The following is a 121,896-nucleotide window of genomic DNA, read 5'->3' as shown; positions in this document are numbered from 1 at the left end:
CATGCTTATGTGGATTATCTGCACTAAAAACACAATGTAAAATCTTGTGCAACATAAAACTGTGTATACTCTTATTAGGGGTAGGAGAAATACATGTACATGAAAACACAAACATCCGAAGGTACGTCACTTCAGCTGCACCTCTTCCTTTGCCCTGTCTGAAGGCTGCATACTGACCCTTAAAAATAGAGCAAACTACCCACTAACAATACCCATCCAGTACTGACTATAGGACAAGCAGTCTGATAATTGAACAAGATTGGAGAAGTCACGGTAAACTTCAATCATAAGCATACGTATGAAAATTGACTGTTTTTGGATCATAACTAGGGTCCTGAAAATGTAAAAAAGGCCCACTTCCCAAATGGCATCCATTAATCGATCAAGAAATCATGCAACAAGTTAGACAAAATTAAGTGAAGGAAACATGCCCTGTAAAATAACTCATTTCTATGAAATTTCATATAATATTCATTTAGAATGAAACCCAACTCCCAAACTTTATTCAAGTTTTTCTGGAGACAAATTTTAGCAATTATTTTAATCAAATGTTGATTATCACACAAATGAAACACATGAAGTTACAATCACTTGAACAGCTGGCATCATGTATCAAAACAAAAAACTCCTACACCATACAAAGGTGAAAAATCTTTGAAATGACATCAGTGCAGAACTTTTAGTAAAGTTCCTTTTCCTGTAGTTTACAAAATATTTTACACAATAGTCCAAAATATTATAATATAATTTTACTATAAGGATTAAAAAGTGAAAATTGGAAAGGCATATTTTGGTGATTATAATTCAGTTTAAGCATGTAATAAAATTGATAGCACACAGTCACTGAACATTTTCTTTGAAAGGGAAGAAACTATAATTCCTGTAAATGTGGTATTAATAGAAAAATAAAATTGACTACAAAGTCAGCATTTGAAAATGTTTTCTCCTTGTTTAAACCATTTCTGAAACCAATCCAAATTTATTGAAATGGTCCAGTCCATAAAACAAGTTATACCAGACCCAGAGTTGTGTTTTTAAAGAAATGACATCCACAGAAGTTTAATATCTTAGCTTCTAACACTTTTCATTTTTCTCCACTGATTTGCACTAGTATGAATTTTAAATTGACATCTTGTTGGGAAGCTTAGTATAAATATTTGTGACTTGCAAACTTAATACATCCAACGCACCATTACAGCACAATGGTACATTTACATGGAACAACCACTATACTATTACTCTGCCTTAAATAGTCTTAATAATTATATCACCCACATCCAGTAAATTGAAATCAAGGCTAACTAAAAAAAGCATGAAACAAGGAACTTGGATTATGTTTGACCTCTTCAATAGTTCCTTTGAAGCCAGCACTGAACATACAAAGAACAGATCAGGTACATCACAAGTCCATGTGATAATGTATGTTGCTTTATTTAATCACCTTCATAGAGAAGCATAATTCTTGGCTTGTTCATAATTTGTCTTATTCCATTCATAACTTTTACTTTGAACCAATTATTCACTATGTTAGACAGCCCAGCTGTGGCAAAGCTCATTGGAGAGGTGCTCAATGATAATTTAAACTTAGCCTCATTAAAATATAATTTGAAGTGATACATATTCAACAAGATTGTATTGGACAAAAGCTGAATGAATTGATTATAATTGATGTCACTGTCTCAGAAAAATTCTAAAGGTATAAAACAGAACAACTGTGATTGTGTTTAGGGTCTGACATTTATTTCTTAAACATGTACATATTCTGTGCTTAGTTATGTTGCATTAAAATTTAATATACATCACTTACCTTAGTGAAACAGCCCAGAGAAAAACTGACCAAAAAAGGTTTTTTGTCCTCCCACAGAGCTACAAAATCCCACCTCAATCAAAGACTACCTGTGTTTATCAAAAATACTTTAAGAGGAACCTGAATTATTGAGGAACTACCAATCAAGACCTCGAACTTAGCAATGTTAGCACTAATAATATCAATTTAAAATGGAATTTCTCACTCACTGCAATAATTTCTTAACCAATTTAAAATTTGATATCAGAAATTATCACAAGAATTTAGAAAAATATTTCCCAATATTTCTGTACATCATTCAATTCTGTAGGTGATTCATAGCATTCGTACAAAATGCTCTGCTCCATTTAACAGCAATCAATGCAAAACAACTGCAAATAGATGTTTGGGGACGGCAAGAATCCATAATAGTTCATCTATTCAAAAATATTATACAAAACTGACCGTGGCAATCCATTATATGATACAAATAGAATTTACATGGTGTTTCCCAAACTGAAATTAAAGGTAACTAAAAACGCAGAGTTCCCATACCATTCTTCTTGCCTTTTATTCATGTTGAAACTTCATGTAAAAATGAAACTTCTTAATCCACTGCCACCCTGCACCACTAAATGCACTTCTTCTATAGGTGACTGCTGAGTGACAAATTGTTCAACTAAGGATACAAAAGCCATTTCATTGTGAGCATAAATTTGGATGTAGATTCATGACTTGAGAACCACATTATATATCCACCATCACACAATTTACAATATCACTAATTTCAGGACTCCACTGAGCATGGATGTATGCCAGAGGGCTGGTGATTGGCTCAAGTAGTAACCATTTGGGCAAGGAGACTGAGCTAAACTGTGTAGACCAGTTAATGCATCGTGTGGCAGGAACAACCCAAGTTTTTGAGAATGCAAAGAAGATTGCCGAATTGGCTAACGTGGCTTTCAAAAGGGTTCTGATGAGATAACATGCATGTTATTTGGGAGAAAGAGTTAATATACACTTTTTTTAAAGCCTTTGTCAAAGTACATGTGAGCTCACTAACTAAAATTGTGTTGAGTTATGGGGGAGAGGATAACATACCAAATTAAATATTGCTTAATGGGAGAAAACCCAAAGGCAAGAGTTGGAGTAATGGGAAGAAGATAGTGGTATGCCCCAGGGCTCAGTTATGGGTCACTTCTATTCAATGTCTGCTATAAAGGTTTGATATCAGCATAGAGTGAGTATCAGCATTTGAAAATGATACCAAAATAAAGAGCTATAGTTAACTCTTTACAAGACCATGTGAAGCTTTATAGAGATGATGAAATGGAGAGAATAGGTTAAGATAGATAGAATTTAATATCACCAAGTGTGAGGTGATGCATTTCAGTGAAAAATCTGCAGTCATTACACTTTGAATTGAAGTAGGCTCAGTATGTGGAACAGCAAATGGATGTGGGGGTACAGGTTCACAGTACATTAAAAACAACACAGCAGGCCAAGAATGCTTAAAAAAGTGTTAATGGAATAAAGCCAAGGTAATGCTGAATTTATACAAAATCTGACGATCTCAGAGTACACAATTAGTATCCTTCCTATAGTATAGAGTCCAAGGTTCAAGAAGGTTGATCAAATTCACTAGAATGCTAGCCTGCTAGGAGAAAATACAAATACATTTGAATAACTGAGCTTCAACTTCCCTGCAACAAAACAATTACAAAGCGAAAAAGTAAAAGTTCAAAATTCGTGAAGGATGGGACATGATAGTAAAACATTTCAAGTCTGTGGCAGAGTCTAGAACGAGGGATTAGGGATACACAGATTAAAATATGACAGATTTAGAACAGGAGAACTTTCCAATGAGCTGGGAGGCTGTGAAATTCAGTTCCAAAATTAGTGACTGAACCAGAAACTATAGTCAATATTAGATTGGGTAGAAGAATGAAGGAAGTGGTGGTAGGGGGAATGAATGAAAGGATATGGATATAAACAAGATTAGAACTATTTGCTCAGAGTAAACACTGGTACAGACTGTTTAGGCCAAGTGGTCTTTTCCTGCATGAATCCCTGACGGTACTAAAAAAGAATGTCACTCTACAGATTCCCAGGTGAAATATGCCCTCTGTAAATTTGCCAACAGCAATACTGGGAAGAGATTATTACATACAAGGAAATTCTTTATGCGGTGTTGCGGGGCGGGGGGGCGCGGGAACACTAATTTGCCATACTCTCCATTTGGAATTGTATTTAAAATACAAAAGCTCAAATGACAGCTACAGATCATCTTAATGAACAGTAGCAAATCAAAGGGGCAGAACAATGTGCAACCAAGTAAAACAAAAGCTTAAACTTGAAGTGTGAACTACGGATAATCAGTTAGAAAACGAAACTTGTGACTAACGGTCACAGATACTTTATATCTGCAAAAAAAATCAAGTTATAATGTAAATATGCTAACTAGTGCAACAATGGCAAACATTGTTAATTTTTTAAAAAAATGACTAAGAATTTTACTTAAATAATTTAAAGCAAGTGGACTTAAAGATGGTTTCTTTTGGAATTATTCATGTTGGAGCAGATAGTTATACTTAAAGGAGTGATTTTATAAAGAGAAAAGGCATCACAAGATAATTGCAGTCTTGATATGAATCCAGTTAAAACAATGAAAAAAGATTGTTACTAACACTGCAAGCAGCTTCCCTCAACATTCCACAAATAAATTAACCCGGACAATTAAATACAAAAGGAATTCAGAGTCTTGCACATCAAACCCTTCAATTCCCATTTTCTAAAAACACACCCTTCAAAATGCCACATGGAATTTATTGTTTAGGTACTAAATACAGAAAGGCAAAACACGTCCAATAAAATACCCAAATCACACAACTAAAATATCACACTCAATTTTCTGAAATTAAATTCCTAATATGTTATTCTGGCGAGTAAAATCTCAATGTGTCTGTGCATTTCATTATAGTGTAATTTTTCTGTGCCTTAGTGCAGAGTGTGGATGTTTTATATTGAGAAAAAAATAATTTCACTTCTATCACTGCATGAAACATAGTGCATAGTCTCAATACCCAATGCCACTTCTGTAATTAGACAGAGCAAATGGAATAGAAATCCCCAAAGTGGAATCAAAATTTTATTCTCGTTATCTAATTCAACACTACAGACATAAAACTTTAACCAACACCATCTGGTCAGGAAAGCTATGCCATCAACCTTGACCTACTAGGGCTAATGAACACAATCTTTGCAAATTAGTATATTATCTGAAACCTATTTCAATGGAAGTCGCGAATACTGCAAATCATATGATACTACATTCCTTCAGGTTCTAAATCACTATATGCTACCCATGTTCAGACCACTCACTTGAAAATCAAATAAACCTTGTTTCAGATCCACTCAATAGATTATCTTATTACAATTAGCTGCTAATGAATAATGAGGCTAACTTCTCAAAAGAGACAGCTTTGCATCCTTTGCTCTGAAGTCAACTGATGCCTAACTTTGGGTTTACACATCACCATCACAGATACAGTTGTGTAAATGCATAAAGCTTAACTTTCACATGGATGAAAAAAAACTGGATGAAGGAGTGGACAGGAAATAGGTATGTTTATTTAAGAAACTAATTAATCTGACCAAATGTAACTTTTTTTAAAAAAAATCACAGAACACAAAAAAATCTTGTATTTTTGAGTCAGTTGATTAAAAACAAAATTAGAACAGGATCAAGTTAACTTGCAAATTTCTGATTTAAAGTATGAAACAAGTTATTTGATCACCCAATTATATTTGTTATATTAATTTTCACAAATCGACTGCAGCTCTTTGGGATGAATCATCAACAGGGGCAAAGAGCCTGGGATCACATACAATTTTGGTTCTGTACAAAAGATTCTACTTGGGATTGGTATGTGACCTCACAGAGCACAACTACATGGCTTAGCTAAAAGTGCGGTTATAAAACCTCTTAAAGGCAACATTTTAATAGAGGGCAAGAAAACTGGTCATTTCTGGACTGTAGTAGTGTGCATAGTAGAGATCAATTCTAACCAGCTAACTCATAGTAGTGCATTGATCACATTTTTGTTCCTCCTCCACCTCTTTTAGTTAAATACAAAGAAGTTTTTGCATCTGTGCGGCATTCTAAAAAATTTGTAGTATTTTGTCTTTTCAGAATACTTTGCAAAAGTCCAACAGCGCAGTACCCTCTTTAAATGCCATCAGTAGTTAAAGAAGGTATGAATTTAATTGCAGTCTCAACTTCCCATTCAAATGCACTTGGTGTTCATGAAGGTCTTGGTATCTGGTTTAAGTTGTTATTCGTAGCAGAATAATTGTTCATGGTCAACACATTTTCCACTTCAAGACGTCTCTGCTTTGAATGATTCTGTTCATTTTCCTTTCGTCGTGGCTTCATTGGCAATACTAATATGATCAACAGGGCAACAATGTGGAGACAATAATACCAAGACCTAGGAAAGAAAAATTTTAAATGAATTGATTTGACTGAAACTGCAAATTGAACTGATGCATATTCATCAACTTAAGAAAACTACACATCCAAACGATGATTGCAGGGGCTAGGTAGATCATATCTAAATGAGACAATGTAACTTACAGCACCGAATGTATCCCTTCAAAAACTGTCATAATTGAAAACCGGTAGAAACAGTGGACTTAAAAAAAGCATACTGCTTCACCACAGACAGAGAAATCAAGGTTGCTGCACGCTGGCTATACTGCAGGAGAGAAGAGTCTTGTCCTGATCCACAACATGATTTCCTAGCCCTTCCCATTGGCAGGAATTTCTGGTTCTGCTGACAGCAAGACCCCCACTTTGACAGAGGGTGTGAACAACAGGAAACCCCATTGACAGTGCTGGGATTGGTAGATCCCCTGGTCAGCCAAAAGGCAAGTCTCCTCTGCCACCAGAATACACACTTGGTGGTTTGGGGGGTGGGAGGTTGGTGGGGGATGGGAGGGGTGTCCTGAAATATATTTAATCCATTGTTGAGTAAGTTGTCAGGTTCAGAGATTTGTTGCCAGGTGATTTCTGATCAAAAAGGGGTGAAACAGTTCAAAGACTCACTTGAAAGGAACTTGCCTCCTGCAAGTTGCAGCTCCTGCCTCTCACCGCTCATCTCAACAGCCTTCGCTCACAGCACAAGTTGAGGAGAGGGGATTGACAAGTGGGTGAGTCAGGGTGCAGGGATTATGATGAGATAGTGGATTAGGAAGCAGGAAAAGCCACAAGTTGGAAGGTCAGCTGCAAGAGTGTAGGTTAGGGAGTGGGAGAGGCCACAAGTCAGAGACTTGGCAGTGAGACAGTGAGGTAAGAAAGCAGGAGAGACCTTGAAGCAGAAGGTAGGTGAGGGGTCCACAAAGATGTATGGTGAGTGGAAGGTTCAGGAAGCAGAGTTGAGAGCAAGCTGCAGTACAAAGTTTTACTGTTTTTTTAAACTTTTTTGGAAAAAAAGGCTTTTAAAAGCCATTTCATTTAACAATATAAAGTATTTCAACTTACAGGGTATAATAATTCAATTTATTTTCTGATAAGCAAGTTCCTACAAAACCTAACTACAGCTTTTACATTGGTTTTAAAATGTGATTCACTTGAAGTTGCACTTGAGGAATAAAGAACAAAGAACACCACAGCACAGGAAACAGGCCCTTTGGCCCAACAACATGCCACCATTTTTCAGAATACATGGAATAGACATATTCCTAAGGAGGATCAAAGGAGAAAAGCCACCACCTGTGGTTAATTACAAAGTAAATGGTAACATCCAACTTATAATTGTGCAAAATCCTTGGTTAACACATTAGTAATACATGTTCCTATGATCCATTGGTCAAGTATCCATCTGTAATTCTGAAATCTGAATACATTCAAATACCACACTTTTTTGAACCTCAGAGATCAGCACTGTTTAACTTCTTATTTTTGTGATGGACACACCGAAAAGATACTCTATTACTATATTGTTTATGACACGTTTCTAGCCATTTTATTTACTTCAGAATACAGTTAGCATTGGTGAGACAATGAAAGTTTATATGCAGTATCCAAAAACCAGAATTCTGAAATCCAAATGCAACTGACTTTTTGAAAATATACTGAATCCTCTGCTTATTTATATATTAGGAGAAAGAAATTAGTAAAGTAAAAAGATTAAAACATTTTAATCAAAAGCTTTTAAAATGTTCCCATTTGTGTCCTTGTACTTGGTTCAATATTTGAGCCTTCTTGAAAGCCTGCAAATGAGTGCAATTAATGGAAAGACAATGGTGATTAATTCAGCTTGGGGTGTGACCAGTTGTGTGAGCAGGACCAGATTCTAGCAGTGTTTAAATTAGTGCACAAGATTGTTTGAGTTCATTTTGTGCTGAACAGTAGTCAGGCTTAATTGATTTTGGGTGTATTGCACCAGAAAAACAGCACAACCTATTGTAAACTATACCCCACTGTCATGGGGATTACTTTTTTTTTAAATATTCATTTGTGGAACATGGGCATCAGTGGCTGGCCAGCATTTATTGTAAGAAGTCTGACAACACCAGGTCTAAGTCCAACCAATTTATTTGATAGTAAACTCAAGCTTGAGGCTCCCCTCTTCGTCAGGTGAATGACGAGTTCTGGCCTCAGACAGAGCATATAAAGCACAGACAGTTTACGGATTAGAATGCAAATCTTTACACCTAATCTGCTATTCAGGTCTTAAAGTTACAGATCTGTAACCCCCATGACTTGCCTGGGTCTGTAAAACCTCACTTACTGTACTGTCTGGAGACAATACACATCTCTTTAACCGGTGCTCAGTGCTCCTTCCACTCACATTGTTAGCCACTTTAAGACTTGAACAGCAGGTTAGGTGTAAAGATTCACATTCTAAATCAGTAATCTGTAAACTGTGCTTTATATGCTCTGAGGCCAGAACTCTTCATTCACCTGATGAAGAGGGGAGCCTTGAAAGCTTGTGAGTTTACTATCAAATAAATCGGTTGGACTTAAACCTGGTGTTGTCAGACTTCTTACTGTTTTTACCCCAGTCCAATACTGGCATCTCCACATCATCAGCATTTATTGCCCATCCCTATTTGCCCTTGAGGTGGGGGTGATGAGCTACCTTCTTGAATCACTGCAATCCACATGCTATGGGTTGACCCATAATGCCGTTAGGGAGGGAATTCCAGTATTTTGACCCAGTGACTGCGAAGGGATGGTGATATATTTTCAAGTCAGGATGGTGAGTCGCTTGGAGGGGAACTTGTAGGTGGTGGTGTTCCCATTCATCTGCTACCCTTGTCCTTCTAGATGGAAGTGGTCGTGGGTTTGGAAGGTGCTGTCTAAGGATCTTTGAATTGCTGCAGTGCATTTTGTAGATAGTACACACTGCTGCTACTGAAGCATCAGTGGTGGAGGCAGTGGTTGTTTGCAGATGTGGTGCCAATCAAGCGGGCTGCTTTGTCCTGGATGGTGTCAAGCTTCTTGTCTTGTTGGAGCTGCACCCATCCAGGCAGGTGGGGAGTATTCCATCACACTCCTGACTTGTGTCTTGTAGATGGTGGATAGGCTTTGTGGAGTCAGGAAGTGAGTTACTCACCAGTCTTCCTAGACTCTGATCTGCTCTTGCAGCCAGTGTTTATGTGGCGAATCCACTTGAGCTTCTGATCAATGGTAACCCCAAGGATACTGACGGTGGGAGAATTCAATGATGGTAACACCACTGCATGTCATGGGGCAGTGCTTCATATCTCTATTATTGATGATCACTGCCTGGCATGTGGGGCATGAATGTTACGCGTCACTTATCAACCCAAGCCTGGATATTTTCCAGATCTTGTTACATTTGAACACGGATTGCTTCAGTACGAGTCGTCACAAATGATGCTGAACATTATGCAATCATCAGCAAACATCTCCACATGATGGAAGTAAGGTCATTGATGAAGCAGCTGACAATTGTTGGGCTTAGGACACTACCTGAGAGATTCCCAGAGCTGAGATGACTAACACCCCATGACCATCTTCCTATGTACCAGGTATGACTCCAACCAGCAGAGCATTTGCCCCCGATATCTATTGATTCCAGTTTTGCCAAGGCTCCTTGATGCCGCACTCGGTCGAATGCAGCCTTGATGTCGAGGGCTGTCCACACCTCAGGAACTCAGCTTTCTCGTCCCTGATTGAACCAAGGCTGTAATGAAGTCAGGAGTTTAGTAACCTTGCCGAAATCCAAACTGGGCATCACTGAGCAGGTTCCTGCTAAGTAGATGCTGCTGGAAAGCACTGTCGATGAGCCCTTCCATCGCTTTACTAAGTGACTGAGAGTAGACTGATTGGGCAGCAATTGGCTGGGTTAGATTTGTCCTGCTGTGCGTATACAGGACATACCTGGGTAATTTTCCACATTGTTGAGTAGATGCCAGTATTTTAACTGTACAGAAAGAGCTTGGCTAGGGGAGCAGCAAGTTCAGGAGCACAAGTCTTCAATACTATTGCCGGAATGTTATCAGGGCCCACTGCCTTTGCAGTATCTGGTGCCTCAAACCGTTTCTTGATATCACATGGAGTGAATAGAATAGGCTGGAGACTAGCATCTGAGATGATGGGAACCCCTGAAATTATTTGCTTTTGAAGTGAAGTAACTTATTACAAGTACTTAGCATCAATTTGTTCTACAAAACACTATCTCAAGTCAAAGTAGAATCGCAAGTATGGCTCAGGGCTTCAGACTGGATAAATTATTTGAACGTACTACTTTCTGGCAAGAAGTAAACGCTCTACAGACTAAGCTATGGTGATGCACTTGCTGTTTAGCGATTGAGCTGGAGTGCATGGCATCCCAATAGATTTTGTATAAGAAAAACAAAGTTCTTGTTTAGGGTTCAGTATGAGACTCAACCAGATTTGGCTGAAATAAATCACCTTTGCTAAGGAGGCATTTTGCTTATACAAGAGCCAGAATGGATTGCAGCATTATGCTCAAAATATTTATTATATATGAAAATTTTAACTTCCATGTACTTTCTCTGATAGCCCTGCAAATGTTTCCGTTCCAACTGCATATCCAATTCCCTTTTTGAAATTACAAATGAATCTGCTTCAACCATCCCTTAGTTGATGCAAAGAAGAATTTCTCATCTCCCCCTAGAGCCAATTACCTTAAATCTATCCTTTCTGGTTATTGATCCTTCCACTGGACTTAGTTTGTCCCCACTTATTCCACCAGTACTTTAACTTTCTCTGCTCCAAGGAGATAATGTGTTAATGCCAATTAAAAACTACCACAACCCTCTGGGTTATTCACTTTCTCAGCTTACCTGTAAAACTTTAGAGATGACTCCACTGACAGCAAAACAAATGGTACAACTGTGTAGCTTATTGCTATCATTGTTGCAGTCCAGGTTACAACATCATAAAATAATTTGATAGCTGGCGACTTGGTGAAGTATGATCGGAAGTTGTTTCGAATCTAGAAAAGAAAAAACAGGAATAGTTGAGAATAATACTTGAGATAACAATGTCTTCGAAGTAATACCATAATTTGTTGCTTAGTGGGAGGTGACACTGACAGGAAAATCACAAACATGCGTCTTCAGATATCTTATACAGTAACAGAGAAAAGTACATCTGCATTTTATTATGCAGTATGACATTTGCAAAATGCAGAATTGACCCTATAATAGTTATTTCTTAAGCAGTATATATGCATTTATTCTGCAAAGCAGTATCTTTACTTTAGAAGAGCTACGAAAAACTTGCATACAAATTATGTGCACGGATGCCGGTTACCAACAACGGAAAGGAATTTATTTTCATGGACAACTGGCCAGACTTTGAACAAAACGAGAATGGAATTTCTGCTATCTGACTCAGAAATATGTTCTGCTCATTCAAAGAGCACTCGTGTCCATCAATTGTGTATCAGATAAATGAAACATTTGGCAATGGAAAGATGTAATTTTAATTACTATTAAGGGAACATCATTGCATATTGACAAACCTCAATTTTTACAAGGCATTTCTATTTCTCACTGGAAGGATTTAGACTCAGATGCAACAGAAACACTTAATATAGGTTCAAAATTGCTTTAATGAATATGGAAAGTTAAAAATGAAATGATAACTTACTGCACGTGCTGCTAATGTCATTGGTATTCCTGTTAAAAATGTCATGTAATAGCCTGGATACACTCCATGCCACATTGCAGAGAGCACAAATGTTGCTGCTGTTGGATAGTAAAGGCAGCGATCATAGCAAACCCTGAAACAAAAGGCAGGTAAATTAACTCTGTTCAGATAACGCAATCATAGCAAACGAGGTTAAACAGCAAAGTTCGAGGGGGAAAGCACAAGGCTCAACAATAACAAGGCAGTTTTGATAGCAGTTCTCTTATCTATTTGTCCCATCACAAATTCTAATCTTTGGAATTATGAAAGTTCAAAGTAAGCTAATTTATTAGTTAAGATGTATATAACCAATTTCCAAATTGGAAACCACCAAATTCAACAGGGAGGACCTTGGTTGAAGCCAGAGATGGCTTAGACATCAACAGTGGTCCTCGGAATCAAACTATTAACACGAACACTGAACAATACTTGTACTTTGTTTACTGTGCACAGTAGTAGAAATTGAGAATTGCAATATGAGCAAGTTAGCAAAGCTCTTCAGCCGTAAATAAAAAGATTAATTCAAAATTGTCTAATGTCTAAAACTAAAAACTAAATTGAATACTTTTGTTTTAAGTCATGTGGAAAACCTGGGAAAGCTTTGAAGAATTCAGCTGGGGAAAAAGGAAAAATATTTGTTTAATTCACAAGTGCCAATTACAATCCCCACTTCTCTCTCCCATGCTGATTCTATGAAGTGAGCTGCTATTCTAATAGATCCTTACTACATTTAGCTCTGCAATAAGCCACTAGAAACAAAGCTCTCACAACAACTCCTGTGGATGGACAACAATTTCCACCAAAATGTGAAACCAAGGAGTAATGAGCAGATAAAAATAGAATTTCTCACAACAGATGAGTGAAATCATTTAACTCAGTGCTGGCAGTGCCTTAATTTTTTGCCTTTTTTTCCCCATGCGAACAGCAGCCCCCTCCCCACCTCAAGTCAACTGCAATATTTCATACCTATGCCCAAAGTAACATCATCATTAACTTTAGGTGGCTTACAGGCACTGTTGAACAGGGATTGAAATGAAGGCAGAATATAAAAAGGTTCTGGCACACCCAAGCCACAAAGCATCAGAATGTGAGATCGAATTCTATACTTACCCCAAACATTGCCTACCATGACAGACTCTTCAAATTAATGTACAGCATGAAAAAAATCATTGTACCTGCACCCCACATCATATTGTTCCACTTAGCTTACTTTAAAAATAGTTTTAGGCATAACGTTGATAAAGGTGATTGAAATGAAAAAAATCAACTTGTTTACCTCAGGACGAGGAACTGATTTCAAGCCAGTCCTACTTTGCATGGGACAAATATGCTTTTGTATTCTTGACATGTTAAATGTTTTCACTATAACCACATCAGAACAAACCACAGGAATGCCAGCTGCTTTCCTTCAATTCAAACAAAAAAATCAACAAAGTGAGTAATATTTGAATTGGGTGTGCTGATGGGGTTTGAGGTGGCCGGGTATTGCCGAATTTCGGACAATACAGGATAAACAAAGCCACTTTTATTTTGACCAACGGCTACTAGGAGAAATGAAACGGTCAGGATAACTGCCAAGATGGAGCAGGTAGACTACTCCAATGAGCTCTGATGTATACAATTCAAAACAGGGCAATTATAGGTTTTCTTATCAATTGCTCCCCTCCCTTTTCATTAGCTTAAAATTAATCTTCAATATACATAAATCAACAATAATGCCAGTCATACATGAGCCAATCATATTGTACCCTCTGGCATAATGGCATTTTATTAGTCCATAGAATCTGGACATTCAGCATGTTGGGTGGGCTTGTCTACCTCCTGTCGTTGCAGACTGCACTTACTATATCCCTAAGCAATCAAAGACGCTACCCAAAGTTCAAGTGAACATTCCCACAAGTTCTCCCAAAGGTCACTGCCAAACCAGATTAACTCACGACTCCACATCTGGGCAAGCATCCATCTTACCTGGACAATGAATAAACCCTATTTATGAAGTCTGATTATGTGTTCTACCCATTGAAACTATCTGTAAAATGTTGCATATTCCCAAGGTTTTAATATTCTTTTAGAACATGGGTCTGTCCTGATGCCCTTTACCATGATGCTTTGCAGCAATCTGTCTTTGGCTAAGTGAACATGATTCTTAAAAATACATTTAATTCAAAACAACAGCATATGTTTTTAAATCATAATCACTTCTTGAAATCTATTACATTTCATTTGTGTAAACTGCTTTCATGTTAGCTTACAGTTCTGTTTTAAAATCATTTAACTCAGTGCTGGCAGTTCTGTCAGTGCCTTAATGTCTAATGGTTTAAAAATCTTTACTAACCAGTTAGGATTAAACATAGAACACTGCAGCACAAACAGGCTCTTCGGCCCACAAGTTGCGCCGATCATAGATAGGCCTGTTAGGTATGGATATAACTCTCAATCCCATTAAATCCCATGCACTCATTCAGAAATCTCAAAAGACCCCAGCGAGTTCGCCTCTACCACCACCGACGGCAGCCAATTCCACTCACTCACCACCCTCCGAGTGGAAAAACTTACTGACATCTCCTCTGTACCTGCTCCCCAGCACCTTAAACCCCTGTCCTCTCGTAGCGACCATTTCAGCCCTGGGAAATAGCCTCCGAGAATCCACCCTATCTATACCTCTCAACATTTTATAAACCTCGGTCAGGTCGCCTCTCAATTTTCATCTCTCCAGGGAGAAGAGACCTAGCTCCCTCAACCTATCTTCGTAAGGCATGCCTCCCAATCCAGGCAACATCCTTGTAAATCTCCTCTGCACCCTCTCAATAGCTTCCACATCCTTTTGTGGTGAGGCAACCAGGACTGCGCACAGTACTCCAAGTGGGGTCTGACAAGGGCCTTATAAAGTTGCAGCATTACCTCCCGACTCCTAAACTCAATCCCTCGATTAATGAAGCCTAGTACACCATACGCCTTCTTGACCACATCCTCCACCTGCGAGGCCGATTTAAGAGTCCTATGGACCCGGACCCCAAGATCCTTCTGCTCCTCAACACTGTTAAGAGTCCTACCCTTGATATCATACTCATTCATCCAGTTGGACCTGCCAAAATGGACCACTACACATTTATCCGCATTGAAGTCCATCTACCACTTCTCTGCCCAGTCTTGCATCCTATCTGTGTCCCGCTGCAATTTCTGACATTCCTCCAGACTACCCACAACATCACCAGGGTGTTTTTGGCGACATTGTATCAAATTGATAAACTTGGGCCATTATATTTTCAGCATGTATATTTGCAACAACAACTAACAAGTGATTATCTTTTGCCTGTGTTTATTGGTTGTAAAGACTGGTAATGTTCAGCCCATTACTCTGAACTGACAGAAAAAAACTTCAAAAGCTAGTTTCAAATTAGTGGAAGTGTAGAATTTTCAAAAAAGCACATTTCCTATGTTCATTGTGGTTTGCTTTAGCTTTTTGTGGAGTTAAGTCAAACTTGCACTCATTATTCATACTATTCAAATAGTGTAGGTTACTTTTGGCAAAGAACAAGGCTGCTTATTTCATTGGGGAGTCTCATCTAATGCTCAATAATATTCAAAATATCTTACCTAATTGCTTTGTTCAATTAACCTCTTGTTTCCTGGCTTTGAGCATTGTATTTGACAATTCATTCAATATCTCACTCATGCTAGCTCCTTCTGTAAATATTTATATTTCATGAAGTAATAATTTAGTCAATAACAAAGAGCATCTGATTCGATTTCTGTGGAAGCAGTTTCATCTGGTGAGTATAGGTAAAATATATCAGAAGAATGCCCAGATGCAATACCAGTGTCTACTATTGCAGCAAAAGGAAACTTCAGAACTAGCATTCTCCCATTACTGAGCAGGAATACAACAACCAGCATAGACCATTGCAGCATTGGGATACAACATAATCTGCATCCTGTTAGTGGTATACAAAACATCCAGTGATACATCAAAATCATACCCAAAGGGTATATGCCATACCATTACCTTTTAAACCAGAGTGCAGTCTGTATGTTCCAGTTGTCAATAAACATTTTAAAGCTTGTTGCAAACTGTAAAAAAAAATAGAAATGATGTGGACTACTTTAATATGCATAGAACAAATATACAAAAGGAAGGGGTGAATGCGGTAAGTTTTTTTTCAGGAAAAAAAATTACATTTCTGAATCTTGCTGGGGAAATTTTATTCTTTCAAAATCTAGGTTAATTTCAATAACGGAGCATCAGCCTGGTATGTCTCAAGAGAAAATGCACCTTCCTGTCACAGGAAGAAGTGCAAGCCACAAAGGGATTGTACATTTAATTTATGTTACTCATAAATTTTCCAGTTTCAGATCTTGTTCCTATCCTTTGATTTATATATCTCAGCGGAATTGAAAGGGCTAGGACTAAGATATCTAGTCTTTAAGTTACAGGCACAGCAAGGCTCAGAGAATTAGAGAAAAAATACTAGGTGTGGGGCTACAAATTAGCAATTGCCCTTGTTAAAAAAAGGCAACTAAAAAGAATTCTCACCTCAATGTTAACAATATTTAAATTGGAAATCAAGTCCCAACGAGCACTGCCTTTCTCATCATAACCATTGAAGCCAAATCCTGCAGCATTGTTGATAGCATCAGCTGTTCAAAATAAAATTGAATACTACAATGACAATCACTTATTTTTCAAGTACTATTCTATGAATACATTCAAAAATTTTTCTTCATTATACACACACACATACAAATATTACTGCAAGATATAATTCTCCAATTCAGTTGTACAGATGGTGTTAGAAATGCTTTTTGCTGCATTAGAGCTAAAGCAGACATTTTGGTTTGTCCCAACTGCTAACTTCCAGACAAACAGCAAAATTCAGACCACAGCTTTGTCAGGTCCACAAAAAACAGGACAAATCCAGCCCAGCCAATTACTACCAGTCTGCTCTCAAAGTGATGGAAAGTGTCATTGACAACCCCAATAACTGGCATATACTCAGCAATAACCTGCTCACCAAAACTCAGTTCAAGTTCTCCAACACCTTGACCTCATTATAACCTTGGTCTGTATTCCCCACTATCAAAGGTTTGGGGCTGCCACTGGTCGGAAATTGAGTATACCAGAATAAAAATACTTTGGCTACAAAACAGGTCAGAGGCAAGAAATCCTGCAGTGAGAAACCCACCTGATTCACCAAAGCCTATCCACCATCTATAAAGGTACAAATGAGGAGTGTGATGTAATACTCTTCACTTGTCACTTCACAGCTCCAACACACAAAGCTCAACACCATCCCGAACACAGCATCCTGCTTGATTGGTATCCCATCCATCATTTTCTCTATCACAATTGCAATAGTGTACACCATCTTCAAAATGCACTACAGCAGCTCATCAAGGCTGCATCAACACCTTTCAAACCAGAGGCTTCTATCGCTCAAAAGTAAAGGGCAGCAGACGCCACCACTTATTAGTCCCCTCCAAACCACTCACTATCCTAACCTGAAACTCTAATCACCCTTTCTTTGTAGTCGCAACGTCAAAATCCCGGAACTCAATTTCTAACAGCATTACGGTAATCCTACACCACATGGACTGCAGTAGTTCAAGAAGGTGGCTCACCACCACCTTCTCAAGGGCAATTAAGGATGGGCAATAAAGCATGACCAACGACATCCACATCCATGAAAGAAAAAGCTAGGTTTTGTATTTGACTACTACCGCTTTCATTGGGTTGCCACACAACTCTCCACCATTACAGAATGCATATTTGTGTCCATGTTAAAAAATCTATCTAAAAAGTCAAATAAAGACAAAACCAGGCACCACCAGACAAGCCCACCCAACATGCTAAATGTCCTAGAGATTCCAGTCTTTCCCCATATCCAGCATTTTCCTCTAGTTTGTGTCCTAGTGCCCCTCAAGACCAAATCAAATAGAGGCTAAACAAGAGGCAAGTGGGACTTCCAGTTCTCACTGGGGGACAAGTCCCACCCTCTGGATTTGCCAGAAAATCTGATCGGCCAGTCGCTCCATTAAACTCAGCAGCACCAAATGTGCATTAGTGGCAGCTACGAGAACTGCAGGAGAAGGAAGGCAGCAGGTGGCCCATGAATCCCCAGAGCAGGTAAAACCCCAATCTCGGGAAGATTTGGGTATGTTAGGGGGATGAATGTGGGAGTTGGGTTGAAGACTGTGGACACACAAGGAAGGCAGGCAGGTTCCCTCAGAGTGGAAACCCCGAAAACACTCTTCCTGCCCTACCATCAAAGAATTGACTGAAAAAAGAAGTTACTGCCCTACTGCCCATTCCAAACAATTTTGGTCATGGAGTGTACCAGAGTCAACTGGCTTGATAACTAACCTGATTGACTTTTGATTACTTATTTGAATATGGTGGTGGATGCGAATTTTGGCACATAGCGGGAGGGTGGTGGGTGGGCATTCATCCTATATTATGTGGCCCCATGCCTAGAACACATTGGCTAGAGGTACATAAAATATAATACAAAATTAAATACTTGAGTTTTTTTACCTACAAGACCCACATGCTTATCTCTTAATCCAATTCCTACTAAAACTGCTAACCATCCAACTTCCCTTGCTCATTATAAATGGTTCCTGGTCCTCAAGGGCTGACCCATCCTTTAAAATCCACCAGCAAGCTACCATCCCAATGTCAAGATCCCGTTCCTCTCCAAGGTGTTATCCCTTTGCAAAACCACGCATATCAGGTTTCTGCACATCACAAAGCTATAGTGCACTAATCAAAGTCAGGAGTGACACTGATCATACATACTATCCTTCCTCCCTGCAACCTTTTTCCACAATTGATCACATGGGCCTCCTCCAATGTCTGTCATTCAGACTGCACTCATTTGCTTTCATTCTTACCAACCCAATTCAGAGCATTCCCCAACAATTTTTTTTTTGTTCCCATGCCCATCTGTTATCACTGGAGTCACTTTATTTCCCTCAAGACTGTCATTTTTTTTAAACTGTGATTTTTGAACACAACCAGCTGGATTACCTGGCAGGTGATCAATGATTAGTTTATATAGTCAAAGGAATAAGTATGGGATGCGGGGAATTGAGCGAAGTGGGATGGGGAGGTGGTGAAGGAAATGGAACGCGCATACATACACACAGCAATGTGATGCACAACATTCAATGCAAGTAGATTTGTTGATAAACTTGAAGTTATGTCATTATTGTTAATATTGACATGTACATTGAGCCAATATGTAAATTTGTTCTATAGGAGCAGCATTAAAAATATACCCAATTAAGCTCCCATGTTAAAAAAAACACACTTTTTGGGCAGAATTTCAAAATTGCTTTTGATTTTTACAGACTAATTGAGCTTTTCTCACCCTAGGCAGAGATTGGCCTTCCCCATGATTCAACAAAAAAACTAGGAATCAGACTTCAAAAGAAAAGTTCTCAACTCCACATCATGACTAAGTTTCAACTGGCCAATTTAGGTTTTACATGATATCAGAACTTGATTTTTTTCAAAAAAAAAAGGATCTATTCATCTGTTCATAGTTTTAACCACTTGAGGTCACCATATCACTGTTCTAGGCCTGGAGATTTATTCCATTAAAACACATTTTTCAGCATTATGTATAGAAAAAAAATGCAGTCCCAAATATTTCAAACATTTGGCTCACGCCAGTTAAAAGCATTTGAAGTGCTCACCAAGATTCCAAACAAAATAGTATTTTGGCCTGGCAGCCAACAACGAAAAATACAGGTAGAACACTCTACTAGTTAAGGACATGGTATTCACAAAGGTTTCATCGATATTGTATTCCACTGGGAACACCTTTGTGACCGTCAGGTGAAATGACAAAGAAATTCCACAAACAAGGAGCTTGAACAGTACAGGTTTCTGAAAGAAAGCACAGAGGAAGTTAAAATTATAAAACAAAAATGTTAAATATACTCGGTTTCAAAAAGTATATTTCTGTTGCTCATTGTGTAGTCAGTGTTTATGACTAATTAAAAATATTTAATATTTCAGCTCTTTTCAAGCACTAAAATTCCACTTTGCTGTTTTACTTGCATTGCTTAATTCAAACTTTTGATACAAGTGATTGAATGATCATTATTATTTCAACCAACTAATTGCTTCTCAGACTGGAAATACTTTTAAAACACTTTACTTATAAAAAACGTTTATGTTGGAAATTAAAGATAATAGCATTTGCTTTTCATTTCAAGACAGAAAGGATACTTGCTAGAATTTATCTTCAAGTTGCTCAAGATTTTTATGCGTGTTCTATCTGCTGTCTTCCTTGCTGTAAAACTCTTACACACACCCAACCAAAAAAAAAATTTTTAGAACTATATTACTCTACAACTCCATCTTATCTATATTCCTGCTTTTGGCTCAAAATAATTTTATCATTCTTTTCTAATTGTGGCACTCTCTTTTTCTCAACTGCCATTGTCCAGTGGACTGGAAACTCAGTGCCTAAAACCCTGGAAACAACTTAAAGGAATGTAAGACTTAGGAGCATGTATAGGCCTTCAAGGCTGCTCCACCATTCAATAAGATCATGAATGACCCAACTGTGGTCTCAACCCCACCATTCAATTCCTCCCCCCTCCTCCTAAAAACATCCTAGTCTCCCTCATTTATCAAAAATATAGCCAATTCAGCCTTGAATAAATTGATTAATTCAATAATCCAGTTTCCAGTGCATTCTGGGAACAATAATTCCACACACTAAAGACCCTCAGAAAAATATCTTATTTCCATCTTAAGGGAAATCTCTTATTCTTAAACTGTGTTCCCTACTTACCCTACAAAAGGGAGGCTATAACTCCACTCACTATCAAGTCCCCTCAGATCTCATACATTTCAATAAAATCACCTCTTTGTTCACAACTCCAACGGATACAGACCCAACCTTTCTTCATAAGAAAAATCCAACATCCCGGGAATGAGTCAAGTGAACCTTCTCTGAACTGCTTGTAAATGCAGTTTGATCCTTATTTCAATAAGGAGACCAAACTGTACAGAGTACTCCAGATGTGGTCGCAGCAAAGTCCTCTAGAGTTGTAATAAAACTTTCCTACTTTTATATTCCATTGCCCTTTAAATAAATCAATATTCCATTTACTGTACCTGGATACTAACTTTATGATTCATGGGATCAAGACACTCTAATCCCTCTATACTGCAGAATTCTACAATTTCTCTCCATTGAAATAGTATACTATTTTCCTGCTCTTCATGCCAAGGGAGAACAACTTGTATCTTGTTGACTTGACAACATACAATAAAACTACTTCACATAGCAGCACTAAGCTTCATGAGATCTAAAATACAACAATGACAAATTACACAAAAATATATTTTCCCCATTAAAAGGTAGCCTCCATTTTCCTACCATTTTTGGTTCAAGCATGGTTTTGTCAGTTGTCTAATAACCTTCTTAATTCTCAGTGATTGGGAAAAAAGGGGGTTGTTCAAATAGCCTCACCTTGAAATGCCTTGCATTCCAAGTTTTGAATCAAGTCATTTGCAGTAAAACCTTCAAGTGGAACTCATCAAGCCCCCAATGGAGGGCTGAAGAATTTGTCCCAAATTTCTGACAATGGGGGAGGGGGTGCGATAGTGTTACCAAAGAAAAACTGTGGGGTAAATCCAATTGAGGTAATGAAAGGAATCTTAAAACTTTACAAACTGCAACAATGTCAGTTTTCTAACATGTTTGCATTCTTCTTAAGCATGTGGTTTCCCTTGAGCAAGATAAGCCACACTACTATGTTTAAAGGATACTTAAATGTAGTAGGATAAATGAATAATAACACAAAGTAAATTAAATCATGTCATGTGTAATAACCTTCTAAAGATGTCAACTAGATTTACCAGTTTGTTGCTTAAAAGAATGAAATTCTAACATGAAACAAGAGTACCATGTAAAACTTACCACAGGTGAAGGTTCACTTTTTCCACATTGTCCATTTCCTTTTCCATTTACTTCGGCACATTTCATGTGTAATGTTCTGCCTTCAATAAAAGCCATATAGTCTTTGTATGTATATAATGGTCCTGCTAAGATACCCATGAAATTACAGTTGTAGCTTAAATATTCCAATAGACTTGGCATGGTTCTGGAATTCAAATCACAGGGAAGGGAAAAAAAAGCACATAATTACAGTGAGCACACCCCTAATTATCCCAACACAATACTTTTAACAACCTGAGTAGAGAGACCTAATATTTTCTGAAACTGTGGATCACAAAAAAAATTAAAATAAAAACAAGTGGGTGGAAAGAAGCATGCCAAGTAAAACGATGCAAAGTAACTTGCTGCTGAGAATTAGTGAAAATGTATAACGATTTTCCCTTCCAAAAATTTTCATGCCGAATTTCAACCCCAACTTCCTTTGACTTCTGCAATATCATTGAGGTATAGCTATTAGTTCGTATACACTTCAGTCTGAAACTTTGCATTTGGGTTTTCAAAACAATCAAATGGTGTCAGTGCTGACAAACTAAGGTGATTAAGACAATAGAAAGTATTTTTTCTATTTTTAAAAGAGTTGAAGGTATAAAAAGGGGTGATTATAATCATCTTCCAGCAGATTTTTGCTGCGGAACAGCATTTTGCTGTTCCTTGGTATCTCTGGCTATGGAAAACTGGGGTACGGGAAGAAAAGAAAAAATGGACAGCCCATACTACAAATATTAACATTCACCATAATTATGAGAGGCCTAACATTGTCAATCCTATCCCAAATCTATTTTGTACAATTTATTGAATTTCTAGTCATACTACTCCAAACAAATTAATTCTACTTACATTAATGAAAGTAAAATTTTAAAGTACTAAATCTCAAGACTTCCAATAGTGATCACTTCTCTTCCCTCTGTAACCATTATTTGTCAGCTCACATGAAAACCCAAGGGCTACTTTTAAAGCTGTGTATTTTGTCTTGGGGGATGGCGGGGGCAGAATCCATAAGAACATAAGAAATAGGAGCAGGAGTAGGCCATCTAGCCCTTCGAGCCTGTCCCACCATTCAACAAGACCATGGCTGATCTGAAGTGGATCAGTTCCACTTTCCTGCTCTCTCTCCATAACCCTTAATTCCCTTGTCTATCAAAAACTTATCTACCCGTGACTTAAATATACTTAGCGAGGTAGCCTCCACCACTTCAATGGGCAGAGAATTCCAGAGATTCACCACCCTTTGAGTGAAGAAGTTCCTCTTCAACTCCGATCTAAGCTGCCCCCCCCCTCAACCCCCCAACTAATCTTGAGGCTGTGCCCTCTAGTTCTGCTATCCTTTCTAAGCAGGAAGAATCTCTCTACCTCTATCCTATCCATCCCTTTCATTATCTTATACGTCTCTGTAAGATCCCCCCTCAGCCTTCTAAACTCCAAGTACAGACCCTGTCTATTTAGTCTCTCTTCATAGTCCAACCCCCTCATCTCCGGTATCAGCCTAGTGAACCTCCTCTGCACTCCCTCCAAGGCCAATATATCCTTCCTCAAGTGCAGCGACCAAAACTGCACACAGTACTCCAGCTGCGGCCTCACCAGTGTCTTGTGTAGTTGCAACAAGGCCTCCCTGCTTTTATATTCTATCCCCCTCGCTATAAAGGCCAACATTCCATTAGCCTTCTTGATCACCTGCTGCACCTGCAGACTGGGTTTTTGCGACTCGTGCACAAGGACCCCCAGGTCCCTCTGCACTGCAGCATGCTGCAGCTTTGCTGTTTAAATAATAATCCCTCCTATTATTTCTGCCAAAGTGGATAACCTCACACTTGCCAACATTATACTCTATCTGCCAGGTCCTCGCCCACTTGCTTAGCCTATCCAGATCCCTCTGCAGGCTTTCCACACCCTCCAAGCAATTTGCTTTTCCACTCATCTTCATGTCATCAGCAAATTTCATCACCCTACACTCAGCCCCCTCCTCCAGATCGTCTATATAAAATGGTAAACAGCTGAGGCCCCAGCAACGATCCCTGCGGCACTCCACTACTTACCAACCGCCAATCAGAATAGCACCCATTGATACCAACTCTCTGCTTCCTATTAGACAGCCAATCCTCTATCCACACTAACACCTTACCCCCAACTCCATGCACCCTAACCTTCTGTAGCAACCTTTTATGAGGCACCTTATCAAACGCCTTTTGGAAATCTAAACACACCACATCCACCGGTTCCCCTCTGTCTACCGCACTCGTCACATCCTCATAGAAATCCAATAAATTTGTCAAACGCAACTTCCCCTTAACAAATCCGTGCTGCGTCTGCTCTATCAAACCATTCTTTTCTAGGTGCCTCGCTATTTCTTTGATGACGGATTCAAGCATTTTTCCAACTACAGACGTTAAACCAACCGGCCTATAATTCCCTGCCTTTTGTCTGCTACCTTTATTAAACAGTGGTGTAACGTTAGCCGTTTTCCAATCTTCTGGCACTTCCCCGGAATCCAGCGAATTTTGGTAAATAATTACTAAGGCATCGACTATCACCTCTGTCATTTCTTTCAGAACCCTGGGATGCATTCCATCCAGTCCTGGGGACTTGTCCACCTTCAGTCCCATTAGTCTATCAAGCACTACCTCTCTAGTGACAGTAGTCGCATTCTGGCCCTCAACTCCTACCATTCTTCTATCTTTAAGATCCAGCAAACCATTCATGTCCTCCTCCGTGAAGACTGAGGCAAAAAAATTATTTAAAGCCTCAGCCATTTCCTCATCTCCCACTGCTAAATGCCCCCTCTCATCCTTTAAGGGTCCAACGTTCACTCTAGCCAGCCTCCTCCCCTTTATATATATTTGTAAAAACTTTTACTGTCCTTTTATATATTTAGTGCTAGTTTAGCTTCATAGTCTATCTTTCCTTTCTCCAACACATTTTACTGATTCCCTACATTGATATTCGCACAGCACGGTAGCACAGTGGTTAGCATTGCTGCCACACAGCATCAGGGACCCAGGCTCGATTCCGGCATCGGATGGAGTTTACACATTATCCCTGTGTCTGTGAGAGTATCCTCTAGGTGCTCCAGTTGCCGCCGACACTTCAAAGGTACATGGGAGAGGTTGATTGGCCATGCTAAATTGCTCCTTGGATGCCTGGGGGCTTAGGAGGGTAAATATATGGGGATAAAGGTCTGGGGGTCATTGTTGCCAGTGCAGGCTTGATGGACCTCCTCCTGCTCTGTAAACGACTAGTTAGACAAACTAGTCATCATTCTTCCCCAGGCCCTCAAGTACTGCTTTCTCAAAATCAAAACTCAGGCACAATTCTGATTGATTTGTCACCTTTCCTACTCTTAAGAATCACATCCTTTGATAATTCTCCATTTCATGAGTTTGTCTATTGCATCTTATTTCCCTCTCATTTCTTGTTCTGCTTCTTTCCCTAGTACCACCACCCCATCCATTTTGGAAACTGCAATCCTGAACTATTAGAGTGCTGTCAGCTGCTATTCAATTGTTTATGTTATCTACTAATAAAGCAACATCAGTGAAAACAGAACTTTTCAAATATGCTGCCTACTAAAATTCAAAGAAAAATCAGCAGAACAAGAAACAGGAGCTGAGACAGAGCCAGCTGCTACTCCCTTCATGAAAAATTCACGATCTTCTAGCTTGACACAATTTAATTCCAAGGAATCTGTAACCAAACTTTGGAGCAGATGCCAATATTGAATTTTCAAACTCTCTCAATGCTAAAAATGGATAAATTGGTGCAGACATGGACAGAATGCCCATTCTTGAAATAGTTTGAAGACTGAACAGCTAAACATTGATTTCTGAAATCAATACATACTGCAATGATGATGCAGGCAGGTAGATGTGTCTATTAATGTATGTGTTGATGTTAAATGCAATGGTATTCCAAAACCCAGAAGGGCAACCTGGAACACAGGTTGTTACTGGTGAATATCTGTAATATATGTGAGAAATGAGAGAGATGCAGAGCTCTTAAGATTTAGATGGATCTGGGTTTCCTACTGCATGAAGTAGGTACAGCAAATAATTAGGAGCGCTAACAGAATGTGTTAATATGAACTTGGGATAAAGTAAAGAAACTGGATATAAAGGATAATTGCAATTGGCTTAAGGGGTTATTTTGAGATCAAATTAGCATAGATGTAGGAAAACAAGTGTTCACCTAAGTGACTAGGGAAAAACAATAGTACATAAAAGGTGAATATAATTTTCAGCTATATACCAAAAACCTGCTCTGAGGTATAAATATACCATAACAAAAGGAAAAGACAGTATAACTATAAGAGGATATCGGAGTACAGCAGGGGAGAAGCAGCTTCAGTCATAGTCACACCCAGCTGGAGAAAGCAGACACTCCTAACGTGAGAAAAGATTTACAAGCTAATGAGAAACAGTCAAGCCGTGTGTAATCAATTATTAAAGAATACTTACTAAAAGAAAATCCACAATAAGACTATAATACACTATCACACACACTAACGCACATCCCCAGCTTACCTATGTTTCAAAGAACAAAGGACAAAAAACAGCCCGGGAAACAGGCCCAACAAGCCCGCGCCGCCATTTTAACACTACCAGTCCCCCCCTCCACCAATGACCCTTATCTATGCTTCCTGAACTCAAATGCTACCTTCCCAAACAAGATACAATATTATATAACTCTGAGCCAAACCCAGCATATAGTTACCACCCACAAGATATTTTCCAGGTTTGGGAAGACTGTCTTCAATTCAGTGTAGTTTTTTTTTAAATAGCAGAGTTTCAGCAACAACTGGGAGTGTCTGCTTTCACTGGCTGGTTGCAGCTAGGATGGGAGCTACCTCTCCTTTGCTGTACTCTGATATCCTCCTACAGTTATACTGTTCTTTTCCTTTGATGTTATGCTATCTTAATAATAGCACAGTCAGCTTTTAGCATATAGCTGAAACTTATATTCAATATTATGTACTATTGTTTTCCCCTAGTCACTTAAGCAAACACTTGTTTTCCTACAGCTATGCTAATTTGTATCTCAAGAACACCCCTTCAGCAACTGCAATTATCCTTTACATCCAGTTTAGTTTTATTTTATCCCAATTTCATTTTAATCTTGATTTTACTCAGTTCTTGAATTTTCCTTTTACTCCAGTGCCTTAAAACATTTTAATAGCTTTTCTAATTTTTTTTGCTGTACCTACCTGGCCTTTTATACTTCATGCACTAGGAAACCCAGATCCATCTGAATCTCAAGAGCTCTGCTTCTCTATTTAAATATGTTGTTGTTTTTATTCTTCCTGTTGAAATGGACAATTTCACATTTACCCACATATAATCCAGATCTTTGCCCACTCACTTAATCCATGTCCCTTTATAACTTCCTTAGGTCCATTTCACAACTACTTACCTTTGTCATTAGCAAATTTAAAAATCAGGTTGCGGTCCCAGCATGGATCCCTGTGCCAGCAAGGCCACACTTTACATCCCTATTTGCCTTGAAATGATGTTGGCTGCAGTCCTTTTGCTAATGATTACATCTGGTTACATCCTGCCTGCCAGAAAAAACCCATGTAAGCCTACTGTTTCCTATTAGCTAGCCAATCCATGCCAATATGTTACCCCCATATCACAATTTTCCACAATAACCTTTGCTATGGAACTTATCAAATGCCTCCCTGAAAATTAAGGTACAGCATTTCCACAGCACGAGAGTCCTTCAAAGAACTCTAATAAATTGGTGAAAATGACTACAAACTTATTTCAAAGCAACTCCCAATCCTACACCCTCCATAATCAAGGCAGACAGTTTTACCATTTCCTAAATTATTGCTAGGTCAGAAGACTGAAATTCTGTATCTTGCTGACATCATTAGCAAAAGGACTGCAGCCAACACCATTTCAAGGCAAATAGGGATGTAAAGTAAGTATGGCCGTGCTGGCATCACTCATTCTAAGAATAAATTTGAGAGGGCTGGGCGGTGGGGGTGGTTTTAGGATAGGAGAATACAACAACTTAACTATTGTTTTCATTTTAATCAGTAGTTGCTAATTGAATTTTAGGAAGGATTTGCTCATGATTAAGTGGTGGTTGCTGACAAAAGAAAACAAAGTGATTATTGAACAGCAATACAGGCCAGTTTATGTACTGAGGCACTCAAGAGTAAAAAAGCTTCTCCCCAGGTAAATCAATATCAAAACTCCTAACAATGTGTTCTTGCAGGGTTTTCTTTAACTGCCATGAGAACGCACCCCAGGTTCAAGGTCTCCATAGAAGATTTGCATTGGCAAGTAGTACCAGTCATTCTGGCTATGTAACCAGCCCAATCCAATTGATACTATCGGAGTATGGTGAATGCTTGGCATGCCTGGTCAGGTAAACACCACAGACGCCCGATATTTTGTCCTGTTACCTGATCTTTAAAAGCATTCAGCAGCAGCGTAGGTACTATTTCAAATACTATTCTTCTATCTGAGTAAAGATAGAAAACCACAAATCCCTAAGCTTGGCTGCCTGTATGAATAGTGTGTGAGGGAGAGGGAGAGGGGAGAGGGGAGAGAGAGAGAGAGAGAGAGAGAGAGAGAGAGAGAGAGAGAGAGAGAGGGAGATGGAGGAGACCAACAAAAACTAACAGAATGTTGAGGACTGTAACAATGAATGGAATTTTCCTTTTTTTGCAGTGTGGCAGCAGGCAGGAAAATTGGAGTTGAAGCCGCTGTCCAATATGATGGCTTTTTCTGCCTTGCTCTCAAGATGTAATCAAAAAAAATTGAAAGGTCCCACAATGTCATGCTGGTGGACAGGCTCAATCACAGCCAGCAACCTAGCTTTTTAAAAAAGATTGGGACACCTGAGCTCTGCCAGCGCGTCTGCCCATGTGGTCCATACTAGAGATCATTTATACTTCACGTTAGCGTGCCCTCGCAAGGTTATTACAGAAGGTTAGGGGGCATGGAGTTGGGGGTAGGGTGTTAGCGTGGATAGAGGATTGGCTGTCAAATAGGAGGCAGAGAGTGGGGGTCAACGGGTGCTATTCAGATTGGCGGTTGGTGACTAGTGGAGTGCCCCAGGGATCGGTGCTGGGGCCTCAGCTACCTACCATTTATATAGATGATCTGGAGGAGGGAACCGAGCGTATGGTGTCGAAATTTGCTGATGACACCAAGATTGGTGGAACGGCAAATTGTGCGGAGGGTGTGGAGAGTCTGCAGAAGGATCTAGATAGGCTGGGCGAATGGGCCAGGAACTGGCAAATGGAATTTAATGTTAGCAAGTGTGAAGTTGTCCACTTTGGTAGGAATAATGGTAGGAAGGACTATTACTTACATGGCGAAAAACTGCAGCATGCAACAGTGCAGAGGGACCTCGGGGTCCTTGTGCATGAGTCGCAAAAACCCAGCTTGCAGGTGCAGCAGGTGGTCAGGAAGGCGAATGGGATGCTGGCCTTCATAGCGAGGGGGATTGAATATAAAAGTAGGGAGGTCTTGCTGCAACTGTACAGGGCACTGGTGAGGCCGCAGCTGGAGTACTGTGTGCAGTTTCGGTCGCCGCACTTACGCAAGGATATTTTGGCCTTGGAGGGAGTGCAGAGGAGGTTTACTAGGCTGATTCCGGAGTTGAGGGGGTTGAACTATGAGGAGAGGCTGAATAAACTAGGCTTGTACTCGTTAAAGTTTAGAAGAATAAGGGGAGATCTCATTGAGACATACAAGATGATGAATGGGATGGATAGGATAGAGGTGGAGAGGCTTCTTCACTCAGAGTGGTGAATCTCTGGAATTCTCTGCCCATGTGGTGGAGGCTGCCTCGCTAAATATATTTAAGACGTGGGTAGATAGATTTTTGATAGGCAAGGGGATTAAGGGTTATGGGGAGAGGGCGGGAAAGTGGAACTGAGCCACGACAGATCAGCCATGATCTTATTGAATGGCGGGGCAGGGTCGAAGGGCTAGATGGCCTACTCCTGCTCCTATTTCTTATGTTCTTAAGGTGAATGGATAATGCAACAGCTTGGGGGTAGGTTGGAGAGATCATCAGGCATTGAAATCTGATAATTACATTCAGATTAATCATAATGGAGTTGCTGACACTGAATGTTGGGATTCCAGTTATGTCTCTGGGAGGACTGATGGTGGGGTTGGGGGAAGGGGAGAGAGAGACAAGGCAATCATGATAGGAGACTTTCTATTGAGCAGAAAATCCTAGCCAATACTTTTACACTGCTCTGAAAGTACATACTAAATTTACACTGATGCAAGCCTACTTATCTATATTGTGGTTCAGTGAGTCAGAATTTCCACATACTTAAATGTGAACATAACACGACACAATTGTCTCCACATACAAGTTCCCCAGATGATTCATCTCTATCTGTTCTTCAATAATTGAAGAAAATAGTGACTGACCAACAAACTCATTTTAAAGCATGTTCGAATCCCCTATGTGACTGATGAAATCCAAATTGCAAAGACTGAAAAGAGGTTTTAAGGATCTAAAGCAAATATGGCCATTTGGCCGAGGCTTCATCAGGCCAAACAACAAATTGCTGGATACCAGTACCTTTCTTCTTCCACTGCATTATTTTCACATGAATCATTGTTGATTCATAACATGCCACAAGAGAAAATAATGATCAAATAACTTGCGGAGCAGGTTATACAAAAATTAATGTTGCAATACACAGTAATTTTCTGCAATAAGGAGTCACACATTTGGAAACTAAATTGACAGTAGCTGTCCATGCCTGAATTATTTCAAAACAACCTGTTTAGCTACTTACTGTATAGCTAAGGATTTTTGTACTGGAGTCAGATGCTCTTCTTTTCGTGCCATACCTAAAATAAGGATAGACACAAGTTACATTAAAAACATATGCACATTAAATATCACAGTATGATTACCACAGACAAAAACATCCCATGACTTAACAGCTCCCATTTACTAAAGTTGTATTAGCAGACACTGAACCAACATTTCCCAGATCGTGCCTTTACAGAAATAACACTGAATTGCACCACTTTTGCACTGATAGGAACTTGTAGCCAAATCCCTGCAAATGCTATTGGCATATTCAAGACTAAAACAAACAACTTAGCAAAAACGCAGGACCAAACTAAGTACTTCTATCATATTTACATCAAGAAAGTTAAAATTTGAAGCCATCATACTAATAATTTATTCACATTAAAAACGTGCATAAATTTTCAGAGTGTATTCAAGGAATTGGGCACAGAGTGATTAGGTTACAGTTCAAGTTTCTGCTAAAATTCATTTGCATGATCACAAATATTCCATAAAAACCATACTTGGGCTGTTTAATAGATTCTCCTCCTGTGCATAAAGTATATTAATTGCTATATACAGATTGCAATCCAGTACAATACTGGCTAATCACTCAAAAGCAGTGTTTTTAAGCATGTCTAGTTCACCAATGTGTAATCAGATTTTAAGCCACTGAAAATTACTTTAAAAATACTGATTTAGTTTATAGTTTTTATAAAGTTTATTTATTAGTCACAAGTAGGCTTATATTCAAACTGTAATCAAGTTAGTGAAAATCCCCTGGTCGCCACACTTCGGTACACTGAGGGAGTATTTAGGCTAATGCACCTAACCTGCACATCTTTGGACAGTGGGAGGAAACCAGAGCACAAGAAAACCCATGCAGACATGGGGAGAGTGTGCTATCATACAGACAGTGACCCAAACTGAGAATGGAACCTGGGTCCCTGGAGCTGTGAGGCAACAGTGCTAACCACTGTGGCACCATACTATCCCTCCCGTTACTAGTTTCATTGGTATAAAGGTAGTCAGATCTTAATTTTTCTTTCTTTCACATGCAGAAAGTTATAAAATGTTCCTATTAGCACCCATGTACCTACGAAAACATCTACAGTGAGGACCATCCTCAATCTGGAAATTTGTCTCGTTATTTCAATCCAGGGCTGTGGTCAGTTTTGAAAGACAACCATTTTGAAATCATTGGTGGAGATGGTGGAAATTTTACATATGAAATTTGATATTTAAATATTCCCAATCTTTTTGCACTGGCTTGGCTAATTTCACGCATTGCTCAGAAAAGGGTACTGCAAGTTCTACAGTGGCAATCATCAATGGCTTTTGTAGTAGTTCAAGAGATTCCACGTGAGGCTTGAAATGAAATTTAGTTTTGCGTTCAATCAACCATTGAATGCTAAATGTGCCGATGTCTATTGCATTATCTCCTGGAAAGCTGATATTTTGATATTCAATAAAGTCAAATTGAACGCCAAACTCAGACTTTCAAACAGGTGCATCCTATGAACACAGTAATTAGTTAGGCATCATTTCACCCTTTCAGCAAAATAAATCCCACCACCCAACATTAAGAAAATCTAATGGTGGAAGGTTTTATGAAAAATAGAATAACAACCTAAATATGAAAAAAAAGCATGCTGCTAAAGCTTTTCATTTTGCACTCATCAGGGCAGATGCAAGAATGAGCAATGTTATGAAATCATAAATTGGTTGTTACTCTAATTATTAGCATACAAAGATTGTTCAGCAGGTGCTGTCTAATCACAGATTTACATCCAACAGGAAACATTTTACTTTGGATTCTCCTAGTGCAGACTGATGTCCATCTCTTTTTTTGAATTACCCAGGAGCTGGGGGAACCTATCGTTCCTCACTATTTTCACTGTGTCACTGCCTCAGCCAGTCAGGTCAACCAATAAATATTCTTTTCTCCTGTAATATAAACTGGCATAGTGTGAAATTTGACATTCTTGCACAAGGTCTCACAGGGGAGACTATGTAAAGAAGGCAAATGCATGTGGAAATACAGGGTAATTTGATCAAGTGAATACAAAACTGGCTGGTCCCCTATAATTCGTCATTTATATGTGGGGTCTAGGATTAGTAAGTTTGCAAATGACATGACGATTGGCCAGGTGGTTGACTGAGGTTGAGTGGCTTGGTCAAATGGGCACATAGGTGGCAGATGGAATTTACCCTGAAAAAAAGTGAGGGGTGATACAGTTTTGTCTTACCATAAAACCATAGATAGGCCATTTAGCCTATTGAGTCTGCACCAACTTTCCAAGAGCTACCTACCCAAATCCTCCCCTCCACCCTAGCCCTGTAACCCCATGCATTTCCCATGGCTAATCCACCTAACCTACACATCCTTAGACACTAAGGGGCAATTTAGCACAGCCAATCTACCTAACCTGCACATCCTTGGGTGGAAAGCAAAACACCAGCTGGAAACCCAGGGAGACATGGGGAGAACTTGCAAACTCCATAGTGTCATCCAAGGCCAGAATCGAACCCAGGTCCCTGGCGTTGAGGCAGTAGTGCTAACCACTGTTACTGTGCCATCCAAAGACATCCACACCCCATGAAAGAATCAAGATTAAAAAAGTGCGGAGTTAGATGGTGTTTAAAAAGCCCTGGAGATGCAAAAATTTACTGCCACATACTGGGTCAGGTGAGGAGCAAAAATTTAAAGAAATTTCAGCACCCTTAGATATAACTGTCAAATAGTTTGTTGTTGCTCAAGTTTAGCTCTGGAATGAACAATAAACTCTCTAAAAGGGCACCTGAGTGTTAAATGGGAAATGGAAGACTCCATGGAAATCACTGATTTTAGGGGAGAAAGTCAGAAGCTTGGGGTATGCAATGAAAATAAAGTTAATTTTACATGAATACTTTGGCACAATTCCAGCTATACACCAAGACTCCTGCAATTAATACACAAACTGGACTTTCAAACATTGCAGGGATAGCAACTTCATTATATAGAGAAACTGTCAGTGCTTACAAGCCACCTGGAACAAAGCAAAGGCCCAAGAATGGAGCAGTCACATGGAAAATGGAACATGAGAATGGAGCAGTTGCCTGAAGTATAATGGATGTATGCCAAATGGAAGACAGATTTAAATAACCCCATTCAACAAGCTTGTTTTTAAAGCAGATAATTATATGCAAAAACCTTAAAGCTAGTATAAAGAGAGTTTTCTGAAATAATTGCTTGTGGAATGATTTGTAGTCAAAATACAAATTCTTTCCTCTGCTTAAGTACTGAAATTAAAAACTAGGAAAGAAATTATCCCAGAATAAGACGGTGAATTTGGAAATTGTCTCAACATGGGTAAAAGTGCTAACCATAAATATTGTAAGTTTGCTTCTTCATTCTCACAAATGTTAAAACTGCAGTCCACCAATCCTTCATAACATCTTAGACAATGTGGGAGATTAAGTGGACAAACTATCATGCATTTAATATCAAATGATTCCTACTAAGTTCTCTTCTTTCTTGCCCCTCCCATACAAAAAGAATTGACATTTGTAAAGCATGACTAATTCAGAAAAAACCCAAAGGCAATTTGTAGAAAGCAAAGAAATAAGACACCAATTCACCCAGAGATCAAAAGAAGTTTCAATCAAAAATACATTTCAAAAAAGGCTATTCAAGGCATAGCAAAAAATACAGATCAAGAATGGTTTAGGGAGGGAATTCCAGAAGGTAAGATATGGCTGAAGGTTTTGCCACTGAGAGAGACAAAGATAGACTTTTATTTATACAACTGTGAAAAATAACTTGCATTTGTTTAGCCCTTTTAACACTGCAAAACATTTAAGAACACTGAACAAAAGTGTCATCAATAAAAGTAAAAAAAAAGCCAAAGCAAGAGGTACTAAGAAAGATGATTAAAAGCTTGATTTTAAATGAATATCGTAAGAGGAGGGGAGAGGTGTAAATAGATGGAAATTAGCAAAGAGGTTCCAGAGCCAGCGGCCAAGGCAGGCAAAGTATGGCCACCAATGTAGTTGTGACAGAAATCAGGGAAGTACAGGATGCCAAAATTGAAGCACTGCAGCAATCTCAATGACTTGTACAGAGGAAGCCCATGGAACAGCAAGCCATGGAAGATTAGGATCACAAAACTGACATGTTGTTAGATCACGAGCTCATGGCTGAATGAAACTTGATGCAAGATATAGGCAATAGTTTTGGATGATCACAAAATAATAGAAATTGGGAAGTCAGCCAGGCATGTATTAAAATAGTTATCTAAATCTAACAAAGGCCTAGAGAAGAGGATTTTAGAGAACAACAACAATAGAGTATAAGCAGCACGGAGTCAAGTGAAATAATTAACAGTGAGGAGTAAAAGCACTCATCTCAACTTGCAGCTCAAGGTCACATTTTAAAGAGTGCCATTTTTAAAGTAATAGAAGTTTGTCAACAGCTGCAGTAGCACCAATCCAGCACAGTCACCAGATCATACAAAAAGTATTTTTTTTCCACTGTTTAGGTTACTTTATACAAAACAAATGTTTGAAATCATTATCAATAAGTTACAGGATATAAAATCTGATGCAAGTTTAAATATTATCAAGCATTCAAGACATTTGTATGCCACGGATTGTTTTAATTGATAGCCAGGATTTTTAAACAGTTGATTTTCCAGTAGTTGCACCAGTCAGGCACGAAATAAAATGAGCGTTCCAATGGCATCCAATCTGGCAGGCAGCCTTCATCATCAGTTTGGACAGGAGAGGTCAATTTTGCTAAAACAAAAGTTCTTGAATATTTGGTGAAAATAGGATAAGAATACCAATTCTTTCTCCATAAACGTGGAGAATTCGAGATAAACACAATTCAGTCAACATGGCTTCCAAGTTTAAAAAAATTGTTTAGCATTCTACTTAAAACATTAATCCCTCTGTTATGTTCTCAATGATTCTATTTTAAAAATCTTCAGATCATCATAGTAGTTTTTGGAACTGCTGGCAATAAAAAAAATTAACTATTTTCCATTTGCATAAAGACAGCTTCTCATATCATACACCAAAATGAAACCTGTGCAATGGGGCTCTTTTGATTCCAGCTGATTTTGCTGAAATACTACCCGGGCAATTTTCATCATCTGTAATTCCAACAAAAAATCTAGTTTTGGATGACTATATTTTAGCTAATCTGCCCATTTAGAGATGCATACTTTACAGCCACTTTACAGTATGTACAATATACAGTATTGTCGTCTTCACAAAGTAACAATAAATGTCCATCTTAGAAATGTTGCTACTGAAGGAGCAAAACAATGCAAGCGATAAGAGCTTACTACTGCATAAATTCTGTCAAATGCACTGAGAATTACAACTTGGTCTCTAAAGGAAGTCTCTGAAAATGAGTTATGGCAACTTCGAAATTTTAGAGTTACACGATGTAACTTAATATCTATCCCAATTAATGTGAAACATTTAGTAAAAAAGTTAAAATATACTTTAAAATTTATTGGATTAAGATTCACAAAGACAGCCAGGGAGTGCAATAGAATGGATTAAAATCAAGAGGCAGATAAGTTCCATTTCTGGATGAGGGGTGAATAATTAGAGTATTTCTGTACTTTAAAACTTGTACAGAGAAGAAGAAACAAATTAAAGTATATCCAAATGTTAAAAGATGCTTTCTAAATTTAGGTTGGCATGGTGGCACAATGGTTAGTATTGCTGCCCCACAGAGCCAGGAACCCAGATAACCGTGGAGAGTTTGCACATTTGCCCTGCGTTCACATGGGTTTCCTGTAGGTGCTCCAGTTTCCTCCCGCAGTCTAAAGATGTGCAGGTTAGTTGGATTGGCCATGATAAATTGCCCCTTAGTGTCAGTGGGACTAAGCAGGGTAATTATGTGGGGTTACAGGCTTGGTGGATCAATTGGCCTCTTTCTGCGCTGTAGGGATTCTATGATAAATGTCAGCTCATTCATGGGTTTAAAGAAAATAGTCTGTGTAGCTAATGGAAAATTACAAAGAGCTTTTGCTTTGAACACAACTGATCCTAATCTTACCACTTGCAAGATGAAATCAGTATGTTTACTGTACCCCACATCAGACCAACCAGAGACTTAATATAAAACATCTTTTCTTGTATTTGTAAATTGAAAATAAATTCAAATGCATGTGATGTATATCTAGTTTATGGTAATACCTTAGAGATAATCTTTAGTTCTGGGAAAATTCAAGTTTAACTGTAGAAAGTGGGATAAATTTAACTGAAGCGTAGCTTGGAATCTACTACACTTGAATGTTGGAGCCATGTTAATTTAAGGGGTTAATGGCTGGAAAGGCAAGGTCCTAAAACAATAGGTGGGTTTACTTAGCTGGAGACATGGAGTCCACATTGCTTGCAAAGTAGTGCAATCCAGACAGATGCTCTACTTTGGAAGCTCAATTGAATGAAATATGATCTGAGGGATTGTTAGGGCATGTCCCCAACAGACACATTGGGGGAAATTTTGAGAGTCCGGAAACTAGATTCTTGCCAGTGAGATCTCGTTTCACAATTTCCCCCCACCCCTCATCTGTGATGCAACAAAGGGACAGGAAACTCATTTTAATAAACCTCATCAAATTTAAATAGGATTAAAGGGTTTCCTAGCCATATTTAAGATGAAGCAGTCAAGAGGGTCCTATGAGGGCCACCCAAGTATAGTCCCTGGGAAGATAGGACATGGCTGGGAACTTGGCAGTGCCAGCATATGCCAGGGCAGGCCCTCAATCATAAAATATTTGTTAGGTTGGAAAGCCTAAAGCAGTTGCAGCCCTTGTGTTATACACATCACAACTAAAACCATCATGGACTGAATTGGTTCTGTCCTGATTGCATACAGCTGCTCTTCATTGCAGCAGTGATGCTGTGTAACTGTGCAATGTAGCTCCGACTGGCAATTGCGTCAGGAAAGACCTGCTCCTCTTCTGTGACGGACATGTATATTCTGGAAGGTATTTCAAAGTTATTTTGTCACCGATTGGCTGCGAGACTCAACTCAGACCTCCCTGTCATTTGGAGTCTCTGTGCCAGGGAATGGCATGTTCACTGTAAAATCAGTCCCAGCCTTTGAGCTACTTATAGCTTGGTGTAGATCGGAGACTGGAGTTCAGAGAAATCCAAGGACAGTGCCAGCTTAGCAAAGCTAGCAGTCTGTGATATAGAGTTAGAACTGTGCCATTAAAGTCATGTATAGCTTTATGAATCCTGTGAAACCCAGTCTCAGGAGATGAACAACAGAGGTAGTCTGGGTTGGGGTGGCTTTTGAAGGAATTCAGAGGCTAGATCTTCGAAAAGGAAGACTCGAAACTCCTCACGAGGGGCAACAAAATTTTAACAAGATTGGTGATTCTTGGTCACTAAACTCTAGACAAATTCTGAGACACCTGGTTTGGTCACATCTGTAATTTAAAATGCCGTGTGCTGTGTTCAACCAGTTTGGCTTTAAATCCATACTTACTTCATGTTAATTCTGAATGTTGTCGTATCAGATAGGTTTTGGAGATGGCTTACTTAGTTAGTTGAACATTTTTAATGAGACATTGTTTAGAACGATGAAATCTTGTGGCTGTATTTTTTCTGGGTGATTGGGATTTCAAACTTTGGGCTGAAAGTTCTGAGTAAGGAAAACCACCCGATTGTTGCTCCGTTCCTGGGGTGGGATTCCTCTCCCGCACCGCCCCCCCAGGCCACAGAGGCAGCCCTCCATTGGCTCACAGCAGGATATTCTGATCCCACTGTTGTCAATGGGGTTTCCCAATTTATACACCCACCCAACACCAGGAAACCTGTGGTGAGGTTTGCTGTTGGCAGGACCAGAGGATCCCACCTGCAAAAATGGTCTGAAAATTCTGGCCCTATTTTCTTACCTTGTACCAGAGCTGTGCATTTCTGGCCTGGACTTCTGCCCCAGGCCTCTTCGTAAATTGTGAAAATATCAGCTTCAGGAATGCTTTGTCATGGTGCAGGTTCATCAGGGAAGCCAAGCTACACATCTAGAACTGGTTTTAACCCTTGATCTTTCTCAGGTAAGCAGTTGGAACCCTCCAAAGTCCATGCCTTTAATGTAGAGTTGGAGACTTAAGAGTCCCAAGGAGAGGGGAATTACTCATCAGAACGCAACGCCAGGGATTTGGGGGGGGGGCTTCCATGATTGAAAGGATCCTTGACAGCAAAAATCTCAAATGTGTTTGTGCACTTGGTTTGATCAAAAATTATTCATTTAAACCACATCACCTAAAACTTTTACACTTGTTAATTTTTGTAGCTTCAGCCATGAATGGTTTTAGCTGAACATATGCAAGAATGTTGCCAGCAGTTAAATGAAAAAAGTCATGCAAGTTACATTCTCCAATTAACTCAGCATAGCCTCTTATGCACAAGTACTATAGAATGCTTCTATTGACTATAACTGTCAAATTAAACTTCTCAACCATATATAACTGTCTTCAAAAGTGAATAAAGTTGGGCTGAAATCATGCACCATTCCATTTTGGCATGCGCCAGCAACCAGCAATATCATGCATACGTATGAAAATATAGCATAGGGACAGAAAAATTGTATCCGTAGACTATGACAATTACCACATTATGCTGAACTAATTCCAAATAGTTCATAAAGAGATATTTTCCCTCTGCTTTGACCTTCTGTCGGCCTATATTGGAAACTACAGAAAATAAGAAAGTATGTTATCACCTGAAGAAAACCAATTATGTTAACTACATAATCATTAAGTTGATGTGATATTTAATTCAGTAAATTAGCTCAAATTTCAGCTAGACACAAGGAAAATTAACTTGTGGGGAGCAGGTCACTATTCAAGGTCATCCTTCACAAAATATTGGACCAGCTAAGTGATGACAACTGTCAAAAGTATTCCCTGTAAAACATTTTGGCAGTTATAACATCTAGGCAAATCTACTCTCCATTGTCAATTCCGATAAATACAATTTCCACAGTGGAATACTTTTACAAGCATTAAAAAATGTTTTAATTACAGGTCTGAAAATGATCCAAGGGGTTGCTTCAGAATGTGCAAGGATGAGCTGTTTGAAACAAGAAATGCTTACAAAGGAAGGCAATTTTGTTTTCTTTACAAGCTTGTTTTCATGAGTCAGCATTTACTATTACTCTCCAGGAGGCAGAGCATTATTTTGGATTTGAGACTTACAAAAAAAAAAGTATTCTCAATAATCAAAACAATAATTTTTCAAAATACAAGGACTGCTTCAAGCAGCAAGTTTAATGCTCCAAATGTTTAGGCAAGAGGTGTCTGCCGTTCTGATTCACACATCCCGAGCTTGACTAAAAAATTGTCTCCTTGCCAGTATAACTCATAATATAGCTCATAATATTTTGTCTAGAGAGGATTAAGAGATAGAAGACTCATTTCTGCTGAAAAATAGGACTTGGGACAGCACTTGCGATAGATGAGGAGAATCTATCATCTGTTCATTCATCACCTTTTTGATGCCTTCAGGTTTGGGGTAGCTTGGCAGAAGTGTGGCTTATCTCTTTCAGATTGAGATGCAAGATATTCGAGGCAGTCCGGTATTGTACAGCACCACTTCTAAAGGGGGTTTGTGCTGAATTTTAATTATCTTCACTAGATCCTGAAAGCAATATTGATCTGGAAGTAATGTAAAAATTCTCTGGGCCAATGTGGAAGACGTAACTACTGGAAGAAAATGGTTCCGTTCACACAGAATCATTTGTTTAGTTTTCCTAATGCATCTTGAAGATATTTACAGCAAGGGCTTTCTAAATATCACAGCTATAAAGGCAATCATAGGACATGGTGGACAATCTGATGAGTTCAGAATGCCTGTGTTCGGAGGTTCCCACCAACAAAGTTCTTGGTCACTAGTGGAGCCACAAAAATGAAATTGACTGTTGATCTGGAATGCCACTGAGGAATCTTCCTGCAACCAAGCCCATTCACTCCTGGTGCCTGATGCTTCATTTGCAAGATGTTTGCTCTGGCAGATGAGACATTCTTGAAAAAAAATAGGTTTGTACTTTGTCATTTACTCTTTCAGTAAATCATACTTCCCATTGAAATGGATCATGAACAGTTAGCTGAAAAGCTGCTTGTAAACTCAATTTTACTAATAGGTTAATTCCTTAGTACATAAAGGATAGCAACTTATAAACCTGTTTATGGGAAAAAAATTGTAAAGTAAATCACCTGATATTGATTGAACAAGATGCTTGATACAATATATTCACTTAATTAGATTGTTGCTTCGAAATGGAGGTTGAAAGGCAAGAGGACTGTCAGAATACAGAATCTCCACGCTTGATAGGAGAATTCTACCCATTTAGCCCTCATGTCCCAAAAGAGCATGTGATCTATTCTTCACTACCAGAGGGAGGATGACATTCCATGCTTATGTCAGTTTTGCAAGCAGTGCCTCAAACAGTTAAGCACCAAAACAGGTCTTGTGATGGAATGCACAAGGATAAAAGGAAAACCATAAAATCTCTTCTAGCTGAAATTCTGGTAATATTCCATAAAACTTCCTTCAGATTTTCCCCAAAAGGGCATAGTGATAATGGCAGCAGCTACCCAATCCTTTTTTTTTGCAGTAAACAGTAAGGCACGCATATGGACACACAGATGAAAATGGAGTTTTTTTTAATGAAATCTTAAAAGGAAGGACTAAATTATCCCATCAATTTTATGGAATCAAAAGCATCAGAAGCAGGAACATAACTGCACAAATATCAGGAGCATTCTAGGAATTTTCTTTTGAGGAGGGGTGGATATTTATTCTTAATTTAGCAATATAACCACGTCAAACACACAAATTACTTCAAAAGATTAAATATTTGGTACCCAAGTGCAAAATCTGATAATTTTGGAAGCTCAAATTGATCATATACACAAAATCTTACCATCACTGATGTGACTAACATGTAATTGCCAGGACTGTCCTTGCATCCTTTCTTGTATAAGATTGTCACATAGGATTTTCCAATCCTCAGGCACTTCTCATGTTTAGAGAAGATCATGGCAAGTACTACCATTTCCAACCCATTTCCTTCAGCAACCTGAGATGCAAGCCATCCAGTCAAGGAAACTTGTTCACTCAAAAGCTCAGCCAGCCTTTCCAATACCTCATACTTCTCAATTGCCACTCCATAGGGCAGCACAGTGGCAAGCACGGCTGGCTTACAGCACCAGGGACCTGGGTTCAATTCCCGGCTTGGTGACTGTCTGTGCGGCGTCTGTATGTTCTCTCCATGCCTGCGTAGCTTTCCTCTAGGTGCTCAGGTTTCCTCCCATAGTACGAAAGACATGCAGATTAGGAGTACTGGCCATGCTAAATTCTCCCTCAGCATACCCAAACAGGTGCTATAGTGTGGCAACTAGGGAATTTTCACAGTAACTTCACTGCAGTGTTACTGTAAGCCTGCTTGTAATTAATAAACAAACTTCTAACTTCATTCATTATTGCTAACATCTCCACTTCTAATATTTATCAGTGTCCTTTTCCTTTTGTCCAAGATGTCCAAAGTGAGAATCACACCCCTAACAACCCAGTGTAGTTTTTCTAAACTAATGCAGGTTGCCCTGCATGTTCTGAACTTCCCTCCTACTCATTGTGATTGGACAGAAAATCTAGTCCAAATATTCAATGATATTTAGATTTAACCACTCATTAAGATTGTGGAATGACTACTAAATAATCCTTAAGATGCAAATTTGAAGTCTACATAATTCCACAGCACAAATAATTACTGAACTGTACAGTCAAGACTGAATTGCTTCACTGTTTAAAAAACCAGTCATCTCAAATTAAGAACATAACATAAGAAAGAGGAGGAGTAGGCCATCTAGCCCTTCAGGTCTGCCCCGCCATTCAACAAGATCATGTCTGATCTGAAGCGGATCAGTTCCACTTTCCCGCTTTCTCCCCATAACCCTTAATTGCCTTGTCTATCAGAAACCTATCTACCCATGACTTAAATATATTCAGCGAGGTAGCCTCCACCACTTCAATGGGCAGAGAATTCCACAGACTCACTACCCTTTGAGTGAAGAAGTTCCTCCTCAACTCTGATTTAAACTGCGCACCAACCCCCCCTTCATTTGGAGGCTGTGCCCTCTAGTTCTTCTATCCTTTCTAAGCAGGAAGAATCTCTCTACCTCTACCCTATCTAGCCCCTTCATTATCTTACATGTCTCTATAAGATCCCCCCTCAGCCTTCTAAACTCTAACGGGTACAAACCCAGTCTATTCAATCTCTCCTCATAGGCATCAGCCCAGTGAACCTTCTCTGCACTCCCTCCAAGGCCAATATATCCTTCCGCAAATGCAGCGACCAAAACTGCACACAGTACTCCAACTGCAGCCTCACCAGTGTCCTGCACAGTTGCAGCAAGACCTCCCTGCTTTTATATTCTATCACCCTCGCTATGAAGGCCAAAATTCCATCCACCTTCTTGATCACCTGCTGCACCTGCAGACTGGGTTTTTGCAATTCGTGCACAGGGACCCCCAGGTCCCTCTGCACCATAGCATGCTGTAGCTTTTCGCCCTTTAAATAAAAATCCCTCCTACTATTATTTCCACCAAAGTGGATAACCTCACATTTGCTAACATTATACTCCATCTGCCAGGTCCTTGCCCACTCACTCAGTCTATCCAGATCTCTCTGCAGACATTCCGCACCTTCCACACAATTTGCTTTTCCACTCATCTTCGTGTCATCAGCAAATTTCGTTACCCTACACTCAGCCCCTTCCTCCAGAGGCCCCAGCACTGATCCCTGCAGCACTCTACTAGTCACCAACTGCCAACCAGAATAGCACCCGTTGATTCCAACTCTCTGCTTCCTATTAGACAACCAATCCTCTATCCACGCTAACACCTTACCCCCAACTCCGTGCACCCTAACTTTTGCAGCAACCTTTTGAGGCACCTTATGAACACCTTCTGGAAATCTAAAAAACACCACATCCACCGGTTCCCCTCTGTCTACTGCACTAGTCACATCCTCGTAGAAATCCAATAAATTCGTTAAACACAACTTCCCCTTCATGAATCCGTGTTGCGTCTGCTTCATCAAACTATTCTTTCCTAGGTGCCTCGCTATTTCTTCTTTGATGATGGATTCTACCATCTAACTGAGCCATTGTAAGTAAATGTCTAATCAGACCAAATGCTAAAAATCTGCTTTTTTTGTGCAATTTTCTTAGAAAAAAGCCTGGATATCATAATCAGAAAATTAAAATTATGCAATTCTAGCATCTTGTAAAATCTTCCACATACATACACACATCTCCCCTGCAATTAGTGCATGTGTGTGCATGGTGTACATAAGGATAACAATTGCAGATACTGGGCCAGTGAAGAGCACAGTATGCACAATGGCAACTTTCCTGGATAAGAGAGTTTATCCAAAAGTAGTATTCACTATGAAAGAAGTGTCAAAAAGTTGTATTATTTGAACAAAATGCTGTATCAATTCACAACATTCCACAATTTGCTTGTCTGCCCCTGTTCCCATCTATATAACAAAGCACCATCAGTAAAAAAAAAAAGTACAACACACTATTCCTTCATTCAAATCAACAAATATAGTTTAGAGGTGCCAGTATAAATCCCTGGGGAGTGCTATGTCTCACATTAGAACATTACCTATATCCTATTGTCACTCACCTTCAAGCCAATTATGCAACCTATGTCACCAGGTTATTCCCAATTCTATGCTCTCCCTCATTAAATGTATTTTCACATCTGTACAGACAACTTCCCATTAGTAATCTTAGTGACCTCCTCAAAAAACTAACTAGATTAGTCAGACATGATCTATCCTTCAAAGGTTCATGTTCTTTGATCAGATCATACTTGTCCAAATGATTGAGCAAATTAAGCTGAAGACTGAAAAAGCACATGACAAAACTAAAGCTGAAAAGATCAGTGAAAAATACCATAATTAACAGACAAAAGCAGAAACTGTATGAAAAAGAAATATAGCGAACATAAGCAAAACAATTTTTAGTGTTAGAAAGTGAATCAAGGAGAAGCTGGGGCCACTGACTGAGACCGGTAATAGTATTGTTGAATTAAATAAAATTCAGTTGCTTGAGGATGCAATGAGGCAACTCAACCCTTTGTAAAAATAGTAATTGGCATGGGATAATTTAGTAGGGAAGCAATGTCATATGCAGAAAATGAAAAGGATTAAATTGTGCTATAAATTGAAGAGACCTGGGCATAGTATTATTAGCCTGCTCTGCCATTCAATAAGATTGATTGATTTGTTTGTATTTCAAATTCCATATTGCCATCTACTCCCAATAATATTCAATGACACTGCCTCCACCACCATGAGAGTGCTCTAAAGTCATAAAAAAAACTTTTCCTCCACTGTCCTAAAAAAGCAATCCCTATTTTAAAAATTGTGTCCCCCAGTTCTGATCTTGCCCACAAGAGAAATCCTTTGCACATCCACCTTCAGAATGCATTTAGTATCTTATAAGTCATCCTTCCTCAAACTCCAGTAGAATCAAGCCCATTTGTCTAACCTTTCCTCATAAGGCAACCTGTTTATTCCAGGTATCAGTCTAGTAATCCCCCTCCAATGTGTTTACATCTTTCCTAAATAAGGAGACCAAAACTGCACACAATATTTGTGTCTCGCTGCCTCAGCAAAGCAGCCAGTATAACTAAGGACCACATGCACCCCGGACATTCTCTCTTCCATCTTCTTTCATCAGGGAAACGATACAAAAGTCTGAGGTCACATAACAACTGACTCGAGAACAGCTTCTTCCCTGCTGCCAGACTTTTGAATGAACCTACCTCATTTTAAGTTGATCTTTCTCTACACCTAGGTTTGACTGCAACACTAAATTCTACACTCTCTCCTTTCCTTCTCTATGAACAGTATGCTTGGTCTATATAGCACACAAGAAACAATACTTTTCACTGTTTTCTAATACATGTCCCAATAATAATAAATCACGTTTATATTTTCCTTTATAAATGTTTTTGTCCAAATTTACTTCTACATGAAAACTGTATGTAAATTTGTAAATAATTTCTTGCCAACGAAAGCAATTCAGGCTCTCCCATGGCATAAGAGTATAATTTCCACGTGACAGGTTTATCCAGACAGTTTTCATATAAAGTTCTTTGATCAAAACTATAAATGAACAGTTGGCTGGAAACTTGCATATTTCAGTTTTAATACATTATTAATTCATTTCTTAAGACAATGCGCATGGACAGTCAAGACCAAGTGCAGTCTTACACCACTGGGGCTTGAAAATAATTGAACTGGTGTTTAGGTAGGGCTGCTAATTAGGTATAGTGGAGTGGGACAGAGTAGAGAACGTCAGGAAGGGCAAAGCAGCAGAGCAGAGAAGGGGATGGGCAAGATATCAAGCAGAGATTTGAAAAGAAGTTGGGACAACAGAATCAAATCCTAAGGATAGTAAGCGGAATACTGTTCAGTATGTGGAGAGGGGTCGCAATAGATGGGGGAAAATATAAAAATCAAAGACATTGGAAGAAAAATGAAGTAAATAATATCAATGATTCATGAAAATGATTCAAACAGAAACATTACCAAATAAACAAACTCAAGTGGCAACAGTGGGAATAAATTAGACTAAAAAAGTTGGTTAAAAATTTGACAAGTGAAACAATGAGGCTAATAAACTGATAGGCCACATACTTATTCCCGATTTCAGTACTGAAAACCTACACAAAAATCCAATCGATCAATCTACTTAATTGAGCTGATTACACAGCAAAATTCAATGAAATTATCTTATTGGCAAATGGGAATGAGACACAGTAGAAAGGGTGAGAGACCACATACCAGGATGAGAAAAAGGAGAGAGGATGAGAGGGGAAGCGAAAAGAATCAGAAAGAGAAGAAAGAGGAAAAAAGTGAAGAATGTTAATCAATTGGACTGGCTACATTCATATTTGAAAAGCAAAGATTTACACGCCCCAGGGATTTGGATATCTTTAAAAGCCAGTGTCTGTTGACCAATTCTATGGTCCTATTCAGGACAGACCATCACTTACTTGTGAATTCAATACAGCCCAATATACACATCTGGCCCATGCCAGATCCCATGTCTTTTACTGGAAGACCATGGAAACCAGACCCCCACAATTCTACCAGAAACAAAGCGGAATACTGCAACCCACCAGAAAATTTTGTACAAATAAGAACATAAGAAACAGGAACAGTAGACCATCTAGCCCTTGGAGCATGCCCCGCCATTCGACAAGATCATGTCTGATCTGAAGTGGATCAGTTCCATTTTCCCGCTTTCTCCCCATAACCCTTAATTCCCTTGTCAATCAGAAACCTATCTACCCATGACTTAAATATATTCAGCGAGGTAGCCTCCACCACTTCAATGGGCAGAGAATTCCAGAGACTCACCACCCTTTGAGAGAAGAAGTTCCTCCTCAACTCCGATCTAAACCACCCCCCTCCTTATTTGGAGGCTGTGCCCTCTAGTTCTGCTATCCTTTCTAAGTGGAAGAATCTCTCTACCTCTACCCTATCTAGCCCCTTCGTTATCTTATACGTCTCTATAAGATCCCCCCTTAGCATTCTAAACTCCAACGAGTACAGACCCAGTCTATTCAATCTCTCCTCATAGACCAACCCCCTCATCGCCGGTATCAGCCTAGTGAACCTCCTCTGCACTCCCTCCAAGGCCAATATATCCTTCCGCAAATGCGGCGACCAAAACTGCACACACTACTCCAGTTGCTGACTCACCAGTACCCTGTACTGTTGCAGCAAGACCTCCCTGCTCTTATATTCTATCCCTCTCACTATAAAGGCCAACATTCCATCCGCCTTCTTGATCACCTGCTGCACCTGCAGACTGGGTTTTTGCGATTCGTGCACAAGGACACCCAGGTCCCTCTGCACCGTAGCATGTTGCAGCTTTGACTTTTAAATAATAATCCCTCCTACTATTATTTCTACCAAAGTGGATAACCTCACATTTGCTAACGTTATACTCCATCTGCCAGGTCCTCACCCACCCACTCACTCAGCCTATCCAGATCTCTCTGAAGACTTTCCACACCTTCCACGCAATTTGCTTTTCCACTCATCTTCGTGTCATCAGCAAATTTCGTTACCCTACACTCAGCCTCCTCCTCCAGATCATCTATGTAAATGGTAAACAGTTGAGGCCCCAGCACCGATCCCTGCGGCACTCCATTAGTCACCAACGGCCAACCAGAGTAGCACCCATTGATTCCAAATCTAAAAAAATACGCACATAATGTCCACATTGAAGGGGATTTCATCTACAGTGACCTAAGAATCAGGGGAAACTCTCCACTGGTTGAAGCCATTCTTGCCAAGAAAGACAGTATGGTTATTGGAAGTCAATCATCTCATCCCGGGGCATCATTGGAGTTCCTCAGTGTTCTAGGTTCAACCATCTTTTGCTGCTGCATCAATGACCTTCCTTCCATAATAAGGTCAGAAATTAGGTGGTTTGCTGATGATCAAGTTCAACAACATTTGTGACTCCTCATATACTGAGGGAATTCATGCTCACCAAGACCTGGACAACATTCAGGCTTGGACTGATGTGCAAAAAGTAACATTCTCATCAAATGACTATTTCCAATGAGAGAATTTAACCATCTCATGACATTCAGTGGAATTATCACTGAATCCCCCATTATCAACATCCTGGGGGTTATCACTGACCAGAAACTGATCTGGACCAGCCATATAAATACTGTAGCTACAAGAGGTGGTCAGAAACTGAATTCTTCAGAATGTAACTCACCTTCTGACTCCCCAATGCCTGTCCACCATTTACAAAGCACAAGTGAAGAATGTGACGGAATACTCTCTACCTGCCTGAATTAATTCAACTCCAAGAGCACGAAGCTCAACAACACTCAGGACAAAGCAGCCCGCTTGACTGCAGTTCCACCCACTACCTTCAACTCCATCAGTGATGCACAGGGGCAGTTACAAGATGCACAGCAGCAACCCAAAGCTCCTCGACAGCACATTCTAAACTAGAGGTTGCTACTACCTAGGAGAATGGAAGCAGATGCATGGGAACACCAGCACCAGAACGTTCCACTCCAAGTCACTTCATCTTGGCATTATATCACCAGGTCAATATCTAGGAACTCCCCTCATCAACAGCACTGTTATATTTGCATCACATGGACTTCAATACAAGGCAGCAGCTCACCATCCCCTTGAGGGCAATGAGAGATGAGGAATACATGCTGTCCCATCCAGCAACACCCATATTCTAGGAATTAATGAGGGGATAATAACTAGGATTGTCTGATCTCACCTGCTACTCTCTCTCAGGCCACCGGGAACAGAAAATTCCACCCAGTGTTTTAGGTCTTAATCATGTTGGCTGAGGGATAAATATTTGACCACGACACAGAGCACTTCTGCTCTTTGAATATTTCCAAAGGGGACAGCAGAACGGGCCTAGGTTTGCTGCTTCATCTGAAAGACAGCATTTCTGACTATACACTTTGCAATGAAAACGTGTCAGCTTGATGTGGGCTAGAACCATTAATTGACTGTCTCAGTGTTTACCAACTGAGCTCAAGATTGACAACCAAAAATCAAGACAGCATTTTCCCTCCAGGAAACTTAAAGCCAAAGAAACTCTCCTTTGCCAAGTCTGTGGTCAGACCAAACATCAACAGTCAAACAAACAGCACAATTATCTCACTGCAATTCTTCCATAAGCGTAAGATATGGATAACAACATTTATTCATGCCACAATCACTCATTTATCCAGAATGTGCCATCTTTTCTCTTTCCACCCCCTTTGCAATAGTATCGAACTAATTTTAAATGATTTTCAAGTAGTCAATATCAGCCTACCTAGAGCTCTAATCCACAGAGGTGACAGAACTGAAAAACATCTTTCCCATAGCTGTTGCAAATTTACTTTTTACCTTATTAGTTTGAACCTTTGTCCCACAACATTGTGATGAATTTACCTTTTCTGTACAGATACTATTTATCTATCTCTTATAATGAAGTTAACTCGTAAGTGCCTTTGTGGCTCAAACGCATGCCTTACATCTCAATAAACAGAGTTGGGCAATGCTCAAAATGTGGATTCATTTGACTACTGTGCAACTCAAGTACAATTTCCTGATTTGCCCTCTATGATTTTGGCTAAATAGTTCAATGATTTGTTTACGTTTCTGATTGCAGTAATCGGACAACAATTCTAGAAAAACTTTTACACGCCTTGTCTTCTCCCTTGGTCACTTCAACGTCATTCATGGAGTGCTTCCAATGATTTTATTGCAGAAAGCATAACATTATAATCCATTTCATTTCCTTCTCTTGCCCTTCCACTAGCAGGGATAATGGTTTGATACTCACACTAAGTCCTTGGGCAAGGGAAGGATAAAGGGGAGAAGGAAGAGAAGGAAAACTTTTAAAAGACAAGCCTAGCCCAGTATATTTGCATCTCATCGTGATCATAAACACATTTTAATAAAGTTTGATATTTGCTTACCATCATGAATTTCAAAGGCTAGACTGGTTATCTTCTGTGTGATTATCATCATTGGACTACAGAACAGAAATGACAGAGGGAGAGAAAAAGTGGAATCATTTTGTGTTCCGAACAGTTTTAAAACAATCTGCAGGCAGATAAAGTAGAATCTATTGGGAAAGTTTCAAGCTTTTCTTACTAATCTGAACACAGTTAGTTGAGTAATCTAGAGATTTGTGCAGTGTGAGCTACCATTGTGGTGACAAGCTACAAGTTGATTAAAAATCAACATTGAGGTTTTCCAGTCTAATTCCAATCTCATGATTGGGATATTTGCATCCCAAATGAGGGAGTTGATTTGGAAAAAATTTGCAAGATAAAACTTTAAACTAGCAACTCCTTGCAGAGATGTCAGCAAGATCCACCGGCCATAGCTAAGAAACACTGACAACAGACAAATGTTAACTGGGTCTGGGATATGTACATATTGAGAGAGTGGGAACCTAAAAACTGAAGTCCAAAGGGAGCGAGGCACCTGAAGGGAATCGGGCAACTTGACTGGTCAAACAGAATGAACTCTCAAATCACTGTCAAAATGAACACTCACTGGTATGAGTGTGCATTTATGTATGCTGATGTTTGTTTGTAACCATTGATTTCAATTAACAGTTACCCTGAAATCTTTTGTCCCTAGTTCTCCTTTCCACCAAAATTTGATTGAAGTGTTGAGTCTTACAAGGTCTACTGAACAATCTTATAGGAACATTGAAAGGAATTAGACAGCCTGAATTCTGCACCTTGTGACATTAGTAATCAGCATTGAACTTTATAAATACAAAACTGGTGACTGAAAATTTCACACCCAAACATTAATAGCTCTAGAATTCAGAAGTTAGAGAGCAAATTATTTTCACTAATATTTCCAAAAGATCACAGAATTCCAGTAATTATTACCTTTCCTGAAACTTTGAGATACCATATTAAAAAGTGCAAAGTACTTACCCAGTAAAGTCAGCTGAATACTGTCCATAATCAAAGAGGTATACTCTACTAACTTGGCACAAAGTGAGGTATCCAAAAGCAATGACAAAACAAAACCTAATAAAAAGAAAAACACTTGTCACTGAATGCATCACATCAATTATTGAAAGTTATTGAAACGTGCCTAGCTTTATAAGTTGCAGCTTTGTATACCCACTTCTAAGAGAAAGGGAAACTACTCTATTAAGCTGTTCCAGGTTCAGCTGAGTCAATTCTCATATCACAGTCAATATTGATTTCTAATTAGCTTTTCGTACTGACTGCTGCCCAATTTGCTCTTTATTGCTCTCTCCAAGGAATCTAAACTGGAAGTGTGACATAGAACTGGCTAGGTTATAAGAATGGAATTTGAACCAATAAGACCAACATTAATACAGTCTCAAAGTGGCAACCATTGTCATGACTTAGAATTTCAGTCATATTAGATAGAAAGCTACAAAAACAAAATGTGGGGGGGGGGGTTAAATTAAAAAGACAATGGCCAGAATGGTACCACCTTGCCTGCCATAAAATCAGCGCAGGCAAAGGTCCAACAATGGAAATCTCCATAGACTTTGGGTGGGAATTTCCAGTCTCGCCTGAGCGAGGCCATAAAACATCCTCTGCAATTTCTCCAGTTAAACAAATCTGAATGACTGAACACTAATGACTCAGTAGAGATGATGATTTATACAATGTTAAATGTTTTATCTCCCTTCATTGTGAAGACATTAGTGGAAGCACAAATTAACTAACATCTGATGTGTAGATAATTAATATTTTTATACCATGGTTAAAGCAGACAATAATTTGTCAATATAATTTACATAAGGAACTCAGGAAATTTCCCAGCTATCCTAGCCTATTAGCTGAGAATGAGACCAATAACAGAGGCTCATTGTGTCAAGTTTGTTGTAGCAGTGTTTACATTACAGAAATTTGCTCTACTGGTTTTCAATATTTTCAATACTTGCAGTTTCTTTTGTAGAAAGGCTGTGAAAATTCACAACTTAAAAATATTTCAATTAAAAAGATCAACATTCGATAGGCTAAACACTAAAACCATCTTCACAACAATATCTGAACAGCTGAGTAGTGTCAGTTCAGAGGCTCTCCAATGTCTCCAATGGAGAAGGGTGGTTTGTAACTATACCGAAAGGCCTGACATTTGGTTCCAATTGTGCATAATCAGAAATGTGGCAGTTGATTCCAGTGTCCCCAAGACTAACTGTAGTACTCAGACTATTGACTTGTTCACGACCTCTGCTGACAAGTATTATTCTGTGAATACCTTCAGTGGAGTTAATTAATATGAGTGTTTTTCTAACTACGTGAATAATGGTCAATTGGGGACAGTAGTGGAGCAGCATCAGCACTCTGGAATTAGACAGTATCTCTCAGTATGAACCAGTGCTTTCAAAATAACTGGTGAACTTGAGAACTCCCAAATATTGCTGGATGTAAATATTTGAAGAAGGTGAATATAGAAGTATCAAGGGGGTACAGCAGATAATGAAATGGTATTACAGGAGAGAGCACTAGCAAAATGGATGGTACTGCAAATGCTCTCATTCTGAAAAATCTCCTTTATTGAATGCAAGTCCTAACATTGGTTTAAGAAACGTTGGTGCTGATTTTAGGATGTTGTGTTTTGCAAGAACAGCTCCAAACGTGAGATTACCACTTGGTTCAGGCTGGTTTATGTCAGTTGGTTTTGCCATGTGAAGTCCAAGCATGGATCTACTTTGAGATCAGAGCTTCCATCTGCACAGCCAGAAGCTAAGAAGATGAAGTTTGCAAAGACAGTTGCTTTGACTGCCTGCTCCTCATCAGTGCATGGGTGGTCACATGCAGAAAGGAATGTTCACCATTGTGTTCAATGCTTTCCGTGACCAGTGGACACAACAGGGAAAAACATCTAATGAAAACATACAACATTCACACAAGAACAGTTTCAAATCATGAAAACAGTTAGTTCTCAGTTGCTCACCAAGAATTCATTGATGCTACAGCATGTCACTTAAGTGGCAAAGACAAGTCACTCCAGCGATGCCTGAAGACAATTACTTAATATTCATCAATGGAAAGGGCCATTTCTACTACATCTTGAAAATTAAGCTAATGGCTTTCTTTCTAGCCAATCAAATTTTTTAAAAAAATTACTTCAACCGTCACTTGGTTTATGAACAGTCATTAAACCAAAATAGTAAATCTGTTTCTCTCCACTGATACTGTTTTCCAGCATTTTTTAAATTTCAGTTGTAGAGTTTAGCAAGTGAGACTTTTTGCCAAATCATAATTATTCCATTATTAGGACAGAGGTAGTCAGCAGACTGAACAAATCAATTTTGAACTATTGGAAATAATAGTTACATATCTAAAACTTCTCTTGTTCATTTACAGACAAGCTGCTCAATTAAAAGTTACGTGTTCATCGAGGATCCACTTGTCCTGGTTTTCTACAAGAAGTCAGAAGAGGGGAGGAAAAGAAATCAGAAAGGTTAATATGACAGACAAACAGCAAAATAAGGGGTCTGGCCAAAGTTAATTGGGAGCTGCTGCTTGTTAGAAAATTTAAATGAGAGCAGTGGGATTCATTCAAAAAAGGAGAGTGTGTACAGGACCAACATGTTTCCATGAAAGCGAAGCATGGGAGCAACAAGTCCAGAGGACCTTGGTTGTCAAAGGATATCCAGAGTTGGATAAGGAAAAAGGGAGGCTAATGTCAGATACTGAGGGCTACAGCAACGCCTGAGAGTACAGAAAGTGCAGGGGATTACTTCTAAAAAAAAATTAGGAGTGCAAAGAGGGGACATGAAAAAACACTGGCAGATAAGATAAAGGAAAATCCAAAGATGTTTTAAATATATTAAGGGCACGAGGATGACCAAGGAAAGTGTAACATTCATTAAGGACCAACGTGGCAATATGTGGGGATGATGTGGAGATGCCGGTGTTGAACTGGGGTAAACCCAAAGAAGTCTCACAAAACGAGGTTAAAGTCCAATTTTTTGATTGGACTTTAACCTGGTGTTGAGAGACTTCTTGCAATGTATGGGGAGCCTGAAGACATAGGTGAAGTTAAATGTGTACTTTGGACAGACATTCCATAGGTATAGAAATCAGAGGCACTGTGGTTTATTTGAACAATGTAACATTGATGGGGATGAGGTATTAACAGTTTTAGTGGGGCTAAAAGTGAATTAATTTCCAGGCCCAGATGAGATGTATCCCAGGCTGCTGTGGGAGGCAAGGAAGGAGATTGCAGCAGGTCTGACAATATACAAATTTCTCAGGCCAGAGGACAGCTAATTCAAGAAGGGAAGTAGGGGAAAAAAAACAACTCAGGAAATTACAGGGCAATGAGTCTAACTTCAGTGGTAGGGAAACTATTGGAAAAATAATCTGAGTGATGGAGTTAATCGCCACCTGATGAGGCAAGGATTGTCAACGTAGCTTTGTCAAACAGAGATTGTATCTTTGAAATATGGTTGAATTTTTGAGCAAGGGACTAGGTGTGTAGGCGAGGGTAGTCTGCTTGGACTTCAGTAAGGCTTTAACAAGGTCCCACATGGGAGGCTGATGAAGGTGTTAAGAGCCCATGGGATCCAGGGCAATTTGGTAAATGGGATTCAAAATTGGTTTCGTGGTAGGAGGCAGAGGGTGATAGTCAAAAGGTTGTTTTTGTGACTAGTAGCCTGTGTCCAGCGATATTCTGCAGCTACAGGTGCTGGATCCCTTGTAGTTTGGAGTATAATAATCTTGACACGAATGTAGGAGTTTGCAGAAGACACAAAAATTGATGGTGTGGTAAATAATACTGAGAAACAAAGCCTTGATTACAGGATGATATAGGCAGGCTGATTAGACAAGCAGAAGTGTGGCAAATGGAATTTAACCCTGAAATGTGAGGTAATGTATTTTGGGAGATCTAGCAAAGCAAGAGAATATACAATGAATGGTCAACTCCTAGGAAGTACAGAGTATCAGAAGAACTTTGGTGTGCATGTCCACAGATCTTTGAACACAGCAGGACAAGCAGATAAGGTGGTTAGTAAGGTGGATACTTGACCTTATTAACCAAGGCATTGAATATCAGAGCAAGGAGGTTATGATGGAGCTATACAAAACTCCAGTAGGCCACAGAAGGAGTACTGTCTGCAGTCCTGGTCCCCACACTAGAAAGGAAGTGATTGCATGAGAGAGGGTGCAAAGGAGATTCACTAGGATATTACCTGTTTAGAGTGTTTCAGCTATCAAGACAGACTGGATAGGCTTGAAGCAGAGAAGACTGAGGGGGCCTAATTCAGGGGCATAGATGGGAAGTATCTTTTCTCCATTGCAGAGGGGACAATAACCAAGGGCATTGATTTAGGTTAGGGGCAGGTGGTTTACAGGAGGAGATGTTTGGAAAACCTTTTTGCACTCAGTGGTTGGAATCTGGAACATTCCACCTGCAAGGATGGTAGAGACAGGAACCTTCAACATTTATGAAGTATTTAGATGAGCACTTGAAATGACATAGTATACAAAGCAACAGGCCAGTGCTAGAATAGATAGGCGCTTGATGCCCAGCATGGATATGGGCCGAAGTTGATCATTCATCCTCATGCCCTCAATATACTTATAAAACATCTTTGGATCTTCCTTTATCTTTTCTGCCAGTGTTTTTTCATGTCCCCTCTTTGCACTCCTAATTTTTTGTACTGTAAAATTCTATGATTATGATGCTCCCTCACTTCATGATTCCTACACCAAAACTGAGTTCCACTATCCAAAAATCAAAACTAATAGACTAAAATATATGTTGGGTGCCAAGATATGGAGCCACAATTCTTGTAAGGGTTTGAATATCAACTTGAAATGTACGCCACTTCTGGCATATTGAGATTAGTGATGAATGAAACACCATGAACAGTGCAAGGAATTTACAAAACAGAACTGAAGAGGAGAAGCCAGCTTTGGATAAATCATTTCATTTCCTCTGGTGCACCCAAAAGCTTCAACATAGAACTTGGATACGTCTCCAAAGACTGTCACTGGTAGTCATCCCAAATACTTCTAAACAAGATCAACTATTTAACTGATTTACTCAGGACAGCTATTTAGAGGGGCAGAAGGAAGATACTAAAGAAACACAACAGTCCAAAAAAAGACATTGGAAACCAGACCAGGCAAAGCAGCCAGAAATTTTTGAAGGCTTTCCTGCAGAAGTTGGTGTTAAAACATATTTCAAAAGAAAACTAATTACTTGCTCCTTTAGAAAAAAAAATATAGTTTCTGTAGATGTAAAACTGCAGGCTATAAATCACCCCACTTCGATGCAGAAACCATACAGAAAAGGATAAAAAGGAAATAAAAATTGGTTATGGATGCTAAGAATTTTAAACAACCAAATACCCAGCAATATCCAAAATCAATTGGAATTGCAGCTCACGTGAAGTAAATTTTGTAATAAGGCTAATATCATTGTGATACTGTTCATATGCTTTATGGAGGTGCGTGGGAAAACTAGGTTTCAGGTTGGAGTAACGGTTCCTTTAAGAGTTAGGTTTCTCGCACCAAGATCATATCATTAAAAATGTCAGGGCTCAATATTCAACGTACAAACTTTTAGCTATGCATATACAATGTAATGAAAAAGTAAACCACGTTATTAATTTCAAGCTACCACTTGAGCCAATAATTTAAACAAACAATCACTTTGAACTTTGAAACCAGATAACACAACATCCTTTTGGAAATTAGGATTTTATTTTACTCCAAAAGATCATTTAAACTAACTTTTTAAAATTGCACCAACCTGGCTCACAAGAATGAGGAGAATGCCATTCAGGTCTTTGAGTCTACAGTGTCATTCAATAAGATCATAGCAGATCAGATTGCAGCTTCGACACCACATTCCTGTCTATTCTGCAGACCCCTCAATTCCTTTGGTGAGCAAAATTCTATCAAACTCAGCCTTGAATATATTCAGTAAGTCAGCCTGTACTGCTCTCAGACTAATGATCCTCAGAAAACAATTCTCATCTCTATCATAAGTGGGAGATACCTGTTAGGGTCCTGGATCAGAACCCCAAGGTATATTAACATGTCATAATAGACCCCAACAATTGCTGATGACACCAAGATTGTGGAACGGCAAATTGTGCGGAGGGTGTGGAAAGTCTGCAGAAGGATCTAGATAGGCTGGGTGAATGGGCCAGGAACTGGCAAATGGAATTTAATGTTGGCAAGTGTGAAGTTGTCCACTTTGGTAGGAATAATGGTAGGAAGAACTATTACTTACATGGCGAAAAACTGCAGCATGCGATGGTGCAGAGGGACCTCGGGGTCCTTGTGCATGAGTCACAAAAACCCAGCTTGCAGGTGCAGCAGGTGGTCAGGAAGGCGAATGGGATGCTGGCCTTCATAGCGAGGGGGATTGAATATAAAAGTAGGGAGGTCTTGCTGCAACTGTACAGGGCACTGGTGAGGCCGCAGCTGGGAGTACTGTGTGCAGTTTTGGTCGCCGCACTTACGCAAGGATATTTTGGCCTTGGAGGGAGTGCAGAGGAGGTTTACTAGGCTGATACTGGAGTTGAGGGGGTTGAACTATGAGGAGAGGCTGAATAAACTAGGCTTGTACTCGTTAGAGTTTAGAAGAATGAGGGGAGATCTCATTGAGACATAAGATGATGAATGGGATGGATAGGATAGAGGTGGAGAGGCTCTTCCCGCTCAAAGGACAGTAGGACTAGAGGGCACAGCCTCAAGATAAAAGGGGGGGGGGGGGGCGGTTTAGAACGGAGTTGAGGAAGAACTTCTTCACTCAAAGGGTGGTGAATCTCTGGGATTCTCTGCCTGTTGAAGTGGTGGAGGCTGCCTCGCTAAATATATTTAAGACGCGGGTTGATAGGTTTTTGATAGGCAAGGGGATTAAGGGTTATGGGGAGAGGGCGGGAAAGTGGAACTGAGCCACGACATGATCTTATTGAATGGCAGGGCAGGCTTGAAGGGCTAGATGGCCTACTCCTGCTCCTATTTCTTATGTTTTTATGTTCCTAATTTTTCTGTTTTGGCATAAATGTGAGGAAAGGGTGCTTCACTGACAAATTAGGGGCCTTTTATCATAAGAAGCTTTATTTGCACATTTAAGCATAACTAGCAAAATGAAGGAGTTTAACTCAACCACTGAACAATCTTTGCACATGAAAAGAAACAATTCCAATTACTAATTTATCACTATTTTAGTTCCAAATAAGCAACATTCTTCCATAAACTTCAACCCCACTTTAAATATACTAAATCTGGAAGGGAAATAGAATGTTGACATTTATTAAAATGGGAAGAGAGCATAAAATTGAGGTAGTTTACAGTTACAAGTATAGTTAGCAAATACAGAAATGCTTGCTCTGATTTGGGTCAGCTGCCTTGGAGCTTGGGAGGTTTTTGATTTTCAGAGAAGCTTCCAGACTTGCGTTTAACCAGCTCCAGCCAGCAACTGAGCCCTAAACTGAAACAAAAAGACATTGTTTCACCGCTACAAACCTGGCTCTCCCATTAATGTAAAAAGAAAGCTCTACCTGCCACTGCTTTAAGGAAAATATGATGTGGAGATGCCGGTATTGGACTGGGATAAACACAGTAAGAAGTCTCACAACACCAGGTTAAAGTCCAACAGGTTTATTTGGTAGCACAAGCAGCTAGCTTTTGGGGCTGTGAAAAGTATTGTTTCTTGTGCACTATAGACAAAGCATACTGTTCGTAGAGTACATAGGGGAGAAGGAAAGGAGGGATTTCAGATTGTGTTACAGTCTTTCTCTATACAGGGTATAGAGAAAGATCAATTTAATAAGGAACTAAAAAGGAACTGGAAATTGAACAAAGTACTGAAAGTACTGAAACAGAAAGGATCAAAGAGAGGCTCCCAGTTAAAAGATAAGAGCTGATAGCTGCAAACCTGGTGAAACTGACTAATGAGAGACTAGACATCTAAAATAATCCCAAGATTTGAGATCATAATACAGCCTCTGAAGCAGTGATGCTCAATTGGCATATCTGGGTTGAATCTCAAACGTACATGGCAATTCAAGGCACAGTAATACCGAGGCTGAAATAATGTAACTTGTGTTATCCTTAAAGATGGGTATATTTGAGACGATATAGGTGGTGTGAAAGAATATAGTATTATAGTCAATCTTTTTATGTTTGTAAAATGCTTTATTCTTTTTTAAATAGCTAATTTAGAATCCTGTGACTCTGTTCATCCACATTCCTGGAAAAAAAGTAGAAGTTACGATCTTGAGGCAGCATTCCATTCTGTGACATTCCCAGCCAGTATTATAAGCTGGAATTGTCACACTTTGCATGTTTCGATTTCGCTCCTGTTTTTAATTTAGATAGCAGCTGTTCATTGGTCAGCATTCGCACAGCCTCTGGACACAACCATTCCCCTCATTTCATCCTCTTAAAACTACACAACGTTTTGCAGTGCTGGTGAAAAGTCATGGCTTGAAATGTTAACAGTTTTTCTCTATAGATGCTGCTTGACCTGAATATTTCCAGCATTTTCTGTTTTTATGCCAGGAATTGTGCTGTGGTACCAGTGGGCAAGGCAAGCCTTTCCAATACTAGGAACTGCTCAAAATCCTGTTTCAGCAGCTGATAGTTCGCACTAGCTATCAGCTGCTGAAACAATCAGCTGCTGAAACAGGATTTTGAACAGTTCTTAGTATTGAAAGGCTTGCGTTGCCCACTGGTACCACAGCACTTGAGAATCTGAATACAAGAAAAAAATTCAACATGACAACATTGCGTTGGAATATATTCGATGCAAATGTTCAAAATAAATGCACACTGAGACTATGTGGTAAGTGCGCACAATAAGGACCACAGGAAACAGACGTCAAGAGTGTAAGAAACAAAAAAACTTGACCATTCTCACATTTCTGAAAATACTCAGACAACTAATAAACATACAAGATTGATCAGAGATGTGAGCTAGGAAGTGAAAGAGGGGCTGATCTTGGGCTTTAATGACTACACATTGGTAACAAATTATGAGGAAATGAAAAATTGCAAATGTTTACAAGTTATAGGTTCCATGAAATGAAACACCAGAGCACACATTTTTTGAAAAAAGCTAATGTAATGATATCAAGTAGAATTGTAACCCTCAAGTTGATGCGCGCGCGGGGGGGGGGGGCAGTCCCTGGAGCTCCTTTCCTAATAGCACTATTGGTGTATCTAAAGACAGCTCATCAGCACCTTAAGACGGCAAATCAGAGTGTGCAACAAATGCTGGCCTTGCCAACAATGCTCATAATCCAAAAACAAAAAAGCCAAATCCTTTCAAACCATGATCAGAATCCAGCCCTACATGTCGACTTCTGAATTTAACAGTGGCATACTGGGATGCCTGTGAGCAACTTGCTTGTTACAGTCTGGACATTAATTAGTGCAGGCAGGCTGATAGTAATCACAGTAATTAATGTCCTTGTGAAATGTTAATGCTGTCTTTTGGCATTGAAGTTTACTTACCTTTAAATTTCCAGCAAGGACTTGGAAACCCAAAAGCCATTCTAGCAATACTTTTAGGCCAAGAGGAACGTGTGAACAAACTCCTACCCGGTATCCCATCCCTCAGACAATTCTGCTTCCCTTCCCAGGATCAGTCTTCCTTCCATCAACTCCAGTGGCCTAATTTCACCAAACCTTCCACCCATCTCTTCCCCACTCTCCTCACTTGACCGTCCATCATCTCTCCACTCTCCCACTAGACATTTTACTCACCATCTCCCTACCACCCCATTCCATGATCCATATCTCCTACTTTGGCCTACATTCATGATTTTCTACCTCCCAAATCCAATCTTCCATTGTGATATCCTGTCTCTACATCCCAAGCTTCTATCCACAATGTCTAGGTCTCACTGTTTTGTTTTTAATAATTGATTTATGGGACATGGGCATTGCTCGCTGGCCAGCATTTATAGCCCATCCCTAGTTACCCAAGGGCAGTTGAGGGTCAACAATATTACAGCTGCTCTGGAGTCACATACAAGCCAGAGCAGGTAAGGATGGCACATTTCCTTCCCTAAAGGGATATTAGTGAATGAGATGATAGATTAGCTACATTATCCAAATGGGTTCACTGATCTAATCTCGATTTTCAGAATGCAGCATAGCAGCACATGCCTTCCTGCCCAGTATCTGACCAGCCTCTGAAATGTGGCTGGTTTCCAAACTGGAAACAAAATTGAGACCAAGCAGTCAAACCCCACAGTCAGGGCAGCACAGTGGCACACTGGTTAGCACTGCTGCATCACAGCACCAGGGACCTGGGTTCAATTCCCAGCTTGGGTCATTGTGTGGAGTTTGCACAACATTGCAGTTCTCATGTGTGCGGAACTTGACTATCAGTGTCTGCTCAGCGAATCTGCGCTGTCGCGTGTCATGAAGGTCACCTTGGAAAACGCCTACCTGAAGACGGTACGACAACGGATGAGTGAACACCACTCGACAACAATCACCAGGCAAGGCTGTTCTCTTCCTGCTGGGGAAGACTTCAGCAGTCACGGGCATTCGGCCTCAACCGGGATCTTGGGTTCATGTCACGCTATCTGTAACCCCCACAACTTGCCTGGACTTGCAAAATCTCACTAACTATCCTGACTGGAGACAATATACATCTTTTTAACCTGTGCTTAACGCTCCCACCACTCTCATTGTCTGTACCTTTAACACTTGATTAGCTCTAAAGACTCACATTCCAATCATTATTCATGTAAATTGAGTTTGTCTCTTGATATGCCCTGTTTGTGATCAGAACTCCCACCCACCTGACAAAGGAACAGCCAGTTCCAAAAGCTAGTGGCATTTGCTACAAATAAACCTGTTGGACTTTAACCTCGTGTTGTGAAGCTTCTTACTGTGTTTACCCCAGTTCTCGTGAATTCCTCAGTCCCTTCTTGTGCGTTATCAGAAGCCTACAACCTAGACTGATTTCCTGAAATTTTGCTGCCTAGCCACCTGTGTCAAGATCAGAATTAAAACACAGCCCTTTGACTAGGTCATTTGGTGTCCCTTCCACCACCTCTTCTTTTGTGTCTGTTGATTTTTGTCTGCTATTATTTCCTGAATATTTTCTACAGACCTCTTACCAAACACACCATTCCTTTCTGCATTAAAATTCTACACCCTACGATTTGCTAACGTACATTGTCACCATTTGTGTCACCTTTACATTTCTGCATGCTGCATTTGCCTAAATATATATAACAGCGCCATAATATTTGGCCACCACATGAATCTTTCCAGCCATTTAACCAACTGTTTAGGCTGTATAGACTAACTTACCTACAATGACATGTTTTGTATTACCATGTGCTTCAATTTAAAATGCCTCCTAAATGCAGCCCTTCTTCACATAGCATTTGAAACATTTGTAACATTCACTATGTTTCCATTATTTGTCAGATAATGTGTTTGCTAGAAATCTGTGTAGGTCATCCCCAACTAAACAAAAAACATAACACTGCAGATGTTCAAGAGATGAAGTAAGTTCCCTCAACTGAAATTTTCAGCTTCTCAGGAGGATGGGAAAATAGGAGTCTACACAAAGTCTCACTCACCCCAAATCTGTGTACTTGTTGCATCTGCAAGGTGATATCATGTTTTGAAAAACTGAATCAGCTCTGAGGTGAACCAAGATTGAAAGAACTAACAAGTAATAGCCATTTGCTAGTTCATTCCACAGGGCAATACCTTGACCAGCGTCAAGGTATCTTGTTTAAATTTTGAACAATGCTTGATATTTAACTGTCAATCACCATCAACTAACATTATCCATGGCAATGCATCTATGAATCAAGGACTTCTTGCCAACCAATCAGTACCCTCTTCTCAAAAGGTATAAAGTGGTTTGTTCCCTGACATTGGCAAAAGCATTGACAAAAATATCTCTTCTGTAGTTCTTGTTTCAACTTCAGTTTTCCAATCAAGAGTACTGGGAACAAAAACAGAAAATGCTGGAAAATCTCAGCAGGTCTGACAACATCTGTTGAGAAAGACCAGAGCTAACATTAAGTCCAGATGACTCTGCATCAAAACTGGGTATTGTGAAGTTGCACTCACTGAATCTAGGAAACCATTCTGATGGAAATTAGTCATTACAAACCTTGAGTGAGTGGAGGGGCGCAGGAGAATCGCAGAAGGGGAAACTAAGCAGAGTGGGTTAGTTTGAGAGAGAAAACTCTTTGTTTTGAAACGTGGGGTTAAAACAGATGAGGAAATTTATAACAATGCTGCAAACAGAGGAAATGAGGGAGAAATATCTGTTTTTCACTTATTGCCATTCAACTAGAGTATACCCATATGTTTTGGGAAAAACTGAAAAATTAAAAGGTACTCAAAATCCCACTGATCAAAATGAACAGTTTGTTTTACTTACCATAACTCATAACCCTATCCAACCATATAAACGTTGATACCAGAGTAAGAAAGCATGTCCCTTCCTGCATCAATATTTGTACGTATGGTGACATAGTAAATTCTAAAGGTAAGATATCTCCACAATACGATTTTCTCTTCTTCCTCCTCCACTTAATTTTAGATAATGTTTGCTTGTGTGGGATGGCTGGAGGGGATTGATATGCAATTCTGGTATAGTCTAATACGATTTAGAAAAACTGGTATTAATACTTATTATAAAAAAACCACTCTCCACACCTTCGACATTACAGCCAGTCCAATACAGTCTGGATAACATTTTCCTCTCACCAATAGCTTTAAGTTACTATAATAAATACACTTCAGTTAGAAAAATTAACTCTTGCCCATTTTACTTTAGGCACCAGCCATTGTAGCACAAAATCTCAAAAGGCCAACAGGTCCCAGAATTATCACATTAGCTGGTTTAAAGAGAGCCAGCAGATGGGTTGCTACAAATAGCCTCAGAGCCTCTAAGCTAAGGAAGGATAAAAATCGAAGATAAAGTACAAAATCTAATTGTTATGTAGGTTATGGAAGAATGAAAACTAAAGCTGAAGTACCACACCTAATTATTATCTAGTGATCTTTGCTGGAAAGTGCTTAGGAGGTCAGTGACAATGCTTCCATACTGAATCACTGAAGAAAGGTCACTGACTTGAAACAAACTTGTGCCTCTGACGCTGTTAGGTTTGCGGACTATGCCCAGCATTTGCTCAATAAAAGAATCCGGAACCACCTACCTCAAGCAAAGAGGCATTAGAAAGTTGCTGTTAGCAGTGGAACACCACCCCAAAAAGTAAAAAAAATTGGAAACAGTTACAACTAAGTTACTTAAATTTTCAATGAAATTTGAATTAGAGCTAAACACTTATCAACGTGAACAATAAAAATTCAGAAATGCTACTGAAAAACAATGTGCATTCTATATGCAACAAAATTAATGGAGACAAATCAAACAAGAGCAGGGGTCACAGAAAGAGCAATTGAGGTCAAGACCTTCACAGGCAGATTTGGCAGTGCTGGGTTTGCTTGTTAGGCCCAAAAAATCTTTCCTCCCTTGAGAATGTTCACTTGGTTGCACTAAGTGAGAAGCATTAAAACGGGATCACAGTGGCACCAAGTTTGGGAAGCACTGAACAAGAGAGCCCATACACAGTTCAAGTTACCCTCCATCTCTCTTCATTCTTACTGTGATAGAACTCCATGTTTCAAGTTGCCTTATTCTTATGCCAGCCCAGATAGTGAGCATGGAGAAGTTATATCATTGGGAATTGTATGGCAAGAGAGAACATCATTGCAGCTATACCCACGTGTGTTCTCCAACAATTGCACATTCCAATAGGTTAAGAGTTATTTAGTAGTGTGTTTGCCTCTGCCACAGCTCAAACAATGCTATAATTCTTTGTGCCTTTTCCATGCCTGCTTGATAGTCTGCAATGACAAAGCTAAAACAGGTTTCTAACTCACTGAGGCTACTTCAGGTCAATCCACATCTGACAGCCTGCACTGAAAGCTGTCAAAAAATGTGGGCAGAGCTGTGCCAAATTGAACCGTAGCAGCTGAGATAACCCACATGTTCTAAAACAAAAAAAAATCAATTTGCCCAATGTCAATGTATCCTTTTAAATTTTTGCAGGATCTGAATCGTCACCAATTAGTTCCTTCTTGTGTAATGCCCTGTGTAAAAGGTTTCACTGAAATTTACCCATTACCTTAAGAAATAATAACAGGCTAACAGGAGCAAAAACATCTCTGCCCACCTTCAGTGGCAGAGGTAATAATAGTCAGTAATGCAGGGTGGTACACACCCATCTTTATCCCAAGGGTACTGGAGCTAGTTTGAAACAGCTGCCAAAGTTGAGACAGTTAATTAATTCCTACACCCATGGCTTGGATTCATGAATCTCAATACTACAGTTTCATCCCCTAAAAACTTTTGGAAAACAACATGCAGCTTTTTAAAAGGAACATATAATCCTTATATTTGCTTTTTCCCCCTCGAGGGGGGGGGGGCGGGGTTGTGGCGTGTGGATAGTCAAAGACCTAGTTAGGTTTGGCACCTTCACCACAACCACCACCACTACCACCTCCCCCACCCTCAAGTTAAAATAGATTGGCAGTACTTGCAAACCTCAAAACTTCAGTCAAAAGTCACACAACAGTTTGAGACAGTGAGTAAGCTTCATTCAAGTCCTCTGCCCATAATCATCCAAGCACATTCCTTGAGAGTGACAAAAGCAGCCTCGTCAAAGTTGCCCTCCCTTTAAACGAGCAAATGCAAGTTTATCAGTTTAGAAAGCGATCTCTGTAGTAGTATCAAAAACATAAGATGCTCACACCTTCTCCAAAAATGTTTTACTTTTTCTTTCCTAGCACTTGGTACTGCTGTTCAAAGTGATCTTTGTTACTAGCTGCATCAGACAATGGTGGCTGGCACTGCACAAGCAATTTTAATGGCAGTGATATTTTGAAACAAGAAAGACAGTCCAAAGGCTGAGTTGCAGTATGACTTGCGAAGTTTCCATATACAAATGAAGTAATCAAGTTATCATCCGGTTAGGCACCTATAACATTTGAAAAGAAATGGAACTCCTCATATTAACTAATAAGAGCGTGGTTCCATTTTTACAAAAATAATAAACTTTACTTCATAAAGAACAAATTAAACAAAGCAAATATGATTAAGTTAACACTATATCTTATAACCTACATATCCTAAGCACTCGGGTTTACTTCCCTCAATAATTCTTTTAAAAGGCACATCAAGTTTTTTTTAAATTTATTTGTGGGCATCTCTGGCTAGGCCAGCACTTATTGCTAAATTCCCCTCAAGGTGGTGAGCTGCCTCTGAGTCACTGCAATCCAAATGGTGTTGGTACCTCCACAGTGCTGTTGGGTGGGTGGGGGGGCAGTTCTGGCATTTTTAACAGATGGTAATGGAGAAACAGTGATATTATTGCCCTTGAGAAGGTAATAGCAAGGGACATCTTGAAGCGTTGTAGTCCACAAGTTGTAGGTACAGCAGCTGTGCTGTTAGAAAGAGTTTCAAGATTTGACCCAACAACAATTCCAAGTCAGGATGGAGAGGGGAACTTTCTTACAACTAACTTAAGACAACATGGTCCTGACCTTAAGTGTAATAAGTGCCCAGCCTGCTTTAATTGGGGATGGTCAATAAAACACTGGCCTAGCCAGTGTTGCCTACATCCTGTGAACAAACATATTTTTAAAAATGCTGCTAAATGTAATGCTATTTGGGTAGATTTTGGTAGTCATGAACACTTGCCACTGGACAAAAAGCTAGACAATTAGACCCCAATAAAGGTTAAAGCTTTGAAAATCTTGGGTTCACCCATTCAAGCCAACTTGAAGACAGTATAGACAGACAAGTAATAAAACAAAAAGGATTTATTTTCTGATTCCCTTCAGACTCTCTGTCCACTACTTGATCTACATTTGTTTTGTCTATCTCGGTCGAATATGCTGTACTTGTAAGGCACCCTGGCATTGCACACATGCAAACTGCTTGGACGGATGGAATGCAGAATCGTGTTCCCAGACTGATCTTGCGCCCTTTATATACCAGTAGTATGTTCATATAGCTTGTAACTTTACAAACAAAACTACATACTATTTGTGTGAAGTTCAGAAAATCCTTTGTGCAAGCTACGCAATTTCAGAACTGGCTACCTCCACACACTTAGAACAATTAAGGCAAGTGGCATTCTCGTATCTCTTGCCAGTGTCTTTTGAAGTGGTAGAGGTCCTATGTTTAGAAGATACTATCGAAGGAGCTTTGGTGAGTTGTGGATGGTATATACTGCAACCACAATGCATCAACGGTGAAGGGAGTGACTGCTTAAGGTCGCATTGAGCTTCTCCAGCATTTCTGGAGCTGCACTCATCCAAGCAAGCAGGGAGTATTCCATCACACTTGTGCCTTGTAAGTGGTGGACAGGTTGAGGAGACAGAGGAAAGCTTCCCATGACTTAATTCCCAGCCTCCGATCTGCTTTTGCAGACATAGTACTTGTAAGCCTGATCCAGTTCAGTTTCTAGTCACTGGTAACCCCCAGGATTTGATTGTGAAGAACTGAACATTATGGCAGGATGGTACGATTCACTCTTTTGAGATGGTCATTGCTTGGCAGCTATGAATTTTATTTGCCACTTATCAATCCAAGTCTTACTGCATATTAGCACAGTTTGCTTCAGTTTGAGCTATCGCAAATGGTGCTGAACATTATGCAACCATTAGTGAATGTCCCCATATCTGATCTTACAATAGAGGGAAGGTCATTCACGAAGCAGCTGAAGATAAGAGTGCAAGACTTTGCTCTGAGGGACTTGACCCCAACAATCACAATCATCTCCCTTTGCGCTAAGTATAGCTAAACTGAGCAGTGTTCCTTTACAGCACCATGATTCTTTCCATTACTTTACTGATAACAGAAGACTGACTAGGAGTAGTTGGCTCAATTGCATCTGAACGGCTTTTTGGGGACAAGACACACCTGGGTAATTTTACACATTGCTGGGGTTAAAAGCCAGTGTGGTGGCTGCATACTCTTCATATGGCAGCAAAGAATTTTCTGAACCTCACTGATAGCACCCCATGGCTATTCTACCATCCACGTTTTTGTTTAATGTTTATTTATTACTGTCATAAATAGGCTTACATCAACACTTACATCAGCATGTGATTTTCTCCTAGACGCCACAGTCCGTTAAGGTATATTTCAGGGAGAAGTTAGCATGGTCAATGCACCTAACCAGCATTTCAGACTGTGGGAGAACACCCACACAGGCGTGAAGAACTTGCAAACTCCACACAGCAAGTGACCCAAGCTGGGAATCAAACCTGGGTTCCTGGCACTGCACTAGCAGTGCTAGCCTCTGTGTCACCATGCTGCCCCATACTGCCCCATATTGCAATATTCAAGGCCAGAGAACATCATTAATAAGGAGGTAAGGAAAAGAATTGGCCCTAGCCAAATGCCGAGGCACACCTGCTGGTAGTTGAATACTTCAGGGTAAGCAGTCACAGTATCTGATAAAGTGCAGTCAGTGAGGAAATCAGTAATCCTATGAACAAGAATCTCATGTACCCTTAACTTTACAATCTCCTTAACCACCACCATAAAGATCAACCGTTTCAAAGCACGGATTGCATTTTTCACATCAAGGAATGACTTCTTTTTGAAAATTTGACTTTTCACATGGTGCTTGCAAGATATTTTGGGTGCAGTTAAATTAAAACAAACCGATAGCATTCGCTCAAAATACTTACTTGTGCATGTGCCCCGCACCAACAACGATCATGATGTAGTAAGAAATTCCACTCTGCACAATAAAATGCAAGGTATACCTAAAAGAAAAATAAATTAATGTTATGGTTAATAAAATGCAGTCAGCACTAAACTCCAAGCCGTTGGTAGAGTTATAAATGACACCCAGATGCATATTTTTTGCATCATAAAAACATGTCTTTTGACAGTAAAATTGAATTCAATGAAGTGTTGGGGGAGAGTTGGAATGCTGGGCAGAGAATAAGGGGCTGCTTTAGACCCAGTGTAGACATAAACACCCTTTTCTCTCAGAAATATACTGAGTATGATTTGAAGCTCTCAATACTTGTTTACTTTTTTAAAAAAAAATCACTTTTGAAGTAACTGCTCAAATTAACCACAATTTTGTTTTTCATGGCAACCTGTGATTCTCCATTGATGTGAATGTGCCGGCGTTGGACTGGGGTAAACACAGTAAAAAGTCTGACAACACCAGGTTTTAGTCCAACCGATTTATTTGATAGTAAACACACAAGCTTTCGAGGTTTCCCTCTCGAAAGCTTGTGCATTTAGATCAAATAAAATCAGTTGGACTAAAACCTGGTGTCGTCAGACTTTTTACTGTATTCTCCATTGAACCATTGTTTTTTTCCCCACCTCCTTCTGGTCTTATTGGCTGATGAATTCACATCTATTAAGGCTGTTTCATATAGCTAGCATTGAAAGTGAACCGTGATAATATTTCAAGTATAAAGGCTATGGTTTATATGTTATTTCAAATGATGATGGATTTTTCAAACCATTTGGTTAATTAACAATAGATCTAATTAAGCGGTAGGTAATTTTGTCCTCCCCTTTGAGGAAATAATGCACCTGGCTTTAGGAGCAATTTCTGACAGGATCACTTCAAGGTTCTATTAAATGGCTTTTACAGGCAACATGCAATGAGCTTTAGCGTCCCTTTCCAAAACATAATGCTACATGAAGACTAGAGCACGTCAAATGCTTACACTATTTAAGTCACTTGCTAATCCTGGCATTGCCTCTAGCTCACTCATGCTGAAGTCCTATGATGTGTTTTGAAAGTAATCTCTTCCAGTTACACCCCTCAGTTAGTTGACAGCATTCAAAGGTCATGTGAGACAGTGTTGTCCTGTAGGCAAGGAATATTCAAGTACTGCAAACTGTTCGACATAATCCATTCAGTTTCATGTCTACTCATTAGATTTATTATAGAAAAAGCACAATAATTCATTTTGTTAACATTACTCATTTCAACAACAACATTGCCAAAATGTAGGACTTTTTTCCCCAAGCAAATGTTCAATAAATGTAAATACATAACTATAATGTACATTTTTCAAATAGAAACTTTTACAATCAGGTTAATAATTTACATTGCAACTACATCTTGTTTAAAAGAAAAATCAATTCTCTTTAAATTTCTCTCCTGAAGATATTCCTTTTCTAGAGGATGTAGCTTCCAGTAGCGTTTCACTTTTTTTTAAACCAGACCTGCAGCTCGCTCCACAATGAAATGACTGCTTACTAGAATATGTTTCCACAAGTAACCCAGTCAGCAACTCATAGGACTACCATACACAAGATTTAGCAGATAATTCAATTGCAAAGTTATCAAAGCAAAGCTCAGCCTGCCCAGCAGGGATATTAGATAAGTGATCAGGAGTTGGAGGGCGACCAATATTTTCTTTCACGTGGAGATGCTGGTGTTGGACTGGGATGGGAACAGTAAGTCTCACAACATCAGGTTAAACCCAACAGGTTTATTTGGATTCACTAGCTTGATGAAGGAGCAGTGCTCCAAAGGCTCGTGATTCCAAATAAACCTGGTGTTGAGACTTCTTACTGTATTATTTTCCTCAAACGTTTGTCCTTTTACCCATCACTAAACTATCAGCAAACCAAAGAATGAACTTGACATCCTGTCCACACAGAATCTACTTGCTACATAATCTCACCAAATCATCGTGAAAAGTAGGTAGCTTTTCTTCAAATAAGCCTTGATATTAGTCAACAAGTATTTTACCAACTTGAGGGCTTCATGCAGAGTCAGAGTGCGTAGACTATACATATAGAAAGATGTCTGGTGTGTCATTCACTATAGCTTCCAGAACACCGCATTGCGGAGCCATAGGAATCCCAAGGTGCAATCCATGGAGCCAAAGCCACTCTCCTAGGAAAAGGCACTTACTGACATGGGAGAGTGCATCTTGAAACACAACGTCCTGATGACTGTCACACTGTTAGCTGGGCCAGATTACAAGTCCTCAGTAGCTCAATTTTACCTACATGAGCACCAGAAGTATCTTCACTTTGATAGGAAGATAAAAAGAAGAGATTAAACCAGCAGGCAGGTACAAAGTCAAAGGACATGTTGACCTTAATTACTAAGGGTTGAAGTACAAGAACAAAGAACTTGTTAAAATTCACAACACTTAGGCGAGACCTAAGACACAAGGTCTTCTTAAGCAAGGATATATTTGCCTTGAAGGCAATGGTTCAGAAGATTGATTCCTTGGGTAAAATGGTAGTTCTTTGGCTGAGGGGTAGAATTGGTCTATACATGCTGAAGAATGAGCAGTGACCTCATTGAAATTTACTATTCTGAGGGGTTATTTCCCTGGCTGCAAAATCTGAGATGAGGGGTGTATAATCTTATGATAATGGTGCACTGTTGGACTCCAAGGAGTCAAAAAAAAAAGGAATCAGGTGGGAAAGCAGAGTTGAGGTCAAAGATCAGCCTTCGTCTTCATGATCAGGATTAATTGACCAGAGAACCTGCTCCATGCCCTTATAGGTGAACGGTCAACATGCCCTTGGCTATTGTACCTGCAGAGAGCAGGAATACTGCGAGTGAAATCAACAACAAAGATTACTAGACTAGGAAGAGCTGGATGCATAATGCAGAGATTAGGAGAAACACGTAACGTAAGAGTAGCAGAAATTAAAAATTTGGAGATTTTAATTTCTATAGACTGGGAGAAGCATAGCATGCCACAAAAGCAGCACATGCCTAGAGTACAACTAGTATATTTTAGAACAAACAGACTTGAGGAAAAGAGATTTATATTTGCATTCGGAAACATTAGAAATGAGGTATAATTTTAAGTGTTTAATTTAATGTTTGCGCTTGGAAGGGCAAAACCTAGTGTTAAGTTCATGCTGGATCAAAAAGGTGTTTGTATGCACGGGCATTGGCTTCAATTCAACAATGATTCTATTGTGCTTAGGGGGGATTATGGCATGAAGAATAAATAGCAGTTACAGTTAGCAACTGGAGGCCCTTGCAAAGGAAAAAAAATTAAGTTTTAACTGAATATGTTGCAGCTGGAGACAGGAAACTGGAAGTGAATGTCTTTCAATTCTACTACGCCACCTTGTCCAGTCTTTAATAGTAAGCCCTGCCTCTTTGCCAGAATATAGTTACTGTCCAGACAACTAGGGAATTGGGACCTAAAGAGTGTCTTAAAACAAATGGAGTCAAGAGAACAGAGATCAAAATATTGTTCAAAGGAATTCAAGTAAACAAGGAAAAGTAAACAAAGTAAATCTGGTTACTGCAATTGTCTCAAACTCTGAATAGAGTGAAAAGGATTCTTCAGGAGGTAAATCAAAAGTGTGATGTCAGTTTACTGGGAATCGAGTTAAAGCAATTGTGAAAAATTTGTACAGCAGTAAAGACAAATAAATCTGAAAGAGTGGTGTAAATCCTGGACTCGATTCACCTAAATGTGGAGCACAAGCTTGGTCTAAAAAAAACATTAGTAAAACCTGAACTGGATTTCAGAATGCAAACTACTCATAGAAAGCATCATTGTAACAAAGATTTTAAAGCATGTTTTTGGGAATTTAGAAACGCAATAATCACGCAAGAAGATTCTGAGGAGAAATCCATAGACAGTGTACAGAGTGCTTGTGTGTACTTGACCACAGCCAATCTACTTGCTTAGAAAGAGACTGTGTTAATGAGACTATTATAGTTTAAACAGTGTTAATATTAAAATATTAAAATCTGTGTGCATCTGTTAAGGTAGGGAGTACAGGAGTGTGACAATTCATTTCTTTCACATTTAATTCTTACTTTTCTTGTTCAAACTCAGAGGTCTGTTTCCCCACCTTTATGTATTACAAAAAGTTATGGTCTTTTGAGACAGGAGCGCTGCTCTTTCGTCAGGTGAGTGGGAGTTCCCACTCACCTGACAAAGAGGCAGCCAGCGCTCCAAAAGCTAGTGGCTTTTGCTACCTGTTGGACTTTAACCTGGTGTTGAGAGACTTTTTATTGTGTTTACCCCAGTCCAACGGCAGCATCTCCACATCACTTCAATTTTGTTCCACTTCCCCATCTCAACTATATAATTCATAACATTTCTATCCCCCTTCAGCTCTGAAGAAGTCATATGGACTCAAAACTGTTTCTCTCTCCACAGATGCTGCCAGACCCGAGTTATCCAGCATTTTCTGTTTATAATTTAAGACTTCGTAACAGCCTTGGTCCAAACATGGGTGAGTTTACAAGTTAGGGAAGGGGACGTCACTATCCTTGACATCTAGGCAACATTTGACTGACAGTGCAACCCGAGCAAAATTCAAGGAGCCCTAGAAAATTGAAGTCAATTAGAATCAGGGGAAAACCGTCATGGTTAAGAGTCATAACTAGCAGAAAGGAAAAATGAATGAGATATTGACCTCCGACAAGCTCAAGATCAGAAGTGGGCATGTTTTCTGATGACTACAGTGTTCAGTACTATTAGAAACTTCAGATATTGAAGCAAGCAAACCCACATACAGCAAGATCAGGACAATATTTATGCTTAGGCTGATGAGTTGTAAATAACATTCGCACCATGAAAGTGCCAGACAACAGAATCAGCAAACAAGGAAAAATCTGATCATCTCTGCCTGATATAGAACACAATTTCCAAACCAATGCTATTGACCAGAAATTTAAATAGGCCAGTCATAGAAACATTGAACTACAATAACAGATCAGTGGCAAATAATTCATTCCAACATTCCCTTAGGCCTGTTCACCATTTACAAAGGAGTGTTATGGAATACTCTTGACTTACTGGATTACTGCTGCTCCAGAAACACAAAAATCTAATCATCCAAGTCAAAGCAGCTTGCTAGACTGCCCCCATCCACCACCTTAAAACATTCATTTCCTCCACCATCAGCACACAGTGATAGCCCTGTGTATCAACAAGACGCACAACAGCACCTCACCAAAGTTTCTTCATCAGTACCTCACAAACTTCTAACTACTAGAAAAACAAGGATAGCAAATGCATGGGAACACTGATTGCCACAATTCAAAGCAGCAGTTCACCACCTATCAAAAACAATTAGAGATAGGAACAAATGTTGGCTGTGCCAAAATTTGCATCCCAATGAATTGTTTGAAACAAGCTGTACTAGATTTAGTAATGAGCTACATCCCAGCAAATGGAGCACACCAGAATTCTAGGGAGTGAGATAGCTTGATCTTGGGTTTAGACATAGCTCGGCACAACATTGAGGGCCGAAAGGCCTGTACTGTGCTGTTCTATGAATAGGGTTTAGCTCTTATCGCCATGGTTCCAAGTTGATCAAGGTTGGGAAATGGATATTCCAGGTTACAGCACATTTCAAAAGGTCAACATATAAAAGGAAATAGACAGTAGCACTGATAAAGGTAACTAAGAAACAATGATGAGTAAATGTAGCTCAGAAGATCAGGAATTATCAGCACAAGTGGAGATTAGGAATAAAAAGGCCCAGACAACACTAGTGAGAGTGATAGGCCCCTAACAGTAGTTACAGCATTAGAAAGTATTATATAAGCAATAATTGGATTTATAACAAATAAAATGAATGATTGCGGGCGAACTTTAATCTTTGTATAGGTTGAACCAATCAAATCGCAAAAGGTAGTTTGGAGGATGAGATTGTACAAGCATTCACAGCAGTTTCTGGGAACAACATGGGTAGAATTTTACATGTTCTGTTCAGATGTATGCAGATAAAATAGCATGACTACGATGATGTCAGGTGCGTGTACCAAAATCATCCCACACTCATGCAATATTTCAGTTGATGGGAACAGGCATGGATTGGCAGCATGCTCACTGACAGTTAATGAGCCAATCACTCAGAATAACATGCTGCCAGTGCGATCTTTAGGTTGTCGTATGGGCAAAATGGGCAGTCAGGCAATCCACTTTCAACTATTCTCAATCACTGGTGGAAAGGAAGGAGTACCTCAATCTGAAGGCCTTTTCAAATTTGGGGCACCCTCCCCTCTAGGATCCCCTCCTCCCTTTGTTATAGGCAGAGCACAGCAGTACCTCTTCTGGCCACTACAGCACTGTGCCAGGAGGGGTTGAGGAGCTGTTGGCCAGATTCCTTCCGAGGAAGGCCGTGTAGTCTCCCCACCCAATCAGTGCTCAATTGAGCATGAAATGACAGTAGGCTGAGTATTGGCTAAGTAGGGATGAAGCAATTTTAGATCTTGTATTGTGCAATGAGGCAAGTTTAGTTAGTAATATCACAGTGAAAGATCATACAGTTGACCATGTTAAATTTGAAAGTGTCAACAGAACATTCCCAAATAGGAATTTTACCTTAAATACCAATGCATAGGTGTGAGCGGGGAGCTGGGTTGATTGCATGAATATATTCAAAGGTATGGCAGTAAATAACACTTTTGCAACAGCTTGTCATTGCCTTCTTCAGATATCGCTGACCTGGAAGCTCTCCCACTCTTACTCCTTGCCATCAGGCATATTTGGAAGGATTTAAATCCTTCCAATCAGCCGATCTTCTGGTCCACACGTATGCAGACCACCACTATGCCATAAGACCTCCAACAAATTACATTAAAACCTGAAACTCAGCACGATAGATCCATCATTAGCTTACTAGGGAAGTTAAGGATAGTATGAGATTAACAGAGGCGGATAGCGCAGCAAAGAATAGCGTCAAGCCCTGAGGATTAGAGGTGTTTTAGAAACCAGCAAAAGGGAGCCAAAAAAGATGAGGGAGAAAATATGAGCTGAGGGGAAGCTGGCCAGGAATATGGGGCTGGATTTTCATAGAATCAGGAAACTCTGGTTACTGATTCTCAGTCCCATCGCCAGGGTTTCTGATTTGTCACAGTGCCATTTAAAGTGTGTAGGTTAGTTCAGAATGTGAGCTTAACATTCTCTACCCAGATGATTCCATGAGGCACATCCTAGTCCTCTGCAATTTTAATGCAGCTTTTAACGGACTCGTGGTTTACAACACTTCAGAGGTGTCCTGAACTATAATCCGAAGGGAACCTTTCCAAAGATAATTTCAAAAGCTCTTACTCTTGCCATGCAACCCAGCCTCATGACCCCTCACAGCCCCCCAAACCTAGCTATGCCCATTATCCAACACCCCCATCCATTTCATAAAGTCATTCATTACTTTCACTTTAAAAAAAAACAATTTCACCATAGACCAAAAGATTTGTCATTCATCCAGACTCGAGTATCAATAACAAAAATTACAAACATTTGAAACCTCTATGATGAGATCAGATAGCCAGAACTGTCAATGAAGTAATTTTCCGTGACTCAGTTGTTTCAATCGTCCAATGATTGTCTGGGCTCTTCGTCAATAACATATAATAAGGCTGGCTAAGAGCCTAGATATTCATTATGCTGTTGCTCAATTGACAACTCTAGCTTTCTGGTCTCTTCTGTAAATAAGCTGAAATTGACAAAAGGGGAGGTTCCAAGTTTTCACAGTTTATGTTAGTGACATTAAAGGGCTTGGATGACTTGCACTGTTATTGGATTGCAATTAAGTGGAAAGTTATGAATGAATAGCTTTTTTAAAAACATTGTTGCTGTAAGGTTTACTGGTTCTACAGGAGGTGAATGGACATTCAAGTATCATGGTCTCATGTGGGGACATGAGGGTAGGGGGCATAGATTGTCATAGATGGGGCACGAGGAGTGAAGTAGTAACTATGATAAGGGCTAGAGTGTTAAAAACTCAAGGCATATTACAAAGTTAGCCTAGACCCTAACTATTTTTGATTTTGACATTAGTGTGAACATAAGGTATTTCACTCCAAGTGTGATTCTATTGATCCACCAGGAAGCTTTTATTAAAAAAAAACTTTATGATGCTATTTAACAAACAGTTTAACTATAACCAAAGGGAATTAGCATAAAACTTTTAAAAATTGAAACACAAAAATGATTGAACGATACACACAAGGTATAATTCTTACTGCTAGCTATCTCTATTAGTTCCACTTTAAGTAATACTCTCCATAGATGTAAACTTCATTTTAGAAATCAGTTAGCAAAACACATATTGAACAAAACAAAGAAAATTACAGCACAGGTATCAGCCATTCAAGCCTGCACCGACCATGCTGCCCGACTTAACTAAAACCCCCTACGCTTCTGGGGACCATATCCCTCTATTCCCATCTCATTCACATATTTGTCAAGATGCCCCTTAAAAGTCACTACTGTACCCGCTTCCACTACCTCCCCCGGCAACAAGTTCCAGACACCCACCACTAAATAAATCTGCCTCATACATCTCTTAAAACTTGCCCCTTGCACCTTAAACCTATGCCCCTTAGTAACTGACTCTTCCACCCTGGGAAAAAGCTTCTGATTATTCACTCTGTCCATGCCTCAATCTTGTAGACTTCTTTCAGGTCTCCCCTCAACCTCCATCACTCCAGTGAAAACAAACCAAGTTTCTCCAACCTCTCCGTATAGCTAATGCCTTCCATACCAGGCAACATCCTGGTAAACCTTTTCTGTACCCTCTCCAAAGTCTCCACATCCTTTTTGCAGTGCGGTGTTCAGAATTGAATACTACATTCCAAGTGCGGCCGAACTAAAGTTCCACAAAGCAGCAACATACTTGCCAATTTTTAAACTCAATACCCCAGCCAATGAAGGCAAGCATGCCATATGCCTTCTTGACTACATTCTGCACTTACATTGCCACTCTCAGCGGCCCGTGTACCTGTACACCCAGGTCCCTTTGCTTATTAATACTCCTAAGGGTTCTGCCATTTACTGTATATTTCCTATCTGTATTAGGCCTTCCAAAATGTAATACCTCACATTTGTCTGGATTAAAACTCCATCTGCCATGTCTTCGCCCAAGTCTCCAACTGATCTATATCCTGTTTCCTCTGATGGTCCTCATCACTAGCTGCAAATCCACCACTGTTGGTGTCATCCGCAAACTTACTAATCAATCCAGTTACATTTTGCTCTAAATCATTTATAAATATTACAAACAGCAAAGGTCCCAGCACTGATCCCTGAGGAACACCACTTGTTACAGTCTTCCATTCAGAAACACACTCTTCCACTGCCACCCTCTGTCTTCTTTGACCGAGCCAGTTTTGTATCCACCTTGCCAGCTCACCTGACCCCATGGGACTTCACCTTCCACACCAGTCTGCCATGAGGGACCTTGTCAGAGGCCTTGCTGAACGAGTTGCTATCCTCCAGCCTTTTAATATCTCTGGACAGAGAGACACCCATCTTCTGATTCTCACAACTGAACTTCAGAGACAAATACTTTCGAACGAGAGCTGCTGCTCTTTTTCAAATTCAAACAACTGCCTGCTTGTCTCTGTGAGCCTAGCTCCTCCCATTAACATATGACACACGTCAAACTAATTAGACCCTACTCTGAAGCCCCAGGGGATAACACAAAGTTACAAAATTGCATCAACTCAGATTAAAACAAACACCCCAATAATTAGGATCGATTATTCCTCTGTATGCTCAGCATATGGACTGCTGGTTATAGACAAACATCACCAGAGCTAAAATAGAAAACGTTAATAAAATACATTCCTTAAAAAAAAAGGTACAGTACCTTTACAAGAGGGCCTTAATGTTTTTATTGAGACTGGGTTTAAAGTACCACAGCCTTTCCCAGGACCCTCCTCAGTACCCACCACCCTCTGGGACAGAGACTTCAAACTCTCTCTTGGGTCAATTAGCTTTACTAAAGCCCTGCAAGGAAAATCCCATGTTTGCAGGTACACAGAACAGTGAAATTACCCAACACCTGCAACTACCTCAGATGAAAATCCATTCCATAAAACAGGTTGCAAGAGCTTTTACAAATATCTAAGAGTGTAACCGAAGTTGGTTTGTCAGGAAGCAAAAAACAGGAGAAATCATGGATAATGAGAAAACATCAACGACGTTGAACAAACATGTTCGGAGTAAAAACAATTACATACCAGGAAGAGGGTAACCAAGAAGGGCACGTGAATCAGGAACTCAAGATAATTGCCGTCAGCACAGGAAAATGAAGAACTTACAAAACCAAAAAAAAAGGATGCGTTACAGAACAGTAAGAGGGATCCTATGGTGTCTCAAGGACAATCAGGGATGGGTAATAAATGCTGGTCTAGCCAGGAACACCCACATCTCTTGAATAAAAAAAAAACTAAGAAATGCATTTAATGAGTTGCCATACAAAAGCTAGCGCAATTAGGGGTAATATGTTAGCATGGACAGAGGATTGGCTATCAAGTTGCAAAAGAGTAGGGTTAAATGAGGCATTTTCCAAGTTGGCAGGCTGCCACTGGGAGAGTGTTTCAGCTATGTAACATTAATGATTTAGATGAGGAGGAGACAGGATAGTACATCTGAGCTTGCTGACGGCATAAAGCTAGGTGAGAACATATGACAGTTGAAATGAATGGGTAACAAGGTGGCAGATGGAGTAAAATGTGACAAAGTGGATGGTACTCACTTTCAGTGTATGAAAACAGAATATTTTTCATGAGGCATAAAACTTGTGTGGCTGCTCAGAGGGACTTAGGAGTTTGAAAGCAAGAAACAACAAGTTAGCATTCAGGTGCAGCAAGCAATTAGGAAGGCAAATAGGATGACACTGTGGCATAGTGGTTAGCACTGCTCTCTCAGCACCAGGCACCTGGGTTTGATTCCAACCTTGGTGGTCGAGTTTGCACACCCCGTATCCAAATGGGTTTCCTCCCAAAGTGCAATGATGTGCAGGCTAAGTGGATTGGTCATGGTAAATGCACAGAGTTATGGGGATATAGTGGGCCTGTGTAAGATGCTCTTTCAGATTCAGTGCAGACTTGATGGGCCGAATGGTCTACCAATGCACTGCAGAGATTCTATGGAAATGCCATGTTAGCCTTGATTTCGGGGGCTTGGGCTTTGGGAAGACTATACCTAAAGTACCTACGTACAATTGATCTGGTTAAAATCCCAAGATTGTAATGAGAAATTAAAGCAAAATTCAAACCCCCAGAGATTAACTGAAAGAAAGTTATACTATAAGATTCCATGGTTTAAACACATGAATTTATATTATACAAGCAACAATCAAAGCAAACCTTACCAAATAAGCAGTGACTTGGTAGAATAATAGAATGTTACATTGAAAGATATAATAAAACACAATGGCATATATATTTTAGACTTAAGTTCACAACTAAGCCTCACCATTTACACTTTGACAAAGCCCTACAAGGTTTTGACTGCTTATCAGGGCCTTGAATATTTCTTCACTTCCTAGGACCAAACCAAAGAGTCATAACTCTTAGGAATCAACTTCAATGCATCTCAGTGTTCCTGCAATCCTCCAAGGTATGAGTTTAGAGTCTTTTCCTAACTTCCAGCTAAGTCAGATAAATCCCAGATCCTGATAATCGACATTTCAGAATACTAGAACAGCTCGAGAAATTGTGCATGTATTGATGGTCATCTTCCAAGATTCTACAGACTCTGGAACAGTTCCTATAGATTGGAAGGTAGCTAGCAGAACCCCACTATTTAAAAAGAGAATGAGAAAATATGGAATTATTGATCAGCAAGTCTGATGTCAATAATGGGGAAAATTCTAGAAAACATTATCAAAGACTTTATAGCAAAACACTTGGAAAACAGTGGCAGGTTGGGACAAAGTCATCATGGGTTTACAGAAGGGAAATCATGCTTTAAAAATCTGCTGAAATGCTTTGAAGATGTAACTAGTAGAATGGACAAGGAGAGGGGGGCCCAGTGAATATGGTGCATTTGGACTTTCAGAAGGTTTTCGACAAAGTCCTATGTAAAAGAATGGTGTGTAAAATTAAAGCACAAGGGATTGGCTATGTGTATTGAGATGAATAGAAAACTGGTTGGCAGACAGCACACTGTAGGAATATCTTTTTCCAAATGGCAGTCAGTGACAAGTGGGGTACTGCAGGGATCAGTGCTGAGACTCCAACTATTCACTATAGATGAGGGAACTAAATGTAATATCTCTAAATTTGGAGATAACACACAGCTATGTGGGAGGATGAGCTGTGAGACAGATGCAGAGATACTTCAGTGTAATTTGGACAAGCTGAGTGGGCATATGCAGTACAATTTAGATAAATGAGAGGTTATCCACTTTGGTAGCAAAAATTGGAAGGCAGATTATATGAATGGTCATAAATTAGAAGGGGGTACATGTGCAACTAGACTGTACACCAGTCACGGAAGGTTAGCATGCAGGTGCAACAGGCAATAAAAAAAGACAAATGGTACATTGGCCTTCGCGGCAAGACGATTAAAACTGAAGAGCAAAGATGTCTGGATACAATTATAGGGGCTTTGCTGAGGCCAGACTTGAAACACTGCATGCAGTTTTGGGCTCTTTATCAGACGAAAGATGTTCTTGCTCTAGCGGGAGTGCAGAGGTTTACCAGGCTGATTCCTGGGATTGTGGTTAGGATTGGATTCACTGGAGTTTCATCAGAATGGTGGCAGGATCTTCTAGAAACTCAAAATTCTAACTGGACTAGAGAGATTAGATGCAGCAACAATATTTCCGATGGTGGGGTGCCCAAAACTAGGGGGTCACAGTCTGGGTAGACTATTTAAGACTAAGATGAGGAGAAATTTCTTCACCTAGGGAGTGATCAGCCTATGGAATTCACTACCAGAGCAAGAGGTTGAGGCCAAAGCATTGAACGTTTTCAAGAAACAGATATAGCACTTGAGGCAGACGATTAAAGAATATGAGGGAAAAGGCAGAATCCGGCTATTGAATTGCATGATCAAATACGATCATAATGAATGGCATAGCAGACTCTTCTGCTCTTAGTGTCTATGTTTCTCAATTGAACTGCCATTTTTGAGGTGTTTGCATTTTAATTACTTTACCCTAACATTTAATCTTCTTCCCAAAACTAAAAAGCTATTCACATGAATCATGAACTAGTATGAAAGTCTTGATATTTAAAAAGGAGACAGTATTACACTGGAGACAGCACAATGATGATTCACTAGACTGGTTCCTGGGATGAGGGAGTTGTCCTACGATTGTGTGAACTGGGTCTGTATTCTCTGGAGTTCAGTAGAATGAGATACGATCACGTTGAAACACAAGACAGGGCAGACACAGAGGGTGCTTCCCCAAGCTGGAATATCTGGAACGTGGTGACACACTCAGCTTAAGGAGGTTGATCATCTTGGATCGATGAGGAATTTCTTCATTCATAGGGCTGCAATTCTTTGGAATTCTCTGCCTCAAGAGGGTTGTAAATCCTCCATCGTTGAATATATTTAGACAGATTTTGGTCTCAGGAAATCAACGGCTATGGGGAGTGAATCGGGAATTGCAGTTGAGGCACAAGCTCGTTTATAATCAAACAGAATAGCAAAGGAGGCTCGATAGGCTATTGGAATATTTCTGCCCCTCCCATTTCTTCTGCTGCGATGGAAAAGGGTGTGGAAATGCAAGCTATGGTTTTAAACTTAAACAAGGCTGACTTTGAAGAGCTGAGGCAAAAACTCAGATACTGAATGAATCACAAATAGGTATTGAAAGGAGTAGCTAGCACAATTCATGACTGGTCCATACCATTTCAGTGAAAGCTCCAGTTGTGTAAGACAACTGAGAGCAACAAAACAGCTTACAGTATCAAGGTAACTGCTGACACAAATATTAAAAAGTTGAAACCCTGTGGTGCCATCAGGTTCTGATCTTCAATTTTAGTCAGAAATCAGTGACAGCTTTCGACAGGTCAGAGTTTCCATTGGAGGGTTGGGGGTCCCCTTTTCATTCAAAATATTTCTGTGTAGGCCAGGCGGAGATGTCACTTCTAGGCCTCCCATCAATACTCCCGCTTCAAAACTCAGATGTAGTGCGTTCGCCCCTCCCTTCATAATTAAGGCTAAACTATTTAGATTATTTTTATTGCGTCAGTAAAGCTAGATGATAATTCACGTAAATTGTGATTCATCGGGTTGATGTGTCTTTGAGTGTATCTCAGTCACCATAGAACAGAAACTACATGTTGAAATAAACTGCTGCAAATTACAATTGCTGTCATAAAGCATTGCCTCACAAATCACTATCAATAACATATTTATACTGTCACTCATGCACAATACATTTGGAATCATGAGTAGTTTTAAGGAAATAAATAATTTTGCAGATCTTCCATTGGGTTCTTCGGCATCAGTAAATACACAGTTGTGCCATCGTGTGTTTTATGAAGATGTTGGCAGGAATGGTCAATTTTAATTGAGAGGAAAGGCTCGGTTTTTTTTTGGAACAGAGAAGGCAAAGAATGGTTTTTAATTGTGATGTATAAAAATATCAGGGACCTAGGAAGGAGCAAATTCTGTTAGTAGAGAAGTCAATAAACTGGGAGTATCAATTCAAAAGTAACTGATAGAAAGATTGAATCGTATTTTCACCCAAAGGATGAAGAAGTTTGGGCCTCAATGACTGAAAGACGAAAATCCTCATCTTAATTTTAAAAAAGTGGATATGCACTCCTGATATCATAAGCTAAAGGGCCACACACCAAGGAGCAGAAGGCGAGCTCAATCTGGCTAACTCCTTCAGGTGGTACAGACATAATGGGCTAAATGGCCTCCTTTGATTTATTTCTGTGAATGGTCTAGTTCAACATCAGATGGTTTCTGGCTAGGGAATGGCATTTGTGACAAGGAACAAAGATACAAATTTGGTGTGGAGCAAATAAGTTCTGGTACTCGGTTGCCTATAATATGAAGGCTGGAGAATCATGGGCAAGAATTTTTAACCCGGTGCCACCAAGCTCATAACTGGTACTTCAATCATTACACTTGAGATTTCACAGATCTGTATGACAATCTGCAGCAAGTTGGCGAATGTCAGGAAGAGGCAGTCATGCACTGTATTAGGTCTCAGCATCCAATGAAGGAAAAAGCAAAATCCCTACCCCTGCTCAAAATACACATACAGGGGTCTTGAATACAAACAGGACAGGCCAAATTGTAATGATCATCTAAAGTTTAAAAAAACCATTGAATTTTGTCCAACTTAACACAAAACAAAAATCCCTTTCCTTAGAATAGCCATGAATTATAACCAACTTGAGGTCAATGGGGCAAAAGAATATTCCAAAATAAACCACCTAGCATTCAGGTGAAGTTTTAATAAAACTTGTAAATTTAAATGCAATACTTACCACCCAAAGCAGAACAATGCAAGGTAAAGACCCAAAAGTGTGGCAACAGCATGCCTGACAAAGCTACTTGTTTTACTTGGGTGAAGATAAAGCCGAAACCATACACTTGCTAGCAAAGCAAACAACTGGCATACTACAAAATTCACCTGGAAAGATAAAAGGGAGCTGTTTTAGTGCCAAACATCAGAATCACAAATTATAATTAAAACAAATAACCATTTCAAAATTAAATTTAAAAGTAAAAATCTGATTAGTCAATATAATCAGCTAAAAATGTAAATCAAACCTGGACACCCAAGCAAAACCCAGGTTATAATCAAAGAACATTTCTTTCACTCAACTTTCCCCATGTAACATGAGTCAGCACAATGTTGGCTGATTACCTTTCGTAACCGTCTTTGTTTGGATTTGGCAAGTGGTTTCCCAGCCAGGTGTTCTGCCTGCTGCTAACCCTCTCTATTAGTTTGGGCTGTGGACTGGCAGCAACATACAACCTGGCCACTTGCAGACAAGCCAGCGTAAGTTAGTGTTCATTTTTGCAAATATTTCCAATATTTGTTGGCTTACTATTTCTATTCCATGTAGTAATGAAAAATACTTGCTGCAATAATAGCTGTCTTGCTTTGATATGCAGTCTTTCAATCATAAAGGATCCTGGCGGTGAAACAGGTCCCCAGATAGAAAAATTGGAAAACCATTGTTTAAGCAAGAAAAAAAAAGACATCAAGTGATATAGGAAGTTTAACAATAAAGCTGGTCAAGGTTGCCTGGCTGAATCATAGCAGGAACTTCTGCAATGCAGGAAATTTGATGCAATTACCAAACAATAGTTATTTCTTTCTACATCAAATCATTGGTGTTAATAAGAGTCCATATTTCTATACACTTAAATTAGTTGATTTTGATTTATTGGAGTTAAAGTTCTTATGCAACGAGACCAGAAGCCTGCTAACAATATTCATAATTTGGCACAGGGGGAACAATATCGCTCACTCAGCACTAGATATTGGTTGGAGCTTATGCTGCCGAGATAGAAACTTTTTACTCTAGATAATCCTCCACCCAAATTGAGTACTTCCTGCCAATCTATTTTCACAGGAATCGGCCTCAAATGCTCAACTCTGATGTTTTGTATCCAAAATGAAAAGAAAACAATTCTTAACTTCAATGTTTAACTTACTTATGCAATACAAAACAAATACAGAAGCCAAGAGGAAAATGTACTATATTCTATTTAAAATAAATAATCCATAAATGCCTTGCTCAAATAAATACATCTTGCCCAGTTCTTCGATGGTCTTGTGGGTGAAAGTAGACAAGTGTGGTATTAAGTTCTCCTGACCAAAGGTTTCAGGTTTGAAGCCTAAAATTTGCTTCTATCTGTAGACTGGAAATCAAGTTAGTTGGGGCAGATGATTAAAGAACTGATTAAAGAAATTCAGCTGACTAATTTTGCAAGTTTGACTCCTGCCAAAGCGTGCAAGTGCCAAATTCAGGATTGGGCATTGCTCCACCGCAACCCACAGACAACTAGCCTGTCAAAATTTACTGCTCTAGACCCAAGAATGGCAGCTTGAATTAGGTTCTAGAAAACTACACACACCCAAAGAACATACGTGTCCAGAGGAAAAACAAAAGGACATTTTCAACCTGTTGTTATCCTCAAATCCATACCATCTCTCTCTGCTCCATTTCTTTAAGCTTCCCATAAGGTTTCCACTCATGCCGTACCATAAGAGACCGAACCAGGTCACAGACATCATTCACAGTGACTACTCGGCATTATGAGGTCAACCACAGCATTCACCACCAATATTTATCTTCTGTTATGCAACTTGGCTGAACTACCCATCATCAAATAATCTGCAGTGATTGCTTCTCTTGCTTCCCCCACCCCCTTGTGCCTTTTCTATCCCCCTCATAGGAGATGTAATTTCTTATTATATCACCCACAAAATGCAGGGTCAGCTCCCAATATACTACAACAACTTTCAACAAACTCTTCATCACATTCAATGGTGCCAGTGCCTGCACTGTGCTTATTCAACATCCAACTGTCTTGGATATGCTACAATCATCTGCAAACTAAGCATTACTAAGGCCAATTCTCGTTGTTAATTCCATCACTCTCTTTAGCCATTCCCTTCTGAGTTGATGGCAGTCCTACTGGTTTTGCAATTTTATTTTGCAACTGTGGGTCCTAGTCAAAAATTAACTCTGAAAGTCCACACCTTATCATTTCTGAATCTTGGTGACTTCTAATTTCACTACCATGTTTCTGAACTTCTTCCAGCTCTAATTCCACGAAAATACCTTCGGTTGCAAACTTCACTCTATTCTTAAATAGGTTCTGGACTTACTTGACCTACACAACCATATCCAAACCTAGACATCAATACTTCAAGCTATCTACATCAATTTAATCTCAAAGGACCTTTGACTAACTCAGTACTCTCCTCTATAGTCTTTTTAAGAGCAACATATCTGCCTTAACCTGGCTATATAACCATGTACTTCACATTGCAGTATTAATTCACACAGCTGGGTTTTGGTTGCCACTCTGGGTTCTAGCCTATCACCTTTATTTTATCTTTTTCCCCTCCTTTTCTCTCAAAAGGCCCTCCCTTCATTAGTCTTTTCAATTCATTTTGCATACTGTGCCACCACCCCCCACCCCCAAATTCCAAACACAATGATTCCTATTGCCCTGCAGTCCTAGTCTGGACTCCTTCTTGGCTAAGGTCAAGCTTTCCTCTTGCCATTCACCAATAGGCCCAATATATTACCTCTCTACGAGCAGCAACCCACATTGCCCAAACCTATATTCTCACTTAACTTCTCGTACCAGCCAAAGCCAGCCTTTCCACTTCTGTCTTATTCATCCAGACCCCATGGATTCTATCAGAAGAACCATGTCCCAATCTGCCCTCCCACCAAAATGTCTATTCACTTGTGAAAAAGACAGTTTCCAACCATGATTTTTTTGGATGATTACAACAACATTATGATCAAGCGGAAACATGGTTGATGGGTTGAAACATCCTTGGCACTCGCCTGCTTCTCAAGTACATAATGCTTCTGCCAGCACAAAGTCAAGTTTCACACGTTTGCTATTGGCACCGAGCTCTACCTCACCATGTCTCAACCATCGTGCCACAACCATTACCCTACCTCCCACTTGTCACACTCCTGTCTGACATCTATTAATAAAGGAGCCAAAATTCCCATCAACTACGCATTTGGAAAATCAAGGCCAATGGGAAAAAAATTGCTGAAGAAAGGAATTTAATACTATTTGCAGTTAGGTAGACTTTTCCTTGCACCTCAATGAAAATCAGTTTTGTAAAAAGCTACTCAAAGAATGCGCTGAAAAAGATCCAACATGAGAATTAGAGCACATGGTGCATCAAGGGTTCAAAAGAACTAATAGGGCATCTCTTTAACCAGTGAGATTTTAGAATTGGAAATGAGGAAACTGTGAAAGCAAATAGATTAAATGTTATATCAAGCACAGAAAAAGTTGTATTAAAAGAAACCATGTACAAAGAAAATTTTAAACTGCATCCCTTTGGGTAGGTTTTCAATTGCTATTAAGTACCTACTGCTTTGCACTTCCTCTGTGCCACTGAAGTATCTTTGTTGCTTTTCTGTGTTAATGACATTAGATAAATGCAAGTTATTATTTAAGCAAACACAAATGCAACTGTTGTAAACTAATTAAGAAAGATGTGAAAAAGACATAATAAAATGTAAATATTCAAAATGGAAAACAAAATCCAGAAATCAAAGTTAAAGGGATCTAAAAGTAGAAATGTTTTCAGATGACGATAGCCCAAAATACAAAAGGAGGTTGGGAAAACAATTCCAGACTCTGTTAAAGATGTAGATTGAAATATAGTTAAGAAACCAATTTTACATGATCTCATTTTTTTTTAAGATTAAACAATTGAAAGATTTGAAAAAAAGGGCTGAAGATGTCTATTCAGATTGTGTATGGCACTCAAGTTCGTTGGTACATATTTGAATTTAGATGAACTCTAATTAGAAACTCCATTCTATTCTCAGGCCTTAAATCTGCGCAATATGGGAGCAAATGGGTCTAGCATTTTTATGCCCTCTACACAAAAGGGTGTGGATTCATACATCTTAGAAATAGTCTAGAATTAGCATGGTTAGGCCAACAAGGGGGTAAAAAAAAAAAATCAGAAGCAGAAATGTGAACTCAGCTGGTTGTTCTGAAATATTTTAAGATGTACCATGCTATTGGTCATGAGTATGTGCAACCAAATTTGTAACAACAGTTTTGGCACTGTACCTGAACTTGCTATTAATATGGACATACTTTATGCAAACATATTGTAACACCACCCTGTTACAAATTTGATATCTTTACACAATGTCTTCAGTTTCATCACTGCTCTTCAACTTGGCATATAAATCAAAAAAGTCAAGTCATCGCATGTTCTGGGAATTATCAAGCTTCTCACTGTGTCTGAACTTCTTTTACCTCTCACAACATTCTCTTTACATTTTCAGAAGACAGGCTGAAATGCTCAGATTGAACTCATGCCTGATATACCAGTGATTTTATTTTACAAATAGAATACATTTTTCTAGTGAGGTATAGTTATTATCCACCATTCCTCATTTAAATTAATGCAACTCTACTCCCACTATGAACTAATCTTCTTCGCTGTCTGAGCTAACATTACATTCTGCACTCTCTCATTTCCTTCTTTATGAACCGTATGTTTTGGCTGTATAACATGCAAGAAACAATACTTTTCACTGTATGCTATGACAATAATAAATCAAATCAAAGCTATTTCACTATTGGCCTCTGGAATTGAGACGTTTATCTTTTCTATTGACTTCCACAGATAGTATTCTCCACTGTGCTGCCTTTATTCTAGTACCTGACATGACTGTGGGTTGGCTCCTGTTCTCAAACACCGGCCACAAGTAGTATGTTGATAGCAACATCAGGGGATTAAAGTCAGAAATGAGTCAATCACAAATCACCGTACTTGGGTTCGACTAGCTCCATTAGCTACTGCTGTTTCTCACAATCCTGTGCTGTCTTCACCACTATTTCATCCAATAGTTGTTCCCCAATTACCACCTATGCCCATCCTCCCAGTTCTTCACTGCTGTTGATATCCAGGCTGCTTCTTACTCCCCTGATATTAGTATGCACCATTACATTCAGTTTATCAGAGGTTGCAACAAAACATTAAGCCTCTGGATCAACCTCTGTTGATTTTAATTCTTCAATCTGCCTCAGACCTGTGTCAGGAGAATCAGGCTCAGCAGCAACCCTGTTGAAATTTTACACCTTGAACGTCTCCAAGTTGATTTCATCCACGATAGTTTAAAATAATTTGAGCTAATGTTTAAAGCTATCTGCTCTGTCCTCTTTAGAAGCAAGGCACATCTCTAATTTCTGCCAACACTACAGAACATGAATTCCCTCTGTGCCAAAATCACATGCAAAATATTTCCTTAAAGTTACTTACAATTCCCAAATGCCTAACCTTTGGGACTTCAGTAAGCACAATATTTTAACAGTCAATTTATTCAACACTCCTTCACCTCCATTTAATTTACATATCTGCAGAAAAATTTTTACTTGCCAAGTCTGGCCATTCTTCCCATCCAATCTCCATTCATCCTCCAACAAGTGTTGGAAATTAAGTTTACTTGGCACAATTTGTTAGCTAACCATTCACCAGATCTAGACAGATCACATACATCATCAAACCTTACCTCTGCCAAAATAATCACTCCAAGGTTAGCCTGAAGAGGAAGACACTCAGCTTCTGCTATCAGTGTAAAATTGTCTTCTCATCCAATCCCATCCCACAGGCATAAACTATGGATTTATTTGCCTTTAACCTCTGCAGATATCCCCACCCCACACTTTGATTAGTCTTACTTAATTATGTGACTTGCCAGTCATGGGTTCAAACAATTCGGGAAATAATCTGCTGACAATTGGGTGCACTCAGGTGGTATAAAATATACCATGGAACTATTAAGAGAAGGCATTTACTATAGTGCCCTGGCTAACATTTATCCTTCAAAGACATCAGTCACCTTCAGGAAGACTGGAGAGGCAGACCTGTGGGAGTCGAGTCATGGACCCTGCCAGCATCTGAGATGCCCACGTGTACAGGAAATGCTCCCAACTGCTGAAACGTGAGCTCTGGGTTTCTGAGCGGTAACTTTGGTACATCCGCAAGGCTGAAGTTTGCAGGTAGCACATTTAGACAGGTGGTCACAGGAACTGAAGAAAAACAAGTAGATACTGCTGGTTCCCCTGGGGCCCAGCTTTCAAATTGGTTTTCTATTTTGGAAGCTGATCAGGTTGCTGGTTCCTCAAGGGAGTGTAGTCAGAGCCAAGCTTCTGGCACCACAAGCAGCCCGACTGTACAGAAGGAAGGAGGGGCAATAACGATAGGGGATTTATTAGTTAGGGGAACAGGCAAGTCCTTCTGCAGCCACAGGCATGACTCCAGGATGATGTGTTGCCGAGATCAGGAACATCACTGATTTAGCGTCCTGCAACCAGAGGTACCAACAATATAGGTAGAGTGAAGACGGAGGTCTTGCATCAAAAATTCAGGAAGGTAGGCAGCAGATTAAAAGGCAGGACCTCAAAGGTTGCCACATGCTGGCAAATACAGAAATAGCAGAATAGGGTAGATGAAAGCATTCCTCAAGAGTTAGTGCAAGGAGGATTTTAGATTTCTGGACAACTGGGACCATTTCTGGGGAAGGTGGGATATGTAGAAGCAAAAAAGTCTGCAGCCAAACCAGAATGGACCATACTAACAGCATACTATTAATAAAGGAACAAAGAGAGAGGGAGCTCAGTCATTTTAAGGTTCAAGGGAGTATGGTGAGGCTGGATGACTTTTACTTCAATGCTAGGAGCATTATAGACAAGACTTACAAGTTTAAACATGTGGATTGTCATGTGGAATGTGAAATTGTTGCCATCATAAAGACATGGACTAGCAACTCAACATTCTGGGGTAAAAGATCTTCAGGCACAACAGGGCAGGGTGTAAAGAGGAAGTTTTAGTTACATTATTAAGGAGTCAGTTACTGCAATAAGGAGGGATGATATTTTGGAAGGGTCTTCAAATTAGGTTTTCTGGATAGAGTTTAGGAATAACAAGAGGCAGTCACATTCTAAGACTCATCATGGACCTCCAAACGAACACTCAGCAGGCAAGAGAGGAATCGATATGTAGGCAATTTACTGAATACACGGGTAATTATATTAGGGGATTTCAACTTCCAATGTTAATTGGGATACTCAGTGTAAAGGGTGGGTTTCAAGAGAGCTTTTTTAATGTCAATATGTTGAAGGCTCAATGAGGAACAATGCAGTGCTGGATCTAATTCTGGGGAATGAAGGCACTTTGTAATTTGTAACAAAACAAGGGAGTGCTCAATGAATGGCAAGATGCTAGGGAGTTCAGAGAAATCTTGGGGTGACTTTCCACTGATCCCTAACAGCAGCAGTACAGGTTAACCAGGTAGTTACAAGGGCACACAGAATATTTGTCTTTATCAGTCATGGCATAGATTGGAAGAGCAGGGAGGTTACATTGCAGACATACAAAACAAAAACTTAGGTCAAAGCTGGAGTACCGTGTGAAGTTCTGGCTGCCTCACTATAGGAAGAATGTGATTACATAGGGGAGATTCACCAGTATGCTGCCTGGGATAGAGCACCTGAGCTATGAAGAGAGGCTGTCTTGGCTTGGGTTTTTCTTCTTTTGAGCAAAGGCGGCTGAGGGGGACTTGATTGAGATGTATAAGATGATGTGGAGTTTTAGTCAGGGTGGATAGGACACAGCTGTTCCCTTTAGTTGAAGGGTCATTAATAAGGGGCAATAATTTTAAGGTTTGGGTCAGAAGGTTGAGAGAGAATCTGCATGTAAATGAGTACTTGAAATGACAAACATTCAAGGATAATCAGCCAAATGTTGGAAAGTGGCATTAGTGTAGTTTTGCTGGTCGACTTAAAGGCCTCTTCTGTACCGTGTGACTGACATTATTTTACAGCTTCCTCCGATGTTGTTCATAAACTGTTATTTGCTGACAAGCTGCTACTATTGACTGCATTATAACAGTGGTTATTGCAGAAATACGTCAGTTCAATGCAAAGCATCATGAATGCAAAAGAATTTTTGATAAATAAAAATTTGCATCAGTTTTTAAAGTCAAATCTCCTGCATTTGCTGCGCTTCTCTTCAAATTGAGACACACCTGTTACTCACCCGTTTATAATAAACTACTGGCCACAATGACAATTAACATTGCAAACTATTCCCCCTACTCAAATCCTGACCTCATTTTCAGAATCTTTATCTTGAAAGATAAATGAAACAATGTAAGCTACCATGATATTGCCAACCTTTTTCCTTTTATGAAATTTGTGCAGTTAGAGCATATCTATTTTTCCCCAATCAGCACCAACTTGCTTTAACCAACCTCAATATTTTCTGTAACTATGATGTCTAATCTATGCTCAATCTCCCGTGAGTCTCAGAAAATGATTAAGCATACCATCCTCCTACACTGCCTATCCTCTTGCACATACATGAAAGCATCATTGTGGCTGCAACTAGCCATTCTAGCTCAAACTACACTTCCCAACTCATTCACGGCAGTCTCCAAAGGATCCATCCACCCACCATATTCTGAAACTAATCTACACATTTTCCCCCGAAGACAATGGATCAGTTGACTTACTTTACATCATGTTACCAGCAGCATAAGCAGACTGCTTGTCTGCCATCCAGGCTCGAAGCAGCCTCTATTTTCTTCCATTAAACATTGGAAAAACAGAAGCTAACATTCTGGCCTTTTCCACAAACTCTGCAACCTTGCATCAATTCTAGAATCATAGAGATTTACAGCATGGAAACAGGCCCTTTGGCCCAACTCGTCCATGCCGACCTTTTGTTTTGAAACGCCTAAACTGATCCCAATTGCCCACATTTGGCCCATATCCCTCGATACCCATCGTACCCATGTAACTATCCAAATGCTTTTTAAAAAATAAAATTGTACCCACCTCTACCACCACCTCTGGCAGCTTGTTCCAGACATTCACCATCCTGTGTGAAAAAAAATTGCCCCTCGGGATACTTTTGTATCTCTCCCCTTAAACCTATGCCCTCTAGTTTTAGACTCTCCTACCTTTGGGAAAGATATTGATTTTCTACCTTGTCTATGTCCCTCATTATTTTATTGACCTCTAAGATCATCCCTCAACCTCCTACGCTCCAGAGAAAAATGTCCCAGTCCATCCAGTCTCTCCTTATAACTCAATCCATCAAGTCCCAGAAGCATTCTAGTAAATCTCTTCTACTTTAATAATATCCTTTCTATAATAGGATGACCAAAATTGCACACAGTATTCCATGCGTGGCCTCACTAATGTCTTGTACAGTTTCAACAAGACGTCCCAACTCCTGTATTCAATGTTCTGACCGATGAAACCAAACATGCCGAATGCCTGCTTCACCACTCTGTCCACCTGCGAGTCCACTTTCAAGGAGTTACGAACACACACCCCCTGATCTCTGTTCTGTAACTCTCCCCAACGCCCTACCATTAACTGAATAAGTCCTGCCCTGGTTCAATCTACCAAAATGCATTACCTCACATTTGTCTAAATTAAACTCCACCTGCCATTCGTCAGCCCACTAGCTCAAATGATCAAGATCTGCTGCAACTGGAGATAACCTTCCTCACTGTCCACTATGCCACCAATCTTTGTCATCTGCAAACTTACTAACCATGGCCCCTATATTCTCATCCAAAATCATTAATATAAAATGATAAATAACAGTAGACCCAGCACTGATCCCTGACGGACACCGCTGGTCACAGGCCTCCAGTTTGAAAAACAACTCTCTACAACCACCCTCTAGCTTCTGTCAAGAAGCCAGTTTTGTATTTGGATACCTCACCCTGGATCCCTTGAGATTCCAGTCCCGTTGTCTGAACTACATAATCCACAATGACGATTGACATCACTCTTACGTGGCCTAAGACTATGCTTTTGCAATGGACAGGGCTTTGGAATTGGAAGCTCACTTTAAAGTCAAATATGAAATCAAGGCTATTCCGCACAGAGGAATGTCAAGGAGGGGTGGAACTGATCGTAAGCATATGGAATGTGAAAAGCTCTCATACTTACAGCTCTCATTATCAACGTTTAGCTGGAGGAAATGACAACTCAAACAAGGGTAGATTTCAGGCAAGCAGATAGAGAAGGCCTCGGGCGGTGTGGAAAGACAAGGTGTCAAGAGTTAGGTATCTTCACACCTTGGGGCTATACAAAACAAAAAAATGTACTAATCTCAGATTTAAAATGTCCCATTGACTGAGCCTCTATAGTTGCCATTTTTCAAGAAGAGTTCCAAAACTTGTTTTATAGCTGGTTAGTCACCTTCTTTCCCACTACCCGATTCCATGGCAAGATCCGAGACTGAAACAAGGGGTAGCAATCATGCCTTCCCCAAATTAAATAAAATTTTCAGATTGTGGAAATGGTAGATATGATATTCCGTAAATCAGGGAGGTTGGGAGACAACCTTTGTCCCATCACAACCACCACACTCCCTCGGCCTCTCTATTCCTAAATCTCGTTATTCAGCTGCCCTGATCTGAATGTTGTGTGCAACACCTCTAGAAATGGAGAAACACATATTTTAAACCAGTTCAATGATTCAGTAAATTAAGTGCCAAAATGGACAGAGAATGGTAGCAATGGAAACTTAATTTAACTTGCTCCCAGTTGTAGTTACCAAAGAAATTGTACCTTAATTTAAAAATATACCACGCATAAATATTGAGCTGTACCAAGTTCATTGACTATTGTCAAGTTTGACATAGGCACTGGAAACAGCATTGCTTCCATTAAGTATACCGTGAACATGTATCATGGAATGCTGAAACACAGCTCTGTTCCCCAGTATTAACTATCACCTTCAGTAAAACATTCCACTATTTTACAAAATTGAACTTTGGGGTTTTTAAACATAGAAAGTAACTGGCTGATTCCATTAGTGCAGTCAAGAGTACAAATTGTAGCCTCAAATTGATAATTACATTTATTTTACTTGGTTATGGGGTGAACATCATCTGTTATTGGCTAAGCCAAGACACAAACGACCAAGGAGGACCATGCTGTCACAGAAGAGTAACTGTAGGCTGGTACCCCCAAACAACCAAGATAAGGTTTTAATAGTATAAGTTATCATTCTCCTTTCTTAGATGAAATGTGTATGTACCATTACAAATAAGGAAACAATAGACAATTGAAGGCTTTAAGTAAAACCTCAGTAACATCCCATATCTTTGGCATTTGTTGAAGATTACAAAAAAAGAGACTGACTTTCCCATAGCCCCAACTGCACATATGCACAAGGCAATGCATATTATTAACACACTACAACCTCTCTAGTCCTGAAGGCTTAGGACAAAGACATTTGAGATTTGGGAATGTTTTGGATTATAGAATAAGTGTTCTAAAATGTTTAACTACAAATGTGTGGATCAGATATAAATATGCACCCGAGTCATAAAAAAGTGACAAAAGACATTATAAAAATTGTTCCATTTATCCAAATACTATATCTTCCATGTATCCAAATTAATCTCCTGTATGAAAGTACTGCCAATGACAGAGGGAACAAATGATTCCAGGTGATCAATAAGTAGCATTATGAATAGGCCTAGTCTGGGGCAACCAATGTCATAGTTCTTTCATTTTTAATTCTTACACATTTAGCTGAGTTTTCTTACTTTGTTACAGAATTGTTACAAATGCAGGAGGCTGCAATTTGGCCCATCATATCTATACCAGCTCTCAAAATGAGTATCATGACTTGCATCATCATGCCATTCCACTGTACCTCATGTAATCATTTATTGCCTGCTTGAATATCCATTTCTATCTAATGCCCTTTTGAATGCCTCAATTAAAACCTGCTCCCACCACATTACCAAGCAGTGCATTCCAGATGTGAATTACTCATCCTATTAGCCTCTTTTGAAAATCACTTTAAACCAATGCCCTCTTGTTCTTGATCCATTCACACCCCTTATGATTTTGAATATCAAATCACCTTCAACCACCTTCTCAGCAAGGAGAGCAGTCCCACCTTCCCTAATCTATCCTCATAAGTGAAGTATCTCATCACAAGAGCAGTTCTTGTAAACCTCATCCACAGTCTCTCCAATGTGCTCACATCCTTCCTAGTTTGGCATCCTGCTGAAGTCTAGAGTCTTGTACAAGTTCAGCATAACCTCCTTACTCTTATACTCTGTGGTCCTATTAAAGTCCTCAATATTATACACTTTATGAACTCATCGGTCCTGCCACCTTTAACAATTTGTGCACAAACACACGCAGGTCTCTTTGCTCCCTTAAGAATTTGCCACTTATTTTACATGGTCTCTCCACATTCTTCCTACCAAAATGTATCACGTTACACTTCTCCACATTGAACTTCATCTGTCACCTGCTTATTCGCCAACTTGTCTATGTCCTTTTGAAGTGTTACATGGTCCCTGTCACAGTTCACAATACCTCCAGGTTTTGTTATCTGTGCACACCAAGATCCAGATCATGAATATTTATCAGGAAAAGGGTGCCAATTCAGACCATTGGGGATCACTACAAACCTTCCCTCAGCCAAAACAAAATCCAAGAACCGTTACACTCTGCTTCTATTATTCAGCTGATTTTTTTTTTATATTCACATTGCTATTGCCTCTTTTATTCCATGAGCTATAAAAAAACCCTTTCTTCAAGTCTGTGCATGGCACTGTATTGAATGTCATCTGAAAGTCCAGGTATACTACACCAACAGCATTACCCTCATTAATCCTGTTACCCCCTCAAAAACCCAGCAAGTTAGTTTCACATTATTTTCCTTTTAAAAATCTATGCTGGCTCTTCCTAATCAATCCACATTGTTTCACGTGACTACTAATTCTATCCTGAATAATTGTTTTTAGAAGCTTGCCCACTATGGGTCCATAATTGATGGGCTATCCTTGTCAGCCATCTGGTCTCTCTCTTTCCCCAGTCTTCCCACTGACAACCAAAAGCTGTTTTTCTGTCTTCAGTAAAAGGAGAACCATTAGAATAGCTATAAAAGGCCATCACATTCACTATTTCATTTGTCACAGAGTCACAAGTGGCAGGTCACAGTTGCATGGGCTTGCTCAAAAAAAAATTTCACAACTGGGGTTGCTGGATTTCTGATTTCCAAATTGATGTTGTTAATACTGATGTTTGAGTTGAAGATAGACAAAACACCAACTGCATTCATTGTCCTGAAAACGAATGGAGGTTTTTTCATCTTTTAATAAAACTTAAGTATTATAGTTGAGAACAGACTTTCATTGATATTTTCAACAGCAATAGAAAAAAGGAAACTGACAATGCCCTCCATTCAGGCTCAGTTATGAGATCATTCCTTTAGTTGAATTGTTGCTTGTTACATAGCAGATTTTTAAAGTTCATGGATTTTTGTTGTCAAAGATTGAGACCATTCATTCAGCCGTTCCCTGTTACTTTGCTCCTTCACCAAGCTCACCAGGTCAAATTCCTTCAAGGTTCTTCCCTTCCGTTTTCTTGAATTTTGCTCTCATCTTCGCCCCAAAAATCGATCTCCTGTTCCCTACTAAATTGCTTAGCATCCAACTTTCTTTCCTCAAATCACGTTAGCCGATTAAAAGTGCTTCCATTCAAATCTGCCATCACCACCACAAAACAAAACCTCTCCAACCTTACAACATGACCCACTTGAATCTCTTCTATCACCTCTCAAACACTGACCCTCCTCAGATACACAGGCTTCCAGAAAAAAAACAGGAATGGTGCTGTGTGGGGGACAAAGCGGTCCCACACAAGCTCCAGTCCTTTAAAAGGAGCAGCACGGTGGCATAGTGGTTAGACCTGCTGCCTCACAGCACCAGAGACATGGGTTCAATTCTGGCCTCGGGTCACTGTATGGAGTTTCCACTTTCTCCCCTTGTCTGCGTGGGTTTTCTCCAGGGGCCTCCTACAATCCAAAGATGTACGGATTAGGTTAATTGGCCCTTAGTGTCAGGGGGATTAGCAGGATAAAATGAGGGTTATTGGAAAAGGGCCTGGGTAGGATTGTGGTTGGTACGAACTCAATGGGCTGAATGGCTTCCCTCAGTACTGTAAGGATTCTAAGGTAGCTGCATATATAGCACGAACTAGATTGCACACAGAAATCAGAGATCACTGCTTTCCAAGTGCCTAGCTCCCTTCCACTGTTCAGTATTTGAATCCAAACCAGTTTTCTATCCATCAGTATCAAAACCACAAATTATATTCCATATAAACTGGCAGTGATAAACTATTACTCCTCATCCTGTGATCTGGTCGGCAACTTTTAGATGTTTGACCAGGTTAACCAGCTCCGATGGCATTCCACCATCTGGGTGACACTGCACTCACCTAGTTCCATTTTTTTCTATCCAGTTGTAGCCAAATAATTACCTGTAATCACTTATGTAGTTATCTATGGCGTTCAAGGGTTTATCTTTGGCCCCAGCTCCATGTACTGGGTCTTCTGCAGAGTGAAAGAACATGTGCAACACACATTGCACCTGTTTCAGCTAAACAGAAAAGTGATGGCCATTCACTGGTTCAGTCCTCAGGACAATGCCTTGACCAAAGTCAAGATGCCTGGCTTAAGTTTTCAAACAATACTCGACAGTCAATGGTCAGTTACCATTAACTGCAACATCCTCCATGGCAACACCTTTACCAGAGTCCAGTACTCCTTTCTCTTAACAGTATAACATAATTGTACCTCCTGACATCAGTCAATTGTCCTGATGAACGCAAGACAATTTTCAGCAATACTCCCTCAAGTTCTGCACTACTTGGACACTTGAATTGTAAATACATACTAAATATCCACCACACAATTCCAAAACAAAACATTGAAACAAGAGGTATTAGGAAGTAAAAATTCTGGTCAATTCAAGTTCCAACTTGTAGTGGTGAGAAATATTACCTTCAATGTAGCATTTTTCAGTGCTCCAATTTGAAATCTGGAGTATTTCTTTTTACTAGAGCATTGAAGAACTTTTGAGATGATGACAAAGCATATCCGCATCAAATAAACTCCCAACATAGGTAGATTGGGAATCATTTTGGACCAGTGCTTCACATCTTAAGAAATGCCTGACTTGGCATTTGGTTTTAAAAGTTAGAACTATTATGTGAAATGCAGCAAACTAACAATGTTTCATCAACTAGTAAGCATTCTTTTAGAAAATGACCATAGGCCACACATGCGCACACACCTTTTACAAGCAATGCTCTTGCACCTGCAGTTTGTTCATTTCTGAAATGAGTCTTTAGATGTGCATATCCACAACATTATACTTGTGATTTTCTTTAAAAAAATGACCACAATGAATTCATTTAGTGAAGTAAGTCACAGTGCAGACTAATCAACAAAGCAAAAAAGTTATTTTACAATAAGCAAACAATTCACCACAAACATGTTTCCTGTAAGCATCATTCCTAATGAGTGCTTATTTTGATTCTTGAAATGGAAAACGTTTGGATAAATGCAAACTAAATTTCTGTACATCCGACAGACATCTACAAATTCAACATTTCCTCTTCGCAAATAACGATACCTGCTCCAGCTAGTTTTAAATACACAACATAGGAGTAATAGTATTTTATGTCAGCAAGTTTATTCAGATGCAATACCTAGTTTGCTGTGGTATCTCTTTTCATACCAAATAAATAAACTCAAATTAACTTAGGGCAACATATTCTGACAACTGAGAGGTACATTTGGTGTGATCTCATTTGGGTAGACTTTAGGAAGGCAGATGCATCATGATCAGAAAAATACATATTGAGAGGTGCTTTAAATCCAGCTACAAATAGAAAACAAATGTGCGTTGAAGCAGAATTTTTAAAAAGTATGCTTATTAAAAATATCTTGTGTTAGCAGTCCAATTTATCTCAAGGTGGAGATTTATATGTCTGATTGGAATATTGTATAGGCAGGTGTAATTGTTAGATAAGAAACAAGATTACGTTTCTTCCTTCCCTTTTATAAAAAAATCTGTAATCACTTTCAAATAGTTTATCACACACAGTTGCATGCATTTCTTCTATGACTGTCTCTAATCAATTTTTGTTGCCTGCGCTCTTCTGTTCTTCCCATATGGTTTTCCTTCTTTAATGGTGTTCTCTGCATTTCAGCATCTTTTTCCTAATCACTCTCTAACTCTGAAGTTTTGCACGATGACAGAAAGCCCATAAAGCTGGGGGTGGATCCATGAGATAGTAAACTGCTTGGCAGCCACAGGAAGGGTGGGGCATTAATCCAGAGAAAGATTCCAGGAACCTAACTCAACAAATCATTAGTCTGTATTAACCACCAGTAAAGTCAGATCCGAAACCATAACAGTGCAACCGTTTTATTTACAACTGGTGTGTCGCCTATGATGTTGCACATATTAAGAGAATATAGTCTCACTGTTCCCAATTACCTTTTTGCTCTCAACTTTTTACTCCTTCTGTTTCACAATAAAAACTTCAATTATATAGAATTCCACGAAAATTAGTAGCATCCTCCCCATCTCAGCTGCTTAAGTCTCATCTTAACTGAAGTCCTTAATAAACTGGATGGGTCATTAGTTCAAACATAAACAAGTAAAATTGTCAGGAGGGCCAGAAATAATGGAATGGGAAGAATTGAGGGAATTCAAGAAAAAAAAACAGCTTTAACATAATGTACCCCCAAGATGCTTCACAGGTGCATTATAAAAGAAAATATTACACATAGGAGATATTAGATCAGATGACCAGAAAATCTTGGTTAAACAATTAGAATTCAAGGAATGTCTCAGAACAGGAAGGTTGGGAGGCAAAGAGGGAATTCCAGAGTTTGGGTCCTAGGCACCAACGATGTAGAATTATAATCTGGAACACACAAGAGGCCAGATATGAGGGTTATGGGTCTGGAAGAGATTAGATTTTTAAACAGTTTGTGGGACATGAGAATCACTGGCTGGCCAGCATTCCTAGTTGCCCTTAAGGTGGTGGCAAACTGCCTTCTTGAATCGCTGCGGTCCACGTTCTGTGGGTTGATCCATAATGCCATTAGGGAAGGAATTCCAGGATTTTGACCCTGCAACTGCAAAGGAACGTAGGTACATTTCCAAGTCAGGTGAGTGGCTTAGAGAGGAACTTGTAGGTGGCATTTCCATTTATCTGCCTTCTAGATGAGTGTGGAATGTACTGCCTAACGATCTTTGGTGAATTGCTGCAGTGCATCTTGTAGATAGTGCCACTGCTGCTACCGAAGCGTCAATGGTGGGGGGAGTGGTTATTTGTAGATGTGGTGCCAATCAAGCAGGTTTTGTCCTGGATAGTGTCAAGCTTCTTGAGTGTTGTTGGAGCTGCACCCATCCTGGCAGGCATGGAGTATTCCATCACACTCCTGACTTGTCTTGTACACAGTGGATAGGCTCTGGGAAGTCAGGTGGTGAGTTACTCACCACAGTATTCCTAGCCTCTGACCTGCTCTTGTAGCCATTGTGTTTGTGGTGCGACCAGTTCAGTTTTTGATCAATGGTAACCTCAAGGTTGTTGACAGTGGGAGATTCAGTGATATTACGCCATTGAACGTTAAGGGGCAGTGGTTAAAGTGTCTCTTGTTGGTGATGGTCATTGCCTGGCTTACGTGTGGTACAAATATTATTTGCCACGTCAGCCCAAGCCTGGACATTGTCACATTTGAACATGAACTGCTTCAGTGTCTGAGTCGTCATGAATGGTGCTGAACCTTGTGCAATCATTGGCAAACATCTCCACTTCTGACCTTATGATGGGGAAGGTCACTGATTGAAGCAACTGAAGATTGTTGCACCTAGGACATTACCCTGAGGAACTCCTGCAGAGATATCATGGAGTTGAGTTGACTGAACCTCCACAACCACCTTCCTATGTACAGGTACGACGCCAGCCAGTGGAGAGTTTGCCCCGATATCCATTGATTCCAGTTTCGCTAGGGCTCCTTAATACCACACTCAGTCGAATGCAGCCTTGGATGTTAAGGGCTGTCACTCTCACCTCACCTCCTTTGTCCATGATTGAAACAAGGTTGTAAAGAAGTCAGGAGCCAAGTGACTCTGGCAAAACCCCCCAAACTGAGTGTCACTGAGGAGGTGCTGCTTGATAGCACTGTTGATGACCCCTTCCATCACTTTACAGATGACTGAGAATAGACTGATTGGGCAGTAACTGGTCAGGTTGGATTTGTCCTGCTTGGTGTGTAAAGGACATAGCTGGGCAATTTTCCACATTGTTAAATAGATTCCAGTGTTGTAACTGTACTGGAAGAACTTGGCTAGGGAAGCAAGTTCTGGAGCACAAGTTGAGAGGTATTGATCGAGTGGATAGTCAGAGGCTTTGTCCCAGGGCTGAAATGGTTGCCACAAGAGGACACAGCTTTAAGTGCTGGGGAGTAGGTGCAGAGGAGATGTCAGGGGTAAGTTTTTCACTCAGAGTGGTGGGTACATGGAATCAGCTGCCAGCAATGGTGGTGGAGGCAGGTTCGATAGGGTCTTTTAAGAGACTTTTAGATAAGTACATGGAACTTAGTAAGATAGAGGGTTATAGGTAAGCCAAGTAATCTCTAAGGTAGGGGCATGTTCGGCACAACTTTGTGGGCCAAAGGGCCTGTATTGTGCTGTAGTTTGTGTGTATTTCTAAGTCTTCAATACTATTGCTGGAATGTCATCAGGGTGCACTGCCTTTGCAGTATCCAGTGCCTCCAACCGTTTCTTGATATCACGTGGAGTGAATCAAATTGACTGCAGACTGGCATCTGAGATCCACTGGAGGAGGCCAAGACGGATCATCCATTCAGCACTTTTGACTGAAGATTACTGCGAATACTTCAGCTTTATCTTTTGCATTGGTGTGCTGAGCTCCTCCATCATTGATGGGGATATATGCGGAGCCTCAGCCTCCAGCGAGTTGTTTAATTGTCCATCATACTCGACTGGATGTGGAAGGACTGCAGAGCTTAGATCTGATCCGTTGGTTGTGGGATCGCTTAGCTCTATCACTTGCTGTTTAGAATGCAAGTAGTCCTGTTTGGTAGCTTCACCAGATTGACACCACCTTTTTAGGATGCCTGATGCTGCTTCTGGCATGCATCCCCTGGCTTGCAGGTAATGGTTGAGTGGGAAATATGCCAGCCCATGAGATTATAAATTGTGCTGAAGTACAATTCTGCTGCTGCTGATGGGTCACAGCACCCCATGGATGCCCAGCCTTGAGTTGCTAGGTCGGTTCAAAGTCAGTCCCAATTAGCACAGTGATAGTGCCACACAGCATGGAGGTTATTCTCAATGTGAAGGCAGGACTTCACAAGGACTGTGCAATGGATACTTACCAATACTGTGCTGGCAGGTTAGTAAGGATGGGGTTATCATCAAGCATGATATGTTTTTTCCTCTCGTTTCCTTCACCATCTACTGCAAACTCAGTCTAGCAGTTACGTCCTTCAGGACCCAACCAGCTCAATCAGTAGTGCTGCTGCCCAGCTACTCTTGGTGGTTAACATTGAAATCCCCCAGAGTACATTTTTCCACCCTTGCCACTCTGTGCTTCCTCCAAGTTTTGTTCAACATGGAGGAATACTGATTCAGCCAAAAGTGATACCAGTAAGATGTTCCCTTGCCCATGTTTAACCTGAAGCCATGAGACTTCATGGGGTTCAGAGTCAATGTTAAGGACTCCCGGGCCACTCCCTCCTGACTATATCCTACTGTGCCGCCACCTCTGCTAGGTCTGTCCTGCCGCTGGGACAGGACATTACCATCCAGGGATGGTAACAGTGATATCTGAGGTGTTAGTTGCAAGCTCAGTGAGAATGAGCCTCAGGCTGTTGCTTAACAAGTCTGTGAGACAGCTCTCCCAATTTTGGCACTAGCCCCCTGATGTTAGTAAGGAGGACTTTGCAGGATCGACAGGGCTGTTTGTTTTGCCATTGTGTTTTCTGGTACCTAGGTCAATGCTGGGTGATCCGTCCAGTTTCATTTCTTTGTTGAGATTTTGTAGTGATCAATACAACTGAGTGGCTTGCTAGGCCATTTCAGAGGGCAGATGAGAGTCAACCACATTGCTGTAGCTCACACATCGGGCAGATCAGGTAAGGATGGCAGATTTCCTTCCCTAAAGAAGGACATTAGTGAACCAGATGGGCTTTTCCTAACAATCAGCAACAGTTTCATGGTCATCAGCAGACTTTTAATTTCAGACTTTTTTTATTGAATTCAAATTCTACCATCTGCCGTGGCAGGATTCGAACCAGAGACCCCAGAACAATATCTGGGATTCTGGATTAACAGCTAAGTGATGATGCCACTCTGCCATCACCTCCCTGACACAGGCAAGGCCATGGAAAGATTTGAAAACACGGTGTTGATTGGGGAAAAACAGGGGAAAAGGGACTTTCTGTCTAGGCCACAGAATTCTGGATGCTTAAGGTTACAAAAGGAAAAAAAATGTATGAGACCAGCCCAGGCTGCACTGGAACCATTGAATCTTGAAGGTGATTAAAGAATGGATTAAGGTTTCAATCGCAGAGGAGCTGAGATCGGAGCAAAGTCATTGAGCTGGAATCAGGCAGTCTTCATGATAGCATGAAAACAAAGCTCATCACAAAATCAACTACAATACTAAAATTGCAAACTGACTGGCTTAATCCCAGGGAAGGGGATGGTGTCAGTACCAGGGAATAGAAAAAAGCTTCAGTCTTCCCAATACTTAAATAGAAGAAATTACTGTTCAACCAACGTGAAGCAACACCATGCATAATTTAGAATCATACATACCATGTTGTTAAAAATATAAACGTCCTTTATATAAGAACCAGCAAAGGTTACCATATTGCACAAGTTTCTTTTGACCTGAAGCATATGTATCAAACAATTAACATTTAAATTAGCCCAAGAACCATACTATTGAGCAATTGCAACTCAGAAACAAGAAGACAGGTTACTTTGAAGTTCATATCATGTACATTTACTATTTCAGCATCAAAAAAAAGGATTTTTTTTATGCTTAAGCACAAGAGGTTGCAAACTCAGGGGAGCAGGCATCATCTGTCACGTAGCAAGCAGTATATTACGTGGCTGGGAAGTCAGAGGTCAACTAAAAGGGAGGGAAGAAAGACTTCTTGCAGTGTAAATTTCAACTCCTTTCCTTATAGTGCAAGGTTCAACTACTTTGCATGTTAAGTGCTATTTCCTACTGAACATCTTTTTTAAAAAAAACGATCTCATAAATCAATTTTCAGTTAAACTGTAACTTGGGAACACAGCAGACATGCAAAAGTAGTTTACTCAAACACAAATTACAGCTCACCTCCCAATTCAATTAAAGTTTTTATTTGTGAAGTTAAACAAGCATTTATAATACACAAAAACAGGAGGAGTTCAAACATGTACTTACGAAATAAGATTGTTAAGCATTGTAAAACCTCCCAGTGAAGCTTTCACTTTCCTCAGATTTGTTCAGAAAGGAAGACCAAATTAAACATTTTTTCAGGCTGTTGTTTTGTTGATCCCCAATACGCTATTGACCTTTACATACCATTATCCATCAACAGCTTACTACAAATAGCGTGGAAAAAAATGAAAGATTTACTGTTTCTACTTCTGGCAGTTCTATCAAGTTGTTTGTGCAAAAAGATTAACTGTATTGTAAGCCACACAACTGTGAATGTAGGGCTGCCTTTACCTAGTCAGGAATTGAAAAATTAAGAAATCTGTGTACTTTCTTTGGAATGGAAGATGTGACAATGTGTACATTTTTGGTCTAGCCTTTTCAAAACAAAAGTGATCTGTTAATAATGTTTCTTTTAGGTATTCTAAGAGGCCGAGCGCAAGACAGCGAGAGCTGTAGGGCCGAATTTTCCCCTCTAATCGGAACCTCAAATAGGCGCATTCCCCACAGGACTGAATTAATTAGTAAACCTTGTTGTTGAACAAAGCCTTCATAATGAGATTCCATCTCTCAACTATGTCAACACGCAGGCTAAACAAGTAGTCAGACATCTGCTTTGCCAGATGGCCTCATCATGAATAGCTTGGGAGGTATAAAATTGCAGCCCTGCCCACATCAAGTTTGGTCCTCCTGACACATGCTTGCTCAGCAGTAGCAGGGCAAACTCTGCCCGTAATCCAGAGGAGAATCAATTGTATACATTTTTTTATATTTAAATAAAATCAAGTTAAATAGTTTATTGTTTTTTCAATGAGATAACTTCCTGCATTTATATAAAGTGTTATAATATTCACATCCAAGCCAATAATTACATTCCTCATTCAACTGTACTCCACTCACATATAGATTGCTATATTATGACAACAGCTTGTATTTATACAGCATCTTTAACATAATAAAGTGTTCCTAGGCATTGCAAAATGAGGTTTGACACCAAACTATGTGGTGATATTAGGGTTGATGAAAAAACTATTTGTAACCAAGTAATGTCTTAAAAAGGCAAAGAAAGTGTTTTAAGAAGAAAATTCCCAAATTTAGGGCCTTGACAGCTGAAGGCACAGCTTTCACTGTATGGTAATTAAAAAAAGGATGACATGCAGATAATTACAGAGATAGGGAGGGAGCAAGGACATCAAGGAATCTGAAAACAAGGTTCATTTTAAAATCAAGGTGTTGCTTAACCAGAGACTAAATATATGTCAGTGAACACAGAGGCAATGGGTGAGCAAGACTTGAGAGATTAGTTAGTAGATAGCAGCGTTTTAAAAGAGCTCAAATTTAGAGGGTAGAACATGGGAGACCTATTAGAAATGCTCTTGAATAGACAAGCCTAGAGGTCACAAAGGTCCAGATGAGGGTTTTGGTGGCAACTAAACTGAGGCAGAGAATGTTAATTGTAACTTGCAAAAATTATTTAATTTTAACATTGAAAATATCTAACCTACCAATCTAGAAACAAAATTCTTTTAGTTTCAAAGAATCTCCAAGAATGATGGAGGAAAACAAACCTAGTAAAAACTCTGCAGTTTTATCACCTTTGCAAGTGATGTTGAGAGTGCAGCATAGAATGAACATCTTTGCAAGTTCAAACTAGATCTATCACTGAAAATGCACCCAGCTACTTACAGTACTACTGCTGGATATTTTGAATGGACAATATGTTCATTCTATGCTACACTCTCAACATCACTTTTTCTCACAATGTGAAGGACCTTTTTAAAAAGGTTTGATTTTCACAGAAATAAAACAAAAGAAAACTTCTGTAATTTGGTCCATTTAAGTTTCTGCTCAATAGTAACCATCTGGTTCAGTATGAGAAGTTGCAAATGGGACTGAACATTGTACATTGTACATTCAGTGAACATGTCTGCTTCTGACCTTATGGAAGGAAGATCATTGATCAAACAGCTAAGGTTGGTTGGGCTAAGGTCAGTACCCTGAGAAAGTTATGCAATGTTCTGGGTGGCCCCCAACAACCACTAGGTTGTGCTAGGTATGACTCAAACCAGTAGTGTGCTTCACCTCGTTGGGAGACTCAAGAGACAAAGCCAGAAGGTGGAGGTGCTTTCTGGATTCTGAGCTGGGTAGCTTCAGGCATGACTCCAGCAGGAATGCTATAATTCTTACATCAACAGAAGGTAGCAAAACATAGTGGTTTTATTGAGAGGAATAGATGCAAGAAGTGTGCACATGTGCGGTTACACTTTAACCCTCAAATCAAATAGTATTAATTCAAAATTCAGGATAGCGCATGAATGAACACCAAATAAGACTAGATACATTCTCACTCATTATAGCCACCCAGGTGAATATCTAATTAACATTTACTATGCAACCATATCTACAAAACTAGCTACTCCTCAAGGGAACAAATTGTAACCAAAATCGAAGTACCTCAGTAAATGCAACTACATTTTAAGAAATTAGAAAGGCTGGAGAAAAATTAACAGTATTGTAGAAATGAAGTCAATTATAAAAAAAGACAGGGTGAAATAAATAATTCAAAACTAAAATGTATTGCTACAGCCCTATGAAAACCACAAAACAGTGGATGCAAAAATCCAAAATCTATTATTTTCCTTTCCCTCCTTACATATTGGGATCAACAAGAGTGGATGATGGTGAATGCCATATACAGAGACAAAGTGCATCAAATAAATGTTATTTTTAATTACAGTACATCTAGAATACATTGACTATGATGTTTTAAGCACAACTTAACTAGATATTGTGTAAAACCTATCATCCAACAAATGCAGCCTACACAAAATACAACTAACATTCCAGATCAGCACCTGAAAGGTCAAACTGAGAATTCAAACCACCACCCCCTGCCCCTCCAGCACCACCACCACCAATATATGCTGCTAATCCCCTGACACTATTTAGCGTGGCCAGTCAACCTAACTCGCACATCTTTGGGAGAAAACCAGAGCACCTGGAGGAAATCCACACAGACATGGGGAGGACATGTAAACGCCATACACACAGTGATCCAAGCTGGAAATCAAACCTGGGTCCCTGGCACTAACCACTGTGCCACCATGTTGCCCAAGGATGAAACAGTGAAACATAGAAATTTAAGATTTTCTTCCTTCATTTATTCAGGTTTTAATAAGTATTTCCTTTTCTGTTCACTTCTTTAGGGGACAATCTAATGTGTTTCATACCAATGAATTAGTCTAAAAGTAGTCAATTTTGTGTTCATCCTTCATTGTCAAAGGACGACCATGACAAATTAGAAATCACCAAGTTACAGGCATTTGAAGATGACTAACCAATCCAATTTGAAAGCATGCATTGTTGTTACAGAAGAGGCTTTTGCAATTCTGAACATGCAAAGTTCACTTATCAAGTTGGTTCATAGAAATGGCACTTTTGCTGATAGGGCCACATCATCTAGAGCAATCCTGTACAAGGTTCCCCCTTGCCTCAGGGCGACATTGAAACCCTTCAGAGACACATTCAGGGTGCCCCCAAAGAACTTTCTGGCCTGCAAGTAAGCATTGCTTTTCAATTATCATCATAGAAAAGCTTTCTTTGACAAACCTTGTATTCTAGCAACATATCCTTTGGACAGCTAATTTTATTTAAAAACTAAAAGGCAACCAAAACGTTGGTTTTAAAAGAAAAATGAAAACCCAACCTGGAATGTAAAAAAAATTGCAAGGGCTTTTACAAATAAATAAGCAGGGTAGCTAAAATAAGAAACAATGCCTTTGGGGCAAACAGATGGCATGAGGAAAGAGGAAATACAAACATTGTGTCTGTCCTCACAGTCGAAGACAGAAATTCCATACCAGAAACAAAGGCAATCAAGATTAAGGCGGTACTTAATATCAACAGAGAAAAATGAGAGCCTTATGGGACTGAAAGCAAACAAATCCCTCGAAGCTGATGGGCTACATACTTTGGTTCTAAAAGAGGTAGATCGGTTAACAGGCAGGGAGCAGAGAATCAGGATAAGGGAGAATTCAAGTTGACAGAGTGTAACAAGGTACCACAAAGTGTCAATGAGGCCTTGAGTTAGAAGTCAAGAGTAACATACAAAGTCAGGTGGAAACGCAAGTTATGAGGGTACAAAGAAGCTGAAAAAAAATCAAGTGAATGGACAAAAAGGTGGTAAATGGACAATGAACTGGGGAGGTATGAGGTTGTTCACTTAGTAGCAAGAATGGAAAAAGATTTTTTAGGGAAACAAAAATGCAAATGGTCAGACAGACTGGTGTACTTGTACAAGGAACAAAGTTAGCAAACAGGTGTAGCAAGCAATTAGGAAGACAACTAATAATTTGGTCTTTATTGCAAAAGGACTGGAGTTCAAGAACAAGGAAGCTTTTCTACAACTGTATTGAGCTCTTGCGAGATCACACCTGGAGCACTATGTAGCTTTGGTCTCCACATTTAAGGAAAGATGTATTTGCCCTGGAGGCTAGGCCAGTTTTGCTCATCTCAATTGCCCTCGAGAAGATGATGAGCTGTCTTCATGAACCACTGCAGTCCACACAGAGGAGACACAAAGTGTTGTTAGGGAGGGAGCTCTATTTGCCACTTGTCAGCCTATTCATGGATATTGTCTAGGTCTTGCTGCATATGGACAGTCCAATATCTGCACTGCCACCATCAACGGTCAACATCAGTTCACTGAGATTGCACATCACCACTTCTGACTTATTACTGGAAGGTCATTGATGAAGTAACCAAAGACGGCTGAGCTTAGGACACTACCCCAAGGAACTCTTGCAACAATGTCCTAGAACCAAGATGAGCGTCCTCCAACAACCATCTTCCTTTGTGTTGACCTCAACCAGTGGAGATTACCATTGACTCCAGCTTTGCTAGGGTTCCTCGATTGCACACCCAGTCAAATGCTGCCTTAATGCCAAGGCAACTACTGTCACCTCTGGAGTTCAGCTCCTTTGTCTACATTTGAGTCAAGGCTATAATGAGGTCAGGAACAGAGTGGCTCTGATAGAACACACATTGAATGCTGCTTGATAGCACCACTGATAGTCATCAACAAAGTGGTGGAAGGGGCTAAGTACATTGATGGGCAGCAATTAGCCAGGTTGCACTTGCTCTGTTTTGTGTGTATAGAACATACCTGTGTAATGTTTCATCTTTTTGGGTAAGGATGCCAGCATTGCAGCTGTACTGGAACAGCTTGGCTGGAGTGCTGCAAGCTCTGGAACACAAACATTCAGTCCTATTGCCAGAATACTATCAGGACCTCTGCAATACCCAGTGCCTTCAGCCATTTCTTAATATCATATGGAGTGAAATGAATTGTTTGAAGAATGGCATCTGTAATGCTGGGGACCTCTAGGGGACGCTGAGATGGATCATCCATTCAGCATAAAGACTGTTGCAAATGCCTCAGCCTTATCTTGAAGGAGAACTTCGCAAGATCAACAGGGCTGAGTTTGCTGTTGTTATTTCCAGTACCTGGTCAATGTCATTTGGCCTGTTCAGTTTCTTTCCTTTTAGATTAGCTACATGAGATAAGGCTTACTAGATTATTTTGGGGGAAGTTGAGAAGCAGCCACATCACTGGGGGCTGGAGTCCAACATAAGGACAGTAAGACTATGCAAGAATGGCAAATTTCTTTCTCTAAAAAGGCATCAGTGAATGGGTTAGTTTTATGACAATGGTTTCATGGTCGTCATTAGACTTTTAACTTCAGATTCATTGTTGAATAAAGTTCACCACCTGCTATGGTGGGATTTGAACTTGGGTCACAGAGCATTACCTTGGGTCTCTGAATTATTAGTCCAACAACAGTACCAAAACACCACCATCTCCCCTGAGGCTGACTAAATTGGGCCTCTACAGCAGAGTTTAGAATGAGAACATGATCACATTGAAACATAGCTGAAGGGATTTGATGAAGTAGGCTCTTACCCTGGCTGGGACATTTATAAAACAAGAGTTCCAGTGTTAGATGAGAAAATAATCATTTACAACTATGAAGAGAAATTATTTCATTTAAGGTTTGGAATTCTCCAACCTTGAGGGTTGCAGATGTTCACAGTACATTTAAGGTTGAGATTGAAATCAAGGGATATGGGAGAAGGCAGGAAATTGGATCAACCATGATCGAGTTAAATGACAGAGCAGGCTCAAGGGGCTACAGTGTCTGCTGCTGCTTCTTTTTCTTATGGTTTTATAAAAACTAAAGGTTTCTGTCATCCATAAAATACCCTATCACAAACTACTGCCACTCTAAAGAAGGGAAAAACACAGTATTTTTCTGTTCAGTGACTGGCTTACAAAGTGGAAAGTGCAATCATACGTTGAATAAAAATTTGTGGTTCATTGTAATGTAATTTGAAAGCTTAAACCAAAATTAGAGGTTACTGCGTTCCCACTTACACCTCCTGTCGACCCGTCTTTTGTTTCTTTACTTGGCTCGTCACCATCTCCTTTTGTCTTGCACCAACCTTTTTGTCATTGCCTTCTACCCGATCAGAGACCTCACTTTTTGTTCCCACCCTTCCCTTACTTCTATATTTATTTCAAATCAGTTACATCTCCAGCTTCTTCCTGTTCAAATATAGGTCATCACCCTGAATGCTTCAATCTCCACAATTGTGCCTGACCATTCTCTATTATTCCACAGTACTTTAGTTTCTGTATTCAGCTTCAATACCTTGATAGTTATGCGCACTACATACGAATGGGCCAATAAATAGCTACCATCTCCTAAAACAGACAAAAATGTTTAAAAATCTAATACATACATGTAGGAGTAGAGTTGCTCAAACTGGAAACAAAAATTGAAGTAGAAGTGAGCATAAATTCAGTTATGTCAATAAACATCATGCAATATCCATACAAACTATTTCACTTCAGAAGTAAAAATTACACCTTACTACCTCCAAAAATTAATTATAAACCAAGTTAGAAAGAACAGCACCAGTAATATCAGATACAGTAAACCAGTAGTTCATTCTTCAGAGTGTAACCCAAGTCACGCGAGTTAGGTCATCTGCCACAGGTAACTATCATGTGCTGTTTTTCTCCTTCCACGTCAATTTCTGAGGATGCCATATAATTTTTTGATTAATTCTTCCTCAGTTGGATAAATTTAAGTCAATTTCTTCACTCCAGATTGCAAATAGAAGTTTCCTTCCCTTCTGTATCAATTGTCACACTTTTTAATGTTTCATTGTCTATTTTGTCTTTCAGCTGACCCAGTGAACGCAGTAAGAAGTCTCACAACACCGGTTAAAGTCCAACAGGTTTATTTGGTAAAAAAGCCACTAGCTTTTGGAGTGCTGCTCCTTCATCAGGTAAGTGGGAGCTCTGCTCACAAACAGGGCATATACAGAGCTCCCACTTACCTGAAGGAGCAGCGCTCTGAAAGCTCGTGGCTTCTGCTACCAAATAAACCTGTTGGACTTTAACCTGGTGTTCTGAGACTTCTGACTGCATTTACCCCAGTCCATTGCCTGCTTGTTAAAATATAAATATATTTCCATCTCCTTATCTCTAGCCCCACAACCCTGAGATAACATCTAATTCTGGCCCCAATTTTCACTCTTCTTTTGGGAACCACATGTTCAGGAGCCTGAATGCTAAGCTCTGGAATTCTCTCTCTCTCATCTCTCCCCCTCATCTTTCTTTCCTCCTTTGCATCTATCCAATTTTACCACATGACCAGTTTTGCTTTATAATGCTCCTGCAACATTCCTTGGGATGATCTATTATGTTAAAGGCAATACATAAATACAAGTTGTTGTTGCTAAACACTCACTCCCTTTCCCATCAGCACTGTGGCCAGTGTGTAATCATTGATATATTGCTTTGCAGCGCCTTCCAAACACACCATCTCTATCACCTAGATGGTGGAGTGCAGCCGGCTCACAGGAACAGCATCAGCTGCAGTCACACACTAATCCAATTTGGAAATACTTCATCATTCCTTTGCTGTCACTGGTTCATAAACCTGGAACTCCCTGCCTGATACCACCAGAGGTGGTATCACTATGATTCTACGACATGGACTGCAGCAGTTCCAGAAGGTCAGTCAGTCACCACAACCTTCTCAAAGGCAATATAAAAGGAGACAACGGATGTGATCTTGTGAGAGTAATGCTCATATCCCTTCACCTCAAGGTGCTGTTAATGAGTAGAAGTTTACTTTGCCCCACTCCTGGTGAAAATTTGCTATATTGGATGACCATTTGATCAAAATGTATTACTGCCAATGTGAAAGCTAATTTTAAAATAAAAGCTGAGTTTAAAAAGGTGTGCTACTTGGGTTACACTTGTCTCCATTTTACATGTGTCACATTTGATTCCATTTCAATCAGAATATCAGAGTTACAGATGTGATAGAAATTGTTTCTATTATTGAGTCTTACCTCCCAAAATAGCAAAATTAAAACACTATGGGATGGGGGAAAGAGGTCAGCAATGGAGGAAAAAGACATGTCAAGAATAGTTAAACTTGTAAAAGGCATTCTTCCTCATTTAAACCACAGTTTGTCACTTTGCAAAATATATTAACACCTAATATGTATACCGAAAGGTGCAACAGTAAATATTACAAAACACTACTGGCTCTTTAGGCACAAGGCCAATCTAGTGGTGGGGAAAACTAAGCCACACCTACACTCGGAATGCTTGATAGCAATTTTGAGTGGAGGAGGGATTAAAAAGTTAGTCCCACTGAACCTTCCAGCAGCTTCGTATCATTACCATCCAAACTATCTTGGACATGCGCAAATAAAATGTTAAAGTATATTATCTTCTATTAATCCAACGTTGGTTAATATGCATATTTGTAGAAGATCTCTCGCACACAAAGTTTCATGGAAGTTGAAGGAAAAACGCCTAGTATTTCACACTGGACTAAGAAATAGCCGTTTAGTTGAACGTTTATTAGCCAACCTAATAGATTGGCTAATAAACCCGAACACTGTACGCAAGTCACCTTTCCTGAAGCTTTTTTTTAAAACGAGTTTAGTAGCCAAGAAGTATGAAAAGTAAGGTGTCCCGTGAACTATTTTACATCGGGCAGATTATTCTGGGGGGCGGCGGAGGTGGAGGTGGTGGAGAAAGAAGAAAGAGATAGACAACTCTCATTGCAAGGAAACAGAAGATTACACAAAACAGACCTGCCTGTGGGACTTGTACAGAAAGAACAAGGACGGGAACAAATACTTAATAACTTGCGAGGCGATTTCCATGTCGTTGCAGACAGCTGGAACGACGACTCTGAGAAACATTGAAGCTAAACAATTGGAGAGGTTTGGGTGGGTGGGGAAGGAGGAAGACGAGCTGGACGCAAAAAAAAATGTTTAGAAAATAGGGATTTTGTTTGTTTTGCAACAAACAAAAACGTAAACAATTGTTGTGTGGTGAGGAGGGAGAAAGGACAGAGGCGGCCTTGAACTAGTTAAGAAACTAAAATACAAAAATCTCCCACCCTGACAGAGAAGAAGTTGGGGGGGGGGTGTGGGGAAGGTTTGTCTAAGCTATCAGCCAGCTTTTATTTGGGGCATCTAATCCTATAGGAGACACCGATGCAATGAGATATATTTGAGACTGGGTGTTTTCACAACCTTGCCAAAGGGGGAGTGAAGGGGAGAGGGGAGTGAAATCAATAAATATTCCAGCAGCCGGGAGAGGGGGTTGTTCCTCCCCCCCCCCTTCCCGGGGACTGGGGGGGGGGGAACAAGCTGGGGCTTTGGGGAGGTTGGGGGGGGGGGGGGGGCAAGGATGGGGCGCAGATGTCAGTCAACCGCACAAATGCAAACTCTTAACATGGCGGCACGTACCTGGTCGACCGAGAGGTTGATCGCCTGGCTGAGGGGCAGCAGGAGAGTGGAGCCGGTGTTGCCGCTGCCGCTCGAAGCCATGTTGAAGAGGGAGACGCTGCCGACTCACAGCCATAACAACAGGGCGCTTCCACCCCCCGCACGCCCCAGTCCAACCTCCTCTTGGTCCCGCCCTCCCCACCACTTCCCCGGCCAATCACCGAGCCCGCCTCCCCACCCCGCCGCTCCCATTGGCCCGCGCCGGAAATCCCCGCTGCTCCCATTGGCCAACCGCGCTGTCAATCAGGCGGCTTATTCTCAGCACCTGGGGGATATTCCTGGGCACCCGGGATGGAATGAATGAAGAGAAGTCGGTGGGCATTGCATGGCGTTTGGAGGGGGCCCTGGCACAAGCTGCAGCCGTGCTCTGACCAAAACCGGCCAACGCCGGCATCTCCACACCAACATGGTTTCAGCCCTCTCTTTCGTACAACCGTAAAATCTCTACAGTGCAGAAAGAAACCATCTGGAACAAACCAACCCAGGCCCTATCCCTGTCACCCCATGCATTCACCCCCACCAATCTCCCTGACACTGAGGGACAATTTAGCGTGGCCAATCAACTTAACATGCACATCTGGGAGGAAACTGAGCGCCCTGAGGAAACAAACACGGGGAGAATATCCAATCTCCTCACAGTCACCCAAGGCTGGAATTGAACGCAGGCCCTGGTGCTGTGAGGCAGCAGTGTTAAGCATTGTGCCATTCCTTTCATTGGCCTTTTACCGCGTTTCCTTTTAAATATTTGTATTGTGCTGAACTTTTCAGCTGAGATTGGAGTGGAATTTACCAGAAGCAACATTGCTTCTTGTTATTTAATTAAAACATTTAACTGTTTGCATGTTATTTAATTTAAACATATCACTCCACTCTGATGAGTTTGTGTTTTTATGACTTAAAACCACATCTGTTAACCTGCGTTTTTTAATCAAATGCTCCTGGACTTTTACCATAGAATTTGCTAAACTGCCCTATTTGTTAGATTTTTTTCCCCTTCATCCTTCAGCTTAAAAGTTATTTCGCACTGCAAATTGCCAAAAGTGTTAGACAACAAGGCATCTGGTACCCCAGTGAATGACAACACAAACAATCTATCTCCATAAGGTTTGCAAATTAAATGGAAGAATGACAGAAGGAAATTAGGGACATCTTAGATACAGAAAGAAAAATAGAGGGGAATATTTTTAAGACACGGGTTGATGGGTTTTTGATAAGCGAGGGGATTAAGGGTTATGGGGAGAGGACGGGAATGTGGAACTGAGCCACGACATATCAGCCATGATCTTATTGAATGGCGGGGCAGGCTCAAAGGGCTAGATGGCCTACTCCTGCTCCTATTTCTTATGTTCTTATGTTAAGAAAGATTAGTTTAAGAACAAGATAGCAAAGGGACAGGAAGGAAAGATAATGTTAAATTTAAAATTTTTATAAACCGCTAGAAACAATTTACCACCAGCAGGAATGAGTCTCTATGCAGTTTCAATCACTTCCTTTCTGGGCTAGAGAGGGTGAGTGACATTTCAGGAATATATTCCAGTGCAATACATACAGAATGCTGTACTGTCAGAGGTGTAGTCCTTTGGATGAGATGTTAAATCAAGGTCCCAACTCCCCTTTCAAGTTAATGTAAAATATTCCATGGAACTACTTTGAAGAAGAGCATGTTTGCAATGTCCTGGCAAACATTTGTCCATTAACCAACATTAAAAAAAACATACATTAATATCACAATGCTGTCACTGGCAAATTGGCTGCCAGGCTTCCAACATTACAACAGTGACTACACTTCAGAAACGTACTTCATTGGCTGTAGAGTGGTTTGGGACATCTTTAAAGGTGCTATATAATTGCATGTTTTCCCTACTTCCCTAAATCTCAGTGCTAAAAGGGTCCTTATTTAGTTGCCCTCTCTGGAACGTTTATTATATTAAACACAAAAATACAGACATTTCTTGAAACCCATGGGGTGGTTGACAGCAATTTCCCATTTTCATTAGGTTAATGGCAAGTGCCACAAATCATCTAGCAATCTGGCAATTTACAACTCATGCTATATTTCTTTCCTGAAATAAAGGTCTGGGTTATTTATAAATTAAAAACTGTGAAATCGTTTAACTCACCAATACATTCCCAGCAAATTCAGGACCATTAGTTCACTTTTATTGTCAATTGGATGCTTGTAGCCTAATATTCCATCAACTCAAGTTCATTCCAAACTTTTCTCCCAGTATCTTAACTCGCAATAACTGTTGAGGTTCTAAACTCTGAAATTCCTTCCATAAGCATCTCTGCCTCTTTATCTCTTTCCTCCTTTAAGATGCTGTGTGAAACTTATCTCTTTGACCCAGTTTTTGGTCATCTGGTTTAATATTTTCATGTCAAATTTTGTTTAAAATCCCACCAGTAAACAGTTGAGATATTTAAGTATGTGCAAAATGCTATATAAGTGTAGATGATAGTTGTTTATTCAGCATGCAGGAAAGACATATTGTGTGAGATATTTGGCATCAAATCAATTTTGTTTCCACTGTTGGCAGACATGAGTTTCAAGTATGTTTTGGCATTACTATCTAATCTCATTTGTTTACTACTTTCCTTTTACTGCCAAGATGGTCAGATATCTATCTGTCTATCTTTGCATGAAATATTCAATGCCATTTAACAAATCTTCTACTTTTCCTACCCAAAAGATGCAAGCAAATATTAAGCTATAAATTATGCAAGCACTGGTCAAGTTACAGACACCCCCTTCATAAAGTCCTGATTGTTATATACAAATGTTTCGTCGTTTATTAGACTAGATATCTTACACACAGTAAGTGGTGGGGGACAAACAGTTATCCGTCAGTTGTTCACCTTCAATTTACACTGACAAAAGCATTCTCGTTTCTTCAAGCCAAACAGTGCCACATACAGTTATCAAAGCAAATGCAGGCTACTGCCCACTATGACTCATACATAAACCTTGTTACTGCAGTCAATAACTGTTTGAAACATCTATATGTTGTGGGTGGTGATTAACAGTGAAATACAGCTCATTCAAAGCCAAACTTTATGGTAACAGCAGGTGAAATTAGGAGCCAACAATTGGATGAAGGAGAGATTAAAGGTGAGGACTGTGCATGGCTGATTGTCAGTGGCGGAAAGAACCAATTAACAACTCTACGCGCTGCATTTTGAAGCATTTTCTGAGTCCACTTTTTCACAGATTTTTGCCATCTTGGATTCTGAATTAAGCTGAAATTAGATTTATGCTATAACAAAATTGGAAAAATTACAATGTTATCATTGATTAAATTATTAGCATTTAAAATGTCTGTAACAATGTTTTTCATTGGAGGCCTCTGCTTACATGAGAAACATCAGACTGGAGTTACCAGCCCCACACACCCTGCCATTTCACACACTAATCTCAACAGGCTTGCAACAGTGTAATCTTTGATAAATAGTGAATCATGTTATTGCTGTTTGTTCCTTAATGAACAATGGCCTCTGTAAAATGTTCTTTTCATAAATGATTGAAGTACAAAATATGCTGTAGAAATTCAGCAAACGTTTGAAAAGCAGTGAAAATGCTTTTCCATGAAATATCTGTTGTGAGCTATTTTCATTAATGCATCCTCGTTAATTTATTTTAATCAATCCCTCAAATGTTTCAAATTGTGCCTTTATTAAGTCACATGCTTTTGACCTGGCCATTATTGATGCATATTGCCAGTTAATCTTAAATTTAATCACATTGGGTCACTAATCCCAAAAGGCTCCACTACTTGTAGATTATGAATGTAATCACTCATAAAATAGATCTAGATGGGAATTATACATGGCTCCACAACTAGGTCAAAAAGCAATCCAATAGCAAGAAATTATTTGTTCATCAAAAGATATAGTTATTAAAATAATTTAGAGAATCAAATTTCAATCCTTGCTAAAATTAGCAAAAAAGACAAAAAGATTAACCTATTTTTTTCGTTAAAATGATCAAACACAAACTTTACTCCTCCCCCAGTCCATGTGTCATGATAGGGAGCAGGAAGCATTTTATTATTCATCAACAGTTGCAAAGAAATATGATACATAGTTATTTATTTAAGGTTTATCTTTTAAACACTGGACAATTAATGAACCTTTTGACTAATTAAATAGTCCAAAGAGTAACTAACATCTAATACAGTGTGACAGAATTTTAATCACTTATAAAAGGGTGAATAACACAGTAATAGTGTTCCAACTATTAAGACCATAAGACATAGAATTAGGCCACTTGGCCCATCAAGTCTGCTCTGCCATTCAATGAAGGCTGACATTTTTCTCATCCCTATTCTCCTGCCTTTTCCCCATAAGCCCTGATCCCCTTATTAATCAAGAACCTATCTATCTCTGTGTTAAAAACACTCAATGTCCTGGCCTCCACAGCCTTCTGCAGCAAAGAGTCCCACAGATTCACCACTCTCTAACTGAAGAAATTCCTCCTCATCTCTGTTTTAAAAGATCATCCCTTCAGCCTGAGGTTGTGCCCTATTAGTGCTGAAAGGCTGGAGCAGAAGCTGCTCGATACATGTCGTACACTGAATTACACCAATCTCTGAACTCCAGAACTTAATTTACTGAAATTGGCCTTTAGAACTCATTTTCAGCCAGTTATGGGCAATTTGTATGTTATGGTCCAAATCCAAAGGGAATAATAAAACCCACAAAAACAATTACAAAGGGTCTCAGAGATTGAATATTGATACTAGTGAGAGAGCTTTCTTTTGACAAAAATAAACATCATAATTTTTAAAAAGTGAGCCATAAAGTCAGCTTTCATTTAAGGGGAATTAGCAATTAAATCATCAGAATGGAGAAGAAGGGAGAAAGAAGATTCACATAACCTTTACAGCAACAACACGTATTTATAGAGCATAATAAAACATCTCAAAACACTTCAAATGGACATTTTAAACAAAATATAATATTAAGCACAGAAGAATATATTAGGTTAGATGACTAAAAGCTTGTCAAATATATTTTAAAGGGTGTTTTAAAGCAGGAAAGAATGGTAGAGGCAGAGGGCTTTAGGGATAATTAATGGAGTTATTAAAATTTGGCAAGTCAAGGGTCAGAATTCATGGAGTTCAGTTGAAATCATAGAACCATAGAACGTTTGTAGTGCAGAGAAAGGCTAATCTAATCAACAAGTTGAGTCAATACTGACTCTCTGCAGAAATGGCTCTGCCCTCTCCTGGTTGTGCTGCATTTTATTTCTCTTCAGATCTATTTGCAAGCCATGATTGAATCTTCCCAATTGAGGCAGCACATTTCAGATCCTAACCACTGGCTATGTAGAAAAAGATTTTCCTCGTGTTGCTGTTCACTTTATACCTGTATTCCTTGTTCTGAATCCTTTCACCAACGAGAACAGTTTCACTTTATCTACTCTGCCTAGGTGCTTCAGGACTTTGAACACCTCTATGAAATCTCATCTCAACCTTCTCTGACCTGAAAAGAACCCCAATTTTTCCAGTTGTGAAGTTGAGAAAATTACAAAGATAGAACGGGAAACAAGAACATGGAGGGATTTGCAAACAAGATTGAGAATTTTTAAATCAGGGCAAGGTTAACTGAAAGCCAATGCAGATTAGTGTGCACATGGTTGAAAGGTGACCAGGACTTGGTGTGAGTTAGGACATGGTCAGCAAAAGTTTGGATGGCATGAAGTTTACAGACAATAGAATGTGATAGACCAGTGCTTTGTATGCATTATAATGCATATAATATACAATGCATATAACAATCAAGCTGAGGCTTTCAGTGGATTTAGTAAGAGACCCTAACATATGATGGCTCTACTATTGTGAGCTCAGTTTCTTTGAACTGATCAGGGACATACCTATTCAGCATGTCAAATA

The 121,896-nt window shown here is 39.8% G+C and overlaps 1 protein-coding gene across 2 annotated transcripts; it reads right to left on the bottom strand.

The window, feature by feature from the left end:
• Positions 1-470: 470 nt before the first annotated feature.
• Positions 471-116,097, bottom strand: mboat2b (membrane bound O-acyltransferase domain containing 2b). Of its 2 annotated transcripts, XM_080192118.1 has the most exons (13): positions 115,967-116,097; positions 84,550-84,695; positions 69,056-69,133; positions 51,275-51,370; positions 50,294-50,349; positions 30,729-30,783; positions 21,920-22,103; positions 19,677-19,869; positions 16,513-16,616; positions 15,985-16,049; positions 11,940-12,072; positions 11,129-11,280; positions 471-6,276 (listed from the first exon to the last, which is right to left on the bottom strand). In XM_080192118.1, exons 1-13 carry the CDS (start codon positions 116,045-116,047, stop codon positions 6,090-6,092), a joined length of 1,530 nt encoding a protein of 509 aa, XP_080048244.1. In that variant the 5' UTR covers positions 116,048-116,097; the 3' UTR covers positions 471-6,089. The 2 variants fall into 2 exon arrangements, with proteins under 2 accessions (XP_080048244.1, XP_080048245.1); XM_080192119.1 differs by lacking the exon at positions 84,550-84,695 and having other exon boundaries at positions 115,967-116,048.
• Positions 116,098-121,896: the final 5,799 nt, after the last annotated feature.

This window comes from Carcharhinus amblyrhynchos, chromosome 7 (genome assembly GCF_965287045.1).
Source record: "Carcharhinus amblyrhynchos chromosome 7, sCarAmb.v2.hapA, whole genome shotgun sequence".
In the NCBI taxonomy this organism is placed as follows: Eukaryota; Metazoa; Chordata; class Chondrichthyes; order Carcharhiniformes; family Carcharhinidae; genus Carcharhinus; species Carcharhinus amblyrhynchos.
Note: the sequence above shows the minus strand (reverse complement) of the source record. Positions and strands in the feature narration are given on the sequence as shown.

Excerpts from the sequence above, each read along its gene's own strand:
- mboat2b (XM_080192118.1), bottom strand. The coding sequence starts at position 116,047 with ATGGCTTCGAGCGGCAGCGGCAACACCGGCTCCACTCTCCTGCTGCCC. Across the intron at positions 22,104-30,728 it reads CAAAAATCCTTAGCTATACA|AACCATGCCAAGTCTATTGG; the intron begins GTAAGTAGCTAA and ends TTTGAATTCCAG. Across the intron at positions 16,050-16,512 it reads TAAATATTGTTAACATTGAG|TTTGCAACAAGCTTTAAAAT; the intron begins GTGAGAATTCTT and ends TTTTTTTTACAG.